This window comes from Carassius gibelio, chromosome B16, assembly GCF_023724105.1.
Source record: "Carassius gibelio isolate Cgi1373 ecotype wild population from Czech Republic chromosome B16, carGib1.2-hapl.c, whole genome shotgun sequence".
NCBI lineage: Eukaryota > Metazoa > Chordata > Actinopteri > Cypriniformes > Cyprinidae > Carassius > Carassius gibelio.
Genome location: NC_068411.1, coordinates 23,504,235 through 23,648,413, shown reverse-complemented (window position 1 = coordinate 23,648,413; position 144,179 = coordinate 23,504,235). Strand labels below are relative to the sequence as shown.

The following is a 144,179-nucleotide window of genomic DNA, read 5'->3' as shown; positions in this document are numbered from 1 at the left end:
TTGTCGCAGCGTAAAACATGTCACTTCCTGTTGCCAATAGGTGGCGCTATGACTATAACTGAATGTGGGCATGTAGATCTGTTAAGGGCAGAAGTTTTATCTAAAATGTGAAGTTTGGGGCAGATTGGACATTGTATGTCTGAGTTACAGCAACTTCCTTTTTCATGGCGAAACATCGAAATTTGTCAGGCCGCCATGGACACGCCCTTTAACGAAATTTAAAGATCTTCGCAATTTAACATCGCAAAGGGCTTAAGATTACACTGACCAGGTTTGGTGTTGATCTGAATAAATCTCTAGGAGGAGTTCGTTAAAGTACAACCCCTGAAAATGGCAAAAACAACGCCAATTTTGCAGAGAAAATTCTAAAAAACTGACTTCCTGTTGGGATTCGGATTTCGTACCAAGAGACTTTTTTGTAGGTATTGGTGTGTTACATGTGTATACCGATTTTTGTACATGTACGTGACACGTAGCTCGAGGCGCACTCCATTGAAAGTGTATAGGTGGCGCTATCGAGCCATTTTGCCACACCCAATGGAATATTGGCCTCCAGATGTGGGCAGGTCAGTACTCTTATCAAACATGTGAAGTTTGGGCAAGATCTGATATTTTATGCCTGAGTTACAACAACTTCTACTCCCATGGCGAGACATCGAACTTTGTCACCGCGCCATGGACACGCCCTTTAACGAAAACTCAAGATCTTCACAATTTAACATTGCACAGGCCTTTAGATTAGACTGACCACAAAAAAGACATTGATGTCATAAAATTTCTAGGAGTAGTTCTTCGGAGCATAAAATATGACACTTCCTGTTGCCAATAGGTGGCGCTATGACTATAACTGAATATGGGCATGTCAATCTGTTCAGTTCCAGAGTCTTATCAACCATGTGAAGTTTGGGGCAGATTGGACATTGTATGTCTGAGTTATAGCAACTTCATTTTTCATGGCGAGTCATCGAAATTCGCCAGGCCGCCACGGACACGCCCTTCAACGAAAACTCAAAATCTTCGCAATTTAACATCGCAAAGGCCTTTAGATTAGGCATACCAAATTTGGTGTTGATTTGAAGAAATCTCTAGGAGGAGTTCGTTAAAATACAACGCATAGAAATGGCAAAAATGACACAAAATTTGCCCATAATATTAAAAATAACCGACTTCCTGTTGGGTTTAGAATTTTGCTCCAAGAGTCTTTTTTGTAGGTATTGATGTGTTACATGTGTGTACCGATTTTCATACATGTACGTGAAATGTAGCTCGAGGCGCACACCGCTGAACGTGCATAGGTGGCGCTGTCGAGCCATTTTACCACTCCCACTTCTGAAACCCATATCAGACGTAAATTTTCGCCTGTTCGGAGGCGTGTGCAAAATTTGGTGACTTTTTGAGCATGTTTAGGCCCTCAAAAATGCGATTCATTTTGGAGAAGCGGAATAATAATAATAATTAAAGCTGCAAGCAGCGATGAACGGGCCCTCGCACCCGGGCTCACCGGCAGCGAGTGGCTTTAGTAAATAGGTGAACGGTGAGAAACATGCATTTAAACTCATAAATATAAGTGGAATATATCAAAGTTTACTCCATATTTGTGCCAATCTTTGTGTTGCCAGTAGGTGGTGCTCTCATTATAATGGACTATTGGCCTTCAGATGTGTTCAGGGCAGGACTCTTATCGAAAATGTGAAGTTTGGGGAAGATCGAACAAATTATGCCTGAGTTACAACAACTTCTCTTGCTGTGGCAAGACATCAAATTTTGTCATGGCGCCATGGAAACGCCCTTTAACAAAAACTCAAGATCTCCAAAAGTTAACATTGCACAGGCCTTTAGATTAGACTGACCACAAAATATATGTTAATCTCAAAAAAATTATAGGAGTAGTTTGTCGCAGCGTAAAACATGTCACTTCCTGTTGCCAATAGGTGGTGCTATGACTATAACTGAATGTGGGCATGTAGATCTGTTCAGGTCAAGAGTCTTATCCAACATGTGAAGTTTGGGGCAGATTGGACATTGTATGTCTGAGTTACAGCAACTTCCTTTTTCATGGCGAAACAACGAAATTTGTCAGGCCGCCATGGACACGCCCTTTAACGAAATCTAAAGATCTTCGCAATTTAACATCGCAAAGTGCTTAAGATTACACTGACCAAGTTTGTTGTTGATCTGAATAAATCTCTAGGAGGAGTTCGTTAAAGTACAACCCTTGAAAATGGCAAAAACAACGCCAATTTTGCAGAGAAAATTCGAAATAACCGACTTCCTGTTGGGATTTGGATTTCGTGCGAAGAGACTTTTTTGTAGGTATTGCTGTGTTACATGTGTGTACCAATTTTTGTAGATGTACGTGAAACATAGCTAGAGTCGCACTCTGTTGAAAGTGTATAGGTGGCGCTATCGAGCCATTTTGCCACACCTGATGGAATTTTGGCCTTCAGATGTGTTCAGGCCAGGACTCTTATCACACATGTGCAGTTTGGGGAAGATCGGACATTTTATGCCTGAGTTATAACATCTTTTATTCCCATGGCGAGACATCGAACTTCGTGACGGCGCCATGGACACGCCTTTTAACGAAAACTCAAGATCTTCACAACTTAACATCGCACAGGCCTTTAGATTAGACTGACCACAAAAAAGACATTGATGTCATAAAATTTCTAGGAGTAGTTCTTCGCAGCATAAAATATGACACTTCCTGTTGCCAATAGGTGGCGCTATGACTATAACTGCATATGGGCATGTCAATCTATTCTGTTCCAGAGTCTTATCAACCATGTGAAGTTTGGGGCAGATTGGACATTGTATGTCTGAGTTATAGCAACTTCATTTTTCATGGCGAGTCATCGAAATTCGCCAGGCCGCCACGGACACGCCCTTCAACGAAAACTCAAAATCTTCGCAATTTAACATCGCAAAGGCCTTTAGATTAGGCATACCAAATTTGGTGTTGATTTGAAGAAATCTCTAGGAGGAGTTCGTTAAAATACAACGCATGGAAATGGCAAAAATGACACAAAATTTGCTCATAATATTAAAAATAACCGACTTTCTGTTGGGTTTAGAATTTTGCTCCAAGAGTCTTTTTTGTAGGTATTCATGTGTTACATGTGTTTACCGATTTTCATACATGTACGTGAAATGTAGCTCGAGGCGCACACCGCTGAACGTGCATAGGTGGCGCTGTCGAGCCATTTTACCACGCCCACTTCTGAAACCCATATCAGACGTAAATTTTCGCCAGTTCGGAGGCGTGTGCAAAATTTGGTGACTTTTTGAACATGTTTAGGCCCTCAAAAATGCGATTCATTTTGGAGAAGCGGAATAATAATAATAATAAACGGAGCAATTCCAATAGGGTCCTCACACCATCGGTGCTCGGGCCCTAATTAAAGCTGCAAGCAGCGATGAACGGGCCCTCGCACCCGGGCTCACCGCCATCGTGTTGCTCTAGTAAAAAGGTGAACGTTGAGAAATATGCATTTAATGTCCTGAATATAAGTGGAATATATCAAAGTATATCCCATATATGTGCCAATCTTCCTGTTGCCAGCAGTTGGCGCTATCATTATAATGGAATATTGGCCTACAGATGTGTTCAGGCCAGGACTCTTATCAAACATTTCAAGTTTGGGGAAGATTGAACATTTTATGCTTGAGTTACAACAACTTCTCTTGCTGTGGCAAGACATCAAATTTTGTCATGGCGCCATGGAAACGCCCTTTAACAAAAACTCAAGATCTCCAAAAGTTAACATTGCACAGGCCTTTAGATTAGACTGACCACAAAATATATGTTAATCTTAAAAAAATTATAGGAGTAGTTTGTCGCAGCGTAAAACATGTCACTTCCTGTTGCCAATAGGTGGCGCTATGACTATGACTGAAAGTGGGCATGTAGATCTGTTAAGGGCAGAAGTCTTATCTAACATGTGAAGTTTGGGGCAGACTGGACATTGTATGTCTGAGTTACAGCAACTTCCTTTTTCATGGCGAAACATCGAAATTTGTCAGGCCACCATGGACACGCCCTTTAACGAAATCTAAAGATCTTCGCAATTTAACATCGCAAAGGGCTTAAGATTACACTGACCAGGTTTGGTGTTGATCTGAATAAATCTCTAGGAGGAGTTCGTTAAAGTACAACCCCTGGAAATGGCAAAAATAACGCCAATTTTGCAGAGAAAATTCTAAAAAACCGACTTCCTGTTGGGATTCGGATTTCGTACCAAGAGACTTTTTTGTAGGTATTGGTGTGTTACATGTGTATACCGATTTTTGTACATGTACGTGAAACATAGCTCGAGGCGCACTCTGTTGAAAGTGTATAGGTGGCGCTATCGAGCCATTTTGCCACACCTGATAGAATTTTGGCCTTCAGATGTGTTCAGGCCAGGAGTCTTATCACACATGTGAAGTTTGGGGAAGATCGGACATTTTATGCCTGAGTTATAACATCTTTTATTCCCATGGCAAGACATCGAACTTCGTGACGGCGCCATGGACACACCTTTTAACGAAAACTCAAGATCTTCACAACTTAACATCGCACAGGCCTTTAGATTAGACTGACCACAAAAAATACATTGATGTCATAAAATTTCTAGGAGTAGTTCATCGCAGTGTAAAATATGTCACTTCCTGTTGCCAATAGGTGGCGCTATGACTATAACTGAATATGGGCATGTCAATCTGTTCAGGTCAGGAGACTCATCAAACATGTGAAGTTTGGGGCAGATTGGTCATTGTATGTCTGAGTTATAGCAACTTCCTGTTTCATGGTGAATCATCGAAATTCGCCAGGCCGCCATGGACACGCCCATTAACGAAAACTCAAAAGCTTCGCAATTTAACATCGCAAAGGCCTTCAGATTAGGCATACCAAATTTGGTGTTGATCTGAATGAATCTCTAGGAGGAGTTCATTAAAATACAACGCATGGAAATGACAAAAATGACACAAAATTTGCTCATAATATTAGTAATAACCTACTTCGTGTTGGGTTTCGGATTTTGCTCCAAGAGACTTTTTTGTAGGTATTGGAGAGTTACATGTGTATACCGATTTTCATACATGTACATGAAACGTAGCTCGAGGCGCACACCGTTGAACGTGTATAGGTGGCGCTGTTGAGCCATTTTGCCACACCCACTTCTGAAACCCATATCAGACGTAAATTTTCGCCAGTTCTGAGGTGTGTGCAAAGTTTCATGACTTTTCGAGCATGTTTAGACCCTCAAAAATGCGATTCATTTTGGAGAAGAAGAATAATAATAATAATAATAATAATAATAATAATAATAATAAACGGAGCAATTCCAAGAGGGTCCTCACACCATCGGTGCTCGGGCCCTAATTAAAGCTGCAAGCAGCGATGAACGGGCCCTCGCACCCGGGCTCACCACCATCGTGTGGCTTTAGTAAAAAGGGAACGTTGAGAAATATGCATTTAAACTCATAAATATAAGTGCAATATATCAAAGTTTATTCCATATGTGTGCCAATCTTCCTATTGCCAGCAGGTGGCGCTATCGTTATAATGGAATATTGGCCTTCAGATGTGTTCAAGCCAGGACCCTTATCACAGATGTGAAGTTTGGGCAAGATCGGACATTTTTATGCCTGAGTTATAACATCTTTTATTCCCATGGCGAGACATCGAACTTCGTCATGGCGACATGGACATGCCTTTTAACAAAAACTCAAGATCTTCACAACTAAACATCACACAGGTCTTTAGATTAGACTGACCACAAAAAAGACATTGATGTCATAAAATTTATAGGAGTAGTTTGTCACAGTGTAAAATATGTCACTTCCAGTTGCCAATAGGTGGCGCTATGACTATAACTGAATATTGGCATGTAGATCTGTTCAGGTGAAGAGTCTTATCAAAAATGTGAAGTTTGGGGCGGATTGGACATTGTATGTGTGAGTTATAGCACCATCATTTTTCATGGCGAATCATCGAAATTTGTCAGGCCGCCATGGACACGCCCTTTAACGAAGCCTCAATTCCTTCGCAATTTAACATGGCAAAGGGCTTTAGATTACACTGACCAAGTTTGGTGTTGATCTGAATAAATCTCTAGGAGGAGTTCGTTAAAATACAACCCCTGAAAATGACAAAAACAACACCAATTTTGCAGGGAAAATTAAAAATAACCGACTTCCTGTTGGGATTCGGATTTCGTACCAAGAGACTTTTTTGTAGCTATTGGTGTGTTACATATGTTTACCGATTTTCGTACATGTATATGACATGTAGCTCGAGGCGCACTCCATTGAAAATGTATAGGTGGCGCTATCGAGCCATTTTGCCACACCCAATGGAATATTAGCCTCCAGATTGTTCAGGTCAGTACTCTTATCAAACATTTGAAGTTTGGGCAAGATCTGATATTTTATGACTGAGTTACAACAACTTCTACTCCCATGGCGAGACATCGAACTTTGACATGGCGCCATGGACACGCCCTTTAACGAAAACTCAAGATCTTCTCAATTTAACATCGTACAGGCCTTTAGATTAGACTGACGACAAAAAAGACATTGATGTCAAAAAATTCTAGGAGTAGTTTGTCGCAGCGTAAAATATGTCACTTCCTGTTTCCAATAGGTGGCGCTATGACTATAACTGAATATGGTCATGTCAAACCGTTCAGGACAGGAGTCTCATCAAACATGTGAAGTTTGGGGCAGATTGGTCATTGTATGTCTGAGTTATAGCAACTTCCTGTTTCATGGCGAATCATCGAAATTCGCCAGGCCGCCACACACAGGCCCTTTAACGAAAACTCAAAAGCTTCGCAATTTAACATCGCAAAGGCCTTTAGATTAGGCATACCAAATTTGGTGTTGATCTGAATTAATCTCTAGGAGGAGTTCGTTAAAATACAACGCATGGAATTGACAAAAATGACACAAAATTTGCTCATAATATTAGAAATAACCGACTTCCTGTTGGGTTTCGGATTTTGCTCCAAGAGGCTTTTTTGTAGGTATTGGAGAGTTACATGTGTATACCGATTTTCATACATGTACATGAAACGTAGCTCGAGGCGCACACCGTTGAACGTGTATAGGTGGCGCTGTTGAGCCATTTTGCCACACCCACTTCTGAAACCCATATCAGACGTAAATTTTCGCCAGTTCTGAGGTGTGTGCAAAGTTTCATGACTTTTCGAGTATGTTTAGGCCCTCAAAAATGCGATTCATCTTAGAGAAGAATAATAATAATAATAATAATAATAATTAAAGCTGCAAGCAGCGATGAACGGGCCCTCGCACCCGGGCTCACCGACAGCGAGTGGCTTTAGTTAATAGGTGAACGGTGAGAAATATGCGTTTAAACTCATAAATATAAGTAGAATATATCAATGTTTATTCCATATATGTGCCAATCTTCCTGTTGCCAGCAGGTGGCGCTATCATTATAATGGAATATTGGCCTTCAGATGTGTTCAGGGCAGGACTTTTATCGAACATGTGAGGTTTGGGGAGGATTGGACATTTTATGCCTGAGTTACAACAACATCCTACTTCATGGCGAAACATCGAAATTTGTCAGGCCGCCATGGACACGCCCTTTAACGAAACCTCAAGATCTTCGCAATTTAAGATCGCAAAAGGCTTTAGATTACACTGACCAAGTTTGGTGTTGATCTGAATAAATATCTAGGAGGAGTTCGTTAAAGTACAACCCCTGAAAATGGCCAAAACAACACTAATTTTGCAGAGAAAATTCGAAATAACTGACTTCCTGTTGGGATTCGGATTTCGTACCAAGAGACTTTTTCGTAGATATTGGTGTGTTACATGTGTGTACCGATTTTTGTACATGTAAGTGAAACATAGCTTGAGGCGTACTCCGTTTAAAGTGTATACGCACTCCGTTGAAAGTGTATAGGTGGCGCTATCGAGCCATTTTGCCACACTCGATGGAATATTGGCCTTCAGATCTGTTCAGGCCAGGACCCTTATCACACAAGTGAAGTTTGGGCAAGATCGGACATTTTATGCCTGAGTTATAACATCTTTTATTCCCATGGCGAGACATCGAACTTCATCACGGCGCCATGGACACACCTTTTAACAAAAACTCAAGATCTTCACAACTAAACATCACACAGGTATTTAGATTAGACTGACCACAAAAAAAACATTGATGTCATAAAATTTCTAGGAGTAGTTTGTCGCAGTGTAAAATATGTAACTTCCTGTTGCCAATAGGTGGCGCTATGACTATAACTGAATATTGGCATGTAGATCTGTTCAGGTCAAGAGTCTTATCCAACATGTGAAGTTTGGGGCAGATTGGACATTGTATGTCTGAGTTACAGCAACTTCCTTTTTCATGGCGAAACATCGAAATTTGTCAGGCCGCCATGTACCCGCCCTTTAACGAAACCTCAAGTCCTTCGCAATTTATTATCGCAAAGGGCTTTAGATTACACTGACCAAGTTTGGTGTTGATCTGAATAAATCTCTAGGAGGAGTTCGTTAAAGTACAACCCCTGAAAATGGCAAAAACAACACCAATTTTGAAGGGAAAATTCTAAATAACCGACTTCCTGTTGGGATCCGGATTTCGTACCAAGAGACTTTTTTGTAGGTATTGGAGTGTTACATGTGTATACCAATTTTTGTACATGTACGTGAAACATAGCTCGAGGCGCACTCCGTTGAAAGTGTACAGGTGGCGCTATAGAGCTGTTCTGCCACACCCGGTGGAATATTGGCCTGCAGATCTGTTCAGGCCAGGACTCTTATCACACATGTGAAGTTTGGGGAAGATCGGACATTTTATATCTGAGTTATAACATCTTTTATTCCCATGGCGAGACATCGAACTTCGTCGCGGCGCCATGAACAAGCCTTTTAACGAAAACTCAAGATCTTCACAACTGAACATCGCACAGGCCTTTAGATTAGACTGACCACAAAAAAGACATTGATGTCATAAAATTTCTAGGAGTAGTTCGTCGCAGCGTAAAATATGTCACTTCCTGTTGCCAATAGGTGGCGCTATGACTGTAACTGAATATGGGCATGTCAATCTGTTCAGGTTCGGAGTCTCATCAAACATGTGAAGTTTGGGGCAGATTGGTCATTGTATGTGTGAGTTATAGCAACTTCATTTTTCATGGCGAATCATCGAAATTCGCCAGGCCGCCACGGACACGCCCTTCAACGAAAAGTCAGGATCTTCGCAATTTAACATCGCAAAGGCCTTTAGATTAGGCATACCAAATTTGGTGTTGATTTGAAGAACTCTCTAGGAGGAGTTCGTTAAAATACAACACATGGAAATGACCAAAATTACACAAAATATGCTCATAATATTAAAAATAACCGACTTCCTGTTTGGTTTAGAATTTCGCTCCAAGAGTCTTTTTTGTAGGTATTGGTGTGTTACATATGTGTGCCAATTTTCGTGCATGTACGTGAAACATAGCTGGAAGGCTGTTGATTTTCTTGGTATAGGTGGCGCTGTCGAGCCATTTTGCCACACCCTCTTCTGAATCCTATATCAGACGAAAATTTTCACCAGGTTTGAAGCGTGTGCAAAGTTTCATGACTTTTTGAGCATGTTAAAGCCCTCAAAAATGCGATTCATTCGGGAGAAGAAGAAGAAGAAGAAGAATAATAATAATAAAAAACAAAGCAGATACAAGAGGGTCCTCGCACCTCGGTGCTCGGGCCCTAATAATAAACGGAGCAATTCCAAGAGGGTCCTCACACCATCGGTGCTCGGGCCCTAATAATAATAATAATAATAATAATAATAATAATAATAATAAACGGAGCAATTCCAAGAGGGTCCTCACACCATCGGTGCTCGGGCCCTAAAAATGAAGGACATTAACTACAGAAACAACAAGAATTAAAGCTGCAAGCAGCGATGAACGGGCCCTCGCACCCGGGCTCACCGCCATCGTGTGGCTTTAGTAAAAAGGTGAACGTTGAGAAATATGCATTTAATGTCCTAAATATAAGTGGAATATATCAAAGTATATCCCATATATGTGCCAATCTTACCGTTGCCAGCAGGTGGCGCTATCATTATAATGGAATATTGGCCTTCAGAGGTGTTCAGGCCAGGACTCTTATGAAACATGTGAAGTTTGGGGAAGATTGAACATTTTATGCTTGAGTTACAACAACTTCTCTTGCTGTGGCAAGACATCAAATTTTGTCATGGCGCCATGGAAACGCCCTTTAACAAAAACTCAAGATCTCCAAAAGTTAACATTGCACATGCCTTTAGATTAGACTGACCACAAAATATATGTTAATCTCAAAATAATTATAGGAGTAGTTTGTTGCAGCGTAAAACATGTCACTTCCTGTTGCCAATAGGTGGCGCTATGACTATAACTGAATGTGGGCATGTAGATCTGTTAAGGGCAGAAGTTTTATCTAACATGTGAAGTTTGGGGCAGATTGGACATTGTATGTCTGAGTTACAGCAACTTCCTTTTTCATGGCGAAACATCGAAATTTGTCAGGCTGCCATGGACACGCCCTTTAACGAAATCTAAAGATCTTCGCAATTTAACATTGCAAAGGGCTTTAGATTACACTGAACAGGTTTGGTGTTGATCTGAATAAATCTCTAGGAGGAGTTCGTTAAAGTACAACCCCTGAAAATGGCAGAAACAACGCCAATTTTGCAGAGAAAATTCTAAATAACCGACTTCCTGTTGGGATTCGGATTTCGTACCAGGAGACTTTTTTGTAGGTATTGGTGTGTTACATGTGTATACCGATTTTTGTACATGTACGTGAAACATAGCTCGAGGCACACTCTGTTGAAAGTGTATAGGTGGCGCTATCGAGCCATTTTGCCACACCTGATGGAATTTTGGCCTTCAGATGTGTTCAGGCCAGGACTCTTATCACACATGTGCAGTTTGGGGAAGATCGGACATTTTATGCCTGAGTTATAACATCTTTTATTCCCATGGCGAGACATCGAACTTCGTCGCGGCGCCATGAACAAGCCTTTAAACGAAAACTCAAGATCTTCACAACTTAACATCGCACAGGCCTTTAGATTAGACTGACCACAAAAAATACATTGATGTCATAAAATTTCTAGGAGTAGTTCATTGCAGTGTAAAATATGTCACTTCCTGTTGCCAGTAGGTGGCGCTATGACTATAACTGAATATGGGCATGTCAATCTGTTCAGGTCAGGAGTCTCATCAAACATGTGAAGTTTGGGGCAGATTGGTCATTGTATGTCTGAGTTATAGCAACTTCCCGTTTCATGGCGAATCATCGAAATTCGCCAGGCCGCCACGGACACGCCCATTAACGAAAACTCAAAAGCTTCGCAATTTAACATCGCAAAGGCCTTCAGATTAGGCATACCAAATTTGGTGTTGATCTGAATGAATCTCTAGGAGGAGTTCGTTAAAATACAACGCATGGAAATGACAAAAATGACACAAAATTTGCTCATAATATTAGTAATAACCCACTTCCTGTTGGGTTTCGGATTTTGCTCCAAGAGACTTTTTTGTAGGTATTGGAGAGTTACATGTGTATACCGATTTTCATACATGTACATGAAACGTAGCTCGAGGCGCACACCGTTGAACGTGTATAGGTGGCGCTGTTGAGCCATTTTGCCACACCCACTTCTGCAACCCATATCAGATGTAAATTTTCGCCAGTTCTGAGGTGTGTGCAAAGTTTCATGACTTTTCGAGCATGTTTAGGCCCTCAAAAATGCGATTCATCTTAGAGAAGAAGAATAATAATAATAAATATAGCTGCAAGCAGCGATGGCGGGCTCAAGCCACCAGTGCCATCGCCACCCCGGTGGCATCAGGTAAACTGTGCCCAGCGGGCACATGCATTCACAATATCCCTCTGGCAGTGAGGTTTTAAAGGATATGGCAGTTAAAGGGTTAATCCGAATCATCTAGACTTTAAAATCACATTCACAGAACAATATATATATATATATAACTTTAGTAACACTTTACAATAAGATTCCATTCATAAACATTATGTTAACATGAACAATATTTATATAGCATTCATTCATGTCAGTTAATATTCCAAACTTAAACATTAAAACATTGTTTTATTGTGATTTTTTTCCAAGCATTTTTTACCAATTCCAAACCATATCAATCTTAATAACTACCATTATTTTTTATTTAATCATTTATGAGTGCTATACAATAGTCCAGGAAAGCTGGAAGAGAAAAACAGGTCAAGAAGAACTGACAAAAAGAATTGCAAAATAATTAGGAAATAATGTGAAGATTAATTTTTAGTCAATTCTGCAAGACAGACTTTCAGGAAAGGAGGTGGAATAAAAATGAGCTCTTAAATCTTAATCCTGGATTCTGGAAGATATACTCCTCAAACCATCGAACAAGAGGAGGTGGTGCTGGTCCTTCACGAGTCACTCTAATCTGTTCATAAAGCCTATATATAAAGCCTTAATATATAGTATTTCACAATACTTCATGGTATTCTAATTAAATCATTTTTTGGGATCTTAAGTCTCTCAGAGCCTGACACCGAGTAATTCTGGAGACTCCAGGAAAGTGGCAGTTCTGTAAAATGTTGGCGCTGGAGAATAAATGGTCCCTGATAGTTTCACACCTAATTCACTTAACACACACACAAACACACACACACACACACACACACTACCCACAGTGACAGTGGGACTGAGTGACATTAGATGTATGATAGTTTTTTAATTTTCTATCATCCATATAGTGTTGTATAGTCATGAAACTATTGTCATGAGACCAGTCATTCTGAGGAAATATGCCTCAGAATGACTTGTCTTTTATGTGTACATTTTTTTAAGTGTTTAGAAGATGCACTTTAAAAAAAATAAAAAGACATTTACTGGTTCCTTTTTTACTATTATTTCAAAAAATCACCACGACAAAACCATTCAAGCTATCCAAAATTCATTCGCACCTGTTCTGTAAGATTAATTCTTTAAACAGTGGTAAAAGAGGATGTGGTGCTGATCCTTCAAGAGTCACTCAAAACGTATCTGTCCATAAAGCCTATAAAGAATTATTCTTAATATACAGTTCACAATACTTCAGCTTGTTATTCTAATTAAGTGAGGGTCATTTTTATCAGTAAAATTCCTAAAATACATATTATTTTATTTGAAAAATTTCTATAAATTATTTAAATCATACTTGTTTTACAATAATTATTTAAAAGTAATCCTATAGCTCCCTCTGGTGACCATTATAGGTACTAAGAATTGCAAGCTTGATTTATAAGTTATGATAGTTTTAATTTTATGCTGGCTCTTGAAAATGATAAAGCTATGAAACTTACTGTGCTTCCTTCAAATGAGGACTTCTACTTATATAAAAAATTATGAAGAGTTAGAATGAAAAATTTTAAAGATATAGTAAAATAACTATTGTATTTTTTATGTTACTTTAATAAATCTCTATGGCAACACCATTTAAGCTATCCTAAACCCATTCACAATTTAACATCTCAGTATATTGGCATCATGTTGAAAAAGGAGTATGGAGTAGTATGAGGAGGAGTATGAATTCATTTACAGGCTGATTTTATCATAAATCCACAATAAAATTTCTGAGTTCTGTATCAATCTGTGTTGTTGTTTGTTTATTTTTATCTTTTATTTTTCATAGGAAGATAACTGACCCTTTACTCTCCTTTTTAATAAATGTGCTTATAAACCAAGGACAAGCTATTTATAGCTGTATTTATAAACTGCTTACTACTGACTATTAATATTGGGACAAGGCTTTATAAAGCATGAACTGACTATTTACTAATGAGTGCAGTTATTATAAAGTGTTATCAATGAATTTGCTAATGTTAACAAATTAGACATTATTTTACAGTGTTATCAAATCCTTAAATGACTCATAAGCATTTGTGAAAGTTCTGCTTGCATTACAGCTTAGTATTGATCTGTGAGCTGAACAGATTTACTGTTACATCTATGAGATTATGTAAATTCAAATAAATATAATGTCACAGGATGTCATAGGTCAGTATCAAATGAGTTTGAAATTATTATTTGCAGCACAAATAAGTTTTTTTTAGGATTTTTAAAAATCCCTAAAACTGACAGAAAAAGGTTAAGGCCTAAGCTATTTCTATGGGAGTGGCTAAATTTATTTTTGTTTTCATAATTGTAATAAACTATGAAATTATACAAAATGTATAAAAAGGTAAATAAATAAATACGCACACATTAAAAAAGCAGCCAAGTCGAATGAGTTTCCTTTTTTATATAGATTAAAATTGAAGACAGAAGCAAGTGGTAAATGTGGTCACTTTAATATTCAAATCCAGTAGATCCAGTTTATGTTCACGTGGCTGTTTTCGTTTATATTCGCCAAGCTATTATGTGTTTTGAAATAATCTTGTCCGTTATGTGTTCGTTCGTACGACGAAATGCAGGATCCTGCAGCTCCAGAGATATATGTTATTCTGCCAGTCGCGCTTTCAAATAGTCTTGCACACTTAAACAGGTCACAAACACCTGCATTTACCTCTTGTAGTGTTACAATGGGTCTATTGTGTGCATTTGTGGTAATATTTTATTTAAAAAAGCTCTTAAACAAGAATAAATTCGTTTGTTTTGAGCTCGACACTGTACGCGCTGATCGGAGGCGGTGATTTCAGATAGGCAGCTGCAAATATTTCATTTTCACACAAACAGTTCAAAAACATCTGAATTTAGCTCTTGGTGTGTTCTAATTGGTTGATTGTGTGATATCGCTGTAATAATTTATTTTTAAAAGCTATAAAACAGGAATAAATTAGTTTTTTCTGAGCTCTTTACTCCAGACTCTCGTGATCACAGCGGTGATTCATCTCTCCTATTTCTCACGTATCTCTGGCCAGAAATAATTTATCCATGAGCCCTGAACCGGTAATAATCAGATATGTTGGTTTAGCTTGTCAGTGTGAATTAAATCTAAGTATTTATTTGTATTTTTAACCGATTTAAAAGTGAAAGTAAAAGTCCGGGAATTGAACCTGTAGGGGCGCAATTTCTCTCAGACAATGGAAGTCTAAGCACACACACTCAAACAGAGGGACAGAGTGAGATGAGATGTCTGAGAGTTTTTTAATTTTCTGTTATCCATACAGTGTTGTAAAGTCGTGAAACTATGCATATTTCCTCAGAATGACTTTTTCATCTGTATGAAAAAATTCTTTGACGTGTTTGGAAGCTGCAATTTAAAAATACAATAATGATTCCCTTTGTAAGGTCATTTAAAAAAAATCACCACGGCAAAACCATTCAAGCTATCCAAAATCCATTCACAATTTAAGTTCCTATCAGAAATACTGATGTGTGTTCAGAGTTTTGTGAAATTCTAAGTATGTTATTTGCCTCAAAATCACCTGAGAAGTATTCCAGTTTGACATGTTGCCACGGCAACAATTTTTTAGATATCAATATCCCCCTTGCAGATTTATATCGGCTGTGTTTTAACATTATTCTGATGAAGTTTGAAGCAAATCGAGTAATAATAAGATGCTGAATTCAAATCATTTTGAAAATGACACACTTCCTTCTGCCAGTTGGTGGCGCTATAACTTTGACTCCTAATAGTCACATATATGCGATCGACATCATACAACGAATAATCTGATGAAGTTTGATTAAAATCAGGAAATGTATGTGGACGGTATTAGACACTTCCTGTTTCTCATTTCTCGCCATAATTTCAACGCCTCGCCACGAGCAAACCGTTAGAGATATCAAAAATCCCCTGGCAATTTTTCATCCCCAGTGTCTTGAGATCATGTTGACCAAGTTTGGCGGCAATCGAGAAAAAAACCTATGACAAGTATTTCAAATTCCAGAGCATGCGCTTTTTACATAACTCTAAATAGCTGACTTCCTGTTGGGTGGAGCCTATGACATGCAATACGAAAGTTGTTCAGCACGATGAGATCTATATGTGTACTGAGTTTCATATGAATATGTGCAAGTATGTGTGAGCTATACATCAACATTTATGACTGTGTTCCAGGGGGCGCCGTAGAGCCCCTGTGCCACGCCCGGGTCCCAGCCTCTGCAGGCTCCTAAAGGCCACAGATTCCAAAGTGTGCGCAAATTTTCAAGAGTTTTTGAGTATGTTAAGGACCCCAAAAGCCCCCACAACTTTGACGAAAAATTTGAATACTAAACCCTAAATAGCCAACTTCCTGTTGGGCGGAGCCTATGATATGCAATACAAAAGTTGTTTGGATTGATGAGATTTATATGTGTACCGAGTTTCATTCGTCTACGAGCAAGAATGTATGATATATGGCCCTCCATATTCCAGGGGGCGCTGTAGAGCCCCTGTGCCACGCCCGTGTATCAGTCTCTGCCCGGCCCTAATGGCCGCAGGTTCCAATCTGTGTGCCAATTTTAAAGACTTTTTAAGCACGTTAAGGGCCCCAAAAGCCCCCGAGACGTTGGAAAAAAATAATAATAATAATAATAAATATAGCTGCAAGCAGCGATGGCGGGCTCAAGCCACCAATGCCATCACCACCCCGGTGGCATCAGGTAAACTGTGCCCAGCGGGCACATGCATTCACAATATCCCTCTGGCAGTGAGGTTTTAAAGGATAGAGGGGAGCGTAGAGGGGAGCGTGCATTTGCAGTGGCTGGGCCACGACTCTGGAATACCCTGCCTTTAGAGATCAGACTGGCCCCTTCCTTGTCTATTTTTAAATCTTTGCTAAAACCTTTTTTATTTTCCTTAGTGTACTGACTACTGTGTTATGCTACATTTTGAAATGGGTGGTTTTCAATTTTTTGTCTGGTCTATTTTTATGTATGTGTAATATTCTTGCTCTTATGTTAAAGCACTTCGGTCAGCCAGGAGGCTGTTGTAAATGCGCTATACAAATAAATTGAACTTGAACTAGAACTTGAACTTGATATGGCAGTTAAAGGGTTAATCCGAATCATCTAGACTTTAAAATCACATTCACAGAACAATATATATATATATATATATATAAATATAACTTTAGTAACACTTTACAATAAGATTTCATTTATAAACATTATGTTAACATGAACAATATTTATATAGCATTCATTCATGTCAGTTAATATTCCAAACTTAAACATTAAAACATTGTTTTATTGTGATTTTTTTCCAAGCACATTTTACCAATTCCAAACCATATCAATCTTAATAACTACCATTATTTTTTATTTAATCATTTATGAGTGCTATACAATAGTCCAGGAAAGCTGGAAGAGAAAAACAGGTCAAGAAGAACTGACAAAAGAATTGCAAAAGAATTAGGAATTAATGTGAAGATTAATTTTTAGTCAATTCTGCAAGACAGACTTTCAGGAAAGGAGGTGGAATAAAAATGAGCTCCTAAATCTTAATCCCGGATTCAGGAAAATATATTCCTCAAACCATCGGACAAGAGGAGGTGGTGCTGGTCCTTCACGAGTCACTCTAATCTGTTCATAAAGCCTATATATAAAGTCTTAATATATAGTATTTCACAATACTTCATGGTATTCTAATTAAATAATTTTTTGGAATCTTAGATCTCTCAGAACCTGGCACATTGTAATTCTGAGACTCCAGGAAAGTGGCAGTTCTGTAAAATGTTGGCGCTGGAGACTAAATGCTCCCTGATAGTTTCACACCTAATTCACTTAAAACACACACAAACACACACACACAGTGACAGAGGGACAGAGTGACATCAGATGTATGTTTTTTAATTTTCTGTCATCCATATAATGTTGTATAGTCATGAAACTATGCATATTTCCTCAGAATGACTTGTCTTCTATGTGTACATTTTTTTGAAGTGTTTAGAAGCTGCACTTTTTTTTACTGGTTCCTTTTTTACTATTATTTCAAAAAACATCACGGCAAAACCATTCAAGCTATCCAAAATTCATTTACACCTGTTCTGTAAGATTAATTCTTTAAACAGTGGTAAAAGAGGATGTGGTGCTGATCCTTCAAGAGTCACTCAAAACGTATCTGTCCATAAAGCCTATAAAGAATTATTCTTAATATACAGTTCAAAATACTTCAGCTTGTTATTCTAATTAAGTGAGGGTCATTTTATCAGTAAAATATATACAATTCATTTTTTTTTTAAAGATTTCTATAAATGATTTAAATCATACTCGTTTCTACAATAATTATTTAAAAGTAATCCTATAGCTCCCTCTGGTGGCCATTATAGGTACTAAGAATTGCAAGCTTGATTTATAAGTTATGATAGTTTTAATTTTATGCTGGCTCTTGAAAGTGATAAAGCTATGAAACTTACTGTGCTTCCTTCAAATGATGACTTCTACTTATATAAAAAATTATGAAGATTTAGAATGAAAAATTGTAAAGATATAGTAAAATAACTATTGTATTTTTTTATGTTACTTTAATAAATCTCTATGGCAACACCATTTAAGCTATCCTAAACCCATTCACAATTTAACATCTCAGTATATTGGCATCATGTTGAAAAAGGAGTATGGAGTAGTATGAGTAGGAGTATGAATTCATTTGCAGGCTTTATCATAAATCCACAATAACATTTCTGAGTTCTGTATCAATCTGTGTTGTTGTTTGTTTATTTTTATCTTTTATTTTTCATAGGAAGATAACTTACTCTCATTTTTAATAAATGTGCTTATAAACCAAGGACAAGCTATTTATAGCTGTATTTATAAACTGCTTACTACTGACTATTAATATTGGGACAAGGCTTTATAAAGCATGAACTGACTATTTAATAATGAGTGCAGTTATTATAAAGTGTTATCAATGAATTTGCTAATGTTAACAAATTAGACATTATTTTACAGTGTTATCAAATCCTTAAATGACTCATAAGCATTTGTGAAAGTTCTGCTTGTATTACAGCTTAGTATTGATCTGTGAGCTGAACAGATTTACTGTTACATCCATGAGATTATGTAAATTAAAATAAATATAATGTCACAGGATGTCATAGGTCAGTATCAAATGAGTTTGAAATTATTATTTGCAGCACAAATAAGGTTTTTTTAGGATTTTTAAAAATCCCTAAAACTGTCAGAAAAAGGTTAAGGCCTAAGCTATTTCTATGTGAGTGGCTAATTTTATTTTTGTTTTTATAATTGTAATACACAAACTATGAAATTATACAAAATGTATAAAAAGATAAATAAATAAATACGCACACATTAAAAAAGCAGCCAAGTCGAATGAGTTTCCTTTTTTATATAGATTAAAATTGAAGACAGAAGCAAGTGGTAAATGTGGTCACTTTAATATTCAAATCCAGTAGATCCAGTTTATGTTCACGTGGCTGTTTTCGTTTATATTCGCCAAGCTATTATGTATTTTGAAATAATCTTGTCCGTTATGTGTTCGTTCGTACGACGAAAGGCAGAATCCTGCAGCTCCAGAGATACATGTTATTCTGCCAGTCGCGCTTTCAAATAGTCTTGCACACTTAAACAGGTCACAAACACCTGCATTTAGCTCTTGTTGTGTTACAATGGGTTTATTGATTTCAGATAGGCAGCTGCAAATATTTCATTTTCACACAAACAGTTCAAAAACATCTTAATTTAGCTCTTGGTGTGTTCTAATTGGTTGATTGTGTGATATCGCTGTAATAATTTATTTTTAAAAGCTTTAAAACAGGAATAAATTCGTTTTCTCTGAGCTCTTTACTCCAGACGCTCGTGATCACAGCGGTGATTCATCTCTCCTATTTCTCACGTATCTCTGGCCAGAAATAATTTATCCATGAGCCCTGAACCGGTAATAATCAGATATGTTGGTTTAGCTTGTCAGTGTGAATTAAATCTAAGTATTTGTTTGTATTTTTAACCGATTTAAAAGTGAAAGTAAAAGTCCGGGAATTGAACCTGTAGGGGCGCTATTTCTCTCAGACAATGGAAGTCTGAAGCACATACACTCAAACTGAGGGACAGCGTGAGATGAGATGTCTGACAGTTTTTTAATTTTCTGTTATCCATACAGTGTTGTAAAAAACTAATGCTATGCTATGAAACTATGCATATTTCCTCAGAATGACTTTTTCATCTGTATGAAAAAATTATTTGACGTGTTTGGAAGCTGCAATTTAAAAATACAATAATGATTCCCTTTGTAAGGTCATTTAAAAAAATCACCACGGCAAAATCATTCAAGCTATCCAAAATCCATTCACAATTTAATTTCCTATCAGAAATACTGATGTGTGTTCAGAGTTTTGTGAAATTCTAAGTATGTTATTTGCCTCAAAATCACCTGAGAAGTATTCCAGTTTGACATGTTGCCACGGCAACAATTTTTTAGATATCAATATCCCCCTTGCAGATTTATATCGGCTGTGTTTTAACATTATTCTGATGAAGTTTGAAGCAAATCGAGTAATAATAAGATGCTGAATTCAAATCATTTTGAAAATGACACACTTCCTTCTGCCAGTTGGTGGCGCTATAACTTTGACTCCTAATAGTCACATATATGCGATCGACATCATACAACGAATAATCTGATGAAGTTTGATTAAAATCAGGAAATGTATGTGGATGGTATTAGACACTTCCTGTTTCTAAGTTCTCGCCATAATTTCAACGCCTCGCCACGAGCAAACCGTTCGAGATATCAAAAATCCCCTGGCAATTTTTCATCCCCAGTGTCTTGAGATCATGTTGACCGAGTTTGGCGGCAATTGAGAAAAAAACCTATGACAAGTATTTCAAATTCCAGAGCATGCGCATTTTACATAACTCTAAATAGCTGACTTCCTGTTGGGTGGAGCCTATGACATGCAATACGAAAGTTGTTCGGCACGATGAGATCTATATGTGTACTGAGTTTCATATGAATATGTGCAAGTATGTGTGAGCTATACATCAACATTTCTGACTGTGTTCCAGGGGGCGCCGTAGAGCCCCTGTGCCCCGCCCGGGTCCCAGCCTCTGCAGGCTCCTAAAGGCCACAGATTCCAAAGTGTGCGCAAATTTTCAAGAGTTTTTGAGTATGTTAAGGACCCCAAAAGCCCCCACAACTTTGACGAAAAATTTGAATACTAAACCCTAAATAGCCAACTTCCTGTTGGGCGGAGCCTATGATATGCAATACAAAAGTTGTTTGGATTGATGAGATTTATATGTGTACCGAGTTTCATACGTCTACGAGCAAGAATGTATGATATATGGCCCTCCATATTCCAGGGGGCGCTGTAGAGCCCCTGTGCCACGCCCGTGTATCAGTCTCTGCCCGGCCCTAATGGCCGCAGGTTCCAATCTGTGTGCCAATTTTCAAGACTTTTTAAGCACGTTAAGGGCCCCAAAAGCCCCCGAGACGTTGGAAAAAAAAAATAAAAATAATAATAATAATAATAATAATAATAATAAATAATCCTAAGGAAAACAATAGGCCTCTCGCCCTTTGGGCTTGAGCCCTAAATATAGCTGCAAGCAGCGATGGCGGGCTCAAGCCACCAATGCCATCGCCACCCCGGTGGCATCAGGTAAACTGTGCCCAGCGGGCACATGCATTCACAATATCCCTCTGGCAGTGAGGTTTTAAAGGATATGGCAGTTAAAGGGTTAATCCGAATCATCAAGACTTTAAAATCACATTCACAGAACAATATATATAACTTTAGTGACACTTTACAATAATATTTCATTTCTAAACATTATGTTAACACGAACAATATTTATATAGCATTCATTCATGTCAGTTAATATTCCAAACTTAAACATTAAAACATTGTTTTATTGTGATTTTTTTCCAAGCACATTTTACCAATTCCAAACCATATCAATCTTAATAACTACCATTATTTTTTATTTAATCATTTATGAGTGCTATACAATAGTCCAGGAAAGCTGGAAGAGAAAAACTCCTTATATTCATGTGTGCAGAATTATTGGGCATGTTTTCTTTTACAGATGAAATGCGCTAAAAAAAGAGTTTTAACTCTGTAAAGCCTGTGAGAAATATCAAACACAAATGCAATACAGAAATTGATAAGTTAAGACTTGGCCATTGTACAAAAAATGCTGACTGGGTCATGAGGTCAGAAAAGAAGAAGAAAAAAACAGGTCAAGAAGAACTGACAAAAAGAATTGCAAAACAATTAGGAATTAATGTGAAGATTAATTTTTAGTCAATTCTGCAAGACAGACTTTCAGGAAAGGGGGTGGAATAAAAAAGAGCTCCTAAATCTTAATCCCGGATTCTGGAAGATATATTCCTCAAACCATTGGACAAGAGAAGGTGGTGCTGGTCCTTCACGAGTCACTCTAATCTGTTCATAAAGCCTATATATAAAGTCTTAATATATAGTATTTCACAATACTTCATGGTATTCTAATTAAATCATTTTTTGGAATCTTAGATCTCTCAGAACCTGACACAGAGTAATTCTGGAGACTCCAGGAAAGTGGCAGTTCTGTAAAATGTTGGCGCTGGAGACTAAATGCTCCCTGATAGTTTCACACCTAATTCACTTACACACACACACACACACACATTACCCACAGTGACAGAGGGACAGAGTTACATCAGATGTTTGATAGTTTTTTAATTTTCTATCATCCATATAGTGTTGTATAGTCATGAAACTATGCATATTTCCTCAGAATGACTTGTCTTCTATGTGTACATTTTTTTGAAGTGTTTAGAAGCTGCACTTTAAAAAAATAAAAAGACATTTACTGGTTACTTTTTTACTGTTATTTCAAAAAATCACCACGACAAAACCATTCAAGCTATCCAAAATTCATTCGCACCTGTTCTGTAAGATAAATTCTTTAAACAGTGGTAAAAGAGGATGTGGGGCTGAACCTTCAAGAGTCACTCAAAACTTATCTGTCCATAAAGCCTATAAAGAATTATTTCTTAATATACAGTTCACAATACTTCAGCTTGTTATTCTAATTAAGTGAGGGTCATTTTATCAGTAAATACATAAAATTCATATTATTTTTCTTTGAAAGATTTCTATAAATGATTTAAATCATACTCGTTTCTACAATAATTATTTAAAAGTAATCCTATAGCTCCATCTGGTGGCCATTATTGGTACTAAGAATTGCAAGCTTGATTTATAAGTTATGATAGTTTTAATTTTATGCTGGCTCTTGAAAATGTTAAAGCTATGAAACTTACTTTGCTTCCTTCAAATGATGACTTCTACATATATAAAAAATTATGAAGAGTTGAAATGAAAAATTTTAAAGATATCGTAAAATAACTATTGTATTTTTTTATGTTACTTTAATAAATCGCTATGGCCACACCATTTAAGGTATCCTAAACCCATTCGCAATTTAACATCTTCAGTATATTAGCATCATGTTGAAAAAGTTTGGTGTGAACTACTTATGTCTTCTCGGAGGAGTATGAATTCATTTTTACATGCTGATTTTATCATAAATCCACAATAAAATTTCTGAGTTCTGTATCAATCTGTGTTGTTGTTTGTTTATTTTTATTTTTTTTATTTTTTCATAGGAAGATAACTGAAAAGATTACTCTCCTTTTTAATAAATGTGCTTATAAACCAAGAACAAGCTATTTATAGCTGTATTTATAAACTGCTTACTACTGACTATTAATATTGGGACAAGGCTTTATAAAGCATAAACTGACTATTTACTAATGAGTGCAGTTATTATAAAGTGTTACCAATGCATTTACTAATGTTAACAAATTAGACATTATTTTACAGTGTTATTAAATCCTTTAATGACTTATAAGCATTTGTGAAAGAAGCTTAGTCTTCATCTGTGAACTGAACAGTTTTACTGTTACATCCATGAGATTATGTAAATTAAGATAAATGTCATGTCACAGGATGGAATAGGTCAGTATCAAATGAGTTGAAATCATTATTTGCAGCACAAATAAGTATTTTTAGAATTTTGTTTTTAATTCCTGAAACTGTCAGAAAAGGATAAGGCCTAAGAGATTTCTTAAGCTGTAATGAAAACAGCAATGTTAGCAACAGCAACAAAAAATAACAATTTAAAATACATTTTTTTTCTGGTGATTAAAGAGATGATTAAGTCTCTCTCTCTCTCTCTCATTGTGTCTGCCACTCAGCTCATGCCCATCCCCCACTCACACACACACTCACACACACACATGCACTCAGTCAGCACACATACATTGCTCAAACAGAGGGACAGAGTGAGGTGAGATGTCTGACAGTTTTTTTTAATTTTCTTTTAATCATACAGTGTTGTAAGGTCATGAAACTATGCATATGTCCTCAGAATGATTTGATCTCTGTATGATTTTTTTTTAAAGTGTTTGGAAGCTGCGATTTAAAAATACAAGACAATTAATGATTCCCTTTTTACTGTCATTTCAAAAAATCACCACGACAAAACGGTTCAAGCTAACCAAAATCCGTTCGCAATTTAAGTTCCTCAATGTTTTTTCAACATGTAGACAAAGTTTGGTGAGTATAGTGAACATTTCCTCTGAGGAGAATGCATTAAATCAGAGCTCAATTTAAATATTCAAATAAAAATAGCCGACTTCCTGTTGGTCGTAGCTGATGACTGTGAATTAGAAAGTTGTCCGTCTTGATAAGAACAATTTATGTACCAAGTTTGGTGTCTGTAGCTAAAACTAAACCCCCCACTTTTGACAAAAGGTGGCGCTATAGCATGCCTCCTTCACGCCCTTTTAAAAGCTTTTCCCATTGTCTAGCTATCACTAATACTGATATGTGTTTTTAGTTTCATGTAAATCTGAGGTTGGTGTCTGCCTCAAACTCATCATAACAGAACATTCAAGTTTGACACGTTGCCATGGCAACGCCATATCAGATATCAATATCCCCACAACAGATTTACATCGGCCGTGTTTTGTCATTATTCTGATGAAGTTTTAAGTAAATCGAGTAAAAATAAGATGCTGAATTCAAAACATTTTGAAAATGACTCACTTCCTGCTGCCAGTTGGTGGCGCTATAACGTTGACTCTTAATAGTCACATATATACGATCGGTATCATACAACGAACAAACCAATGAAGTTTGATCAAATTCAGGAAATGTATGTGGATGTTATTAGACATTTCCTGTTTCTCATTTCTCGCCATAATTTCCACGCTTCGCTACGGGCAAACCGTTCAAGATATCAAAAATCCCTTCGCAATTTTTCGTCCCCAATGTCTTGAGATCATGTTCACCGAGTTTCGTGGCGAACGGGTTGAAAACCTCAGAGGAGTATTTCAAATTCCAGAGCATGCTTTTTTTAAACAGCTCTGAATAGCTGACTTCCTGTTGGGCGGAGCCTATGACATAAAGTGTGAAAGTTGTTCGGCTCAATGAGATCTATAAGTGTACCGAGTTTCATATAAATACATGCAAGTCTGTGTGAGCTATGGTTCAAGATTTCTGAAGGTGTTCCAGGGGGCGCTGTAGAGTCCCTGTGCCACGCCCGGGTCCCAGCCTCTGCGGCGTCCTGATGGCCGCAGATTCCAATGTGTGTGCCAATTTTCAAGAGTTTTTGAGCATGTTAAGGCCCCTAAAAACCCCCGGAAGGTTAAATAAAAAATAAAAAAAAATATAGCTGCAAGCAGCGATGGCGGGCTCAAGCCACCAGTGCCATCGCCACCCCGGTGGCATCAGGTAAACTGTGCCCAGCGGGCACATGCATTCACAATATCCCTCTGGCAGTGAGGTTTTAAAGGATATGGCAGTTAAAGGGTTAATCCGAATCATCTAGACTTTAAAATCACATTCACAGAACAATATATATGTATAACTTTAGTAACACTTTACAATAAGATTCCATTCTTAAACATTATGTTAACATGAACAATATTTATATAGCATTCATTCACGTCAGTTAATATTCCAAACTTAAACATTAAAACATTGTTTTATTGTGATTTTTTTCCAAGCACATTTTACCAATTCCTAACCATATAAATCTTAATAACTACCATTATTTTTTATTTAATCATTTATGAGTGCTATACAATAGTCCAGGAAAGCTGGAAGAGAAAAACTCCTTATATTCATGTGTGCAGAATTATTAGGCATGTTTTCTTTTACAGATGAAATGCGCTAAAATAGACTTTTAACTCAAACTGTAAGGTCGAAAATTATGAAATACCCATGAGAAATATCAAACACAAATGCAATACAGAAATGGATAAGTTAAGACTTGACCATTGTACAAAAAATACTGACTGGGTCATGAGGTCAGAAAAGAAGAAGAAAAAAGCAGGTCAAGAAGAACTGACAAAAAGAATTGCAAAATAATTAGTAATTAATGTGAAGATTAATTTTTAGTCAATTCTGCAAGACAGACTTTTCAGGAAAGGAGGTGGAATAAAAATGAGCTCCTAAATCTTAATCCTGGATTCTGGAAGATATATTCCTCAAACCATCGAACAAGAGGAGGTGGTGCTGGTCCTTCACGAGTCACTCTAATCTGTTCATAAAGCATATATATATAAAGTCTTAATATATAGTATTTCACAATACTTCATGGTATTCTAATTAAATCATTTTTTGGAATCTTAAGTCTCTCAGAGCCTGACACCGAGTAATTCTGGAGACTCCAGGAAAGTGGCAGTTCTGTAAAATGTTGGCGCTGGAGACTAAATGCACCCTGATAGTTTCACACCTAATTCACTTAACACACACACACACACACACACATTACCCACAGTGACAGTGGGACTGAGTGACATCAGATGTATGATAGTTTTTTTTAATTTTCTATCATCCATACAGTGTTGTATAGTCATGAAACTATGGTCATGAGACCAGTCATTCTGAGGAAATATGCCTCAGAATGACTGGTCTTCTATGTGTACATTTTTTTTTTTTAAAGTGTTTAGAAGCTGCACTTTAAAAAAATAAAAAGACATTTACTGGTTCCTTTTTTACTATTATTTCAAAAAATCATCACGGCAAAACCATTCAAGCTATCCAAAATTCATTCACACCTATTCTGTAAGATTAATTCTTTAAACAGTGGTAAAAGAGGATGTGGTGCTGAACCTTCAAGAGTCACTCAAAACGTTATCTGTCCATAAAGCCTATAAAGAATTATTCTTAATATACAGTTCAAAATACTTCAGCTTGTTATTCTAATTAAGTGAGGGTCATTTTATCAGTAAAATATATACAATTCATTTTTTTTTTTGAAAGATTTCTATAAATGATTTAAATCATACTCGTTTCTACAATAATTATTTAAAAGTAATCCTATAGCTCCCTCTGGTGGCCATTATAGGTACTAAGAATTGCAAGCTTGATTTATAAGTTATGATAGTTTAAATTTTATGCTGGCTCTTGAAAGTGATAAAGCTATGAAACTTACTGTGCTTCCTTCAAATGAGGACTTCTACTTATATAAAAAATTATGAAGATTTAGAATGAAAAATTGTAAAGATATAGTAAAATAACTATTGTATTTTTTTATGTTACTTTAATAAATCTCTATGGCAACACCATTTAAGCTATCCTAAACCCATTCACAATTTAACATCTCAGTATATTGGCATCATGTTGAAAAAGGAGTATGGAGTAGTATGAGTAGGAGTATGAATTCATTTGCAGGCTTTATCATAAATCCACAATAAAATTTCTGAGTTCTGTATCAATCTGTGTTGTTGTTTGTTTATTTTTATCTTTTATTTTTCATAGGAAGATAACTTACTCTCATTTTTAATAAATGTGCTTATAAACCAAGGACAAGCTATTTATAGCTGTATTTATAAACTGCTTACTACTGACTATTGATATTGGGACAAGGCTTTATAAAGCATGAACTGACTATTTAATAATGAGTGCAGTTATTATAAAGTGTTATCAATGCATTTGCTAATGTTAACAAATTAGACATTATTTTACAGTGTTATCAAATCCTTAAATGACTCATAAGCATTTGTGAAAGTTATGCTTGCATTACAGCTTAGTATTGATCTGTGAGCTGAACAGATTTACTGTTACATCCATGAGATTATGTAAATTAAAATAAATATAATGTCACAGGATGTCATAGGTCAGTATCAAATGAGTTTGAAATTATTATTTGCAGCACAAATAAGGTTTTTTTAGGATTTTTAAAAATCCCTAAAACTGTCAGAAAAAGGTTAAGGCCTAAGCTATTTCTATGTGAGTGGCTAATTTTATTTTTGTTTTTATAATTGTAATACACAAACTATGAAATTATACAAAATGTATAAAAAGATAAATAAATAAATACGCACACATTAAAAAAGCAGCCAAGTCGAATGAATTTCCTTTTTTATATAGATTAAAATTGAAGACAGAAACAAGTGGTAAATGTGGTCACTTTAATATTCAAATCCAGTAGATCCAGTTTATGTTCACGTGGCTGTTTTCGTTTATAGTCGCCAAGCTATTATGTATTTTGAAATAATCTTGTCCGTGATGTGTTCGTTCGTACGACGAAAGCCAGAATCCTGCAGCTCGAGAGATATGTTATTCTGCCAGTCGCGCTTTCAAATAGTCTTGCACACTTAAACGGGTCACAAACACCTGCATTTAGCTCTTGTAGTGTTACAATGGGTTTATTGTGTGCATTTGTGGTAATATTTTATTTAAAAAAGCTCTTAAACAAGAATAAATTCGTTTGTTTTGAGCTCGACACTGTACGCGCTGATCGGAGGCGTGATTTCAGATAGGCAGCCACAAATATTTCATTTTCACACAAACAGTTCAAAAACATCTTAATTTAGCTCTTGGTGTTTTCTAATTGGTTGATTGTGTGATATCGCTGTAATAATTTATTTTTAAAAGCTTTAAAACAGGAATAAATTCGTTTTCTCTGAGCTCTTTACTCCAGACGCTCGTGATCACAGCGGTGATTCATCTCTCCTATTTCTCACATATCTCTGGCCAGAAATAATTTATCCATGAGCCCTGAACCGGTAATAATCAGATATGTTGGTTTAGCTTGTCAGTGTGAATTAAATCTAAGTATTTATTTGTATATTTAACCGATTTAAAAGTGAAAGTAAAAGTTCGGGAATTGAACCTGTAGGGGCGCTATTTCTCTCAGACAATGGAAGTCTGAAGCACATAAACTCAAACAGATGGACAGAGTGAGATGAGATGTCTGACAGTTTTTTAATTTTCTGTTATCCATACAGTGTTGTAAAGTCGTGAAACTATGCATATTTCCTCAGAATGACTTTTTCATCTGTATGAAAAAATTCTTTGACGTGTTTGGAAGCTGCAATTTAAAAATACAATAATGATTCCCTTTGTAAGGTCATTTAAAAAAATCACCACGGCAAAACCATTCAAGCTATCCAAAATCCATTCACAATTTAAGTTCCTATCAGAAATACTGATGTGTGTTCAGAGTTTTGTGAAATTCTAAGTATGTTATTTGCCTCAAAATCACCTGAGAAGTATTCCAGTTTGACATGTTGCCACGCCAACAATTTTTTAGATATCAATATAGAGTTGTTCCGATTCCGATACTAGTATCGGAAATATCTCCGATACCACAACAAATTCTGGCATCGGCATCGGCGAGTACATGAACCCATATACCGATCCGATACCATTTTCTTAAAAAAGACCTAGTTATGACCGCAAGCTTTGCCTAACCGCTGCACGGTTCTTCTTCGCTGCTCAAAATGCATTGAAAACACAGGAAGTTGTGCTGTGTTGCCACAAGCAACCCCTGTTTAGAGCAGCGAAGAAGAAATGAAAACGCGTTAGCAGCCCTTATCTATATATGACTGGATCACTCATCACATTCTAAACTGCCAAAAGACAGTGAAGCCGCTACTATATTATAGATCAGTGGTTAGCAGTATGTCTCTGTAGTACCGGTAGTTACAGACTCTCGAGTATATTCAGTACCGGCAACTGCGTTCAGTCGCTTCCGTGTAAGTCAAAACGCAGGGCTCCAGACAGTAGCCGAATATATACTAGTGTCTGTGAATATTAAACTGCAAAATACTATTTAAATATTACTCCCGCAAAATCTACATCTCTGTGGGTGACTGGCACAGATGCGCGAGAGCTCGCTGTTTTGTAGTCTCTGCTGTGTGTCATGAGGACACGAACGCATAAACCGTCACTTCATGAGAATTTACCGTTTCATTTGAGAATACTGTCATATCATAAACACAGACACTCAAAGATCTTCATGGCAGCCCATTAAAATAAATGTTTGGTTTACATGAGTAAATTGACAATATATAAAGCTACTGTTGTAGCCTACAGTAATAATAATACATCTCTATAATAATAATAATTATGCCTAGATGGTTGCTTGTTTTTTACTTGTTTTTTACTTGTTAGAGATTATCTGATTAATAGATCTTTTTTTATATTCCTAGACTTATTTGTTGCAGTTTTTTTATACAGTTATATTGTAAAACTTAAATACCTTTTTTAGTTTGCGGTGTTAGATTTTTGGCTGCATTTGAAGTTCTTTTTTGCATAAGAAAATAAATAATACTGTCAAATTCATGTTAGATAATAAAAATACTGTAATAAATACAGTAGTTCACCATGTATTTGTTCATGTTTTATTGAGGGATCTGTCTGAAGCACACCATAAAAAAATTCTAGCAATTTACACAGGGCTAGTAGTATATACAGCTGTATATACAGATATACACCCAGGTATCGGATCAGTACTCGGTATCGGCCGATACCCTGAGCCCAGGTATCGGAATCGGTATCGGGAAGAGAAAAAGGGTATCGGAACATCTCTATATCAATATCCCCCTTGCAGATTTATATCGGCTGTGTTTTAACATTATTCTGATGAAGTTTGAAGCAAATCGAGTAATAATAAGATGCTGAATTCAAATCATTTTGAAAATGACACACTTCCTTCTGCCAGTTGGTGGCGCTATAACTTTGACTCCTAATAGTCACATATATGCGATCGACATCATACAAAGAATAATCTGATGAAGTTTGATTAAAATCAGGAAATGTATGTGGACGGTATTAGACACTTCCTGTTTCTCATTTCTCGCCATAATTTCAACGCCTCGCCACGAGCAAACCGTTCGAGATATCAAAAATCCCCTGGCAATTTTTCATCCCCAGTGTCTTGAGATCACGTTGACCGAGTTTGGCGGCAATCGAGAAAAAAACCTATGACAAGTATTTCAAATTCCAGAGCATGCGCTTTTTACATAACTCTAAATAGCTGACTTCCTGATGGGCGGAGCCTATGACATGCAATACGAAAGTTGTTCGGCACGATGAGATCTATATGTGTACTGAGTTTCATATGAATATGTGCAAGTATGTGTGAGCTATACATCAACATTTCTGACTGTGTTCCAGGGGGCGCCGTAGAGCCCCTGTGCCACGCACGGGTCCCAGCCTCTGCAGGCTCCTAAAGGCCACAGATTCCAAAGTGTGCGCAAATTTTCAAGAGTTTTTGAGTATGTTAAGGACCCCAAAAGCCCCCACAACTTTGACGAAAAATTTGAATACTAAACCCTAAATAGCCAACTTCCTGTTGGGCGGAGCCTATGATATGCAATACAAAAGTTGTTTGGATTGATGAGATTTATATGTGTACCGAGTTTCATACGTCTACGAGCAAGAATGTATGATATATGGCCCTCCATATTCCAGGGGGCGCTGTAGAGCCCCTGTGCCACGCCCGTGTATCATTCTCTGCCCGGCCCTAATGGCCGCAGGTTCCAATCTGTGTGCCAATTTTCAAGACTTTTTAAGCACGTTAAGGGCCCCAAAAGCCCCCGAGACGTTGGAAAAAAAAAATAATAATAATAAATATAGCTGCAAGCAGCGATGGCGGGCTCAAGCCACCAATGCCATCACCACCCCGGTGGCATCAGGTAAACTGTGCCCAGCGGGCACATGCATTCACAATATCCCTCTGGCAGTGAGGTTTTAAAGGATAGAGGGGAGCGTAGAGGGGAGCGTGCATTTGCAGTGGCTGGGCCACGACTCTGGAATACCCTGCCTTTAGAGATCAGACTGGCCCCTTCCTTGTCTATTTTTAAATCTTTGCTAAAAACTTTTTTATTTTCCTTAGTGTACTGACTACTGTGTTATGCTACATTTTGAAATGGGTGGTTTTAAATTTTTTGTCTGGTCTATTTTTATGTATGTGTAATATTCTTGCTCTTATGTTAAAGCACTTTGGTCAGCCAGGAGGCTGTTGTAAATGCGCTATACAAATAAATTGAACTTGAACTAGAACTTGAACTTGATATGGCAGTTAAAGGGTTAATCCGAATCATCTAGACTTTAAAATCACATTCACAGAACAATATATATATATATATATATATATATATATATATATATATAACTTTAGTAACACTTTACAATAAGATTTCATTTATAAACATTATGTTAACATGAACAATATTTATATAGCATTCATTCATGTCAGTTAATATTCCAAACTTAAACATTAAAACATTGTTTTATTGTGATTTTTTTCCAAGCACATTTTACCAATTCCAAACCATATCAATCTTAATAACTACCATTATTTTTTATTTAATCATTTATGAGTGCTATACAATAGTCCAGGAAAGCTGGAAGAGAAAAACAGGTCAAGAAGAACTGACAAAAGAATTGCAAAAGAATTAGGAATTAATGTGAAGATTAATTTTTAGTCAATTCTGCAAGACAGACTTTCAGGAAAGGAGGTGGAATAAAAATGAGCTCCTAAATCTTAATCCCAGATTCTGGAAGATATATTCCTCAAACCATCGGACAAGAGGAGGTGGTGCTGGTCCTTCACGAGTCACTCTAATCTGTTCATTAAGCCTATATATAAAGTCTTAATATATAGTATTTCACAATACTTCATGGTATTCTAATTAAATAATTTTTTGGAATCTTAGATCTCTCAGAACCTGACACATTGTAATTCTGAGACTCCAGGAAAGTGGCAGTTCTGTAAAATGTTGGCGCTGGAGACTAAATGCTCACTGATAGTTTCACACCTAATTCACTTAAAACACACACCAACACACACACACAGTGACAGAGGGACAGAGTGACATCAGATGTATGTTTTTTTAATTTTCTGTCATCCATATAATGTTGTATAGTCATGAAACTATGCATATTTCCTCAGAATGACTTGTCTTCTATGTGTACATTTTTTTGAAGTGTTTAGAAGCTGCACTTTTTTTTACTGGTTCCTTTTTTACTATTATTTCAAAAAATCACCACGACAAAACCATTCAAGCTATCCAAAATTCATTCACACCTGTTCTGTAAGATTAATTCTTTAAACAGTGGTAAAAGAGGATGTGGTGCTGAACCTTCAAGAGTCACTTAAAACGTATCTGTCCATAAAGCCTATTAAGAATTATTCTTAATATACAGTTCACAATACTTCAGCTTGTTATTCTAATTAAGTGAGGGTCATTTTATCAGTAAAATTCCTAAAATACATATTATTTTATTTGAAAGATTTCTATAAATTATTTAAATCATACTCGTTTCTCCAATAATTATTTAAAAGTAATCCTATAGCTCCCTCTGGTGGCCATTATAGGTACTAAGAATTGCAAGCTTGATTTATAAGTTATGATAGTTTTAATTTTATGCTGGCTCTTGAAAATGATAAAGCTATGAAACTTACTGTGCTTCCTTCAAATGAGGACTTCTACTTATATAAAAAATTATGAAGAGTTAGAATGAAAAATTTTAAAGATATAGTAAAATAACTATTGTATTTTTTATGTTACTTTAATAAATCTCTATGGCAACACCATTTAAGCTATCCTAAACCCATTCACAATTTAACATCTCAGTATATTGGCATCATGTTGAAAAAGGAGTATGGAGTAGTATGAGGAGGAGTATGAATTCATTTACAGGCTGATTTTATCATAAATCCACAATAAAATTTCTGAGTTCTGTATCAATCTGTGTTGTTGTTTGTTTATTTTTATCTTTTATTTTTCATAGGAAGATAACTGACCCTTTACTCTCCTTTTTAATAAACGTGCTTATAAACCAAGGACAAGCTATTTATAGCTGTATTTATAAACTGCTTACTACTGACTATTAATATTGGGACAAGGCTTTATAAAGCATGAACTGACTATTTACTAATGAGTGCAGTTATTATAAAGTGTTATCAATGAATTTGCTAATGTTAACAAATTAGACATTATTTTACAGTGTTATCAAATCCTTAAATGACTCATAAGCATTTGTGAAAGTTCTGCTTGCATTACAGCTTAGTATTGATCTGTGAGCTGAACAGATTTACTGTTACATCCATGAGATTATGTAAATTCAAATAAATATAATGTCACAGGATGTCAGAGGTCAGTATCAAATGAGTTTGAAATTATTATTTGCAGCACAAATAAGTTTTTTTTAGGATTTTTAAAAATCCCTAAAACTGACAGAAAAAGGTTAAGGCCTAAGCTATTTCTATGTGAGTGGCTAAATTTATTTTTGTTTTCATAATTGTAATACACAAACTATGAAATTATACAAAATGTATAAAAAGGTAAATAAATAAATACGCACACATTAAAAAAGCAGCCAAGTCGAATGAGTTTCCTTTTTTATATAGATTAAAATTGAAGACAGAAGCAAGTGGTAAATGTGGTCACTTTAATATTCAAATCCAGTAGATCCAGTTTATGTTCACGTGGCTGTTTTCGTTTATATTCGCCTAGCTATTATGTATTTTGAAATAATCTTGTCCGTTATGTGTTCGTTCGTACGACGAAAGACAGAATCCTGCAGCTCGAGAGATACATGTTATTCTGCCAGTCGCGCTTTCAAATAGTCTTGCACACTTAAACAGGTCACAAACACCTGCATTTAGCTCTTGTAGTGTTACAATGGGTTTATTGTGTGCATTTGTGGTAATATTTTATTTAAAAAAGCTCTTAAACAAGAATAAATTCGTTTGTTTTGAGCTCGACACTGTACGCGCTGATCGGAGGCGTGATTTCAGATAGGCAGCCACAAATATTTCATTTTCACACAAACAATTCAAAAACATCTGAATTTAGCTCTTGGTGTATTCTAATTGGTTGATTGTGTGATATCGCTGTAATAATTTATTTTTAAAAGCTTTAAAACAGGAATAAATTCGTTTTTTCTGAGCTCTTTACTCCAGACGCTCGTGGTCACAGCGATGATTCATCTCTCCTATTTCTCACGTATCTCTGGCCAGAAATAATTTATCCATGAGCCCTGAACCGGTAATAATCAGATATGTTGGTTTAGCTTGTCAGTGTGAATTAAATCTAAGTATTTATTTGTATTTTTAACCGATTTAAAAGTGAAAGTAAAAGTTCGGGAATTTAACCTGTAGGGGCGCAATTTCTCTCAGACAATGGAAGTCTAAGCACACACACTCAAACAGAGGGACAGAGTGAGATGAGATGTCTGACAGTTTTTTAATTTTCTGTTATCCATACAGTGTTGTAAAGTCGTGAAACTATGCATATTTCCTCAGAATGACTTTTTCATCTGTATGAAAAAATTCTTTGACGTGTTTGGAAGCTGCAATTTAAAAATACAATAATGATTCCCTTTGTAAGGTCATTTAAAAAAATCACCACGGCAAAACCATTCAAGCTATCCAAAATCCATTCACAATTTAAGTTCCTATCAGAAATACTGATGTGTGTTCAGAGTTTTGTGAAATTCTAAGTATGTTATTTGCCTCAAAATCACCTAAGAAGTATTCCAGTTTGACATGTTGCCACGCCAACAATTTTTTAGATATCAATATCCCCCTTGCAGATTTATATCGGCTGTGTTTTAACATTATTCTGATGAAGTTTGAAGCAAATCGAGTAATAATAAGATGCTGAATTCAAATCATTTTGAAAATGACACACTTCCTTCTGCCAGTTGGTGGCGCTATAACTTTGACTCCTAATAGTCACATATATGCGATCGACATCATACAACGAATAATCTGATGAAGTTTGATTAAAATCAGGAAATGTATGTGGACGGTATTAGACACTTCCTGTTTCTCATTTCTCGCCATAATTTCAACGCCTCGCCACGAGCAAACCGTTCGAGATATCAAAAATCCCCTGGCAATTTTTCATCCCCAATGTCTTGAGATCATGTTGACCAAGTTTGGCGGCAATCGAGAAAAAAACCTATGACAAGTATTTCAAATTCCAGAGCATGCGCTTTTTACATAACTCTAAATAGCTGACTTCCTGTTGGGTGGAGCCTATGACATGCAATACGAAAGTTGTTCGGCACGATGAGATCTATATGTGTACTGAGTTTCATATGAATATGTGCAAGTATGTGTGAGCTATACATCAACATTTCTGACTGTGTTCCAGGGGGCGCTGTAGAGCCCCTGTGCCACGCCCGGATCCCAGCCTCTGCTGGCTCCTAAAGGCCACAGATTCCAAAGTGTGCGCAAATTTTCAAGAGTTTTTGAGTATGTTAAGGACCCCAAAAGCCCCCACAACTTTGACGAAAAATTTGAATACTAAACCCTAAATAGCCAACTTCCTGTTGGGCGGAGCCTATGATATGCAATACAAAAGTTGTTTGGATTGATGAGATTTATATGTGTACCAAGTTTCATTCGTCTACGAGCAAGAATGTATGATATATGGCCCTCCATATTCCAGGGGGCGCTGTAGAGCCCCTGTGCCACGCCCGTGTATCAGTCTCTGCCCGGCCCTAATGGCCGCAGGTTCCAATCTGTGTGCCAATTTTCAAGACTTTTTAAGCACGTTAAGGGCCCCAAAAGCCCCCGAGACGTTGGAAAAAAATAATAATAATAATAATAATAATAATAATAATAATAATAATAATAATAAAAAATAATCCTAAGGAAAACAATAGGCCTCTCGCCCTTTGGGCTTGAGCCCTAATAATAATAATAATAAAAAATAATCCTAAGGAAAACAATAGGCCTCTCGCCCTTTGGGCTTGAGCCCTAATAAAAAATAATCCTAAGGAAAACAATAGGCCTCTCGCCCTTTGGGCTTGAGCCCTAATAATAATAATAATAAACGGAGCAATTCCAAGAGGGTCCTCACACCATCGGTGCTCGGGCCCTAATAAACGGAGCAATTCCAATAGGGTCCTCACACCATCGGTGCTCGGGCCCTAATAATAATAATAATAATAATAATAATAATAAACGGAGCAATTCCAAGAGGGTCCTCACACCATCGGTGCTCGGGCCCTAATAATAATAATAATAATAATAATAAACAAAGCAGATACAAGAGGGTCCTCACACCATCGGTGCTCGGGCCCTAAAAATGAGTTTGACTATGTTAGCACCATATGTTGTTAGTCAGTTTATGAGTGGCTTAGACCACTGACTGTAGCAGGGAGCTGATTGCAAGGACCAGCAATGCATAAAAACTCCTCAAGCAGTGAATCATTGAATCCATTTCACTGTGCGTTGTTTTATTGGCCTAAGCTATCGTCCTCCAATTTAAATAATCTACAGAATATTCTAGCAATGACAAGCAATATAGGGGTTTAGGTAATTCACCTACCAAATGATATTTTCCAGTCAGTTAGTAATTCTGGCAGACACCTGAAAGTGTCCTCTTCACTTTCTAGTCTTGTCCGACCTCTGTCTCATTTTATTTTCGCTTGAAACCTGGAAGCGTAGCTGCGGTGCGCACTCGTTAAGTGTTTGGCATTTGAGGAACAAAAGCCCCCCGCATCCTGAATGTAGCGATGGATCAGTTTATAACAAGCCCTGTTGCTAATGGGCTCAAATGAATTCAAAGATATGCAAACCCACGTGGGCCGCTCATTCAGATAATGTAAAACAGAATAAATCACGTTCCCGAAATACACAACCATTAACCTTTCTTCACTTGTCAGGCTTGAGAGGACTGACACATCTGGCTTTCTCTCGGGTCAAATTCATAAAAGGTGATGTTCCTCAGCTGCCTGCAAGACTTCCTTTTTAAAAAACTCATATCAAAATGATTTGCTTTCGTTTTTCACCTGACGACCAACTATTATTTGATTTTACTAACTCTTATATCAGTTATTTATACTGGGTAATATAAAATCCTGCATTTTCTTTTTAAAAGGCACATATTAATAATCGATCTATACCGAAGAGATCACAATTTTACTCCAGTGAATATTATCGGTGTGAGTTTATTATATGTCTGTTTCTTTATAGAAACATACCTTAAAACATTGGCTACTAATAAAAAATACAGTTTATTGAACATGTTAGCCTCAACTGAGGGACATTAAATGGGTATATTTTCAATGAAAGCTGCCACTTAAAGCAATATTCTGGGTTCAGCTAAATCAACAGCACTTGATAGCCACAAACTATATTTCTAGGCCTAGTTCCTCCTCTTTTTTTATTATTTTTATTTTATTTAATTTTTTACAATTAATTAAAGGCACTTACAATGACAAATGTCAAAATGGCCATTCTGTAAACATTAAATTAACCACTGTTTTAAAAGTATAGCCATAAAATGTAAACAATGTGCATGTTAACATAATTTTACTGTGATTAACTGTGTAAAGTTACACTATATCCATCTTTACAACTTTGTTGCCATGACATTGACAACTAAAATGACAAAATTAAGATTTAAACAGCTTTACAGCTGAAATAATACACACTATTTTAACATAATAATTAATGTAAGTAATTTTATAAAACCATACGCTTTATATTTTTGCTTTTAAATTATCCAAAAAGTCACCCCATTTACTTCCAATTTAAGTCCCTCACCATAATCATTGTTTTTACTTTTTTTAACCCAAAATTATTATTATTATTATTATTATTTATTATTATTATTATTATTATTATTATTTTTTTTTGTGGTTATCAACATTATGTCAGAAATGTTGTTAATTGACCTTGTACTGAACCTTGGACAGACAAGTATTAAAATAATTCTGAAAGACAAAATGAATTTTAAAGCAAAAATCTAAAATGTAACAAAAAAATATATATATTTTTGGTGAAAAAAATATTGTAATTAATAAAACATTTAAAGTGTAATTTAAATGTGACAACTTGCCCCGACCCGATATGAAAAACACCCTTCTTCTAACAACACAACATACTCTGTGACAACTAGCCCTCATCAGTTTGTGACAATTTTGTTAAACCTTTTGGACTCTATTACTTTTATTATGTATTTATATTATCTTTCCACCACCAGAACACTGACAGTAAAAGAGCCAGTTTATCACAATTTAATACCTCTACCACACATCTGACCATCTGATGTATGATTCTAGCCGGACATCTTCCCAGCCATATCTCATAATGGTGTTATCATGAGCACATCATTGCTGATATGTTGCCTCAGGCATTTTTTCCAGGTTAACAGCCATATGGACGACGCGAGACGAATAACATGTCCCTGCACAGATCTGTGGCAGAGGGAGGTAAATTGTAGCGAGGGATCCATGAAGAGAGTTTACAAAGTACATTCTTGTGACACAGCAGCAACAGATAACAGGTAGAGTGAGATGGTGAGAGCTCAATCATCTATTCTCCCATCAATGAACTGTCAACCCGCCAATGACATCCTCAGATAGCATGTCATCACTCATTATCTAATCCTGTCATCTCCACAGTGAGCATTCTTTCATCTTTTAGATGGAGGTGATGCACACCTGTGGTGCAAACCTGCCTAAAGGCATGTCATAACCCCCCACCACTAAGAAAATGATGGGAAAATCTGAGTGGACCATTAAAGCTGGTGGTTATTTTCTGATCTGATTACACAGAGATCTATGTCACTGTTAAAAAAAAAGATCTCTGTAGTCGCACCTGCTCTTTAACCTGTTATTGTTGCACTCAATTTTCTCTATTTCAGACCTCCTGTTGAGCTCAGAATGAGATGCACTGATTGGATAAAATGTGCAGTATATCTGTATAATCACTGTCAATCTCCAACCAACTAAGTGGATGCCTTTTTTGACCTTTGACCACACAAAGTCCCCATGACTCTCCATGGTGAGTAATCAATCAGCATGCTTAAAATCACTCTAATTGAAGTTCTAGTATGATGCCCTGTAGTGTGTAACTTACTGCAGTTCTTATGAACTGGCCTGCTGGTGTATCTGATAAGTCATGTGACATATGCAAAAAAGGAAATGATCTCATTCACCAGTTCAATAGCGGCTCCTCTAAACGATCTATGAGCGACAGTAATAACCGTCTTTTTTAACATCCCCCAGAACCCCAGAGGTAATCATCATGGTGAAGTTCAAAACAAAATTTTATTTTATATTCTTATTTCTCTTCTTGTGAAGAAACATACTACGCTAGGATGATAACCGTTTTAACGATTAGCGAGTCCGTTGATAAATATACTGATGTAATATGCGATGTAAATCATACGTGACTCGTTGATTTTTGGATTTACAGAGCGCCATCTATAACAGAAAAATATTATAGAAGCTAATATCTGGCCTATTATTTATAGTAAAACATAATTTAGACATTTGCATCAAATAAATATGATATATTTATATATATATATATATATATATATATATATATATATATATATATATATATTGTGGCGGGGTGAGGAACTACACGACAACCGATGGACAGAGAAAGTCCCCGAAGGGTGGATTTATTAAATAAAGTAGTGCTCTTGGTGAAGGCGGTGCTCTCCTGTGGCGCTTCAAGTCCCTCGTGCTCGCTGTGTCCTGAGTGGTGGATCCCGTGCTGTGCTCTCCTTAGTGGGGCTGACGGTCACACGCTGCTCTCTGTAACAGAGGAGGAAAGGGTTAGCGTCCTTGTTGGGAGACATTCCTCACCACTCTGTCTTCCTCCTCTGCTTAAGAAGGCTCCTCTTGATGAGCTGCAGGTGCGGCCGCTCAGCCCGTGATGAGCTCGTGCCGGTGATTCCCGTGTGTTGCCAGGGCGACGCTGACGAGCGCTCGGGACGCATGTCACTCTCCCCCCCCCCTAAGCGTCGACCTGCGCCTGCGGTACAATGGGGAGATATGGGGAGGGTGGGGAGTGGAGCCTGACAGACCTGCGAAAGCTGCCCCTATCCTGGAGAGACCGTCCGCGTTGGCGTTGGCCGTCCCCGCCCGATGTTGTATGGTGAAGTGGAAGTCCTGGAGCGCAAGGAACCAGCGGGTTACCCTGGGGTTGGTGTCCTTTGCGCGGGCCATCCACTGCAGTGGCGCATGGTCTGTCAGCAGGGTGAACCGGCGTCCGAGGAGGTAGTAGCGGAGCTCCAGGACTGCCCACTTGACGGCCAGCGCTTCCTTCTCCACGGCGGCATACCGTTGTTTGGTCGGGGTCAGCTTCCGGCTAATAAAGATCACCGGGTGTTCCTCGCCGTCCTGGACCTGGGAGAGAACGGCTCCCAACCCGGTGTCCGAGGCGTCGGTTTGCACCAGGAAGGGGCAGTTGAAGTCGGGGGCTCGCAGGACTGGCTCCGTGGTGAGGGCTGACTTCACCTGCTGGAACGCCTCTTCCGCTTCTAGACTCCAGGCAATCTTCTCCGGTTGCCCCTTCCTGGTCAGAGCTGTCAGGGGAGAGGCTAAGGAGGAGAAGTTAGGGATAAAACACCGGTAGTATCCTGCCAACCCCAAAAAGGCTCGTACCTGGGTCTTGGAAGAGGGCCGTGGTGCCGAGAGGATAGCTGTCACCTTCTTTTCCTGGGGGCGGATGAGGCCACGTCCCACGCAGAAGCCCAGGTACTTGGCTTCGGAGAGAGCCAGGTGACATTTCCGGGGGTTGGCGGTGAGCCCCGCCCGGCGGAGGTCCAGCAGCACCCTCCGGAGCCGCTCTAAATGTTCCCCCACGGTCTCTGAATGGATGACCACGTCGTCGATGTAGGCCGCGGCGTAGGCCATATGGGGCCTCAGCAGGACATCCATGAGCCTCTGGAATGTGGCGGGGGCCCCGTGCAGGCCGAAGGGAAGGACCCGGTACTGCCAGTGGCCACTGGGGGTCGAGAAGGCTGTCTTCGGCTTGGCATCCTTAGACAGGGGGACTTGCCAATACCCCTTGGTGAGGTCGAGAGTTGAGATGAACCGGGCCCTTCCTAGTCGATCCAGGAGCTCATCGACGCGGGGCATGGGATAGCCATCGAATTCAGAGACCTCATTTAGGCGGCGGAAGTCGTTACAGAACCTTAGGGTGCCGTCGGGCTTCGGGACCATGACGATGGCTGGACCATGGACTCCGCGAGGGCTCAATTACCCCTAGCTTCAACATCTCCTGTACCTCTGTCTCGATTGCGTGTCGCCGAGCCTCCGGGACACGATAGGGCCGCTGCCGGACGATGACTCCTGGTGGTGTTCGGATTTCGTGCTGGATGACGGTCGTCCGCCCTGGCAGAGGGGAGAACACATCCGAGAACTGACCGACCAGGTGCTGCAGTTCCGTCTTCTGGGCTGCGGAGAGGTGGGGATCCATGTCCACAACCACGGGAGAGGTGGCGGCGAGGGCCGAGAGCTGGGGCCCGGTCCCCACCCAGCGCTTCAACAGGTTTATATGATAGAGCTGCTCTTCCCTTCGACGACCAGGTTGGCGCACTTTGTAGGTGACGGGTCCCACCCGTTCGGTGACCGTATACGGGCCCTGCCAGCGGGCCAGGAACTTACAGGCTGAGGTGGGGACCAGTACCATGACGTGATCTCCCGGCTGGAACTCCCGGGGTTGGGCAGCCCGATCGAAGAGGCGCTGCTGGTCTTGCTGGGCCTTGGTCAGATGCTCCGGGACCAATGGCATGACCCTGTCGATCCGCTCCCTCATGGCCTTGACGTGCTCGATGGTGGTCCGACATACCGCAGGCTGCTGTTCCCAGGCTTCCCGGGCGACATCTAGGAGCCCTCGGGGTTGGCGGCCGAAGAGGAGCTCGAAGGGCGTGAAGCCGGTGGACGCCTGGGGCACCTCCCGGATCCCGAACAGCACATACGGGATCATCTGGTCCCAGTCGCGTCGGTCCTCGGCCACGACACGCCGCAGCATCTGTTTAAGGGTCTGGTTAAAGCGTTCCACGAGCCCATCGGTTTGTGGGTCGGACTTTGAGGAGTTTACAGAGGTCAGCCATGATCCGGGACATGAAAGGGGTGCCCTGGTCGGTCAGGATCTCCGCTGGCAGGCCAACCCGACTACTCAGTAGGAAGAGCTCCTGTGCGATGTTTTTGGCGGTGGCCTTGCGGAGGGGAATGGCCTCTGGGTAGCGGGTGGCATAATCCACGATAACCAGGATGTGTTCGTGCCCCCGGGCGGACTTCGGCAGCGGCCCCACCAGGTCCATCCCGATGCGCTCGAAGGGCACCTCAATGATCGGCAGCGGGATCAGCGGGCTAGGGGGAGGAGTGTGTGGCGAGGTCCGTTGGCACGACGGGCACGCTTGGCAGTACCGCTTGACATCCGCCTCCAGTCCTGGCCAGTGGAAGCGGTCCCGGATCCGTTGCACAGTGTTTTGGGCGCCGAGGTGGCCAGCCATCGGGTGGGCGTGGGCGAGTTCCAAGACCGCCGGGACTTTGCTCCGCGGTACCACCAACAGCGTCTTTTCCTCCCCCCTCCGCTGGCCGACATAATAGAGCAGGCCGTTTTGGATGATGAAGTGGGGTGTGGGGTGGGGAGCTGGTTGTAGATCCTCTCCTTCCGCCACCCGCACTTGAGACCAGCAATGCTTGAGGCGCTCGTCCCCACGCTGCTCTTTGGCGAGCGTCCCCCCTCCCGCTATCTGCTGGAAGACATCGAAGAACAGGTTAGAGTTTTGGGAGGGGGACTCACCTCCTCGAGGGCTGTCTGACGTTAGCAGCGCGGGGCCTCGTCGAGGGCGCCTTGCTGGACTCCGGCGTCGGCGGTTCCCGGCCGGGCTAGCAGGCTGTGTGCTGGAGGTGAGGAGCTGATCGAACCCCGGCCAATCCCGGCCGAGGAGAACGGGTACCGGTAGGTTCCTTAAGATTCCCACTTCGACGGGCCAGGAACCAGGTGTCGCGGTGATGGTCACTCTCCGGGCCGGCACATGCCTGGTATCCCCGTGCACGCACGTTATCGCCAGCCGGGCTCTGGAACCTGTTCGGGGTGGAAGGACAGTCGGTTGTATCAGGCTTACCCCGCTGCCCGAGTCGAGGACGGCGACAAATGGCCGGCCGTTGATGCGCACCCTGGCCCGTGGTGCCTTCGGCGCTGGACCGTGGACTGAACAGCCTGCTAGCCATGTCCGTCCTGGGGAACGCGGCGGCTCGGTGGGCATTGGCTCGTCCTGGGGGCCGGGAACCGCAGGCCTGCTCACGGGTCGCTGGGTGCCCTCCGGCGAGCGTCGCTCCTGGACCACCCTTCGGGGAAAAGGCGGCGCTCGATCCCCTATCTCCCGGTGTTGGGCGGCCTCCACCAGCTCAATGGCCTCCACGAGCCCGTCGAGATCGGTGGGGTTCCTCATGCCAGCCGCCTGCCTCAACGCGCGGGGAAGGGCGCGGAGGAGTCGGTCGATCACCACACGCTCAGCTTCTCTCGGCCGTCATGGTGAAATACGCCCGCTCGGTCAGCAGCGGTGCGAGGAGGTGGGCCCACTCGTCCTCTGGCCACGCCTCCCGGACTGCGGTGGCCTCAAACATCCGAAGATACATCTCCACGTCGTCATGCGACGTCATTCGTGGCATCAGCTGGACGGCTTGGACACGGGGGTCAGGCAGCGGCGTGCGGTGGGCGGCGGCGCGGAGGGCGGCGAGCTCACGTTCGGCGTCTCCTTGACGTGAGGCCATGTGCTCCACTATTTGTTGCTGGCGGATGCTCACCTCGGTGAGGTGTTTGAGCAGTTCTTCCATGCCGGGGGAGGAGCGGCCGCCTGTGAAAACAGAGCAGCTACAAATGACAGGGGAAAAAGGAAAACAAAAAAAAAACAAACGGGTGGCTTTAACGGTCTCCTCAGGGGTCGGTTGTCGGTGTCCAGCTCACACTTTTGCCCGCATTCTCCACCAGTGTGGCGGGGTGAGGAACTACACGACAACCGATGGACAGAGAAAGTCCCCGAAGGGTGGATTTATTAAATAAAGTAGTGCTCTTGGTGAAGGCGGTGCTCTCCTGTGGCGCTTCAAGTCCCTCGTGCTCGCTGTGTCCTGAGTGGTGGATCCCGTGCTGTGCTCTCCTTAGTGGGGCTGACGGTCACACGCTGCTCTCTGTAACAGAGGAGGAAAGGGTTAGCGTCCTTGTTGGGAGACATTCCTCACCACTCTGTCTTCCTCCTCTGCTTAAGAAGGCTCCTCTTGATGAGCTGCAGGTGCGGCCGCTCAGCCCGTGATGAGCTCGTGCCGGTGATTCCCGTGTGTTGCCAGGGCGACGCTGACGAGCGCTCGGGACGCATGTCACAATATATATATATATATATGAATTCATTTGAAAACTGAATTTATTCAGAGATGAATAGAAAGTGGTCTTTCACATGTGACTTGTCAAAATGTAATTTCCCAGTTTCCTCAGCTGATTTATCAGAAGAAAATTCCATCCAAGGAACATTAAGCATTTTGGGGAAAATGTAATACCTGTTCTGTTACATTACACAAAACATTTCCTGAGTAACAGCAAATGGGTGGCTAGCGTTGAAGTGGTATAAATCTGAATCCGTGATTGAAGTTTGGAGTTGCTGTTCCCAAGTTGTTCTGTGTGTGTATCCGTGTGTATGTGCATAACCATTAAAGGCGAAAATAAAATGACAAATTCACAATCTTATTCCCTTCTCCTCTCGCATAAATTTTCACTTAGCAAAACAGCTCTCTTAGCATCACAGTTTTCAGTCCTGGCTGTAAATATGAAACCATGCATTTAATAATGTTTTCTGTTGATTAATAGAAAATGAGGATATTTCTGTTATTTCTGACACTGTATGTGTGTCAGAAATTGACTAAGGTCTATAGAGAATAAGTCATTTTTATCTAGACACCCTTTTTGCATTCCCCAGAAGAAAGGCATTCATTCCAGTCTGGAACAACATGAGGGTGAGTAAATGATGTCTGAATAGCTTTGCAATGGCTGTGCTTTAAGATCATTATTAATACATGATTAGTCCTGAGCTCTCAGCTGAGAAATTGCTGATGTGCTGCACAGAATTATGGATCTGGATATGTGCTTCCCTGTTTGCATCAGCAGTTTGTTCTATTGAAATGTAATTGAGTCTGATTTGTCGAGTTCATTGGGACAGAAACCTCTTGAGACTGTGATGATCTATTGATCTATTGACAACAAAGGAAATCTGACTTTTACTTATATTTGTTTTTTTTTTCTGAACTATTAGCCTGGATATGCAATATCTGATTTTGCATGCTCACACAGGGTGACCTTGATTACAGGATGTGCCTTATTGGCAGAAGATCCAAGTACAATGTGAGTGAAAGGCAGGAATATTACCGATTAAAAATGCCCCAGAGGACCACATCAATATTTTCAACAGTTAAATAAGCACTGCGTTCTGAGAGAAGAAATGGAGGAAGAATTCCACAATTATTGTATATTGATTCGAAAGGAAGATTTTATTGACACTTTGTAAAATGATGTCATTGTTATTGTAGTCATCTTAAGTTACAAATTGCGTTTTTGAGTAAAGAACAGGCAACGACAGTCTAGAGGATTCAGACTTGACATCAGCCAAGGCAGCCCAGTGGATATAGGCTTGATGAATCCTTAACCTTTGCCCTCAACAAAGACAAAGGTCAGTTGATTAATTATAGGTTGATGGAGGAGTCCATTGTGCTGACATTAGTCAATTAGAACAGCTAAGATGCATTATGGAGTTGCTATAGGTAAGAGAAAGAAGGGAGCCTTTTTAAAGTCATATTGTACTGAAAAGATGGAGGCATATTAGTGTAGTATCTTAAAGTAAACACATTTTGTTTGTTTAGATGTCTACATTGTGTCGAAACCACACTAGAGTTCATCTGGAATCAGTCCGGAGTTCGTTTTAAACAAAACAAACCTGCCAAATGCAAGCACAAGCCTAAGTCATTTACATTCAGATTATGATCTTTAAAGGAATAATTCACCACAACTGTCATCAGATACTCATTTTTATGTTGTTCCAAACCTGTGCGACTTTCTTCTGTGAGCATAAATATCTGCAAATAATATTATGTGATTCTTAAAAGATATATAATTTTACTTTAGAGTTTATGATGCAATTTATTGTTATTAAAGAGCATGTACAGTATCATTATTGAAATCTTATGTAGTTCACAGCAGGGTAAGGGTAACTTTGACAGCTCATGGAGGAAAGTTAGTCTTGGGTTGAATTGTTTTAATATTCAGATTTATGCAAGTATTGTTTTGTATGTGTATGTGCATGTGGCTTTTAGATGGTCTGTAGTGTTTTGAGTGACTTTATATTGTTGCATTCTTATCAGCACTGTCAAGTTTTTTTAAATATAACTTTTTGTCAACTTACCAGCTATATGGTGGTGAGGGGACAGATGGCATGTTTGACAACAACATCAAATCATCCTTTACCTTTACACACACACAAATGAACAGCACAACATGCACTGCCGTTCGTTTACCTTGACTTCACGTTCACAGTCCCATCTCCTGTTGGGTCAGTAGAGGCTTGTTTGCTAACTGAAGGGACCCCAGTTCGCTGGCAGCACATGTTGGTGAGACAGCTGGAGGACTGTATGTCTGGACAAACAGTTACGGTCAGTCTCTCACATCCTCCCTGCAGGGCCTCGTCAAATGAAAACTGATCAAAACACAACACCAGCTGAATAGCAGCACAGAGTCAGATAGGGTTGGCTTGAAAAATCTAACCATATCAATTAATATAGACTACAGATAGCCTCACCAAGGCATTTATTTGATGAAAATGTTGAAATATTATTCAAATTTAAAACAACTATTTTAATGGAAGCTTATTTTTCCATAGAATTAAAATATTGTTTTTTTACTTAAACATCGGTGCTGACATCGATCTCGATCTCACAATTCTGACCCCCCCCCCCCCCCCCCAAATTCTTGGTTTAAGTGTAGTAATTATGATTTTTTTACTCAGAATTCAGAGTTATATGTCACAATTATAATTTCTTTTCTCTGGTTACTGTGTTTACATCTTGAAATCTGTATCTATATTTGCATGCTATTATCTTTTTTTTTATTTATTCTGTAGCAGAAATATGCTTCAATAGTATTTTTATATATTTTATGATGCCAATTATTGTCTTCAGTGTCACAATATGCTGCTTTGTTGCTAAATAATTATCTTCTCATTATAATCTAGGTTAAAAACAGTTGTGCTTCTTAATATTTTTGTAGAAACAAGAATTAGCATATTTAGCTATTAACATGTTCTAACATTACACTTGATAGTGAGTTGACCGTGCTAACAGAGTTAGGCTAATAGTAAGCATATTTGTGAATGGTACACTCACACAAATCTGTTGAGTTTCCTTTTGGAAAATCATGAGCTATGTTCATTTTCTGTTAGAAAAAATGTACTTAACAAAAAGCAGGATGATCTTTGAACTACTGGAACTCAATGAACGAGCAATCACTTTTCTGTCCCTGTTGGTCAGTCTGTGCTTTCCGTGCAGTGGACATCATGCAACTGTTACATAATTTAACATCAGGGCATGTTACTCATTGACAGGAACTACCTTGAACCCCTGGCACAAAAAAACCCTGATACTGAGCTTGTTTCCTTCAACAAAACAGTAAATACAAAGACATTATTGAGTAATTTTGTGAAAAACAAGTTAGGTACTTTTCTTAATTGTGGTTTCTCCATATAATGTTCAGATTAGGTTCTTTTCCATATTACAGTAAGTTATCAGCTCAATATCTCTGTGTAGAAATGATGTCTCAGACACCGCTGTAATTGCATCAGTGTATTTAGATTTCGAGTCGCAACTCTCCAATAATACTGAGTCTGCCAATCCATTTCCAAGCCACAGTATAAAGGCTTTGGAGAATTATAATGGACCCTGGAGCTCTAAGCTATAATGTATTCAGTAATCGCACAGCTCAGCAAAGTGCACAAACATGTAAAAGTGGTTTCTATTTACCATAGTATAAGTCACTCTGCCCCTGCTGACAGTCTTACAGGCTGATGTGGGTAGACAGTATGTTTTTATTATTTTTTCAAGCTAAGGTCATTGTACAGCATCTACAAGGCAACTTTTGACAAATGGTTTTCCACCATTTATTGGGGGGAAATATTATATTATATGAACTGTTTTAGCATCCTTCAATGGTCAGAAAGTTCTTCCAAAAATAAAAATGTATTTAAAAAATTCCAAAAGTTGTGTATGTGTGTGTGTGTGTGTGTGTGAGCTTGTTTATGTGGTTAACGAGGACACAAATTTGTATAATGACATAGGTATGACACAGGTATTACAATGAGGAGGTGGTTTATGAGGACATTTTTAGTGTCCCGTAATTCAAAACGCTTATAAATCATACAGAATTAGTTATATTGAAAATCCAAAAATGTTTCAAAAGTTTCCTGTGAGGGTTAGATTTAGGTGTAGGGTTGGGGTAGGGCAATAGAAAATACAGTTTGTACAGAATAAAACCCATTACGCCTATGGAGAGTCCCCATAAACCACATATACCAACATGTGTGTGTGTGTGTGTGTGTGTGTGTGTGTGTGTGTGTGTGCGTGTATAGAAGTCAGTGGAGACCTTTAAGTTCTTTAGGACTCCAGTGAATTTCACTGTATGGACAGAAACTGTTTAAAATATATTTTCTAATTCATAGAAGATGTGTATGATTTATATATATTCTTTAAAAACATTACCAGCAGGCTACAGCATAAACAAAATGTAGTGCATAACAGCCTGTAGACTAGTCCATGGTTGTCTGCATTTTGAGTAAACTGCACTTATTTTAGCGTTTGAAGGTTTCTCAGGAGACTGTCATATAATTTCTTAGAAAGGATATGGAGATTTTCTGCTCTCACCATTTATGCAGCCAATGAGACGAGACCTTCTAGTCCTTTGAGAGGTTATTCAGTCTCTGTCCCTTTCTCTCTCTTATCTGTTCTGATAAGACAAGTACACACTTTTTTGCAGGTGCTGTCACCCTGTGACTACCTGTGACTGAGATCATGCACACCAAGGAAAACTCATGGTAAATTTTAGTTTTATGCCATTGATATAATTTACATACCAGACAATTTATGAAGCAATTATTATTAAAATCATTATTGTTGAAAGCATATTTATGTTTACTATTTATCTAGCTAAAGAGTCAGTAGTCAGTGTAATTTGGATTCACAGCTGTTATCTTAGAGTATGATATTTTATGCATTTAATCAATTCAGTAAGGTCAATAAGAATATATCAGGCCTGCCAAACACAGCTGAGTCACAATATGGAGCAGAATTATCTTCCAATGAGATGCAAATTAAAAAGAGTCTTGACAACGGCATGCTGTAAATTTGTGTTTTGGACTCTTCAAAACTCATACAACTCATGATTGCATTTTCACTGTCATTTTTTCTAGGCATTTACCTATTCAGCTTTGACCACATTATGGCAACTTCATACTTTCAGATTGCTACAAGCCAGTTTTCAAATATCAAGAGGTGGTTTCAATGGTGTCAATTATATTAGTTAATTTCCTGTGTGCTTTATTGGAAACACATTTTAATAACTGACACCGGATATCTAGAGACGATGATGTGGTGTTTTACAGGGCAGTTGTTGTGAGTGTTAAAGTTAAATAGGCTTGATTGTTCTTACATTAATGTGAAGGTCTGTTCTGTATTTCCATATTGTGTATTGATATTTACACATGCTTTTATCCAAAGTGACTTACAATTTGTGGAATACATCAAGCAATTCATTTTAAAGAGGCAAACAGACACAGGAAGTGCTCGTAATACCAAGTTTCAGGCATTGTTCAAAGAAGTATGCTATGGGATTACTTAAAGAGAAGCAAAGTTTTTTTTTTTTTACGATGAAGTCAGACGGTGATGAAAGAGATGAGTATCAGCTTTGAAATTTGTCAGGGAAAATGTTTATATCTGATCAGAGAACATGTAGCTACTTTATTAACAATTTTTTTTAAAAAATAGTAATAATAAGTTAACTTGCATTTTCTTGTTTTCCGGTTGTTGTTGTTTTTAATCTTATTTTTATTATTCTTTATAAAACAAAACTAAACAACATTTTGTCAGATTTATGCTTAAAGGATTACTCCACCCCTAAATGAACATGTTGTCATTAATCACTTAACCCCATGTCGTTCCAAACCCGTGAATGCTTTTTCATTTTTTGTTCAACACAATTTAAGATATTTTGGATGAAAACCGGGAGGCTTGTGACTGTAAAGTAAAATACACTGTCAAAGTCCAGAAAGTATGAAAAGCATCATCAGAATAGTCAATCTGCCATCAGTAGTTCAACTGTAATGTTATGAAGTGACAAGAAAACTTTTTGTATGTGAAGAAAAAAAAAAAAAAAAAAAGACTTCTGTGTAAGCCACACCACAAGGATATGTTTTCTACGTGTATTTACACTTTGATTTGAAAGAAAACAGCGCATCCGTATGGCGCGGTTGACACAGAAGAGCATACGCTGCCTGCGTTCATTTCATCCAAAATATCTTAAATTGTGTTCCAAAGATGAACAAAGTTAGATTTAGGTGTAGGGTTGGGGTAGGGCAATAGAAAATACAGTTTGTACAGAATAAAACCCATTACGCCTATGGAGAGTCCCCATAAACCACATATACCAACATGTGTGTGTGTGTGTGTGTGTGTGTGTGTGTGCGTGTATAGAAGTCAGTGGAGACCTTTAAGTTCTTGACACAGAAGAGCATACGCTGCCTGCGTTCATTTCATCCAAAATATCTTAAATTGTGTTCCAAAGATGAACAAAGCTTTTATGGGTATGGAACGACTTGGGGTTAAATGATTAATGACAACATTTTCATTTTGGAGTGGAGTATTCCTTTAGGGGAAAAATAAGTTAATTAATAAGATCTTAGTATTATGCATATTATTCAATTATTTTAAAACAACAACAAAAATATAGTAATGTTTTCAAAAGGTCTGGCATTGCACAAATTAAACATTTTAGGAATATAACATTTTGGTTTTAACATTTAAAAATAAACCAGTTGTTAATTAATAATATTGATGCTTTGAATTTATTAAAATTAAGTCGAATTAGCAATTTGGAAGATCATCATGTTTCTCATTGTGAGCACAGACTAATAATCAGAAGCTTTTATTTTGCCACTTATCTGACACAATTTGAGCAGTTATCAATGTGACCCGTCTAATGCATCATTCTTTCTTTCTCCTGACTCAGCTGCTGTTCCTTTGATGACTGCAAACTGACTACAGAATGGCTGCTGAGCAGGACGAGACACAGGCCAAAGATAGCTATCGTGTGTGGCTCTGGACTGGGACTTCTCGCAGACAATGTCTCAAATAAACAGACCTTCCGCTATGAGGACATTCCCAATTTCCCAGTGAGCACAGGTACCGGATTCATGGAAGTGTATCAGAGCTGATTTTCTCTCTCTCTTTCTTTCTTTCTTTAGAAAGAAACAGCTTAACTGCCTGCTGTTCTTCAGAAAAATCCCCCAGCTCCTGCCCATTCTCAGGTTTTCCAGCATCTTTTCCATATTGACCCCTTTCCAACAGTGACTGTATTATTTTGAGGTCCATCTTCTCACACTGAGCACAACTGAGGAGTTGTTGAAACAAACAACAGAAACATTATGTTTCTGTAACAAAACATGATTTGGCATATTCAGTAATAAAGCAAAGGATGGAGTCGGTGGATGTTCTTTTGTTAATTTACCCAGCACGGTCATTTCATTCAGCGTGTGGAGTCTATAAAAAAGCCACTAGACAGATAAAGGAGTTGTTGCTAATGCATCGAGCAAATCTGCATAGAGGCACAGAGGTTTTCATTCTGTCCCTCATTGTATTGTATGGTTAACAAATTATGACCAGCTCTTGGTAATATGAGCTACAAAATGAATTACTACTGCCTATGAATAAAATATCATGACTGGAGCAAAAATAGCCTCTAATATCTGCCACAGGGAGTTCATACTATGATATCTTGGACAGGTTTAAATATTTATATGGTGAGGTGAATAATCTTGAGAAGCATTCGGACGCATCATGATATTTGCATTACCTGAAGCAGGTGTGTGTGTGTGTGTGTGTGTGTGTGTAAGTGTGTGGGTACTTGAATGACGGCTGAAGAATAAGAGCACTTGTAATTAAGGGAAAGTATAACAAGGGTCTTAGAATCCATTTGTGTTGTCATTCTTTCTCTAATCCACTTCCAAATTGAAATGCGCTGGTTTCCGGAGATCAACAGAAGAATGACTGACAGTTTGAATAATGAGAACTATGGATGCCTAGTGCTCATTTTTTAAATAACAAATTCTTCGCATTGCCTGTTGCATCAGTCATAAAAATAACCTAGTGTCAAATCAAATCAAATAAATCAAAATTCAAATCACTTTAGTGTCACTACACCATATAGATGGATGTAAAAAGTCTCCACCAACAAATCATACATACACACACACACACACACACACATATATATATATATATATATATATATATATATATATATATATTTAGTTTAGATGTGTATATATACACAATCAAACTAAACCCAGTGTTTAAGGTTTAACTTTGGAAAATATGCACTTCACTTCTTTTTCATTAAAACAAATGTAGATAATTAGGAATTTTTAAGTATAACTAAATTTCTCTCAGAACTTTTCTCATTACAGTCATTGTTTTGCCAAATTGCATGACAATCTGATCAGGCAGCATGCACCGAAACGTTCATTTTGTTCATTCAGTTTTACAATGTTGCAGGAAATACATTTCACGGTGAGTGTAATAGCCCCCCTCTCTGAGTGAATTTTTTTCCCCTCAGAGTCATTCATCAACACTCGTGCAAGAAAAGAGGAATCGGCCCCTGGAAAAACAGAGCTATTATTCCGGCAGAACCTCATTACGCTGCAGGTTTTAGGGCCAAACACATCTCATCAGCCAAAATTCAAGGTTACATTTGCATAAGCTCCCATTCACTTGGCTCAGTCGGCTTGTGTCAAAGTAAGTTCCTGAAGCCACAAACAAACTGTAGCCTCCTACTTGCTCATAATTTGCTTCACCTGTTCGTACACTAATGATACACAATCAATCTCACTAATGCCATCCTTGATGACATCAGCAGTCATCCCTAAGCAGTAGATATCAACTTTTCCGATGTTGAATGAGCATGCAAATACAAATCGATAAACTTCCAAATATGACCAAACCAGCAGGATCTCTGAGACTCAGGAATAGTCATTAGTCAGTTAACGTTATATTATATAAAAGGATTAGATGGCTTCTGTTATCAATAGCAGCATCTGACCCTCTGTGTGTTCATTACAGAGAGGCTATTAGATGAATAACCCCTTGGGTAGATGCAATACATTAGGAAGAGAGCAAAGGGTAAATGCTTTACAGCAGGAGGTTTTTAATCAGTTAAAGATACAGTTGTGCTCATAAGATTGCAAACCCCTTGCAGAATATGCAAAATGTTAATAATTTTAACAAAATGAGAGGGATCATGAAAATTGCACGTTATTTTTTTTTAAATTTATTTTTTTATTCAGTTATAAATAATGAAACTGCTTGCTGTTCTTCAGAAAAAATCCTCCAGCTCCTGCACATTCTCAGGTTTTCCAGCATCCTCTGCATACTGACCCCTACAGTGACTGTATGATTTAGAGATAATTTGATGGACTCATATCTATTATAAAACATGAAAACTGATTTACTGCTCAAGCGTCAGTAAATGTTTTCACCTTTTAAAGCTTATTCAGGACAGTACTAAATAAAAAATAACATGCAATTTTCATGATCCCTCTTATTTTGTACAAATATTAACATTTTGAATGTTCTGCAAGGGGTCTGTAAACTTTTGAGCCCAACTGCTTTTTATCATCAAACTGCTTTATCACATGGGGTTAGAGCAAATCAATGTAAAAGTGTCTCATTTTGAAAATATTTTCAGACTAAATGGTTTTATAGAGTTTGTGTTGTTACTCTCATGAAATTCTCACCTCAAGGTTGTATTTTAGGATTTAATCCTGCAATTTAACTGCAATCACAATTTTTTATGATATATAAATATTGTGTAACTGCAATATTTTATGTAATATTTGTATAAAAATGTATTTATTTATTCATATTTATTAATATACCTGTATATAATGCATAAAAAACTTTTTTCAGTAACACAAAAAAATCTTAATGACCGAAATCTTTATGAATCATGTGGTTTATATAGAAAATAAAAATTTGTATATGTTTTTTACTTATATGTTTGTCTTTTTACACATAGTTCCAGGTCATGAAGGATGCCTGGTGTTTGGTCAAATCAAAGGCAAGTCCTGTGTATTTATGCAAGGAAGGTTCCATCTCTACGAGGGTTACTCGTTGTGTAAGGTGAGCTCAAAAAATAGTTTGATGTCTCTGTCGCATGTACTACCACAGTCATCTTGTTTTCCTTTCACTTAACTGATTCAACTTCATCTTGCCTTTCGATAGGCTTCTTAGATGCATTCATTTGTAATACTTACAAACTCAGATGCTTCTGTGCTTGAAGTAAAAGCTATTTCACAAACCCCATTTTTGGCATTAATGTCTCATAAAGTATGATAGCGTGTGCTTCAAGCGGTGGCCTTGGTGTCTCTTAGCATCACCTCAAGGACAAGTGAACTTGCTGTAAACAGTTCCTATTTGTAAAAACGTTACCTCCTGTATGGGCCATTAACTTTATCTGTCACAATCAGGAGCCACACTGCATGAATACAGAAGCTGAATGCTGAGAATGCAGGTGCGGAGGAGAAACGAACAGCTCGCTGCTGCTGTCCTTCTCATTTCAAAGCAGTTCATTGACATTGTTCAGTTTGCACTTGTAGTCCGTTGTGACCGTGAACCTTATTCTCAGGAGAGAAAACACTTTTGTTTTCCATTAAAAATGGAACTGCATGCATTAACATATTAACTTGTGATATTAATTGTGAATACATTTTGAAATCGGTTGAAAGTCTTAGTTAATTTACATGTTAAGTAAGTTTTCCATGTTAATTTATCCCAGAGTTCAACTAAGCAGCATGCATTATGTAAGCTTTCTTCTTTCTCTGCATCAAAGTCTGTCCAGGGGAATAATTTAACTGTTGCACATGGGCCGGAGAGCCACTTTTTACTAAATTACAGAGGAATCTACAACCTCTTGCCCTGGGGTGGGACTGTCACTGTAATTGCAGCCCTGACAACATGACACAATGCATTACAGTCAGTTGTCATGGCCACCGTGCCCTCTACAGCCAGTCAAGAGCTTTTCACTCTTAATACGCTGCTAGGGCATTAAATCCATCAGCCCCCTGTATTAGCAAACACCAGTCTTTCAAAACACTATTTTGTATTTAATGTCTCAATGGCTGTTGCACATAAAACTCACTGACACTGCATCCCAATTTGCATAGCAGCCTAGCTGTTTTAAATCAGATGTTGATCTTATCAGTTGTAAAATGTTGTAAATATTTTTTTGGTATATCTTCACCCATGGCATTAGCATTGCTAGCACAGCGTACTAACACATGTCTGCCAGGTAAAAAAATTGAATTCACCTTTTGCCTAAAAAGACAAGGATTGGGTGGATGAACATGCCTAAGGATTCTGTAAAACTGAATCTAAAAATAAATGTATTTAAAGGTTTGAAATAACCTTGATGCTAATAATAATATGCAATAATAATAATAATAATATAATTAATACTAATAATATTACATTTTAAGCTTTTTTTATTGTTAGTAATTTTAGTACATAATTATTAGTTGCCAAGAAAACATTTCTAATTTATTTAAGCTTACTTTTTTTCATCCACTAATTATATTTTATTTCAGCTTTATTTTAGTTGTTGAGAATAATTTTAATACTTTTGGTTTTAGTTAACTATAACAACAATGATGCTAATGCAAGATATGCAGATTAATACTTATGACTCATGCATCGTCTTCCTCTAACGTATCAATTAGTTGTAAACAGCTCAATTAGTGCAGAATTTAAGTATGCAAATTGGGACATACAAATATATATATGTTGCAAATATATATATATATATATATATATATATATATATTTTTTTTTTTTTGGTGTTGAAGCTCCTCATATAATAAGCAGTGGCTCGACCAATCTGGTTATTAAATCCTTTGTCAGTTGTGACAGCTGGTTTGTAAATGCCCCTTCAGTCCACTGTTCATTTCCCTTTAGCTGACTCATATCTGAGTCACTGTGTGAATCTGTGCCAACACACTGTGCCTTAAATGTGCACCCCACTCATTTAATTTACAGTTTAGGATGTAAACTTGCTTTCACGTTTGCCCTTGGTAACACAAACAGTTATTATGGCTTATTTAAGTGATCTCTTTGTTATAGAGAGATATGGTTTGGAGAGTAATTGGACAGTCGAGATTGTTTAGCCCTTCATGACCTCTGTTTCTCTGCAGCAAGTAAAAAAAGCTTTATGGTGTTCAGATGCATTTAGAGCGCTTGTTTAAACTGAAAAGAGGGCGTTCACACAAAATGCATTTTTTTTGCATTCCACTCTGCTGCTTTTGCATTGTTTTTCTATGTAAACATGGGTTAGATGTTTACATAGACCACCAACGTTACTCTATTCTCCTGTTTGCTTTGTTTCTGCCCTTTAAGCTGTCTGATATTTCCTAAATCTTCTTATCAGTAAATTTAACCAGCGCTATTTTCAAATCTCTTATAATATTGTTGCATTATTCATCTTAGACTGGTGGTTTTATATACTTTAACAGATTATAATTTCCTTAACAGAAGCTATAAGATATGATACAGGTAAAAAATCTAAATAAAAAAAATCCAGCTCATTAACATTAATTAACATTGCTTGCACATATGAGGAATAGTAGAATATTTGTCTTTGATCTCTAATTTGCTTAATTTAGTAAATCCAGTGCTAAATAAAAATACAGAGTGCAATGACGTAATCAGCAAGTGCAAATTATTCTTAGTGAGTTACCTCCTTTAATTACTTGTCTTATTACAAAATTGAAATATATGCCAATTCATACAGTGCCAAGACATACAAGATTTTTGTAAAGACATATTCTCATTACTCCATAATAGTGCACATTAATCAAGCTGGCGGTGACGGGTAATCAACAGACCATCTATAGACCTATAATGCAGCACCTATAGACCAATTCCCTCAAAAATAAAGTGATCTGATCTCTGAGAGTTTACAATCCACAAAGAAGTCAGCTTTGATTTAGAGGGAACCAGACTGGGGTGTATTTCCTGAGAATGCTGGTTCACCTCGTTGACCCTTCTGTGTATGTGGCCGTGTTGCTTGTGGCAGCCCTGCACGTCCACCCTGGTTCGTCAGCTGGAGAGCAGGCTGACAGACTGTGACATCCCTATTGAGCTGTGCTATACTGAGCCCGCAAGTTCATTATTCATCTCCTGCTCGCACTGACACCTCCGTTAATGGCTCTCTGCTTTACAATCCTATATTTATCCCATTTAGAATCACTAAAGCTTATTTAATACTAGCCTAAAACTGTGAGGCACTGTAGAGCACCATTGCACATTTAGGCTTGTGGACGTTGTCATATTCACACAGTCTTCTGAAATTAAATGAGGCCCCTTTCCAATGTCATGTAACTGTAAAAAAAAAGAAAAGAAAACAAAAGAAAAGTAATAATAATTTGATTATGAGTAAAACATGTATAATCATATAAATAAATGTTGATCCAGAGCCATTTAAGACCATTTTGGCACCTTAAGTGAGATCCCTATTGGCATTAAATAAATAAATGTAAATTAAATTAAATGAAAGTAAATTAAATGAATAAATTAAATAATGTATAAAACTATATATTTAAATATAATTGTATTTTTGGTTAATTTCTTGACAAAAAAAATAATTTATGTTACTGAATAATGACACAATTTCTCAAAATATTCTTGGACATTTTTTTTTTTTTACTTTGGTCATGGAAATCATAATATAGGTTATTTGCTGAAGCTCTCATTCATCTAAAACGTATGTAATTTCAATGTGCATTCAATTTTTTGTATATCTAATCACGGTCTTCCTAATAACATTATGCAAATAATATGTGAAAATACAGTCTTGTTATGTAAATGTTAAAGGGACAATTTACCCTAAAAAGAAAATTCTACCATCATTTACTCACCCTGAAGATATTTGAAAGAATGTTGATAACCAAACAGTTGCTAATGACCATACAATTTTTTTTCCATACTATGGAAGTCAATGGCTACCGTTAACAACATTCAAAATATCTTCTTTTGTCCTCAGCAGAACAAAGAAACTCATATGAGTTTGGAAGAACTTGAGAATGAGTAAATGATAACAATTCATTCTTAACAAGGGTGTTTGGCCACTCTTTGGTGCCCCCTCCAAATGGTGGTGCCCCAGGTGACCGCCTTGTTCGCCTGTCCCTATAGAAATTACCCTGTGTTGGAAATTTATATTATTTTCGTATCCAAACTTGAGAAAATGCAAAAAACGCACATACCACATACTATTTTTTTTTTACACCTCTGACTTCCATATATTTCATTAAATACGTCTGAACTTGAGAGGCAATGGCTCATTAATTTAAGTTAAAAGTGAAAATGATATACCACATGGTTTAGTCAGAGAGGTTCCCTGCTGTTAGAAACAGCTTGTATTTTCTGTGGAAATTTTTGCAGGTTACATTCCCCATGCGGATCTTCAAGCTGATGGGTGTGGAGACCATTGTCGTAACAAATGCCTCTGGGGGTCTTTGTCAGGATTTCAAAGTGGGAGACATCATGGTCATTAAGGACCATATTAACTTGCCAGGGTTTGCTGGGCAGCACCCACTGTGCGGACCCAATGATGAACGGTATGCAGATAAGGGAGAGAAAAAGAGAGGGAGGAGGTATCTGATATAATTTTACAGAACTTTTTTCCATTTAATGGAAAGCATGGTGTGTTTTCTTTCATCTCTTCCTCAGATTTGGGATCCGGTTTCCTTGCATGTCTGATGCTTACAGCAAAGACCTGAGGAAACTAGTTTTGGACATCACTGCTGAGCTGGGCTACTCTAATTTTGTGCATGAGGGGGTCTACTGTATGGTTAGTGGACCCAACTTTGAGACCATCGCTGAGGCACGCATGCTGCACATATTGGGAAGCGACTCTGTTGGTATGCACACTCACAAAACACAAGAAAAATAAAAGATAATGTTGTCTTCTGTATCTGCCTTTTTTTATTTTACTAAACTTTAGACAATGTGTCTTGACAATTAACTGAATAAATAAGTTAAAGTACTTTTTAGGAATATGAAACTTAGTTCCTCATTGCTGCATCAGTGTCCTCTCTCTGAGGAGTTTTCTTGTGTGTAGTGCCTGTCCTTTAATCGGTCTTTCATGAAAATTATAACTGGTTAAGAATGATGTGCCATACTAGCAGAGGGGACCTGCCATGTTAACTGATGGCGATTAGACCCACCCAGAGTGGCCCACTTTATGTGATTAGTTGAATAACTATCTTGACCATATGATTGGCATAAACTATACTCATCCCTGGTCCTCTGATGATAATTGGGCTCCTGTTACCAAACGGCTGCATTGTGAGGTATGTGATGCTGGTCAGTTGCTAGTTCCTGTGTGAGTCCTTCTTCCTGTGTATCCAACAAGACCCCAATATTCATCATTAAGTATTAAGGGAGACCCAGACCGGGTTTGCTTTATTAATGAATCACCTACTGTGCCACAACAGAGATGACTGCCATTTAATGAAGAGTCTCTCTCTGTTTCTCTTTTCCTCCTGCTGCCTCTCTCAGGCATGAGCACGGTTCCTGAGGTGACAGTAGCCAAGCATTGTGGACTGCGGGTCCTGGGTCTCTCGCTCATCACCAACAAGGTTTCTCTGGACTACAGCCGTGAGGAGAAGGTGAATCACGAGGAGGTGCTGCAGATCAGCAAGATGAGAGCTGAGATGCTCCAGAATGTGCTCGTAACCTTCATTGCTCGCTCTCATCAAGTGGAGACCATCAACAACAGCAACTGCATCTACTCAAATGCTGTGTAGGGTCCCTCAAACCGGCTGGATTGAGGGCACGTGATGTCATGTGAATCTATAGTACTACAGATCTTGAAGGCTCCCTGTTATGGTTAGCCTTTTAAATCTGGTTGGATGAAAATGTCCATATGTTACTGTGCCTTTGTGGAAGATGTATTTGATCTTCAGAATGTGATTGTTGCGTTGTTACACTATTGTATTTCCCTGACTAAAAAAGAGAATATGTAAATAACCAAAATGTACAATGTAAATAAATCTCCCTCAGTTAAAATTATGTAAAAAAACAAAAACAAAAAAAAAAACATTTGAATGCTCAGATGGAACATGCATTTAAAAGCAAAAAATAAATCAATAAATAAAACAAAATAAAACATTATACTATAAGAAATATATTTCTATATTTGAATTAAGCATTGTGCTGTGTTTTCACATTTACATTTATTGTACATTTATACTTTTATACATTTTATCCAAAGTGACTCACACTTTATTCAGAGTACACCTTTGTTTATCCATTCTTGCTTTTCCTGGAAATCAAACCCATAATCTTGGTGTTGTTAGACGCATGCTCTATTGCTTTTGTATGAAGGCCAGACTTAAACAAAGTGTATGTATGCTGTATAACAGAAAAACAGAAAAGGTATTGATCATTTTTTGCCAGGACTGTATTTCTGTGAATTTTTTTTTTTTTCAGGACTGCAAAAAAAAAAAAAAAAAAGCTAGCGGTGATACATTTTGTGTGACAAGATCAACATATGTATTATGCCCAATGTAACAATATTTAGCTGTTTAGTGTCAGCATTTTGTCACTGCTGCTAGATGCAGTAACTACACCTATACCTATTTGATATTCAATATTATTTTATCCTGCAGAACACAGAAGATGATGTGATGAATGTTTCAGCTGTTTTGGTCCATACAATGAAAGTCATTGGTGTCCAAAACAACACTGGACCCCTTTTACTTTGTTGCATGGATTACTTTGTGTGTGTGTGTGTGTGTGTGTGTGTATGTGTGCTCTACAGAAGATGGTCATACATATTTGTAAAAGCCTGATGATGAGTATTCATTCCAAAAGTTTTCATAGGTGTTTATGACCTGATATATCGACACATAAAAGAGGTAATTTCCTGTACATTTAGGAACTCAAATCTTTCTCATTAGTCTAAAAACGTATATTAACATTTATATATTATATTGAAAGTAGTCTGCCATAAAAAAGGTGGAATGTGCCACTCTATGATGAAATAGTGCTAAACACCGCCTCTACCTAAAAGATAATCGTCTGTGTAACAAACAAATCTCCATATTCATCGGGAAGAAGGAGGCGGGAACCGGCGCACAATCAAAACTCATTTTAATATTCAAAAGTAAATACAAAACGGCGCACCAGCCCCTCACGGACGACTGGTGCGCATAAATAAAAACCAAAACATAAAATAATGTCCCAGGCCTGGTCCTCTCTCGTCCTTCATGGTCGTCGCTCCAGTTTTATATCCTTCCATCTCCTACGTGGGACTCGATACTAGCGGTGGGGCTCAGGTGTAGCTCATCTCCAATCACTACACCTGGCCTCACTCCTCGTTCCCACGCCTCTCGGCCCCGCCCCACTCGCCACAGTCTGCTTCTCATACAGTCTATCCTGCTTCTACATTGCTGCCTGTTTAGCCCCGCCCCTGGATTCACATACAGTACAGACCAAAAGTTTGGACACACCTTCTAATTCAAAGAGTTTTCTTTATTTTCACGACTATGAAAATTGTAGAGTCACACTGAAGGCATCAAGGGCTATTTGACCAAGAAGGAGAGTGATGGGGTGCTGCACCAGATGACCTGGCCTCCACAGTCACCGGACCTGAACCCAATCGAGATGGTTTAGGGGTGAGCTGGACCGCAGACTGAAGGCAAAAGGGCCAACAAGTGCTAAGCATCTCTCGAGGAACTCCTTCAAGACTGTTGGAAGACCATTTCAGGTGACTACCTCTTGAAGCTCATCAAGAGAATGTCAAGAGTGTGCAAAGCAGTAATCAAAGCAAAAGCTGGCTACTTTGAAGAACCTAGAATATGACACATTTTCAGTTGTCTCTCACTTTTTTGTTATGTATATAATTCCATATATAATTCCACATGTGTTAATTCATAGTTTTGATGCCTTCAGTGTAACTCTACAATTTTCATAGTCATGAAAATAAAGAAAACTCTTTGAATGAGAAGGTGTGTCCAAACTTTTGGTCTGTACTGTATGTACTGTAAATAACTACAGGTGAATGCAGGTCAATGCTGAAACCAAATATTAAAATCGTTCAGAATACAACAAGACACTGTGCAGTGCCAAGTTGTGCATTGGTCTTTGAATTGCCTTTCTTCTGATCCCAACATTAGGAAAAAGTGGATGAACTTTATTTTTAATAAATAAAGTTCCAGACTACACATGTAAGAACTTGGTCATTTGTTCACTTTATTTTAACCGTGGATTTGTTTAAAAACAAGGAATAAGGAACAAGAAACTAAAATACAAAGTTTTGCCAGCTATACTGTATCCAACATTTATGTTGCACCAATGTGATCATTTGATATTTACTTACTAAGTACTTATTCATTTTTGACCTAAATCACAGCAGCGTCCATCTATGAAGGATGTAGTTAAACATACACAACCTTTAGCCAATCATAGCAGTGGGCGTTTACTTTAGAGCCTACAATCAGCCACGCCTATTCAAACTGAGCATTCTGATGAGGGGGGGTCGAAGACAGGACAGAAAATAGCCTATTATTTATAAATGATGATGTTTTTTGATGTAAAAATCTAACATTATAAGGAGACCCCAGAGAACAGTACAACATAATAAAGACATGTTCATGACCCTTTAATTATGTATTTAGCATTTTCTCATAATTCTTATACCCGTTTGTTATTGCACCATTGAGTTTTCGGTAGCACTTTATTTTACAGTCCTGTTCCTCATGTACATACTATGTACTTATTATAGTAATTACAATAACTATGTAATAACTAGGTACTAACCCTGAACCTACCCCTAAACCTAACCCTACCCCATGTAGTTACCTTGTATTACCAGAACGTTCTTAGATAAATACACTGTGAGTACACTATAAGTACATGTTAGTACACATACTGTAAAATATAGTGCAACCGAGTTTTCTGTTATCATGAGTGTATTGACATAGATTAATTTTCAATTCATCATGAACCATGAATGTTTTAAATCAATTTCCAATAAAACAGAAAATCTCATTCATATTATATATAGATAAGTGGTTTAGGATATGCAGGTGCTGTTTTTTTTTCCATGTGTTTATGAGCTAGTTTCCATAACTTGGGGCAAACTATTTTGAACGACCCTTAAACTGATAAAAACTTTCATTTTTGCTCTTCTAAGATGTAACTCTATGGGTCAAAAAGTCATTCTTCTAATTAGCACCATCTTATAATGAGTATTCTTATCAATAAAATTGATTTTTACTTTATTGAAGTTTTGACTGTGTTGGTGTTGCGGGGATAACCTTCTTTGATTTTCTTTGAATGTCAAGTACAGAAACCAAAAGTTTGCCTGGCCCAAAATCATTTAAATGCAGACATACGCATTCCTGTTTTTTTGGAGTCAGCATGAAATACTTGTCCCCTCTGAACAGTCTTTAGGTCTTTGAAAGTTCTGCTAGAAAGGCAGATCTTGAAACTCTTTTCAGACTGTTAAATCTCTCACTGAACATAAGGCTGAACTTCGACCATTTAAGCTCCACATACATTAGCAAGGACGAAATGGCTTATTGTGGTATAATCAGAGAAATCCAGACTTGCTATTTCCCCACAAATGCCACTACAGTTAAAAGGTGTTCCTCCACAATACCCAGGACAAAATGTCTGTGTGGTTGCTGATAGACCTCAGCTGTTTGCTGCATCTTCAGGATCTGAGGGACAAAAAGTACTTTCTTACTGTCGTACGTCCAGGCGAAGATTGGCTGCAATCAGACTTCCTAAAAATAGCTGCCAATTAACTGGGGAACAAAGTTGAATTACTTTGTAAATGGCTGAGTGAGATGCAAATCATTGGAAAACATGAATGTAAGCAGTTTTCATATAACAATTATTTCAGTGAAGACATTTCTATAATGAAAAACCAAAGTCAAATTTGCAAGTAAGAGATAATTTAAAATTGGCGTATGAGTGATCAAGACAAACCAAAAATAATAACACAAATGGCTCCTCATTTCCCAATGGTTGCTCAACAGTGATCAGCTTAATGGATAAATTGTTCTTCCATGAATAACATACACTAAGGCATCTTTTTATAAGGAAAGTTTTCAAGATGTGCTTCTATATTAACTATAAAAAGTTACGCAGACCACAAAAATGGACTTGAATTTTTATCACACAAGCAGGATTATGATATGGATCTACAGTATATCAGCACATTTGTGATTAATTATGGCCTTGTTCCTTTATGCAAAAGTCACAGCTGTGCTTATTTACCATATTGCACTCTTTCTCGTATGATACTGCATATATATATATAGAACAGTTCTATGGCATAGTGAAGCTGAACTTCTGAAATCAGTTTACAATTACTCTGATTGCTAGGATACTACAACTCTGATTGCATATGGTGTATATCTCAGCATCTGAGGTGTAGTTGTTTAAATGTGCAGGTGCCACTGTTTACTTGCTACGGTGTGATGCAAGCTCCTCACAACAATGCTCTGCAGGAGTGTTTCATAATGGCCTCGGTTCACACTACAACTGTCAGCCAACCCATCTGTGTGTCTATACAGCAAATAGTGGCCGACACCACAAATATATATCACATAGAGCGCTAAGAAACTCCAACGGTGTGTTGTGATAATATCTGGACGCACCATTAGCACCATGCAGTCTAATTTAAGCTCATTTTACCCACTCTGCCAGACTAACGGGGAAGTTTCTAATTGCATGAGGGTGGCTGTGTGTGGTGAACTGTCCATCTATCTGTCCGCCTGCCTACCTGCCAGGCAGGATGTCGTGACAGAGGACCAGAGACCCAGCCGTCATTATCTGGGCAGAGCCTCATTAATTAACATATGGAGAGCAATTATCTCATGGGTCATTGCTCATTTTTTTATGAATTAATGTTCTGTAAACAAGAGAAAACTGACAAGAACACTGAACAGGGAATGATGTCAGTAGAGGCAAAGGGAAAATTAATTCCATGAGTTCAGCATTATTAGATAATTTATTACACAAGGCACATACACACAACATACAGAAAAGTTTGTCCTTCTGGATGATGAAGTCTCTGAATTGTGAAGGCCAAGCTATTAGTGGTGCTTTCCAAAGCCCTGTGTCTGGGAACTGCAAAGTTTAACTTTGCAGATTCTGAACAAGAATCATTTTAAAGCACTGTTGAACATTTTCTAGATTTTTAGCCTGCGTGAAGATATGAAGGAAGTGTCAGTCAGTCACGATATCTGTCCAGATTCAAGTCGCCTCAAAATACTTTTTTTTAGTTTTTTTTTTTTTTTATAAACCACAAAACCTTTTCTGAAATATGTGACGTGCAAGTATATCATGCCTTAACGTAGTATCGGAAATTATTGCAAAATAAAATGTAATGAATACTCTGATCATTTTGCACCACATAAAAAAAAAATAAAATAAAAGGCGCGCTGGCTATCTTGACCACGTTACAGAAAGCATTGTTGAAATTAACATAATGCTGAAACAAATAACAATACAAATTGGAGTATGTGACATCCGCGCAGAAAGAAGTCCTGATTTAAATGCGTCTCACATCTGTGTAGCTCAGCAGTGCGCGCGCTACCTGCGGCGCGCGGAGACAGAGGTGCGCTGCGCGTTTGCCATCATCTGAGGGGAGGGCGGAAATTCCCTTAAATACTGGAGACATCCTAGAGCCATTCTCACAGCATCGTTCTCAAAGCATCAGCGCCTGACACACGGAGAAAACATGGCAAACGCCTACCTGCAAGGAGTAGAGATCTCAGCCTCTCAGTTCCTGGATATATTCCATCATTATGACAACGATGGTAATTTCTTTCCTTATTCTGTGGATTTCATGAACTGAAACATTTTTTGGGAAGAAAAAAAAAATTGGGATTATCCTTGCCACCTGCTTTGCAACTGGTTTCCAAAAGTTTGGTTAAAATTGTTTGTCTAATTTATCTTACCTAACAGACAGTCATTAACCTGTGAGGATGTGAAAATGTGAAGAGATAGATTGTTAGTCATTTCAGATGGTTTTCAAATACACTTTTTTGGCTGACTGATGAAAGCACGTCTCATCTGTGTTGTGTTGATTTGGGGTGTAAATGCTCTTAGGTAATGGATATATCGAGGGGAAGGAGTTGCAGAATTTTATCAAAGAACTTCAGCAAGCTCGAAAACAAGCAGGATTGGTAAGTCACAGTTTTCTTCAGTCTTCTGCTGCATATTGGTATATAAGCATCAGACTATATATGTGAAATATCCCAAGGAGATATTGTGTTGATAATGCAATATAATAATAAGCACAGTATACATAATCTGTTATTGGGGAACAAGCAAAAAACTATTTCTCGAAAAAATCACTAAATTGAATTAAAAAAAACTATAAAATAAAAAAACTGTATTGTTTTATAGAAGAAAAAAATTGCAAAATGCAATTTATTACATTTATAATATATAAACATACAAGTTAAATGCTAGGATAAATACGGAAAAACCCAGCAACTGTTGTTTTGACCCAGCAGTTGGGTTAAATGTTTAACTCAACCTTCTGGTGTAACCCATCCGCTGGGTCAAAACAACCCAATTGCTGGGTTTTAAGACTATAGAATAAAGAATATTCTTGTCTAAATTTTGCTGTAATCTGGAAAAACTCTTGTCTAGATGTTTTTTTAATCTGATTCATTTTTGTTTGATACTTTAAGGATACGGAAGCAGATTGCAAGAAAATTGCTAAATTCAGTTTCCCTGAATTATTTTAGTTGTAGAGGAGTTTGAAAATGCGAATGAATGAATTATTGAAAAAAAGAAAAGAAAATATATATATATATATATATATATATATATATATATATATATATATATATATATATATATATACAATAACTTTGTTAACACTGAAAAATAATTTTGCATCAGGCATCACTGCAACTCAACAAAATAATATCTGCTAATCATGGTGTTGGTCATGGTCACAGGTCATCTAAATGAATCTCATTTTGCTTCAGTAAAATTATACTTTATCTATGTGACCTTTTGAGAAGATATTGACCTGTTAAAGCTCTGATAGAGAACAGAGGACAGAGACTTTGTCTCAGTCAGCACGTTAGAGTCAGTCTGTCTCCCCATCTGGGTCCATGTACATCTGCTGCTGGCTCCTCCCCTCATTTGCTTCATAGAAAATAAATTCTCATTTGCATTTGTTTTACAATAACTCTACCATCCTTTGTAGTTGCAATCTGCTAGTTATGCTGTTATCTATAAAGAACAGCAAATGTTGTGTTGAAAAAAAAGATGAACGTAAGCCTCATGAAGAGAACTGCGTGCAGACTTAATGTAGTGGAATGACCTTGGATGAAACTCATTACTGGTACGAATGAGGGTTTGTTCTTGTCTGGAAAATGCACATGCTGAAACTGTCAAGCAAATGACATTTATAAGGGCTGGGAATGAACTAAATGACTGCAATGAACATCATATTAACAAATGTGAAGTATTGAGTTGTACCTTCAGGAAGGTCAGAGTACGTAGTCATTTAGCAGTCCTCCATGAGCAACCCGGGTTTGGTATCATGCTCAAGGTCTCAAGGCTTGCTCTTAATGGGAACAATGGCAGTTGCTCAGTGACCCTTGGAAGTAAAGGACTGAAAATGTCTGGTCAAGGGAACAACTGAAATGTTTTGAGACAATAAATACATATATAAATAAATAAAAAAACATATTGATAATAAAATAAAATAAAATAAAATTCAAACTTAACCAATTATTATGTTAATAAAACATATTGATAATGTTGATTGGTTGTTGCCAAAACAAAAAGGTGAAAAGGCCATCATTAATGACTACAAAAAATAATAAAAACATGAATTAATAAAATGTGCACTGAAAATATAAAAATATTACCAATATACACATATTGCAAAAAGTATTGGGTCACCCCTTCTAAGGAACAGATTTGACTACTTTATAATTTCCATGAGTATAAATCTAGAATGTGTTTTTTTTTAATTAGAAGCACACAATTACCTATAATATCATTGATCATAATATCATAAGGTTTTTAACAGTGAGATTGGGGTGTCCCAATACTTTTGCCAATACAGTGTATGTTGTTCAATAAAATCTGATAGAATGCATTGCTAATTCTAAATTTCCATTTTGACTAAAGAGGCTTTTTGAACCAGTTTGGTGGTTAGAGTATCAATCACCATGGGCTAATAGGTAAAACTCAACCTTTTACACAAACAAGCATTTACCAGCACTGATTTTTAACCTCTACCATCACACCATTTCATATTTTGCCAGCAAGATCCAAATATACAGGTGTGCAGCTGGTCTGACATTTTAAAACAGTGACTTCCTTGTCCTCCATGTTGTTCTCGAGGTTGTGTCCAGTTGCTGTACTTTATTGAGATTCCCATGTCATTGAGTTACAGCCCTATTAGGCGTAAAGAGGAAGTGATGGACTGTGACAGGACTGAGGAAAAGCAGCCACTGGGTCATTTCACACCTCTGATGATGTTGTGCTGTGCTTTTCTGCTCCCTGAATGTCTCTCATGGGCCTCTGCATATAACAATTTAATTTTTTCAAACTTTAAGACTCATTTAATCTTGTACATCTCTGCTTACCGTACTTCAGCACTGTTCACCTAATACTCTCAAATAAAGCATACTGAAAATGTAATCTTAGATGTACATGGAACTCAACGCACAAACCTCAATAATGGTGACAATCTACAAACATCGAATGAGTAAAAATATGAGCCGACAAATAACTGATGACAAAAAAATTAACAGCAGCATAAAGACAGCAAGCAACAAAACAATAATCCTTGATTAACCGCATAATTTATTCATGCTGCAATGCATGCTGGGAGCTGACAAACATTGAACAAATCAACAACATTGCTCCATATGAAAGTGCTTGTCCAGACAACTCTAAAGTTTTAGATGAATATTTCTAAACTATATATACACACACACACACACACACATACACTATCAGTCAAGTGTTTTTAATTCACACAAATAAGGTTAATTGAAATTCACTGTGTTCATCCTTCTCTAAAAGAGGGCCACTCAACCTAAACTATTTCAGTTGAATTTTCCTCCAGTTCTTTTAAATTATGTTTTGATTTGATCCTTTCTTCACTGTCATATCAGCTAAAGCAGAAACATTTGGAGTTTTTGTCACTTATCTAGATTCCAGGATGGTTGTACAATTCATCACTGGGTCTTTTCGGCCAATCACACGGAATCCTCTGTGTATTAAACAGAAAAGAGTTTCAGAAATCACTGTAAAGCCATTAATCATGGTGCCAAACATTATAGATACCATCAACGGTTCAGAAATGTTTGGCTAATGGATACAGAGAGCAAATACATTTATTGTTTTCAGGTCGATTTGGAATCATGCATTGTGTTGTGTCAATTTTAATGGAAAATGTACTGGTAATTGGTAATGTTTTTCTATGGATTTTATATATAATGGTATATATATATATATTACATATGAGAAATATAAATATTTTTAATTATAAGCCACAATAAATACTGAGTAAAAATAAAGAATAAATCAAATTAAATAAAAAATCTTTTAAAACTTTCCATATCATATTGGAAACAGTATACACTCAGTTTAGAATTCTGCCCTACATCAGTGCCATGCCCTCTCAGAGATGCCTGCTTGAGGATATGCCTCTCAGTCACCCTATTGATTCTCAATGAAACTGTAGTAAGACAAATAACTCTTGGTAAACAGGCGAAAGTTTAGAAAAAAAACATGGTGGGTTGCATTTTATTGGTGCTTGAAGCAAACTCTGGAGTCTGGACCCAACTTTCATCGAAACCATTACCCCATCATGTGAATGAACTGAGGTGTTTTACATTTTAGTGATTTCTGCACAGTCACTGCTCTGTGTCCTATACCAAGATGGGCATTTTTTATTTTTTATTTTTGAGGAATGAGAACTCCTCTCATCTGTATCAAAAGCAGTATGAAAACACAATCAGCATTGTGCAATGAGGGCTGAAGATAGCAGCACATCCCATCTGTCTGCGGGTATTTGTTCTTACACATCAATGGATTTTAGAAGGAAGCTTGATTATAGCCACTGAAATCTGCAGCAAACTGTACTTGTTTTGCTAAAATGCCTTAAAAAAAATTACTCTATAGAATGCCTGCTTGTTAAATTATTTTATTTTTTCCCCAGGAACTAACAGACAAAATGAAGGCCTTTGTGGAGAAATATGAGCAAAATGCTGATGGAAAAATAGGTATCATTGAGGTAAGAAAGCTAAAACCCCCTATGCTATGGAATTAAAATAATATATATATTTTTTTTACTGTCCAAATGGCTGGCACAAGCAATTTTGTCTGGCAGGGTTTAGGTTCCAAAATTAAAAAGGTTTGGCATCTTGACACAATCCAGTATTCAGCTCATGTGCTGTTGATTTACCGGTTGTTCATTTATGAAATGCTTTCATCCAACAAAAGTACCATGAGCCACTTCTGACAATCAAAGCATCGGTTATGAAAACAGAATCACTTATGAAGTCCAGAATCCTGAATGTGTAACCTGTTCAGAGGAGTGAACGCGTTTGGATTTACAGCCATCGATGCAGCTGTCAGCGGCTCTCGGGGAGAATCATTTTAGAGATGCTATCACTGAGCAGATATCCTCAGACCCAGCAGACATTTCTTAAATTGACATCTCTTCATAGCTGACAGTCAACTTGTCTTGCCCATAGGAATTGATGCACATTACATGAATCAAAAATGCATTCATTTTGTTTACCTGATCTTTGATTTTACGTCTTTCACAGCTGGCTCAAATCCTTCCAACAGAGGAAAACTTCTTGCTATTTTTCAGACAACAGCTGAAATCCTGTGCAGAATTTATGCAGGTGAGGTTTATACAAACTTGAACATACCACTGCATGTCTTTGAAGAATATAATTACAGCGATGACAGCACCAAATCAGCATATTAAAATTATTTCTGAAGGATCATGTGACACTGAAGACTGGAGAAATGGCTGCTGAAAATTCAGCTTTAAACATAAATATTAAAATAGAAAACAATTTTGTAATATTTTTTAATAAATTGTTATATTTCATAATATTACTGTATTTAATGTATTTTTCACCAAACAGTATAACAGACTTCTTTCAAAAACATATACAGTATATTATGTAAAATCTTATAGACATTTACAAATGTAAATTCTGAAGATAAGTTTCAGCTTTCTGTAACAATTCCAATGTTTAATGTTATTAATTTCTCCACCAGGCTTGGAGAACTTATGATGCTGATCACAGTGGATACATCGAAGCTGACGAACTTAAGGTGAGACCCAAACTTTTAACCTTTCAAAAAAACATCTTTGTTGAGGAACAGTGCTGTAGGAGTAAAGATAATACTAGTAATTTTAATCCTGTTGTTTTCCCTTCAAATATGTGTTTCCCTGACTAAACCAGGCCACACTACACCTTTAACCCTGTATTTTACAAAAAAAAGTCAACATGTACTTTACAGTTTGACCTCAGCAAAAAACAAGTTATAGAAAAATACAATAAAACAAAGTAACATACTGCATCTTAATATGAAAAAATGCATTAAAGTGACTCATCTTTTGCATTGATAATCTGTTCTCATATACTTGAGTCATGAAGTATCAATTATGGAAATAGTTCACCAACAATGAAAAACATTGCAAAAAAAAATTAAAATAAAATAAAATTCAATTAAAACATAAAAATTACTCACCCATGGACCATCCAAGATGTAGGTAAGTTTGTTTCTCAGTTGGAACAGATTTGGAGAAATGTAGCATTACATCACTTGCTCACCAATGAATCATCCGGAGTGAATGGGTGCCATCATATTCAAACATCTGGAAAAAAAAATCACAATAATCCACAAGTAATCCACAAAACTCCAGGCCATCAATAAACATACTGTGAAGTAAAAAGCTGTGTGTTTGTAATAAATCCATCATTAAGATGTTCTAACTGTTGCTTCCAGCTAAAATCCTTTACATTGCTTTCTTCAGTGAAAAGGTCATCTTGTCTAAATTGGGAGAGAAATATGCACAGATGATGCTCCGTTTACAAGCGAAAACAATCCACAACCAATCATTATCATGTTAAGTGTTATCATGGATTATGGATTGCTATTTTGGCCAGAAGCAATGGTTCAAAGATGAAATGCTTTAATGGTGGATTTGTTTCACTCACAGCTTTTTGCTTCACAAGACATTAATTGATGGATTGTGGATTACTTGTAGATTAGTGTGATTTATTTTAATCAGCTGTGCTCTCATTCTGATGGCACCCATTTGCTGCAGGTGATAAGGCTAAATTTCACCAAATCTGTTCCAACTAAAAGGGGTGAGGAAATTGTCAGGAATTTTACATTTTTAAGTATGCCTTTCCTTAAGTTTAAGTTAAGTTTGTTTGTTAAGACATTAAATTAGCCTTCAGAGCTCTCAGATGAACATGGACATGAGGGTTAACATCTTTTGGGTTTGGCAGGGAGTATATCAGTAGCACATTTGGCACACAGACTTGCTGATCAGCATACTTAAAGTTCAATTCCATCCTATTATCTCTTTATGATCTTGTTTCATATCACTCAGGACAGAGTAAACTAATTAACAACACACAATTAAACTAAAGATGCAAATCTCCTCAGAAGGCACCTTCACCTTCTAAAATGTAAGCGCGTGATTCATGAGGTCAATCATGAGCCATACTGGATTACCCACTCTGGAGTTTCCTTCTTAAAAGTCAGCAGCGCTCTAGGTCTTTCTCCAGCATTTGTACTGGAGGGTACGACGACAAACAGAACAAAAGATTTGATTTTGAGACCAACACTAATAACCATTTGCATCCCTCAAAGGGGCTTGAGTAAAGGAAGCACTGAGGATTTGTGCAATTAAATTCAAATAGGGAGCGGTTTCTTTGAACAGCTGCCAGATTTACAGTCAGTGAATTGATGAGTGCAATCTGTCAACACCGGACTGCTTTTGGACCTTCTAATGGACCTCCAGCAGGAAAGCGAAATTCTGAGAGCTCTGTGAATTATGGACGCTGCATTTTGGAGACAGCACCACTATACAAAACATAATATGGATAGTTCCGGTCATGGATGCTGATTGGTCAAAACTGGTTATATTCTACAAAAAAAAAAAAATGCAAAAATGCCAACAGCCTTGGTTCTGGAAGTATTTTTCCCCATATGGATTCTGAAAAGTTTTTGTTTAATAGTTATAAGCCCTGACCTAAACCAATTACCTACAAGGTGAATCAACATTAGCATTTGAAATCAGACAAAGACAAAAGGTACAAGGCTTTAACTTGGAAAAGAATTACAAATCACATGAAGCATTGCAAAAGATCAAATTAAAAATGACATCTTTCAAAATTTCAGCTTTGTAAAATATGCATATTATGCAAAATAATGCATATTATGCAAAAATACAAATATTTAGGTAGTCTTGAGTGTGTACAGAAACTGACTCTTGTCATTTGCAGTGCTTAACAGAAGTACAGTTTTTTTTGTTGCGATTCTCTGATTAGTGGAGATTTCTGTGCAGAATCATGTTTTTTTTTTTCTCCAGGAATCTTGATGCTGAACAGGACTATTTAGAAAATAAATTAAAATAATGCAGGCTGATGGCTTCAACAGAAATGATTAGTATCAGTTAACAACCTCGGACCTCAAAGTATTTCTGTCATTGAAGGTTTAGAAGATACTGTTCAAAATATATTCAACATCCTTACAATACATCCTTAAAAAAGTATTAATGTAAAAAAATATTTAACTGACCCCAAACTTCTTAGTGACTCTGTATAAACCAACATAATGTTTTTCAGAATTTTTTGAAAGACCTGCTTCAGAGGGCAAAAAAACCATATGATGAGAAGAAATTAGAGGAGTACACATTGACTACGGTAAGCTCAGAGCGAACTACACAGCCCAACAAAAATGTGCATTTAGTATCACCTTGAGAACGTGCCACTTGAGAGAATAATAATTTTTGTTTTTTTTTTACAGCTGAAAATTTTTGATTCAAATAGGGATGGAAAATTATGTCTGTCAGAAATGGCACGGTTCGTAAGCTTGCAAATTCGTTATGAATATTCATCAATGCCCTATTAACTTTGATATAAAAATGGCAAGTACCTCTTATTTTTTAAACAGGCTGTTACCGGACCAGGAGAACTTTCTGCTCAAATTTCAGGTTTGTCAGCATTAGGAATGAACCCATGAATGCACTGGATTTGCCCTAAACCACCTACAACTGAACAAATATTTTCCTCAGGGGGTAAAAATGGCCAGAAAAGAGTTCAACAAGATTTTTGAATTATATGATCAGGTAAGTCTCTTGCACTGATCAATCACCCTGTCAAATCATTTAATTATCAAAATCTTCTGTGCCCGACAGCCTTAAAGGGGGGGGGGGGGGGGGGTGAAATGCTATTTCATGCATACTGAGTTTTTTACACTGTTAAAGAGTTGGATTCCCATGGTAAACATGGACAAAGTTTCAAAAATTAAGTTGTATGTTTGAAGGAGCATTTCTGTTCCAAAAATACTCCTTCCGGTTTGTCACAAGTTTCGGAAAGTTTTTTTCGAGTATGGCTCTGTGTGAGGTTAGATGGAGCGGAATTTCCTTATATGGGTCCTAAGGCACGTCTGCCGGTAGAGCGCGTGCTCCCATATAGCAGAGCACTTAGAGCAGAGGCATTCACTGATCAGAGCGAGAGCGTCGCGAAATGTCACAAAAGGAGTGTGTTTTTGGTTGCCAGGGCAAGACAACCCTGCACAGATTACCAAAAAAAAAAAAAAAACAGCATTAAGGGACCAGTGGATGGAGTTTATTTTTACAGAGCATCAACGGAGTTGTGCAAGTGTTTGTTCCCTGCATTTCGAAGATGCTTGTTTTACAAACAAGGCCCAGTTTGACGACGGATTTGCGTATCGTTTATTTATTAAGGTTGATGCAATCCCAACGAAAAAGGGTCACGATCGTGTGTTGGAACCGCAGGCGGAGAGTAAAACTGCTTAAAATATCTCTTCCTCCTTGTTAGTGCGTCCCCTCCCATGCCAGAGACCCGGGTTCGAGCCCCACTCGGAGCGAGTCGTTGCTGCTGCTGCTCTCGTTCAGTTTCAGCCTCGGGATCTGATTCTGGATCATAAATAAACGGCTGAATCTGACTGTTAGCCATGGTTTGTTTTGGATGATGTTTTTTTTTCCTCACGGTAAAGTCACAACTTCCAAACGCTCTCAACGCAAAAGCCTACTGGTGCTCGTGATGCTTTAGCTCCGCCCACACGTCACGCCTCCAGCCGGTCGTGTTTTTCCGGAAAAAATCGGTACAGACTATCTTTCTCTTATGAATATAATAACACTAAAGACTTTTTGGAGTTATGAAGGATGCAGTACTACTCTATAGGTACTCAAGATTAACAGGATATTGAGTGAAAACGAGCATTTCACCCCCCCTTTAAAATACCTCAAGCCTAAACCTAATACTGGTTGATTTTATGCATAACCAAGCATGCATAGATCAGCCAGAGTGTCTCCAATTGTATAAGACCAGAGGAAAGCAGCCATTAGTATGCAAAGACAGTGCTCTTTCTGGATATCACCTCCAATACCACTGAATCGTTTGGCCCTGGCTCCATTGTAATGTATTACAGTGTCCCTGAATAGGGCAAATACCTCACTGCTGATGACAGCACTCCTGATCTTTATTGATTGGCAGGTTCTGGTTGCGAACTTACATGGAGACCTGCTCAAACGCACACATAGCCATTTTTGGGCTATTAGAAAACACAGAGCGATGATGCGGCATTAGAGGATGCAGCATCTGCTTAAAGCTCTGAGGCGTTTCATTACAGACACCCTGACTGCTGGTCTGCATTTAGCAGACATGTGGTTTGGCCTCATACTGTTTGCTCTTGGACAATGCAACAGGCCAGCTCATTCTTTCATCAGGTCATTAAGAGGCGATTTAAAGCCACTTTACAAATATTATAGAGATACACAGACTTCCTTGATGGGCTTATTCCTAAATTAATGCTTTAATTCTCTTGAACAATCACAATGAAGCTTGTTTTCAAACAAAATAGTTCATAGAAAAAGTTTAATTTTGTTATTATTTAACCTCAAAAATATTATATCAATATATAAAAATAATACAGAAAAAATGTGTGACAATGAGGCATATTTGAAATCGCAGGTTGCTAAACTTTAATTGTTTTGTCCAAAAGCTGTGAAAATAACATAAAATATAAATAAAAAATACTTGTGTTCCTAAAAATGTAAGAAATATAAGAGATGATTTTAAGGCCATCTTTCAGACATTATGAAAATACATGGACTTACTTGATTAGCTTATTCTTAATTTAAAGGGATAGTTCACCCAAAATGAAAACTCTTTCATTAATTACCCTCATGTTCTAAGACCTTCGTTCATCTTTGGAACACGAATTAAGATATTTTTTTATAAAATCCGAGGGCTCTCTGACCCTGCCATGGACAGCAAGGATCCTTATACGATCAAGGTCCAGAAATGTGGCAAGGACATCGGTAAAATATTCTGTGATATAAGGGGTTCAATCATAATTTTACGAAGCTACTGTACAAGAACACTTCTTGTGCACAATGAAAATAAATACAATGACTATTCAACAATTCTTCTCCTCCTTGCCCTGCCATCATGGAGACAGTATTACAACGCATGCTCTTGCTTCCACATTATGTAAACAACACATGCGCATAATGCTGCTGCTAACGTTGAAATCCACACACATGCATCATGAAGCTGAAGCAAGCGCATGCATCATGGTACTGGCGCACCACAGCATACAGGATGAGGAAGAGAAGAATTGTTGAAAAAAGTTGTTATTTTGAAGTATTGCTTCGTAAAATGATGCTAGACCATGATCGTGGTAGGACCCTTGCCGAAGATAATGAAGGCCTTACAGGTTTGGAACAACATGAGGTTAATTAATGTCAGTATCCCTTTAATGTTTAGATATGTAATTTGATGATGCATGTATATATATATATATATTAGTTAAAAAAAAAATTATCTAATCGAATCAAATCTACTTTTGTGTTCCTAAAAAGTAAAAAAAAAAAAAAAAAAATATATATATATATATATATATATATATATATATATATATATAAATTACATAAAAACAAAAGCATTTGGTAGGTCAAGATGGTGAATAAAAAGAGTTGTTTTCCTTTAAACCAAATAGTACATAGACTGATATTTCAGAAGCATGGCTAAATGTCTGAGACCATCTAAAGGATGTTACAGGCCCACTTTCTCTGGCTGTTTTTTCTTCAAAGCACCAAATGAGCACCCCGAGACCCAGCATGTCATTGCATTGACTCTGTGTGCAAAACCAATCCTTAATGCCCTGATTTCCAATCTCTCCCTAGAGAACATTGCATGAGGCGTCCCTAATGTTTGAATAGAGAATACAGGAAATGATGATAAAGTGGCATGACGCTGAGTTTCCTCAGTGGCTGTCACACATCTGTGCTCGTTAATGTTAACTATGCTCTCCGCCTCTCTCAGGACAGGAACGGTTACATGGACGAAAATGAGCTTGACGCCCTCCTCAAAGACCTTTGTCTGAAAAACAACAAGGTATGCATCTAAACCCCCAGCTGATCCAAGGTTTCAAGCTTTCATTTTCTGAGATCTGTTGATGTATTCTGACTCTCAGTTGAGGCTCAAGATGAGCACAAACTTTTTTCCTGAAGAGGACTCGTAAATGACAATACTAGTGAGAAATCTAATCTCCTGCTGCTTCATGTGGATTGCATGCAAATTCTCAACTTTAGAGGACAGAAAAAGGAAGAAATGACTGTCATACATAACTATTATTACTTAAAAGGCATTTGTCTGGGATCAGTACAAGTTCAGCTAGTAATCTTTAGAAACCATAGATAACAGCTTCAGTCCCTCAGATTGTAAAAACAAACAAAATTAGCACTTATAGAAATGCACTATGGAAGCCTGTGGGGACATGCATTCCACAAGAATTGAAGATTCCATGAAGTGTAGTTGTCTTTCGTGTGTGTGTGTGCGTGTATATTATATATTATAAATTATATGCTCTTCTTTTAGATGCTCTTCTGATCTCTTCATAGGTTCTAGAAGTCAGCAAAATTCCGACATACAAGAGCGCCATCATGGCTCTGTCTGATGGCGGCAAGCTCTACAGAACAGAGTTAGCACTGGTGTTGTGCGCAGAGGAGATGTGAACGCCTCCATGGGTGCTCACACCATCCCAGAACCCCGTCCTCAACTCACCTGTGATGCATAAAGTAGCTAGAACCCTCTTACGTTCTTTCATTTGGAACATGGAGTTCACATAGACAGGCAACCCTGTGGCACTTTTCAATTAGTTGTTTCTATACTGTTTCTAAGTGTACAGATTTTTTAACAATGGCACAAGTACAATACTTAACAACCTACACTGCACACATAAACAAAACAATTCCCTAAACAAAGGAAGGGACCCAACATGCTAACAAATCCCCATCCCGATTCAATATCCAAAGTATCCACCAATACCTATTCAGTAAGTATAATAAGTACTGATTTATCTTCCAATATCATAGACAAAAGCAATAATGTCATCAAGGAATGCAGATGAAACACTGATGGCCTGTCGGTGGGTTCTATGTAAAACTCCAAAAGGCTGCATTTACTTTTGCAATGCATGTTTGTATCAGACGGCAGGCCCTGCTAGTGGGGTATTTTTGACTGCTAGCACATGCCGAATGTAATGCAACGCCCCAGTCCTGTCTCTGTTAGATTTTGCACTGTAAAGAATGACATGCTACTCTATGCTAAACACCACAGACACTGTGTAAGAAAACATTAAACTTATTGAATGACTACCTGAATTCAATTGTTTGTCATGGATGCCTTAGTCCCTAAAAACCAGCCCAATTTTAATTATTTTGTGGAACAGAACATTCAATGAAAGCCAATAGGATCAAATGTTGTTTGGTTTTTTACCCCGTAGATTTTCTTTGTATGGATAAAAACAGTCGAAGCATTCTTCTAAATACCTTCTTTTGTGTTCTGCAGAAGAAAAAAAGTTTGGTTTGGAACAATATGAGTAAATTATGAAGATTGTTCATTGTGCAATTCAGTGCAATATGCAAATGTTAGTTTGCTCAGTAAATAAAATCATTCTCAAAATGAATGCCTGGATTTGAAACAGTACATGAACATAAAGCTGGGGTTAGCGAGTTCTAGCAAAAACACAGCAACTGTCAGCAGAGTTCTCCTTCCCATTTAAAGTTTCAAGAGATCGTGATCTTATCTTATAATTGAACAGCTGACCTTCCCAAAGCAGATACCCCAAGACAAAACTATGCATCATTGTGAACAAACAGAAACACTGTGTTTAAACCTGTTTATTTAGTTGGAACGTTCAGAGCTTGATGAAACTAAAGCAGCATATTGAAAATGCATTTGATTTTCATATTTTACCATATCTATATTAAGATATTATGGAATTGTGGAATTTTCGATTAGACACCTTTGGACTGGAACACCAAGGATGGATGGCGTTCAAGAGAAATGCCTCTTCCCCTCAAGCGCTGTAGCCAGAAAATTGTTTTGAAACCAGAATTTCAATGCCAATTTATGAGCTATTTTATCACCCAGCCAGAAATATGCAGTGGTTTAGGCTTGACCTGAAAATGCCACTGTTAAAGCTAACTTATATATTTAGTGCTAATGACTATTAAGACATTTTGAGGCCTAAAACCATCAATATTTAGGCTTTATCCAGAAAATATATTAAATTACATATTAAGAATTTAAATATATCAGTACATAATATATTAAATGATATCACTACCGTTCAAAAGATAGCTAATTTTTTAAAATAAATTAATTGAATGACTACAGGTAGATTAGATATTTTAAATAATAATTTTACATTACTGTTTTACTTTATTTTTCAAAACATAAATAAAAAGCCCAGTCAAAAAAGACAGGCAGTAATGTAATCTAGACTGGATGCCACTAGGATGAAAGAGCAGAAAACAATGAAAATAAAGACTCCTTTGGCTATTATCCTGCTTTTAAAATGCTTTCAATGATAAAAAAAGCAAGTAAAGCCTGTATTTTCCTTTTTTTATCTTCAAACTAATAATTAAACAAGAATAAACAAAGAATTAAGGCAGAATTTATTCTTCAGAATAATTTTTTTTGACTAAATTAATTTCTAAGCATAAAATGAGTTAATGTATATACCAAACAGTCTATATCTATTAAAAAGGTAACCTACATGTTTACAGGATACATAATGTAATTGGCATTGTTACAATGGGTAGTTAAAGGTACAATTTGTAAGATATTTGCAGTAAAATATCCAAAAACCACTAGTGTTATATATTTTGTCCAGCTGATTACTAACATTATCTCTAATGTTTTCAACTACTTGTTAATCATGAGAAAATTCCCATTTTAAACAGTGACACGAGGCAGTGCAGTCACCTGTCAATGATGTTAGTTACCGTCTGTTACCGCCTTTACTGACGTAGAAACCACATGACAACAGTGTTGTGGACAAATTCGGATGTAGTTTCGCGAAAAACTTCAACTAGAAAGAGATGTCTCGCTTGTGTTTTACTCGACAGGTGAGTTGTTTTGATTCATATCTTTACAGAAAACGAATGCTATTATAACGATCAACAAGATTAGTATTATAGGGCATATATTGATTAGTCTGATCATGTCTTTGCATTGACTTTGTATGTATTCTAGTCGCGCAAATCGTTAAATCCATGATTTATCATTCCGTCTGATTGATGGCCGTCAGCGGTTGGGTAAAAGACAACAAATCCCATCATTCCATGCTCCTTCTTAGCGTCATCAAACCACGCGATTGTTATTGTTTTGGTAGTGCGCCCTCTAGTGGCAGGTCCTACAACCTGTACCTTTAAGGCAAAAATGGCAGACTGGTCAAAATGTACACAAATCTAGAATTCAGCACAGCTAAAATTCAGTGTGATAAAAATGTCACTGAGTGGATATTTTCATGTGCCAAGACGATTTAAGTCTCAATTTACAAAACCTAAAAATCGTATATCTAAATAGTTGATCCTCTGTGCTACAATGGGAGATTGAGATCAGGACTGTCATTAGTGCTGAGTTACTGCAGTTTCAGAGGTTTACGATCCTTTTGTGTTTCTGATTTTTGCTTCCATTATGGCCCACTGCTCCTGTGTGACCTAGCAAATGAAATCAAGGTAAACATATAATAAATAAAGTAATATAAACTCCCCATTGTAAATTTCAGATTGACTGACTTTAAAGAAAGAAAAAAAAATCACCTCTTTCATGCCATTAAACTCGCCAGCAAGGGAAACATATTCACCGCCATCCATTCGAATTATCTGTGAGGACAGAGGATATATATAATATGGAAATTTGTCATTCACTGTGAATAAATATATTAGCTGGCCTTTCATGGGTCCTTAACTTTATAAGTATTGGCTCATTACAGTAATTTGCCGGACCATATAATTCCATATTGATTTCTGGAGCACTATTTTTTTCTCTAATTCTTTAAAAAAGTCCCTCAGATATTCAGAGAGCAAAAGAGGGATGGAGTGTGTGCCCTTGGCTCCGTTTCCATTTGGCTGTAAACGGAGAGGCCCTGTGGGGATGGTGCTAGGTGAGCTCTCCCCCAGTGAGACGAAGCACTTTTCACACAAGGTCACCAAACTCACCGCGCCTGATACCCAGCTGGCATAATCGCTGCAGAGGTAGGTGGCAAGGTTGGCAATCTCTCCAGGAGTTCCCAGACGACCCACGGCTATATTCTCTAACATCACCTGCTCAAACGTACCAATGGGATCCATTCTGCTAAAGGCACCCTTCAGAAAAATACCGGAAGAGTCACTGTAAAGCACTGTTTTACATTTTAAAAACATAAAGCTTTAAAGAATGAAAAAAGCCTAACTGTGGATATAAAGACTGTTTTTTTTTTTTATTGAAAGATCAAAGATCTGACATTAGAAGTATTTAGAAGTATGATTCATTCACAAACTGGACATCACTACTTCTCCATAAACACACTTATGTTAAGAAGATGATGTTTTCAGAGAGGAACAACTTAAAAACATGAACATTACCTTTGTTTTGATTGGTCCTGGTTGAATAATGTTGAATCTCATGCCGTATCTGCCCCACTCTGCTGCCAGAGACCTATGGGTATCTGAATCAGTCAGACTTTTTACACATGCACTGATATATTTAAAATTTGTCCCACTTTTTGGGGACATCTGCTCATCCTATCTATCAGACATGCACTCTAAAAACTGCTGGGTTGAAAACAACCCAATTTGGGTTATTTTGACAACCCAGCGCTGGGTCAAAAAGGGACGAACCCAGCGCTGGGTTGTTTTAACCCAACCAGTTGGGTTATCATATTTAACCCAGCTTGCTGGGTTGCCTTTTTTATGGTTTAAAATGACTATATTGCAGGGTTTAAAAAAACAGAGCGGGTGTTTTTTTTTTATCACTGTATTTCAGAAGGAAAACTACTGTATTTAGAAAATGTTCGATATCATTTCGCATGTGCTTGATAAGGCAGCGTTTGTGAACTCAGTACCGCTCTGCAGCCGTTACCGGAGAAACCTACCTCTCCCGCTCTTAGCGCCTCCTGCTGGCAGAAAATAAACTCGCAGAGTGCAGCCATGTGGGGAAACAATGCATTCCTACGTTAAAATTAACCCAAATTGTGCTAGGCATTAAACCTACAAATGTTGTTCATTTTAAATATCACTTTTACACACAAATAATAATTACCAAAAGGAAAATATTTATTAAAAACAAGAGAAAAGTCAAAAAGTAACATGTTAGAAGAAATGCAGAAAAGGATGGCATTAACAGCTACAGAGTTCATAAACAAAGAATTGAACATTTGATGAATATAACTTAAGATCAAATTGGACTTTGTTCAATTGTATATATTGTATAAAAATATACGAAAACACATACAATAAATTTACAATTAGTTAGTTTTTTTTCCAACTATTCTGGCATGACAGTACACAAATAAATCACAACATTAACTTTGATATTATAACATTTAACAGACGCATGTGTGTGTGTGTGTGTGTGTGAAAGAAAGTGACAGGTGTATGAATGACAGAGTGTAAACTCTTCTACTAAACAACACAGAAAAAGCATTTAACTTTTTTTTTTTAACAAATTATACACTTACAGTTTGTTTCATAGTCCATGAATACAGATCATGCATCACGGTCAATTTTCATGATCTCTTTAGCATAACTGATGTAATCATGAAGAAACCCCATCAGCACAGCATGTGACATCTTCTACATCATCCAGGGCAGCGTCCTCCTTTAAAACCACCGCTGCATCAGTTTAGGGGAAAGAAGATTCTCCTCTCTGACCAGCATTCATCCCAGTCACCGCCTGTTCTTCATCAGTGGCCTAAGAGAAACACATTTAAAAAAATTTAACATTTAATTAAACTATCCATTTTCAGGTAGAGGTGTATTCACATCCGTAAGGACAGGTAAATAATCAGTTTTAAAGTTTCAACACTTTGTGCGGTTGTTTAATGTCTCAGTCCACCACAGCTCTCATGAAGTCTATAATGGCAGCACTAGTGTGAGGACAGGTGATATTGTTTGAATAAATATTGCTTTCAGAAAGCTTCTTTACTGAAACATTAAAACAGACATGACATTCACATACCTCACAATATTCATGTACATGGAGGGCTGCTCTTCAAACCTTTAGTTCACCAAATAATTAAAATGTTTATAATTTACTCTCCCCATGTTTTTCCAGACTCATACAAATTCTGTTCATTTTTTGGAAAACATGAATATATTTAATATTCTCTTTTTGTGTCCTCCATTGCTGGTCTGGGAGACCAATATTTTATTTTGAACATACATGTTTGCTATCATATAATTTAAGATGTATTCATATATAAATATCAGAATTTACTTCTACAATAACTCTATATTTATGAAGCTTGAAAATACTGATTATCTAAACTATAAATGGATTAACAAATATTATGAGAAAACTAAAAATATATTAATGTTGTAAAGACAGACAAAAGTCTTATAGGTTTGGAATGACTTGAGGGCAAGTAAATGATTTTTTGTGTGAACTTTACCTCTAAGAGCGCAGACCAAGAATAATGACTCTCCAAATCAGACAACTCCAAAGTTGGTTTGAGATCTGCAATAAAAAACACAGACATCAATGGTCTTAATGAAATGAGCACGTAATCACACTGTTGTTGCATCAAAATGTGAAGTAAACCGGCAGGAGACAACAGAAAAATTTATTTTCTAAAAATAACTTACATAAAATCTCAAGGGAATGATGATCTCCCATGTCTCTTGCTTATAACATCTACAAAAACAAACATTATTTTACTCTAAGTAAAAAAACAACAACTGATAACATGAAATTATGAAGTTTACTTGCCTTAAACGATCTTTCCCTCTCTTCAGAAGAAGCTGAGAAAACCACCTCCTCACACAAGCAGACTTGTGTGTCCTTAACTTCAGTTAGTTTGAGTTCTGCAAAGAGGGGCATCAATGGTTTCAATAAAATATTAACATATACATACATACATATATAAAATCAACATTTATGATTTCAACATCTAAAAAAAACACACACATTATTTTAGTCTTAGTAAAAAATAAATATAACTTGATGTTATTCTGAAGTTTACTCTCCTTAAACCGTCTGTCCCTCTCTTCAGAAGAACACCTCCTCCTCATCCTCACACAGGTCTTTGACTCCTCACACAAACAGCTTCTGTGTCTTTAACTCTCAGCGCGAGGACAATGAAGACAGGAGCTGGACAAGTCTGAAACATTACATGTAAAACATACTTTTAACAGTTACCACTTCAACAGCCTCTAAATAATTATGCTAGTCTTTACTACACAATGCCGTTTCCTTTAGGAGACAAACATACATTCAGTTTAACCGCGAAAAAAAAAGACAAATTCACATGAGCGTAACCGTGACCATAACCGTCTGTTAACGCCTCAAAGAGAACAGATAATGTAAAATCTTATGTAAATATGACAAAATACATTCACAGACGTTATATTAAAAGTACATCCTCCGTTCAGTAACGTTACATGAGGCAGTTAAGACCTCCGTGTCCGAGGCGAAAACCGCGTCCGTTTTTTTTATATAACGTTAGATATAACGTTAAGCTCCTTTGTTTCCGCCTTTCATACAACCGGGTAAACAATAAAAGATAACTTTACATTTTGAATATTTAACGTTACTTACCATAGTCTTTCACTCGCTTCTCGCTTCTATCACGCTGAGAAAATGGCGGCTGCTCGCACTGGAGAGACGTACGATTTTGACGTGACGTGCGTGCTCTCCTTCACGTCCGCGTCCTCAACCCACCCCCGCTGGGTTAAAAAAGATAGTTATTTTCAACCCAAACTTGGGTTAAAACATCCCAAAGTCCTATCCAACGGCCTCAACCCAGCAGTTGGGTTGAAAAAACAACCCAGCGTTTTTTAGAGTGTGGCCACCACAGTTTCTAGTGTTAGTAACGTCCTGAGACCGACTTTTTACCATTAGGTTTAGCACACAGGGAAAGCAATAAGAAACATTGTGACTCACAGTCAAGCCATGGAAAAGGCAATCGAATGGCTGCTTTTTTAGATTTAGAAAAAATAACTTTTATTACACTTCCACACTCAGAAAGCAGAAGGGACAAGAAGTAGTAACAACTTCCCTTTTAGTTTGTACCATCGGCGGTTCGCTAACATTCAAACATTTGAACTAAACAAAATGAGAAAATGTAATATATTTTTTTGAATATTTTATTCATTATATTTATTATATTAATATATTAAAACACTATGAATATGTAAACATTAATAATACAGCATCACAGATTTTTATATAATATACATAACTAAATATATATAAAATGCGTGTAATAATATATAAAGAAATTTATAAATTTAAATATATAAATCCTGTCACTGAACTAAATATTTTGGCATCTGAATCATCATGCTGTTCACCTCTGCCTGTTGTATTTTCCACATATTTAACACTACTTTAGGGGAGAGGATCAAGATCCCATCTTACAATTAAAATGTAAATGAAACATAGCACATGGCACCATCTTTATGATAATATATGCAGCCCTCCAAGAAAGGCATTTGTCAGGAGGACCTGATTCTCAAAGGAGACAACTGGACCTAAAAATGTGTCTGTAGTGTAACAGAGTACATACGTGCAAAGCGTCTCCACTCCAGCTTTAGCCGCAGCACTTGGCACAACAAATCCTGAGCCACTCTCAGCATAGATCGTGGTGATGGCCAGAAATGCAGCACCTTTGTGAATTCAACAAGATTATCAGTTTCTGGTTCTTCAAATAAGATGAAACTAAACTTCAGATCATCTGAGACACAATTAGATGATGATAAGACAGTATAAGGTGGTATGTTGCATCAAGAAGAAAAATAATAAATTAAATCTTTGTTTTCAGTTCCCAGTGAAATGCAAACACAAATACAGTGCCGTGAAGGTCAAACTTATAATCAATAGAATAATATCTTTAGACTACGAGTTAATGGAGCAATTGAACAGTCTGTAATCACAACGTACAAGGAAGCAGAAAGAGGTCAAAATAATCAGGTGAGAGGCTGGATGTCACACACACACACACACACACACACACACACTAATGTGACTGAGGCAATGAAGCAGAATCATCTTCTCTTGCTTGTTGTCATCGTAGGCACACACATACTTGGCTCTTATCTTTGCAAAGTAAATGTACATCAAGACAAATGATTTCTTAATTTACAGAGAAGTAATTACACTGGCTTACTGGTTACAGCCAGAAGCTGTTATCTTGACAGGAAACAAAAAGAGCAGAAAACAGCATGAATGCACATGAATTAGCCTATTACAAAACAGGCTTGATTACCAAAACTAAATCCCACATTTTGACAACGTTTTATGCCACATTTCCAAAAGCATGGCTCATGGGATGTGCAACAAGCCACAGGCAAGCTCATTACACAGAAGAAATGGGCAGTGAAAGAAAAACATGGATGATCTGGACAACCATAAATCTCTTGTGCACTCCAAGGCTGCATTTATGCGATTTAATTGACAGTAAAAACAATCCTATTGTGAAATATTATTAAAATGTATTATTAAAATATCATTTTTTATTCCTGTGATGACAAAGCTCACCATACATTACTCTTCAGAAATGATTCTAATATGATTCTGATTTGCTGATACTTTTATGCAAACCGTGATTCATTATTTCAGGATTATTTGGCGAATGGAAAGCTCAAAAGAACAGCATTAATTTAAAATACATTTTGTAACATTATTAATGTCTTTACTTTCATTTTTGCATCTGTGACCAGATACTACTGAAAAAAAATGTAAAGGTCCCTCAAAAACAAAAAAATCACTTATATAAACTTTTCAGAACAAAAAATTAAATGTTCTAAACTGTCATTTTAGCAATAGGACTACATTTCTGGATGGATGGACTTTTGGTGATACGTTTCTGATTTAATATAATTTTTTACCATGTTTACATGTAAAATTAGGTAATTTTGTGGCTGTACTTTTGGTATGATGTAAATTGTAAACTTTTTTTTTGCAATGTCAAGCTTTTTACAAATCAAGGAACAACACAAAATTATTTTCACAACTGAATTTTGAGATTTTATGTTTTCAAGTGATATATAACTTCTGATGATTTCTAAAATGTGGTAGAGAAAAAGGCAAAGAGGAAGTATTTGTTTTAACAAAGGTAAAAACTCACTTTGTAATGTAGATTTCTGAGGGTGCACTCTTGTCATAAATTGATCTATTACTTTTCCTACATAATTTTTTACAAAAAATATTGGTATAATATATATTTGGGAGCCTTAGACCTTTCCAACGATATATAGTTTGTCAAGATTAGATTAAATTTGATTGTAATATAGTATAGTCAACGTAGGCATCCCGTATACGGGATGGGGTGACATTTAACAGGTTAACTATTAAATAATCACTAAGACAAATACCGCAGATTATCAGTAATTTGGGTATACTTTTTTGCAACTACTGCCCTCTAGTGGTCATGCACTCCAAATCAACTACTTCCATTCATCCAATCTAACATCGGTTTCCTGTATTTCTGCATATTGCAGAGGCTTTTATCCAATAAGCCTTATATTACATTTCAGGTACACATTTTTATTTTATTTTGTATTTAGTGCATTCCCTTAGCATTGCTAGCACTATGCTCTACTGTCTATAACGTTAAGCTTTCTATCATAATAAAAAATTCAACAATTACCCTACAAATTCTTTGCTCCATTTCTATAAAAATAAGAATCACCTTTTTTCAGCTTTGATGAGGCGTTTCCCGATGTCTAGCGTGACATATGCAGTGCCGTTCAGCACTATGTCAGTGATGGTTCTCCAGGCATTGGGGGAAAGCTTCTATGAAGGAGAGATGGAGTTTCCAGCAGCATTGTTTATCACCACCCGTGGGTTGACGAAGCATATCAGAAGCAGTTTTGTTTATCTGACTGAATCTATTGCATCACTGCTGTAAATATGGAGACCTAAACCTACATCAGGCAGGCCGACATCATTTACAAGCTGGTTAACAGCAGCCTCCACTGAAGCAGGGTCTCTAACATTACACTGGACGGCATGGACCTGAAACAGGAACACATTTATCAAGCTCTAGGAGGATGTAAACAAGTGCTTCACCATAATCTGGAATCCACTCTAAAGATATGACAATGTTTGCATAGACTTTCTAAAGCAGAGGTACATTGTTTCCTGTCTTTTGTGAGATTTCATCAGCTGTTTTCTTCAAAACTTCAAGATTTCTGGAAGTGATGTGATGAAAGGAAGACAGATAATCGCTCAAATTCAAAGTTATTTTAAGTTTTGGCTTTGCTTGTAGGGTGCATTCGCAATTATTCAAGAACTAAAAGACCTACAAAGTAAGAAGTCTCTTTATGCTCATCACGGTACATTCACTTGATCAGAATTACAGTAAAAAAAATAACAATTTAAAATAACCCTTTCCTATTTGAACATATTTTAAAATATAATTTATTCTTGTGGTGGCAAAGCTGGCAAAGCTGAATTCCAGTCTTCAATGTCACATGATCCTTTAAAAATCATTCTTACATGCTTGCTGATTTGGTGCTCAAGAAACATTTCCTAATATATACATATATATATATATATATATTTTTTTTTTTTTTTACGAGAAGAATAAGTAACCTGCTGGCTATCACACACTCTGCTCCCAGTGAAGACAGAGTGGTGGTCATGGCTTTTCCAAGTCCTGTTCCTCCTCCAGTGATGAAGGCCACTTTGTTTTTGTAAGTTCCTGGGAGAAGCATAATAGCTTCAGAAGGTGGGAAGAATCTAGCTTGAGGAGGATTGCTCTGGTATAAAGTGTTTGTCCCATTTCCAAATGGCTGTTAGAGGATGCAAAGAGGGTCACTTTATTTTAAAACATTAATTCAGTCAGGAATAAATAGTAGCCTAGCTATTATAAATAGAAACTGGGTGAAAGGTTATAACGACAATGCCAGTTCTCTGCTGAAGCTAGACAACTATACAACTATGCATTCTAATGCATGCAAAAGGTCTCAAATGAAAAATCAAGTTTGAAAGGCACGGTTTTCCTATTCTGCGCATATATAATAACGATATAACGATATAATTTTACTAAAATATTACACACTTTGCAAGCTATTTAAAATGTAATTCTCTAAAATACACTTAAATGCACAGTCTTATATTTTATATATGGTTTATCTACCTAAAGTTCCAGGTAAAGAAAATACTTTATATTGGCAGGATTTTATAAGATTTCGAAACTTAATTGTAGCCTAAATACATGCACAAAACCTTAATTGCACGTGGACAAAATGTAATTCTTACTCGTGCTGGTATGAAGCACTTGTTTGGAGAAACTCTTTTTAACACGGCCATGCTTCTGAGCAGCGACATTGCGTCAAAATTCAATAGCGTCTGGCTGCAAACATGCTGGGCGAGTGGAGCGCCAGTCAAGAGCGGAAATCACCTCTCCGCTAGAGACGCACCCGCCATGTTGGTCAGGGCAAGACTGCTTTAAAAACAAATGGAGGTAAACGGAGGAGATGCGTTTTTTTTCTGTATAAAAACGCAATAACGTTCATATAGGTCTGTATTGGCCGATTTCAGTGGTTTGTGATCTACATGGGATTAAAAATAACTTTTTGTTTTCGTTAGAAATTGTGAAAACTTATACTTTTCACGCTTGTTGATTTGACTATTTTTTCTGGTAACAATTCTCATATTAATGTACTATAACTGTGTTATATACATGTAATATAATCAAATGTAAATTTGATGTAAACGATAAGAAATGTAACTGATAATCCTTTATGGATCCAGTAAGAGTTACAGTGGTAAAATAGTATGCAATGATACAGTGCAGAGCAATAGAGTAGAAATATAGTAAAAGTGATGTGATATTTAAAAAGTAGCTAAATGTAGTACAAATCGTACTAAAGTGATAATAACATTACGAGTATAACATACAATAAAATATAAGTGGTATAATAATACATGTATAATAGGTTTAGATCAGGTTTAAATTATTGCTATCCCTGCGTGTCTTTTTAGTTGTGATCCCGCTGATTATGATTCGGATGTCATCAAGCGGTATCTCTGGTCGTAATCAGCGTTCATTAGCAGAATGCTAGCGTGTTATGGGCAACAACAACTCAACTTGTAAGAAATCTAAAGCACATAAGTACTCGTTCATTCAACGTTCGACCTATAACACATATTGAACTTGCAAAACCTACAATCCGATCTGAGATTCCTCAACGGCAATCGGGTGAAAGGGACAAATTTAGCCGTCTAGCCCCATAGACTCCCATTCATTTTGTACTCATGGCGATCGCCCCCAGTGGAACTCTGGTGGAACTGCAAAAAATTCGGTACAATAGGGAGTGGGAAGGCTCTCCGTAGACGGGCTCTCGCTCTACAAAACTAAAGTCCGAACATCCTGAACGATGTCTTCCAGTTTCCGGTTTAGCGGTTGATCTGGGATCAGTCACATAAGCCATTTCATCCAATACGGTATCGTATGTGGAACAGATCTCAGATCAACCAATGGAGACGCACATCTCTAGTTCACTCCCTTGACATAATAACAAATGAAGCGGCTCTTTTATGTAAATGTCTGTATACTATATCGTTCGTGTGATTTGACATGTTTGTAAGTAACGTTCGTTTTAACGTGGGCAAAATGTAGAATGTAATTTTTAGTAAGGCGGGAAGAAATAACTATTGCCTACCAGTCGGTCAGGTGACAGCGCGCGGGGCTCAAAGAATTAGGTAAACAATCGTTTATTTTTACATCCGTGCTGTAAACAAACAATACATACGCGTATATACGTTACATGATACTTTATAACTGTCAATTTATATCGAGAGAAAATTTCAATGATGTAAATAGAGTTTTATGTTTTCTAGCTTGTATTGCTAACAGATATGATGCAGCATTTTATGTCTCGTGACACTGTATGTGCACAAGACTGTATACCGAATCTGAAGATTATTCTAAATTGATGACAAAACTTAACATGCATCTACTCCAGTTGCAGGTAAATATAAGTAATAATTCAACTAAATTCAATTTTAAGTATATTTGTATAGCGTTTTTTCGATACAAATCATTGCAAAGCAACTTTACAGAAAAGGAAGTTTCTACAATATTTAGTAGTAGCTTATAAGTGGTGACTGTCGGTTTGTGTGCATATGACAGGTATTAAAAAAAAAATAGTTATGTGCTTGCATAGTAAGTAGCGATATTTGTTAGTTCTGTATGTTGTTTCAGGGTAATAATCTTAAGAAAAAGCTGAATGTTGTAATAGTACACTGCAGAACCATCTTCTGTCTATCTAATAGGTATACATTTGTCTTTGAGCACAACCATCTCTGATCCAGTGAGATGGGGAACCAGCTGGTTGGAATTGCTCCATCACAGATTCTTTCAGTGGATAGTTACTTCTCTGACATCCATGATTATGAATATGACAAAAGTCTTGGCAGTACGCGGTTTTTCAAAGTGGCCCGAGCGAAACACAAAGAAGGATTGGTTGTGGTTAAGGTTTTTGCGATCCAGGACCCCTCTCTGCCCCTGACCAGCTACAAACAAGAGCTGGAGGAGCTGAAAATCAGACTGCACTCCTGTCAGAACTGTCTGCCTTTTCAAAAAGCCACTCTTACTGAGAAAGCAGCCATACTATTTCGGCAGTATGTTCGGGATAACTTGTATGACCGCATCAGCACGCGACCGTTCCTCAACAATGTGGAGAAGAAGTGGATCGCCTTCCAGCTCCTCAATGCTGTGGACCAGGCCCATAAATCTGGAGTGCGTCATGGTGACATTAAAACAGAAAATGTTATGGTGACAAGCTGGAACTGGGTGCTTCTCACAGACTTTGCTAGTTTTAAACCTACATACTTACCTGAAGACAACCCTGCAGATTTCAACTACTTCTTCGACACGTCCAGGAGGAGAACATGCTATATTGCACCAGAAAGATTTGTGGATGGCAGCATGTTCGCCACAGAAAGTGACCAGACAACTCCGCTTGTGGATCTCTCCAGCAATAGCCAGAGGACCAGGGGAGAACTCAAGCAGCCCATGGACATCTTCTCAGCTGGTATCCATCACCATTATATTTGTTCTGTTTGTTGCATTATAATATGACATATTTTACAAACATCTTTCTCTTTTATTATTTTTTGACAGGTTGTGTGATTGCAGAGTTGTTTACAGAGGGTGTCCCACTCTTTGACCTCTCACAATTGCTGGCTTACCGTAAAGGGCATTTCCAAACCGAACAAGTGCTGATGAAAATTGAAGATCGCAGTATTAGGGAACTGGTAGCATTTCTATTCATATGAGATTTTAGACACTTTGTATTATTTCACTTTAGGTTTTACACATTTTTACACTACCATTCAAAATTTTGGGGTTGGTCAGTTGTTGTTGTCACCGAGACATTTTTTTATGAGACGTATAAAAAAGCAGTAATATTGTGAAATAATATTTAGCTATTTTAACATATTTATGTTAAAATAAAAATAAAATAAAATGTATTCTTTTGATGGCAAAGATCCGAAATGATTCTAATATGCATATTTGATGCCCAATAAACATTATTATTATTATTATTATTATTATTATTATTCATTTTTAAGCAATTGTGCAGCTTAATTTTTCTGGAAATTGAGATGCCTTCTTTTTTTGGGATTTGACAAAGTTCAAAAGAGCAGAGACATAATTATATATATATATATATAAAATCTTACTGACCCCAATCTTTTCAATAGTGGTGTAATAAATTACATAATAATTATTACATTTAATAAATAATATGATACTAGTTAGTTAGATACTAGGTAGTACTCTGTATAATTTAATCCACTCTATGCAGGTTGCACAAATGGTGCAGCGAGAACCAGAAAAGCGTCTGACGGCCGAAGAATATCTAAAGCAGCAGCGAGGCAAAGCTTTTCCAGAAATCTTTTATACTTTCCTTCAGCCCTACATGGCTCAGTTTGCCAAGGAGACGTTCCAGTCTGCTGACGAAAGGGTGTTGGTCATTCGTAAGAACCTGGAGAACATCCTTAATAACTTGTGCAGTGGTGGGCAAACAGGGAAGACTGAAAAACAGGAGAAGGAATCTCAGGAGCTTAGTTCTAAGGAGCAGGGGCTGGTGGTGCTGGTGTCAGTCATCACATCCTGTCTGCAGACACTGCGTTACTGCGACTCCAAGCTGGCAGCACTGGAGCTGATTCTTCATCTGGCAGGCCGGCTGAATGTGGAGATTGTGCTGGACAGGATTACACCTTACTTACTGCACTTCTGCAATGACTCAATGCCGCGCGTCAGGGCTGAGGCTGTCCGCACACTGACTAAAGTGCTGGCACTGGTCAAGGAAGTTCCTCGCAATGATGTCAATATCTACCCAGAATACATTTTACCTGGGATTGCCCACTTGGCCCAAGATGAAGCCACAATTGTCAGACTTGCTTATGCAGGTATTTTTAGCAATAAAATAAATGCTGGAGTAAATTGTTCCTAAATTGTCTTGTCTAAATTGCCCTTTTTAAATGTGTAAATACTAGTTTTCCAATCCAATGAGGTCTCTGATTTGAAATAAAACAAATAATTTTAGAAAACAAAAAATTGTTTAAATTGGAAATACTTTGATATTTCTTAATCACTCAAGTGAAATGGATTGTGAAAGCAATTTCATATAGACTTCAATATATATTTGTACAATTTAATGCAATTCCTTATATAACAGTTCAAAAGTTTGGAGTCAGTAAGATTTTTTAAAATAAGCAATTCATAGTTTTGCACTTTTCTGCAGTAATGCATTCAATTGTACAAAAGTGATAGCAGTGACATTTCAAATAACTGCTAATTAATTATATATATAAAAAAAATATAAAGCAGTTGTTTTAAATTGTAATTATTTTTCACAATATTTCTATTTAAACAATATTTTCAATCAAATAAACAGCCTAGGTGAGTGAAAAAACACAATAAAAAAATCTTATCGACCCCAAATATTAAAAAATTTGTTATATTATATTATATAGAGAACATAGCACACTTGGCAGAGACGGCGCTTCGTTTTCTGGAGCTGGTGCAGGAGAATAATTTGAGCTCTGAACAAGACCTCAATGGAGAGGACACAGAAGAAACCCTTCCCCCCAATGAAAACTACGATTCAGGTAAATAACTACTCTCCAATAAAATCTCACTTTTATGGTAGTCTTAAAAAGGTTTATAGATATTGCCCGTGTATAACTTTTTGCACTACAGTAATAGCCAGCTTACACGGCTGACATTAAAATGCTGTGGATATGATCCATCCCTTGTCCAAAGAGCTACAGGCCTTGCATGAGATGGTTCAGCAGAAGGTGGTGACTTTACTGAGCGACCCCGAGAACATTGTCAAACAGACGCTGATGGAGAACGGCATCACCCGCCTCTGCGTGTTCTTCGGCAGGCAGAAAGCCAATGATGTCCTTCTCTCCCACATGATCACCTTCCTCAACGACAAGAATGACTGGCACCTCCGTGGAGCTTTCTTTGACAGCATAGTAGGTAGGTTGCCGTCACTGTCACTTCATATAATATCAGACAGTCACTCACGACATGTAACCAATGTCCTCCTCCCTGCAGGTGTAGCAGCATATGTGGGTTGGCAGAGTTCCTCCATCCTAAAGCCTCTTCTGCAGCAAGGCCTGAGTGATGCAGAGGAGTTTGTCATTTATAAAGCTCTCAATGCTCTCACTTGCATGTGTCAGCTGGGGCTACTGCAGAAACCTCACATCTACGAGTTTGTCAGTGATATTGGTGAGAGAAATTCTGCTCTCTTGTACGCCTGTGCTTCATAATTATTGTGTATAATTGTTACTGTTACACAGCTCCTTTCTTATGCCACCCCAATCTGTGGATCCGCTATGGAGCTGTGGGTTTCATCACTGTTGTCGCTCAGCACCTCAACATCGCTGACGTCTACTGCAAACTCATGCCTCATCTCAGCCCTTTCATCACGCAGCCTATTATACAGGTGATTAGTCACAACTACTCTGAATAAAACTCTCCTTTTGTGTTTCACAGAAGAAAGGTTGTTATAAATGTTTGGAACAACATAAATGATGGCAGAATTTTCACTTCAGTTTTGAACTCTTTGGACAGATTGATAAGGAGATTGTGTTGCTCAGCGTGCTGAAAGAACCCATAAGTCGCTCCATCTTTGATTATGCGCTGCGTTCAAAAGACATCGGGAGCCTCTTCAGGCATCTGTTACTCCGCCAAAAAAAGCGCAACGGCTCCATCCCAGAATGCCCCATTCCTGAGGATCCCGCAATTGCCCAGCTGCTTAAGAAACTTCTTTCACAGGTCAGGAAAATTTTTTTAACTTTTTTTTTACAATTATTATTACTATAGATTTATTTTTATATTTAATTTGTATTGTCTGTATAAGGCTGCTGTTTTAAATCTTAATTCCCCTCCTCCAAAGCATCTAAAACTCAGTTATACAGATAAAGAAGTTGTTATGCAAAGGCTAAGGCAGATATATCTACATATTTTAATGTACAAAAGTGTATATATATGCATATCAATCAGTAGGGTGAGGTATCTTTTGCCTGTGCCAATATTTGCTTATTTTCCAGAAACTGAATAAACAGATCCCAAATTTTATGGTAGTCCTTTAGTTTGCCCTTTATACTGTAGGCTATTCTTTCCAATACAATACAAAGAGCCAAATCTCTCAACCAGTGGATGGACCCTCTATGTTCTTCCACTAGAATGCTATCAAATGAGTAATAACTGATTAATAGAAGTGTTGCCTTGCTTTATGTCACACTTGTATAAATTGTTACGTCGTATCATGTGGTTTCTATCAGGGGATGACGGAGGCTGAAGAGGACAAGCTCCTAGCTCTGAAAGACTTCATGCTCAAATCCAACAAGGCCAAAGCCAACATCATAGACCAGAGCCACCTAAGTGATGGAGCCCACAGTGGAGTCATTGATCTCGGTACAGTGGGCATCACTGGCCGACAGGTGGACCTCATCAAGCCCAAGCAGGAGTTTGAAGACAAGAGAGGTGGGTGACACACTGTCTGCATTTATATTTACTGTTATTTGAGGATATGTATACACTTCTCATATCACTGGGTCGCCATTTAAAATGAATGTCTTTAATTTTCATTTGTTTGCAGACGTCATCCCTTCTGCCTCTGGTATATTGTTTAGATCTCAAGCAGCCGTGCTCTGTTTGAAGTGATAAATCACTCACTTTGACTAAGTCGGAGGCTTTGTGTTCCTAAATCTGAGAATTCATCATAACAAGCAGATGTGATGTGGATGTATACATTTTGTTTTGCACGACAGCTCACGTTGGCTAATGCTTTTTTTTCAGTCAGTTTTCGTACATACTAGCTGGAGTGTACTTTCAGAGTGTTCAGTATGGCTGCTGGTGACTGAATTTATAAAGGATAACAGATTTTCCAGTATATACTAGCAGATAATTATTAAAATAATAATAATTTTCTTATTCAGCAAGAAATAATTGAAATGTTAAGAAGTTACAGTAAAAACATTTTAATTAAAAAAAATATTTATATTTAAAATAAATTTGGTTATTTTAAAACTTTTATTACATTAACACTAAAATGTAATCATATACATTTATTACATGAATACTGAAATAAGCATCAAATCAGTCTATCAGAATGATTTTTAATGGATCATGCAACAAATAAAGACTGTCAGCTAAACATTCAGCTTTGTTATTATAAAAATACAATAGAAAATAGATTAAAATAGAAAAGTTTTTTCAAATTGTAATATACTGTTTTTACTGTATTATTAATCAAGTAAATGTAGCCTTTGTGAGACTTTTTAAAAGCATTTCAAAATCATTTAATAAATTATTACTTTTCAAGGCACGCCATTCCAATGGATTAAGATACATTTATACTTTTTTATCGTCAATAGATTTATACCTTATTAGTTCTCACACACTTTTTGAACTACCTAGTGTGAAAGTGTGAAAAACTGCAGCTATAGATGGAGTTGCAGGAGCTTTTTTTTTTTTTTTACTTTCAACATATTGTATAGTCCTCTTCATTTCTAATGCATTTGGGAAGTAAAGTTGATTTTGTCTGCTTCGCTTCTATTAAAATTTACTTTTTGAACTAACTGATTTACTTAATTTAAGTACTATATGTCACTGTGCTGATTAAATCAATTGCTTGATTTCATTTACACGTGTCAGTCCGCATGTTAACGCTTTAACTGAGCACCGAGTGTTTTACAATCCAGAAATGCATCTTCTATTTTAAATAGGTCAATTTAAAGTACTATAGTTAAATTTTGTTTCTCTTTTTCAGCTCGCAAACATACGAAACAGGACTCCAACTTGAACGAAGAGTGGAAGAGCATGTTTGGTTCTCTGGACCCTCCCAGCTCGGCCCAGACACCCTCAACGGTACCTAATGTTCGAATTCGATCTGAGCACTCCTTACAGACTCTTTACCTCCCTCATGTTCCATCCTCAGCTCAGGTCGACTGCTGAGCAAACAGTGTGCTCTCTCCCCTGCTCTTTCTCTGCCCTCTCCATCATACTTTCTTCATCAACACCTTTTTAGTGTGCATTTGTCCATGTTGCAGCTTTGTATTATTTTTCATCATGTTTGCACAAACATGCAGGAATGTGCTGTATTTTCCCAGATTAAATGTATAAGCATGTTTTTCTTAAATAATACTGAATCTTTATATTAAACAACTCCCTGTTGCTCTTCAGATTCCTGAAAGTGGAGCCATTCAGCCCAAGAAAACCACAGGAGTCCCTATTATTCAAGTGGTACAGTCTGTAACCGGCACGTCCACGTACCAGCGGCGCATCACCACATGCAAGGCAGAGCTACAGCAGCTGGTGCAGCAGAAAAGAGAACAATGCAATGCAGAGCGCATGGCCAAACAGATGATGGAGAGTGCAGAGTGGGAGAGCAAGCCTCCACCCCCAGGTACAGCAGTCACATGTCACCTAGCTAATACAAGTACATTGTGTGGCTGTCTAGCCTCTGCTTGCTCGATATTGTACAGTAATCATATGCAGCTGACTTTTGTTGATCTTTTCTTTTTTTTAAATGCACAGACATTTTAATTTGGAACTAAAAGATGTATACATATCAGATACTGAATAACATGAAGTTAAAAGATATTGCTCCATTAAGTAACTTTTTGTTAGTGGCTTGTAGTGTAACTAACTTTTTTGAACTACCTTAAATTGGGGTTGGTTGGTGTTTCCTAGCTTGTGTGCCTCACACGGGTTATTTCCACTGGTAACAACAGCTATTTCATTGCAGGGTGGCATCCAAAAGGTCTTCTAGTGGCCCATCTTCACGAGCACAAATCTGCCGTGAATCGAATCCGAGTCTCTGACGAGCACTCCATCTTTGCTACATGCTCCAATGATGGAACTGTAAAGATCTGGGACAGTCAGAAAATGGAGGGCAAGACGACCACCACAAGGTAGATAATATCTATACAATATCTAAAAATTGTCTTAGTTGTTTAACTGTTATGTGAGCTGAAATTATTGAAAATGTGATCGTTTCAGGTCTGTGCTGACGTATTCTCGGATTGGAGGCCATGTGAAAACACTGACTTTTTGTCAGGGGTCACATTACCTTGCAGTTGCATCAGATAATGGTTCCATCCAGCTTCTTGCAGTGGAGGCAAACAAGCCGCCCAAATCACCCAAAGTCCAGCCCTGTCAGACCAGGTGTGTCCAGGTTATGTAACTCCACTTCTAGCATCTTAAATTTGTGTTCTGCCATACAACAGTACAAATGAGTAAATCAAGACCATCAGACTCCGGTCAGTGACACTCAGCCAGTCAGATCAGTGAGCCATTGAATCTCTTCCAGGTTCCTGGATCCCAAGGATGAGGGCTGTGCGGTGGACGTACACCACTTCAACTCAGGGGCACAGACGGTTCTGGCCTATGCCACTGTAAACGGCTTTTTGGTAGGTTGGGATCTCCGCAGCAATAGCAATGCCTGGACCCTCCGCCATGACCTGCGTCTGGGCCTCATCACTTCCTTTGCTGTGGACATGCATCAGTGTTGGCTGTGTGTGGGTAAGAGGGCTGGATAGTTTGGGTTGTGTTTCATGGTGCTCTTAAAAGCATGTGAAGAAGACATGTACCAATCAAAACCCAAATTACTGAAGAATGTTTTCAGCAAATTCATATACCATTGTAGTGATTCTTAAAGTTTGCCGTGTCAAGCTTGGACTTATTTTGTGTCATACTTACACAGGCACAAGTAATGGCACAATGGCTTGCTGGGATATGCGTTTTCAGTTGCCAATTTCTAGCCACTCCCACCCAGCCCGAGCGAGAATCAGACGCCTGCAGATGCATCCCCTCTACCAGTCCTCTGTCATTGCAGGTAAAAAGTCTCTTATGATTAACAATGCTACATTTATTTGATCAAAATACAGTAAAACAGAAATATTTTAAATACTATTACAATTTAAAATAGCTTTTATAAGCTGAATTTTCAGAAGCAATTACTCCATCACATGGCCCTTCACAAATCATTTTAATATGCTAATTTGATGCTCAAGATTCTCTGTTGAATTTTTTTTACAGTCCCTTTTGAGGAATTTAATGTATCCTTTAAGAATAAAAGTGTATATATTTTATATATATATATATATATATATATATATATATATATATATATATATATATATATATATATATATATATATACATACACACACACACACACACACACACACACACACGGTTTAAAGTTTAAGGTTATAAAGGTTTTTCGTATTCTCTTCAGCTGTCCAAGGTAACAATGAGGTGTCCATGTGGGATATGGAGACTGGAGACAGGAAGTTCACCCTGTGGGCTAGCTCTGCACCTCCGCTTTCAGAGATGCAGGTATGTTGGTCACTTCTGCATCACAATAAAAAATACATTCAGACTTGCCTGCTGTCATTACACTGGAATCTGTTGTTCTCTGCAGCCGTCTCCCCACAGTGTTCATGGGATATACTGCAGCCCTGCTGATGGCAATCCTCTCCTACTTACAGCTGGATCTGACATGAGAATCAGGTGAGACTAGTTAGCAAAACTAATCACTGTTGAGGGGTGAAGATTTAGCAGGTTAGAAGGCACCAAGCCTTTTTCGAATCCAATGTGTGCACAACAACAGGTTTACAAAGACTATATCACATTAATGTGAAATATTTCATATTTGAAAGCAACATTTTTGTTTCCATTCAAACGATTTAAGCAATTTCCAAATATCTCGAACCCTGAATTTCAGATGATACCTTTATACAGAATCAGCTGCATTCAGATTCAGACATAACCGATATTTCCTCAAATATTATTATTAATTGGGTGCAAGAGTTTTACATTCCCAAGGTTATGAGAGCATATGCAGATTGAGCATGTTATGAATTCGAGTGTGTTCTGTATGATATCTGCAGGTTTTGGGATTTGGCCTACCCTGAGAGATCATACATCGTCGCAGGCTGTGCAAACGACTCGCTTCACTGTCCTTCTGTGTTCTACAACCGCAAGATCATTGAAGGAACAGAAGTTGTACAGGTCTGAACCTTATTTCCATCTGATTTTCTGTTTTCTGCACATTTATATTTTATTGATCTTCTCCTCTGTCACCCTTCGACCTAACCAGGAGATCCACAGTAAGCAGAAAAGCGGATCCACTGAGGACACCCCCCGCCGTGGCCCAGAATCCCTTCCTGTGGGTCACCATGACATCATTACTGATATTGCGACTTTCCAGACCACCCAAGGCTTTATAGTCACCTCTTCTAGAGATGGCATTGTCAAAGTCTGGAAGTGAGAGAAACCATGTGGGAAGATGGGACACGTTTAATTGACATCTGATCAAGTGCACTGTAAATTTAAATATAATGCCAATTAATATAATTAAACCATTTAGGATCAAATCCACTTTAAATAAATTAAATGTAACTATATAAAACCCCGAAAGCCAACAGAAAAGTTTGCTTTGTATGTTTTTGATTTTCTATCATAACACTGCAGAAAACAGGACATGATGGGCTTCACACAGTAGGTACACTTATAGTGTTATTTCTGCACAGCTAAACCCATATACAGTATTGTTCAAAATAATAGCAGTACAATGTGACTAACCAGAATAATCAAGGTTTTTAGTATATTTTTTATTGCTACGTGGCAAACAAGTTACCAGTAGGTTCAGTAGATTGTCAGAAAACAAACAAGACCCAGCATTCATGATATGCACGCTCTTAAGGCTGTGCAATTGGGCAATTAGTTGAAAGGGGTGTGTTCAAAAAAATAGCAGTGTCTACCTTTGACTGTACAAACTCAAAACTATTTTGTACAAACATTTTTTTTTTCTGGGATTTAGCAATCCTGTGAATCACTAAACTAATATTTAGTTGTATGACCACAGTTTTTTTAAAACTGCTTGACATCTGTGTGGCATGGAGTCAACCAACTTGTGGCACCTCTCAGCTGTTATTCCACTCCATGATTCTTTAACAACATTCCACAATTCATTCACATTTCTTGGTTTTGCTTCAGAAACAGCATTTTTGATATCACCCCACAAGTTCTCAATTGGATTAAGGTCTGGAGATTGGGCTGGCCACTCCATAACATTCATTTTGTTGGTTTGGAACCAAGACTTTGCCCGTTTACTAGTGTGTTTTGGGTCATTGTCTTGTTGAAACAACCATTTCAAGGGCATGTCCTCTTCAGCATAGGGCAACATGACCTCTTCAAGTATTTTAACATATGCAAACTGATCCATGATCCCTGGTATGCGATGAATAGGCCCAACACCATAGTAGGAGAAACATGCCCATATCATGATGCTTGCACCTCCATGCTTCACTGTCTTCACTGTGTACTGTGGCTTGAATTCAGAGTTTGGGGGTCGTCTCACAAACTGCCTGTGGCCCTTGGACCCAAAAAGAACAATTTTACTCTCATCAGTCCACAAAATGTTCCTCCATTTCTCTTTAGGCCAGTTGATGTGTTCTTTGGCAAATTGTAACCTCTTCTGCACATGCCTTTTTTTTAACAGAGGGACTTTGCGGGGGATTCTTGAAAATAGATTAGCTTCACACAGACGTCTTCTAACTGTCACAGTACTTACAGGTAACTCCAGACTGTCTTTGATCATCCTGGAGGTGATCATTGGCTGAGCCTTTGCCATTCTGGTTATTCTTCTATCCATTTTGATGGTTGTCTTCCGTTTTCTTCCACGTCTCTCTGGTTTTGCTCTCCATTTTAAGGCATTGGAGATCATTTTAGCTGAACAGCCTATCATTTTTTGCACCTCTTTATAGGTTTTCCCCTCTCTAATCAACTTTTTAATCAAAGTACGCTGTTCTTCTGAACAATGTCTTGAACGACCCATTTTCCTCAGCTTTCAAATGCATGTTCAACAAGCTTTGGCTTCATCCTTAAATAGGGGCCACCTGTTTCACACCTGTTTCTTCACAAAATTGATGACCTCAGTGATTGAATGCCACACTGCTATTTTTTTGAACACACCCCTTTCAACTAATTCAACTAATTGCCCAATTGCACAGCCTTAAGAGCGTGCATATCATGAATGCTGGGTCTCATTTGTTTTCTGAGAATCTACTGAACCTACTGGTAACTTGTTTGCCACGTAGCAATAAAAAAATATACGCAAAACCTTGATTATTCTGGTTAGTCACATTGTACTGCTATTATTTTGAACAATACTGTAGTTTTGTTTTGAGGCCCGAGTGCAAGACATGGATGGGCATGAAATTTTCATTATAATCACTGTGTAATATTTATGGATATTACTGAATAAATGTCATGAAATATATCTATTTGCTTCTTTGGATTAAAAAACATTGAGCACAGCATATTTAGCATTGTTTCAAGTGAACATGAAACCTCTAGACCCATGGATTCCCAAATGAATAAAATCAAATCCAACAGTACTTTTTTTTTATTTTTATTTTTTTTTATTTATACCTGGTCAGATTACAGAAGTAAAACAGGTTGTGATCAGTTATTCAGAATTTTTAAAGATAAAAAAAAATGCATACATTTTAACAAATGTGTAATTACTGAAAACTATTTTTAATCAAAGCAGCATAAAAAAATATTGCAGATTACTAGTGCTGTCACAAAACATCTTGACTGAAAACTTTATATACATTGACATTTTAATCTACACACAATATGACTCTAAGAAGGTTTAAGTTGTTTGTTTTTTATTTATTTATTTGGCATTTTTGCCTTTATTATGATAGGACAGATCAGAACTGATAGGAAGGAAAGTGTGAGCGAGAGATGGGGGCGGGATTGGGAAAGGTCCTGAAATCTGTATTCGAACTTCGGATGCCCATATAACAATGGCGCTATATGTCGGTATTGCAACTTTTTATTTCACAAATCTGACTTAAAAAAATATTCTCGTAATTTTGAGAAAAGAAAAAAATCATATATTTTTTAAAAAGCAAGAAAAAACTCATTTTATATAAAAATTCAGACCCTTTTTAGGATTTCAAGGAAAATAAGCCATAGCTGTGAGATATGACCTAAAAGTACAAGAGAAAAAGTAAGAGTTGTGAGATAAAAAGCCACAATTACCTTTTTTTAATCCCTTGACAAAAACAGCAAAGCTTCCATACTTACAGTAGCTAACCATAAAAGTATGACCAAAGCAGCTGACCAAATTGTGTTGGGGTGCTGATGAATAATTATGTGTTTTTGGTTGTAAAACTTAACAAATATAATTTTCTAGCTTTGAGAGAATGATTGGTAAATATGAGAGTGAAGAAAGTCTTTGTTCATAAATGTCATTTGGAAAGTCATCCTGATTAAATGTCTCTTACACATAAAGCTTCACATTCCACCTGCGTCTTAAACCTGTTTTCGTTTCCTCCACATCCTCCATACCAGAAATAAATGCATTTTTTCTGCTGGATGTCAAAGTGCCAACTTAAAACATAGTCACTGCAGGGCCCCACATCTTGTTTCATGAAGCAAGCATCTGTGAGTGGAAACATCAGGAAAGACTTCGGTCAGTGAGACTCCAGGCGAGATTGTAATCGCCAGATCAAATCCTTTCAGCCACATGCAAAAGGAAAAGCCAGACAAGCAGTTACAGAGAAAGCTCATTTCTCACCATTAATGAATGCCGTTTCCTCTTTTGCCTGAAAGATTTCTTCAGTAGCTGGAGATTTAATAAAGAATAAAAAAATATCAGCAGTTATTTTACATAGGCCTAGACAAAAGTACCTTGTGTGATTGTTGATTTGTTAAGAGTAAAGTTTGTAATTTCCGTGCCATAGAGGCACCAAATAGAATGCAAATTGTTCAAAGGACTTGACCCATTTTGGGTTGGGCTACATGCTTCTCCAAACAACCCTGCAGATAAATGAAAAACACATTGAACTAGGAACGGCATTTCCATATGGCAGAGTATGGCAGTTGCCACACACTAGCCCAGTCCGGTGTGCCGTAAAAAAAGATCCAAACTTATCTCTATTATAATTCATTATGTTAAATCAGGTGTTTTACAAATGTTTAACCAATGATAAGTATTACAAAGAGTTTGTTAGTTAAACTTTGTAACACCAAGTTCTCTCAGCAAAACCTCTGAACTTCAAGCCGTGTCTATTCAGATTGACGCGCCACACACAGCCTGGAGGAGCATTTCTGCTTCTTCACAGTACAAAGGTAAATAACTGATGTTTGAATGTTTGTATGTCAATAGTATTCCTCAAAATGTTTTTGTGGGTCTGAAGAGCGGAGTCAAACATAAATCAAGCATTAACCAATAAACGAAGTAAATTTAAATATAACAATAATCAAATAAGCGGTGGTAGAGGCTAAACATGTGAGATGGGTTATGGACCGTCACAATATCCAGATATCAAAAGTAATAAACAGGTTTCTTTTCTCTTTTCTGCTGAACTGGAAGACGTCCAGGCAGATGTCTTAGTGCGTCAGTGCTGTGTGATTAGTAACGAGCACAGAGAGAGAGCAAAACAAAATGCTGGTCATGAATTGGATGCACAAAATGAGGATTTGTAAAAAAAAAAAAACATCGAATGATTTCGAAATAAGCCAGCAAGACTGGTTTTCCCTTCCTACATTTCCCAGAGGCACGCACGTGACCCATACATCTTCCATCTTCCACCTGCATGTCTTCTGGTTCCCAACAGTCAGCAGAAGTGAGAAAAATAGTGTTTTTTACATTTGAAATCTGGATATTTATCTTACAATAGCGCATGGATTCGCTACAGGGGGCTGTGTGAGGGATGTTTTATTACAGAAACTTTTTTACAGACATTTTATTTCACGTCTTCTGAGCAGCTGACAACAAACACCTGCTTTACCCCACTGATACTCTTGGAAGCCCAAAGCTCAAGGAATTTTTAATATAACTTCAACTGGATTATTCTGAAAGAGGAAAGTCACATACAGCTATGATGCTTCAAGGGTGAGTAGAAGATGGACACATTTTCATTCTCGGTTGAACTAACCCTTTAATTATTGAGTTTTTTCCCCCTTTCTTAACCCTGATTTGCTTCAGTGAGCTTCCAGTCTTAAGCTACAGGGCGATATGGCAGTGGCTAAGACTAATCTGTTTTGCTGGTTTTTGTCAGTCTGTCAGAATGGTATGTTGGCTAGATATAGAGGGGTTTGGGGCATTTCTGAAATGGAAACCGGTGACATTTTGAAGTTCCACTATAAAAATACAACTGAAATCTCACATGGTATTACAAATTAAATAAAGAATGAAGACAAAACATTTAAAGAAAAATTGTTCTACAGTAGCTGAAGGTCAGTTTTCCCTGGTTTGAAGACAAGTTTAAAACCAAAAAAGCTCCATATTTTCTTTAAAAATCTACAGTAGTTATTTTTGCAACTTTGTTTAATTCTGCTAGTGCCACAGATATTAAACAATTAAGTATCTTTTATTCAAGCTTAGGTTACATTTAGCTATATGTACTTTAATAGCAAAGCATATTTACGCTGATTTATGAGACACTGCACAAAGGACTTACTTTGTTCTCCACAGGTCTGAAGGCATTCCTTTTCTGAATTAAATCGGTTACTGTTACCACCACAACCCCCATACCAGAAGGGTAAACATGTACCGACCGCTTCATTATAGTACCAGAGCTGCACATATTCACCACAGAGGGTGCCCCGGTCACTGTTCAGGTGACAAATATCTGAAAGCAAAACACTTATTTACTGATAAGCCATGCAAATGGTCTTGTAAAGTAATAATTTATAAAGTGAAAAAATAGGTGAAGTGTGGCCAATTATGGTGTCCCATACTCTAAATTTGTGCTCTACATTTAACCCATCTAAGTGCACACACAGAGTAGTGAATACAGACACACACACACACCACAGTGGGCAGCCATTCACTTTCACTTTCACTTTCACTTTCACTGTCACTTTCACTTTCACTTTCACTGTCATATTGCTGCAGCACCAGGCGAGCAGTTGGGGGTTCTGTGCCCTACTCCTGGGTCTCACCTCAGTTGTAGTATTGAGGGTGGAAAAGAGTTCTGGTTATTCACTCCCCCAACAAACAATTCCTGCTGGACCTGAGACTCGAACCTAAACCTTCAGGTAACAAGTCCAACTTCCCTAACCATTAGGCCATGACTTACGTAAACAATGTTTATGTAAAATTGCTTTTGTTTAAAGTGAAATTCAATTCACCAACACTAGAGACACTGTGATGTGAACTGAGGTTTTTAAGAACGTACCGTCAGTGCTGTCAAAAGGAGACTTGACTCCTGAATCTCCGCGGCCTGAGTTCTGCTGGTCCTCAGCCTCCTCCACTCCAACGTCTTCTTCCTCCACTTGCTCTTCCACTGCCACTTCTGGGTATGGAGTGGATGGCACAAGAAATCTAGGAAATAGCACAGAGTCAACAGGCCATTCAATTGCGCCACTTTTTGTGCATTTATAATAAATTAAATGATTCTAATTTATAATTAATTATAAATACATTTAAATTTTAACAAACTTAATTACATTTACATTTTAGTCAATTAGCAGATGCTTTTATCCAAAGTAACTTACATACAAATGAGAACAAAAGGAGCAGTGTTATATATGTATCTATTAACTGCGGGATTATTTTAATTACCTGCATCTTTATAAATAAGTACCTGTTTTTTTTCCATGTACATAACATTATGAACAAATCTATGTATATATATACATTAAAAAAATTACTCCAAAAAACAGATACTTTACATTAGATGACAACAGATCAGATTGTGTCAGCTGATACCTATACACAGGTCTCTCTGCAGCCTCGTAGTCCGGACGCTGACCTGGACGTCCTTGAAAATTGCTACACTGACTCTTGAGTGATGGATGAGGGTAGGAGTTCATATTTTCTGCAATCACAAATAGACTATATTAACACAGACAAGCCCCTCAAGATGAACAAAGTTATGTAAAGCCATCCTTAAGGGGATAAATGACTCCAAAAAGAAAATAGTATGATTTATTCAGTGTTTTTTTGTTCTTTCTGAGTGTGAGCATAGTTTGACTGGGTGAACTATCCCAACGTTTAAGTCCTCAATTCTGCATTAAAGGACATAAAGCATTCCTTACTGCTTAGAATGTGGAAGAACGTCCTCAAGAAACGATGCGCATACTCATGTTCTCCATGTTTCAAGTGTCCCAGGTGAATGTTGTGCTGTTCTAAGGGGTAGCTCGCAAGCTGCTCCACCTGAGCAGTGCTGATGTGGTCACCCAACGTCAGGGTGAAGAGAACAACACCCTCACACTTCGCCAAGTTGGAGATATAGTCCAGTTTCGCTCTGTCCTGAGATGACATATCCTCTCCAATAATGAACAAAGCCATCTTGTTCTTGCGGCCCCTTGGAGCAGAGAGGATGCCCTGCATTATGGCGTATTCCATCGCAAGATCCAGTTGGGAAGAGCCTCCGGTTTGCTGTAGATCCTGGTAGATGCTCCGCTTCATTAAACTTCGATCTGGGAACTGTTGGAAGCTGAATATCGTTTTGACACCAGACTGGGCTTCACTGTAGGTGGAGCTCTGCTGGTAGAGGGCCACTCTGGCTTGACTGTCAGCCCCTTGTGGTTGACTGCTCACGACGATCTGATCGAGCACACTGCCGAGCACCTCCTTCACACCCTCGTACTCGTCAGACAGGATACTACGGGAGCCATCCACAATCACTGCCAAGTCTACGTCTAACTCCTGGGGAGAAGATGGCAGGTTGGTGCCATCACATTCTCTAGCTGGTCTGCAGGAGTCTTAGAAGAGAAAAGAGAGTGGGCATATGATATGATATGATACGATACGATACAATATGGGTCTTCTTTTAGTTTCATGTAGCACTGTTAAATATTAGATAATCTTCTATAAAATGAATCATGATTCTTCCTTATTTTCTTATTCCTATTGGACACATTCATATTTTTTCACTGGGTGTGAGAGAGATGGAGAGAAAGGACTGGGTCTTACCGAAGCAAATAACACAACTCTGGACCTTACTGAGAGTAGTATTCTGATCTTGAATTCTGACCAGCACAGTCAAAATAAAACTCTTAGTTTCATCTGCCTGCATACAACAAAACATCACACAATGAGAATGAATAGGCCTACACGTTTTGTATTAAGACTTCCTCTGTTAGGCACACACATCATAGTTTAATTATTAAAGGGGAAGTTCACCCAAAAGTAAAAATTCAGTCAGCATTCAGAAAGGTTTGCAGAACCAATTCACTAACTTAAACTAAGTCCTTAACATTTAAAAATGATCTGTCATACAGATTTGTAACAACATGGAGGTGAGTAAATGGTGGCATTTTTGTGTGAACTATTCCTTTAAATAATAAAAAGTTAAGTATAATACAGATTTAAGTGTTTTTGCTGTAACTTTACCTCTAAAGCTTTCCTAATATTGGGGACATTTCTTAGTGAGATGACACCAAGCTTAATGTTCAGGGCTTTGTACTCTAGAATGGCTGTGGTGAGGGACGTCGAATCCTGCGATTCTCCAGCGGTGAGGAAGATCGCTACCTTCCTCATCAGGATACCCTTTCGCACACGCTTCAGGACATTCCTGCCCACGAACCGCATGGCAGCGCCTAGGTTACGTCGGTTTGAAGTGCGTTCCAGGGCTATGTTATTCACCGCATCAATAAGCTGATTTTTGCGGCGATAGTCGGTGAAGCGGATCAGGTATTTGGTGTAGGAGCTGTAGGCGACCACAGCCACCCGAGCCCCCATTGGACAGTTGCTCTCTGCAATGTGAATATTGTCCAGCAGTCTAAGGACTACAGAACGCATGCGTTCAAAGCCTTGAGGCTGGACATCTTCAGACATGTCCAAGCCAATCACAAGATCAGTGGGGTATGCAGGGCATTTTACGTTATCTAGAGAGACAAATATATAAAAGAGAGAAGAGTATGAGAACATGTTTAAATAATGAATTAAAATTTAATTTGGTAACACTTTAGAATAATGGTCCATTTGTTAATGTTAGTTAATTCATTAATTAACACGAACAAACAATGAACAATACATTATTACTTAATAATTATTACATTATTATTACTGTATTTATTAATCTTTGTTAATGTTAGTTAATGAAAATACAATACAGTTATTCATTGTTAGTTCATGCTAATTCAGAGTGCATTAACTAATGTTAACAAGCACAAATGTTGAAATTAACCAACTAAGATTAATAAATTCTGTAGAAGGATTGTTCTTACTTAGATCATGTTAACTAAAGTAGTTAACTAACATTAACTAATGGACCATTATTCTAAAGTTTATTCTATTGTTTAACCTTTATTTCTGTTATTGAATGAATGATGAATAAATTAAATGAATTTGTAATTTTCATTTATAAAATTAATTTATAATTTTTGGCTTCTCCTTTCAGTGTTCTTAGAAATATGACATAAAAAGTTACCAACCTCTGCAGCAAACTGAAAAAAAAAAGAAAAAAAAGTGTCATCATAAGGCTATTATCTATTTCAAGAAAAAAAAAGAAAAAATTAAATAAAGGTTTCTTACCACAGTTGTCTCGGACATATGAGATCAGTTGACAGTCCTAAAAAAGAATGAATATTATTTAGATGTATATATATTAAATTAAATATTAAACATTATTTCAATGTATTTACTTACATTTAACATTTAGACACCATATATTTATATATATATATATATATATATATATATATATATATATATATATATATATATATATCACTCTATTCAGATTATTGTGGCGTTAACTATGCAAACATACTATATTTGTACTTATTTGTATTAAATTTACATTACCACAGTTAGTATCCTGAAAAAAATGCATCAAAGTTTCCACAAAAATATTACGTTTTCAATATTGGTAATATTAAGAAATATTTCTTCAGAACCAAATTAGCATATTAGAATGGTTTCTGAAGATTCATGTGTTATGGAAGACTGGAGTAATAGCGGCTAAAAATTTAGCTTTGTTATCACAGAAATAAATTAATATTGAAAATATATTAAAATAAAAAACAATTATTTGAAACTGTTGTTTTAAACTATATATATATATATATATATATATATATATTTCAAAATCCCACAATTTCTTTCCAGTGTTTGGTACATAAAATATTTTAAATGTTAAACTGTACAGCAGGAATGATTTTTATTTATTTATTTATTTTTTAAAGTCAGAAACTTACAGAAATCTGTCTGGTTCCTCGTGGTCCTTTTGGGCCCTATGTGAAGAAAACAACATTTTGTATCCCTTTAAATTTCCATGATCATATGATATGAATAATTTTAATATAAACATACCCGGTGTCCATTTATGCCCTCGCTCCCAGGATCTCCAGGTTGTCCTGGCCTTCCAGCATTGCCCTGTTATCAGACATCCAATTAAGTCTCCTTAAGTTTCATACAATGAGTAAAAAAATAAAACTTTAAATTGTTTTTACTGCTCTTCCTCTGTTGCCTTTAGGACCACCACCTCCACTTGATCCTTTAAAACCCCGTTCACCCTGAATGTCAAAAAAGAGAGTGACTTAACATTGTTCATTCATTATTGGTTAGACTACCAACTGATTATTTTAGAACCAACCACATTATAATTAATATACTTCCAAGTTTTGGATGAATGGAAGCTCACCTGAAGTCCAGGGTAACCTGGAAAACCAGAATCTCCCTAATAAAAAAAAAAAATAAAAAAAAAAAAAAAATAATTTGTACATATATATTAAAAGACTATATGTTGTTTTTATTCAAATAATACCATACTGTATATTGTGGCATCTCACAAATGTGTGATATTTTAGAACACATTATTGTAACATAGTTCTCTATAAACCTTCTGTCCTTTGGTTCCTGGGACTCCATAGCCATCTGCACCATCTTTTCCCTATAAGAAATTTGCATTTAGTAGATGCATCTGTATCTTATGTCAAATAAAGACAACCAGGCAAAATGTTAGATTTAAGAACAAAACAGCATTTCTAAATTTGCTAAATGATGATGGATAATGCCCAACACGGCTGTTCTGTTAGTGTTTAAATAGAAAAAACAGTAACCGGCAGTCCTCTAGGCCCTGGAGGTCCCAAAGCTCCCTTGTCTCCAGGATCACCTTGCTGGCCCTGTAAAGCAAAAGCAAGATGGGAATATTTAGTGCTAAAAAAGCTTACATTTATAAATAAAGAGGAAGAAGTCACTGACCTTCTGTCCCCTGGACCCAGAGCTTCCTTTAGATCCTGGCCTTCCCGGAGAGCCAGGAGATCCCTGTGTAAAAGAAATCATCACAATCTCATAGATGGTCGAATGTGGTTTACTGGATATTAATGGCAACGGTAACCAAATAAAATAGTCAGTTCATTGTTTGTGCACCTGAGGTCCAGGTAAACCAATATAACCTTTCTGCCCAACTGGACCAGGTGGACCAATAGCACCCTGAACAGAGACAAAAAGAAAGACTCAAACTCTTACATACATCCAATTTGAGATCAAATACATATTGAATGGGGGTTACATACAATTCACTTAATTAATAGTACTCTAACACCACTGTCATCTTTAAATTGTATCACTATTAACAAACTGGCAAACAAATAAGCTACAACTCCAAATGTTTTTTGGATTATCATTACAGGATCCAACTTGTATTTATTGATAGATTTAAAAATAAAGAAATAGGAACAATTTGTTCATTACCAGTGGACCTGTGGCCCCAGGGAGTCCTGGTTGTCCTGGTGCTCCTGCAGACCCTCTGGGACCCTGAATTCACCAGCAAAAAAAGTCATTTGGTATAATTTTAAAAGTGGCTCAAATAATATTTTGACAGTACTTTACCAGCGGCCCTGCTGAGCCTCTTCTGCCATCAGGACCCTGAGAATAAAGATCAAGATATTAAAAGAGAAAACAGGCTTATACATTCATACTTCTGTACTATATTTACATATCAAAGATTAAGATTCATTTACTGGTCTGCCTTTATCACCAATTTGACCAGAAATACCATCCTCGCCTGGTTCACCCTGTTCACACAGAGAACAAAAGATAATAAAATAATTGATATTGGTTGTTGAATCATTTATATATAAATACACACACACACGCACACACACACAAAGACTGAGCAACTATACAAAATAAATACTAATAATGAAAATGTATAATAAATATATAATCGACAATAAATTTCATTATCAATCTTTATCGTCTATCGTCTTTTGTCACTGTTTTCTGGGTTACAGCTTTTATATCTGATTTTATTTTTTAATGGAATTACTGTAAATGTAAATTTTTCTGGAATAGAACATCAGCTGGGATGCAGAATAACACATTTAAAAGAAAATACAGAAAAAAATGTTTATTGTATTAATCAAAAGATTACAAGCAACAGATTAGTTTGTAAATTTTAATTAGCAGCCCAAAGATTTGTATTAATACGCTTAGACATGTAAATGTAAAATGGGACTTTTAAATAATCTCCCCATACCTGAATGCCTGGGCCGCCGATGTCACCTTTAGGACCACGGGAGTTGTTGTCTAATCCTGGTAATCCCTAATTAAATGGATTAACAGGGGTCAAAATTCAGCCAGAAAACACTAGAACATCTACTGCATGATGTTTATCAGTCACTGTCCTTGCACCTGCTATTTTGTGCCCCACAAATGCCCTAAAATTCACTATTTTGCTTCAAGATGCTAGAGATGTTCTTTGCCAAATTTGGCAACAAGACACAATGTTATCCAAAAACCAGTCCTTTGGAACAGAGTGAGCTTGACAAATGTACTAAATTACTATATGCAAACTACTTGAATCTAATTTGAACAATCTTTTGTAATCAATGTACATTTAAAATCAATATTCTTATGATAGCATGAACTGTGTTTTGTTACATAAGAGGATAATTATGTGCAGCTAAAGTCTACTAACTGGATCTCCTCTTAGGCCTCGCTGTCCTGGGTCCCCGGGGTTTCCACTGATACCTCTTGGACCCTGCGGTTTGAGCACAATTATGATCATACTTATGAATAAATCAATTAAATTAAAGCACTGAAGATAGAAAAAAAAACAAAGAAGAATATATGTGATGGATTTTACTGGGCTGCCTGGATCTCCTCGCTCTCCTGGGCTTCCGGATGCTCCTGTTAGACCCTGAGAGAAACAAAAAAAGATGTGAAATTGGTTTAAAAACAGAACTGCATGACTTTCATATTGTGAAAATTCAGGAAATTAGATTTTTAAACATGAAATTATTAGGTTCTTGCTGAGTGGTTTATATATACTACATCTTCTGTGACTGTGAATAAACTTAATACAATAAAGAGACTGCCTTAACGAGTATTTAAGATATTATACAGATATTATATATTTAAGATAACTTTTTGTTTATTTTAGTTTGCATTATCTCTATGTATCAACGCTGGATTACTTACTGGATGTTAAAAGTAGACTATAATCTTCTTACCTGTTCACCATTTACTCCATCTAAACCAACTTCTCCTTCATCTCCCTATTAAAAAAGAAGATTGAAAGAGACTCACAATATTAATAAATAATTGGCGGTTACATTACATCCATTAACAAGCCAAATGAAAGGGGACAGGAACAGAATTTACATGCAACAATTAAAACAACAAAACACGCAGGCCAAAACAAACCTTTCCGGATGCCAATTAAAGACAGTATTCAGATGCAAGCTAGTAACTGCTGTCTGACAATAATTAGGTAGAAACTTGTATGATGTATAAAGCTATCTCAAAGTTAATTTGCCTTCTTAACCGAGCTGAAATGTTACTGTGAACTTAAGATGTCAGTGCCCATATTCTTATGGATGTACTCACAGTATTGCCTGTGTAGCCTCTGCCACCCTGAAGAAAAAAACAAAAATGAAAAATAGATGTTGCAGGTTTCAGCGCTAAAAGCACATTTAAAATTAAGTAAGGAAACACATAGCACTGCATGCTACCTTTACGCCTCTTTTTCCCATGCATCCCTGATGTCCTTGAGTTCCATTCAAACCAGGAAGCCCTCTCTCACCCTGAAACACACATGCATTGTACATTAAAGTCATAGCACATCAGTAATTTAGTATATTCACAATACATTCAGATATTGCAATAAGTATTGCAATAAGTGTTTTACAAAAAAAATGTATAATACTTCTCACAAATGCAGTACCAAGTTTGAGGTTGTAAGGTATTTAATGATTTAAATAAGTCTCTAATGCCCACTAAAATATACAGTAAAATGTTAACTCTAAAATATTATTACAGTTTACAATTAATGTTTCTATTTCATTATATTTTAAAATGTCATTTATTTATGTAAAGTTGAATTTTCATCATCAGTTACTGCAGTCTTCAGTGACACATAATCATAATAATTATAGTTCTCAATGAAACGATATTGTATTGCTTAATATTTTGTGGAAACCATGATTAAGAAAGTTCAAAAGAACAGCAATTATTTGAAATATAATTAATTTATAACAATGTACAGTTCTTTGCTGCCATTTTTGATCAATTTCATCCTTGATGAAAAAAAATATTTTGTTTAATCTTACTGACCCCCAAACTTTTAATGGAAGTGTGTTTAAATAGCACACTCATATTAGATTATTACAACAGTCACATAATTGACCAAAAGTGGTTTTATTCTACATTTAATCGTTATAGTAAGATATATACATGTAGCCTATAGTATGTAATCAATTAAAACAAATTTCAATAGTTTTCCTTTTTCTTCATTTTCAACATTACTTTCTTCAATAAAACTGAACAATGTGTATTATAAAAGTGCTATTTATACAGTCTGATAATTGTAGCCTACACAAAATGCTTTGGTAACCATCCGCACCAGTCCAAGGCCATTATTGCGTCAGACCAGAGTAACAGTTTAACATTATTACAAAAAAATGTGTTATCATGTTAAGGATACTCAACAACAAACACATTGAGGTACAATGGCATTGTAAAGTAACTCGCTTATCAGATGAAAATTGATTTTTACATTTTTTAAATAAATTTAAACATAAAATAAGTTTAAAATGAAGAACTTACAGGTCCTCCTTCTTCTCCAGGGAAACCAGGAAGTCCCCTTTGTCCAGGTAACCCCTGACCAACAGGACAGTGACAAATGAAACAATTTTCTCCATTTTCAAATATTGTTCAGTAATCTTCATTCCTAAATCTAATCACCTTCATCCCAGGACGACCATATTTTCCACGTGCTCCCTCATGACCGGAGCATTTACACATTATATTACAGCACTCCCTTGAGGCAACTGTATCCTGTGGATTGAAAGAAAGTGCAAAAGTGAAAAACACTAGGAGGGAGGCGTTTTATGTTATAAAGTGACCATACTTGATCCCAAGCACTTGACACCATGACATCTTCTTCAGCACTCTTTAAAAACTAACAGCTGTTTCCCTTCCTCTAAGAAAGCCTCACACTCCCACCCACAGGAAGCCACTTGTTTACATAGCAGTCCAAACACTGTTAGGATTGCTAGGGCAGCTAATGTACTTCAAATAACAATGTTCTTGCATGTGACAAATAAAGCCCAAATAATTGTGAAATAGAGAGCCATTCCTCATCGCCACGATCCAATTCTCTCAAAGTCTCATCTGTTGGAAATTTAAAATTGACTTACTATCTGATTCTGCATGACACTTCCCACATTCTGCATGCCGATAGAGAGAAGCTGCTTGTAGTACATCCCTCGACCGAACTCCAGCCTCTGCAGGTCAGCATGGTTTTTAAACCCTTCTAGCGCCACAATCATCAGTGCTTTTACACCTGTGAATGTCACAAAGGGAGCCTTTAGTAAACGTAATGAGCATATGCAACCAATCAGGCGTGTCTGTAACTGTAACTGCAGCATGTAGTGCAGTATTTTAAAGAAACTCATTGCTGTTTAATCATTGTACCACTGGTCTTGAGGCTGTTGACAGCCTGCAGGAGGTTCTCAACAGGTTCATCCAATCCATCTGTAAAGATGATGAGCACCTAGAAAAAGAAATCAAGGAAAAACTTTCTTCTCTGATGAAGAGACCAGCTTAGAACAACATAAAAAATCTATCTATTTTCAGATTTGCTGGATTGTTAACTGATGTTCTCACCTTTACATGAGAATTCGAAGCTCTGAACTTCTCCTCAAACGAGCGTAGAAGCTGAGTGTTGAATTTCAGAGATCGCGAAGTCTGAAGTGCCAAAACTTTTTTTACTATACCGCCATCGTACTCTTCGAAGGAAAAATCATCCAGTATTCTTCCGCTATCCTCGACCAGTCTGAACCCTAAATTGGTATTGATGGTTGGGTTGCGGACACAGCACAGGTTGTTCACAACAGAAGCATACCGGATGATCTCGGGAAGGTAGGTCTGCAGCTTTTTTTGGTCTTTAAAGATTGACAGAGAACTTAAACTGGTGCGCGAGTTATCAAATCCAAAGCCAACGTCAATAGAACAACCTAAATAAAGAGAGACAGAATTTATGTGAGATAAACCGAATGTTGTCGATGTTCTAATCACAACAAAATGATAAGTGAATAAGTATATGCATATATAAAAAAATATTAAATATTAAAAATTAAAATTAAATATTAAAATTAAAAGTGAAACGAGTTTTAAAATATATTTTTATATAAGTTATATATAAGTTAATTTAGGCATCAGAAAATTTTAATTTGGAAAATCTACATTTAGAGATTTGCAAAAGATTTAATTTAACAGTAAATTAATAGTTAAACAATTAGTGTTAATAAAGATTCATTTTAAGGGAGAGTTAGATGACCTAAACTGAAAGGTAATTTAAATGAATAAAAATGTGAAAAATTAACTATGAACATTTAATATGCAATATCAAACAAACAAATCATAGTATCGGCCAAATAACCAATATACAGTAGGCCTACTGTAGTACAAACATGGGGCCCTATGATACACCCGGCGCAATTCGACGCAAGGCGCAGCGCAAGTGTGTTTGATAGTTTCAGCCCGGTGCTGTTCGCATTTTCCCGTCCAGCGCTACATCGTTTAGTTAGCAAATGCATTTGCACTCATTTTTGCGCCCATGGGCGTGCTGGTCTAAAAAAGAGGTGTGTTAAGGAGCTGAAAATAAAGAGCGTACACGCTGCTTATTAAAAACAGTGACGCACAGCAGCACACAAACCTGCCAAATATAAAAAATTAAAGGATTGCAATGCATACAATTTTTTGTAGGCTAATAATAATAATAAATAAATAATAAATAAATAAAAAAATAAATATAAACGCCTTCATATCATAATGGTATAATGGATAATCATTGCATGTATCAGAATTAGGCTATCTATTTGCTCGCACACGAGCAGCTCCGTTTCATCTCGGATACGCGTCCTGTTTTTACGCTTGCCAAATTCCGCCGTGTAAATACCAAATTAGTCATGGCACGAGCGCAGCTGGCTCTTAAAGGGAATGGAAGATGAGACTGATTGGTTTATTGCTCGTTACGCCCAAAAAACACCCATTGCTCATTGAGAGAATAGGGACTATCTGTTTAGACCATGCGCCCCGGCGCGCCAACCATTTTTCCGTCGTTAAACATCCCTGAGTCCATCTGTGCCGTGCGCTTTACACTTTGCTTTTAGATAATAAAATAGGGCCCATGCTGTGTATTCCTAATTCGCTGTTAATTGTAAAGGTATATTCTAATTTATTTAATATCACACATTTACATTTAGTCATTTAGCAGACGCTTTTATCCAAAGCGATTTACAAATAAAGAAAATAGAAGCAATCAAATCCAACAAAAGATCAATTAAATGCAAGTGCTATAGCAAGTCTCGGTTAACCCAATGCAGTACACGTAACAATGTTTTATATATATATATATATATATATATATATATATATATATATATATATATATATATATATATATATATATATATATATATATGTGTGTGTGTGTGTGTGTGTGTGTGTGTGTGTGTGTGCGTGTGTGTGTGTGTGTGCGTGTGTGTGTGTGTGTACAATATACACATAGATGGTACTTCTACTCACTTGGATCTACGGATTGAGGAATACAAAGGGAATCAACAAATGTTTCTGTTGTCTGATCGAGTACGTTGAAGTTCTCCACTCTGAATATCCTATCCTGTGACCCAGCAATATTACTGAGCTGTGACATCGAGACATCCCCAATTGCAATAACAAAGATGCTAATTTGAAGGCTCCTAAGATATTTGGCTGGTTCGATCACACTGTCTGATGAATCGCCATCCGTAATAAGTACAAGATTTTGTGGTATGTGGCTCTCTCTGCGACTCCCTTTGCTCTTATCGAAGAATTCCACAACATTACTTAGAGCCTTTCCAATTAATGTTCCTTCACTAATTTGCTTGATTTGTTCAATTGCTGATTTCACCCCCTCCACATCGTTGTACTCATTTAAGTAAAACTCCTTTCGATATGAGCTGCTGAACTGGGCTATACCAATTCTGAAAAGTTCAGGAGAAATACGGAGGCGGTCCACAACATTTAGCAAGAAAGAAATCATAGTTTTCCAAGGCCCCTCCTTGATGCTTTCAGATCCATCAATCAGAAACACCAGGTCGGCTACCTCCATATGGCATTCTGCAAGACAAAACAATCAGAGACAATCCAGTTCAGGTCATGTTGATAAATCTGACATATAATTTGACTTTCAATTCTTAAAGACTGAAGCAAAAGCTTTTACCTGGTTTGGTTACTTTGCAAAGCACACTGGAGATGTTCTTCTGCAGTCCTTTAAGGCCCTCGTAATTATCAACATGGAAGATTTTGTTTTTGTTCTTGGTAATGATCTCCAGCTCTCTCTCTTGTGCCCTAGCCACTCCAATTCCATACACATTTATATGTTTGGACTGTAACTCATCAGCCCGTGCACGTAAATTGTCTTGGTCTTTAGCATCACCATCTGTAATTACGAACAGCATTTGAGGGATGCCCCGTTCATGGCGCCCCCCATTCTCTTTTTTGAAGTAATTGACCGAGTATCCAAGAGCCCTGTCCGTGTTGACATTTCCAATTGGAAGCTTCAAGGTTTCTATGGCCTCAACTAACTCACGTTTATTGTTGTACTGATTTAAAGAGAATTGATATGGAGTGCCCGAGTAAACAATAACGCCAAAGCGAATTAGATTGTCTCCAATCTGGATGCTGTTCACCACGGAGATTAAAAACTTTCGAATGTTGTCAAATTCTTGATTACGAATCCGTTTGGTGCACTGCACCAGGAAGATCACATCAGCCAACGGATTGCTCGGACAATCTACAATATGAGAAAGACATTTATTAATATTTCATTAAAAAATACTCCAATAAGCATAAATTGCCAGGCTGGTCTAAAATGGTTTATTCTAGTGCTTAATTGATATTGTTCATATCTACAGTATGTTTTTCACAGCCATACTTTGTAGTCAACCAACATGTTTACATTTGAATAATTTTAACCTGGTGACAAACAGTAAGCAAAATTACTATTCAAGTAAGTTACTTCACACAAAAATTAAAATGGCCCCATGATTTACTTACCCTAACACCTAACTGTAATACACGTGTACACGAAAGAGTGAAGTTACAGCGAATGACATAGGTCGTAGGCATAGCCTAAGATCCAGTGAGAAATGACTAACGCAGAAGTACAAAGGGGAAGGCAAAAGAAAACACCGATCATGAATAAGAAGTACCAAACAAAGGTTTGTAAAGAAAAACAGAGGATTTCGATATAATCCAAGAAGAGGCTGGTTTTCCATTGCTGTAAATGCCACTCTCTCTTGTATGCACATACGACAGTTAGCTGAAGCTAGAGATTAAGATTTATAAAGTTTTAAATATGGATATTTTTTTAACACAATCTCTTTGCTTTGCCTTCAAGAGGCCTTTACGAACCCCTTTATTAACTCTTCAAGTAAAATTGTTTGTAAAACTGACCTATATAAAAAAAAAATCTATTTACTTTTGAAAAATCAGAATAATTTTTTTACCAAGGGTGGCATTTTGCAGAATGACATTGCCTGATGATTTTTTTTAAAACTATAAATCAGTACCCTGAACTTTCTGTCAATCTAATACAAATTCAAACTCAAGTTCCTCCAGAATTCACTATTAATCTCATGAAATGAAAGACAGAAATTCAAAATGATCTAAACCCTGTATAAACAGCAAGAGACCAAAACAACAAAGCTGATCTTTTCAATAAGGATGTGCTGTAAACGTAGCATACATGACCATTTTAGGAATGTTTATGATTCACCTGTTTCAGGACTGCAGAGCTTGAATTGGAGGTTTTTGTCAATGGACTGAAGTGCTTCAAAATTCCTCTCCACGTACACTTTATCTTGAGTTCCACTGATCTCCCGCAGCTGTGTGGTGTTAACTTGGCCCACACCTATTGAGAAGATGGTCACACCCTTGTCTCTGATGGCCTTTGCGGGTGCAGCGACAGCATCATGAGCTTCCCCATCTGTGATAACTACAAGGAACTGTGGAACATCAGGCCGACCGCCGTTGGATTTGTCAAAATACTTTGAAATGAATGAGAGCGCTTTTCCAGTGTATGTGTTTCCTGTTAGCTGCGTAATGCTGTCAATCGCTTTCTCTACTTCATCTTGGCTGTAGTACTTATCCAGTGGAAACTGATCCCGTGGATTATCGCTGTACTGGACCACCCCAGTGTGCACATTATCTTTTCCAATGACGGTACCAGTTACAACCTTGGTAATAAACGTCTTCATTGAATTAAAGTCTGGGCCATAAATGCTAGAAGAGCCATCAATCAAAAACATGATATCTGCCACTTTGTTCTTGCAGGCTAAAGAAAGTAGAAGAAAAAATTCTGTAAATACATCTAACATATTCAAAATTAGAAAAAAAATCTTTACGCTACACTACTATCCAAAAGTTTGTGGAATTTCTATAATTTTTCAAACGTTTAAGTAAAAACAGTAATAGTGTAAAACATTATAACATTTTTAAATAGCTTTTTTAATGGATTTCAAAATTTTAATCCCGTTATGGCAATGCTTATTTTTCAAAGCCATCACTTGAGTCTTCGGTTTCACAAGATACTTCAGAAATCTCTCTAAAATGTTGATTTGGTGCTCCAAAAAGTGTATTATCATTAATTAAAGGAAAAACTGTGTTGCATAACAGTTTAGGGGAGACTATGGTATTGTCTCCCCAGCTTCTTTGATGTATGGAAAGTTCAGAAGAACAGTGTTCATTTAAAAACAAATGATCTTTTGTAATATTGTATAATGTTACTGTCACATCAGTTTACGGTGTCCATGTTGAATAAAAGCATTAATTTATAAAAAATAAAAATAAAAATAAACTTGTCAAACTTTTGAATGGCAGTGTATATTTAATAAGCATTTTAAAGGGTTACTCCACCCCAAAATGAAAATGAAAAAAAAAAAAAAAAAAAAAAACATTATTTTTGTTTTCTTCGGGTACAAAACGTATTCTTGTCGCTTCATAATGTTACGGTTGAACCGCTGATGGCAACAATAATCTGATGAGGTCTTTCATACTTTTCTGGATGTAATTTACTTGGCAGATAATGGGACAGTCACAAGCCTCCCGGTTTTCATCCAAAATATTTTAGATTGTGTTCCGAAGATGAACAAAGCTTTTACGGGTTTGGAACGACATTGGGTTAAATGATTAATGACAAAATTTTCATTTTTGGGTGGAGTGTTGAATGTATGTTGTTTTAAAAAAATTCAGTATATTTATTAGTCTTACCCTCTTGTGAACAAATATCTGTGATAATTTCAGTCTTGAGGGTATTCAAAGCATCATAGTTGCTCACATAGAACTGCTTAGCTGTGTCATCCGTCATTCTCAAGAGCTCCTCCTGGTTGGCATTTTTTAATCCAATGGCATAGACTGAAACACCTTGAATCCTCAGCTCTGCCGCGGGTTCGCCCACCTCATCTTTGGATTTCTTATCAGTAATGACAATGAGAATCTCCTGAACCTTAGCAGAACGGGATGCTTTAGCCTCACTAAAGAGATTGGCCACATAAGTTAGCGCTTTTCCTGTTTCTGTGCCTCCATAGGGCTGAAGGATTTTTTGCACAGCCGCTTCTAAGGAGACTCTGTTTTCGTGCTCCGTCAGGTTGAACTGTAGTGTCGGATCATGATCGACATTCACAACTCCCACACGAACTTGATTGGGTCCAATGTTGAACAGCTGCAGGACACCTAGGATAAATTTCTTCACATCTTCAAAGTCGGCACGAGTGCTGCCAGAGTTGTCTAACAGGAAATAAATATCGGCTTCCTCTGTGTTCACACATCCTAAAAGTGAAGATGGAATTATAAGGAAAATAAATTATAAGCAGAAACCAAAAGCAAAAATAACATACTAAATTAAAGCATAACATATTCATCACAAGCTCAGTAATGGTATTATGAAGTTGAAACTAAAATTGTATGGAAAAGAATACAAAGTAATACAATTATTATGGAAAAATCTTATTATTATGTAATAATTTCTCTTTATATTTCATCAAAAGTTATGATGAGGCAAAAAAAAAATCATGATGAATCTAACAAGTATAACTAATTTATAAAATTGATCAATCAGTGTCTTGAAATAGTATGTACTCCCTTGACAATATAGGAAGTTAATGATGTCCTACATTGTTTGTTGCTTTTACCTTGTTTCAGGTTGAATCTATTGTTCTTTTCAAAACCTCTATCGACCACAACCTTACAAAGGCTCTTTCTGAGGCTTTTCTCCAGCGAAGTTAGCATCTCAAAACTCTCCACATTGAACACAAACTGCCGTGCAGGGTAAGATCCTATTTTTTTGAGCTCCTCCACACTAGCATCCTTCACACCGAGGGCATATACAGTGACTCCTGAGCGCCTCAGCTCAGCAGCTGGGGCGGTGACATCATCTTGTGACTCGCCATCAGTGATGACAACAGCTACCTGCTTAACACCTAAACCTTTCCTGCTGCCCCTTCTCTTAGTAAAGAGATTGTCCTTGGCAAATGTCAGGGCCGCACCAGTTGCAGTTCCTCCGCCTCGGTATGGTAAGATTTTAATATAGTTCAGAATATCCCTCTTGTTATTGAAACTGTCCAAGTAGAATTCAGAACTGGGTGTCCAACTGTAAAGAACCATTCCCACCCTCACATTGTCAAAGTTCACATCGAGGCCACTAATTGTGCGGTGGATGAAACGTTTCACTAGTAGAAAGTTGTCAACGGTGATACTATCTGATTCGTCCACAATAAACACAATATCCGCCACTTGGGCTGATGTGCAATCTGTTCAAATACAATAACAATACATGAATATAGGTTAACAAGTGGAAATACTGTGGTCAAATTTAACAGTAACAATTATAACAAAATTACACATATTATCAAAATTATAGTAATAATATAGTATATTATGGTGTACACTGCATGTTTGTTTAATCAAATTAAGTTTTCAGTTTGTTTTACTTTTCCAATGCTAAAGCCAATGCTAAACAAGACAGCAATATTAAGCTGACTGAAATGCAACATATGTTAATGCTTTTTTGAAAAAAATTATGTTTACTCTTTGGATGAATTGCAAAACTATTATTCATATCTTGTGTCAGATTTACTTATTGCAACTTTAAGAACACATAATTCAAAATGTGCTGTTATGTCTTTATTGTACATAGTTGAAATAAAGGGAAACTAACCTCCTGTAACATTGAAAACCTCTGTTTTCTGAATTCGTTTTGAGATATTTGTTGCAACATCAATGATATTCTGATCAACCTGGAAAGTGCGTAGCGTAGGTAACAAGTAGCGTAAATTTGCTTCCAATCTGATATCAATAACAGTCACATCCTCATTCTCCATGGTTCGTATGGCCCTCAGAGTGGAGTCAGCGGAGTTCCCTGTTCTCAGCACCAGCAGATACTGTTTGTAGCCTTCAGAAATTCTGCAGCCAGACACCGTTTTAAGAAAGTGAGTACGAACATAATCTATGGCCTCTCCTAATTTTCGCTCTCCATTGGGCCTGGGCTCGAACCGATTTATGAACCCTCTGGCTTGCTCCTTTGATTTATAGTCATTATACAGGAACTCCTTGACAACTTTCTCTCCAAACTGAGCCAGTGCGATCTTATGCGATCCATCTCCCACATTGAGCTGCACAGCCAGTTGGTTGAGAAGTTCCCTTATCTGCAGCGTTTCACTCTGGGCCAAACTATCCACCAGGACAAATACATCGGCAAACCTTGGGGCAATGGCTGAAACAGACACGAAATGAATAATTGACAACTATTTTATATATTTGCACATATAAATGATGAATGATTAAATATTAAACATATTACACAGTTTTTGCTTACAACTTAAGCAGCAGTGGTGGTCATTTAAGATAAAAGTTCATAAGAAGCCATTCACACATAATGATTTTTAAAATACAAGACACAAGGCAGAACTACTTTCAACTTCAGCAAGAAAAAGCTGCAAAAGACACATACAATTATTAAAACTTGAACTTAAAATGAAAGGAAATTCAAAGCTAATTCAAACTGTATATAAATAGTATTACCTTTCCCCTGATCCCTCATCAAGATACACACTGTCTCCTTCATGGTGGCAGTCAGTCCTTGCAGTGCTTGGTAATTGTCAATTTTAACCACAAAACGCTCAGGTGGTGTGTTGGCAATAGACTTTAACTCAGTCATATTCGTTGGACCAACACCAATGGCAAAGATGATAATACCCTTCTCTCGCAGCTTTCCAGCAGGTTCTTTTATATCATCGACTGAGTCTCCATCTGTGACCACCATAACAATCTGAGGCACTTTTTCATTGATACGGCTTCCACCCGCACTCGTGAAATAGTTGTCCTTAAGAAAATCCATGGCTTTTCCCATATATGTGCCTCCTGTTCGGTATGGAAGATTATCTATTTTCTTTAACAGATCAGCTTTGTTTGCATAGTCCCCTATCAGGAACTCTTTGTGGGGATCGGTGCTGAACTGAGCAAGGCCAACTTGTACATTTTTAGTGTCAATATCCAAACCATCCACGAAAGTGTGCATGAACTTCTTAACCTCCCTGAAGTCTCGAGTACCAATGCTGCTAGAACTATCCACAAGGAATGCAATGTCATATGGTGGATTTTCATCCAGGCATCCTATCAATGAGAATATAATAGACAACAATGACAATTAAGACATGTATACGTTTCATAAATGACACAAATATACACTACTGTTCGATTTTTTTATGTTAAGTCTTTCATGTCATCAAGGCTGCATTTATCGTATCAATAACATTCATTTTCTTTGGGCCATGTTAAAATAAATATCCATATATTATTTAGGAAATTGTTCATTTTCAGTAAATTAGACATGGCAAGTATTTGTCTGGAAGGAGTTTACCTTTTTGCTGTGCAGTGCTTACAAGGACACATGATATAATGATTAAACCAGAAAGAAATGTCCGTATCTTCCCCATTGTCTGTCCCGAACACCTTAAAAGAAGAATAAATAATAATTTTAGCATCATATATCCAAAAAATTTAGTATCACCTGATACTAAACCTAATTTGACCCCTGACTTAAAGGGGGGGTGAAATGCTATTTCATGCATACTGAGTTTTTTACACTGTTAAAGAGTTGGATTCTCATGCTAAACATGGACAAAGTTTCAAAAATTAAGTTGTACGTTTGAAGGAGTATTTCTGTTCCAAAAATACTCCTTCCGGTTTGTCACAAGTTTCGGAAAGTTTTTTTCGAGTATGGCTCTGTGTGACGTTAGATGGAGCGGAATTTCCTTATATGGGTCCTGAGGGCACGTCTGCTGGAAGAGCGCGCGCTCCCGTATAGCAGAGCACTGAGAGCACAACAGACTTCACTGATCAGAGCGAGAGCGTCGCGAAATGTCACAAAAGGAGTGTGTTTTTGGTTGCCAGGGCAAGACAACCCTGCACAGATTACCAAAAAAAAAAAAAAAATAGCATTAAGGGACCAGTGGATGGAGTTTATTTTTACAGAGCATCAACGGAGTTGTGCAAGTGTTTGTTCCCTGCATTTCGAAGATGCTTGTTTTACAAACAAGGCCCAGTTTGACGACGGATTTGCGTATCGTTTATTTATTAAGGTTGATGCAGTCCCAACGAAAAAGGGTCACGATCGTGTGTTGGAACCGCAGGCGGTGAGTAAAACTGCTTAAAATATCTCTGCCTCCTTGTTAGTGCGTCCCCTCCCATCGGAGACCCGGGTTCGAGCCCCGCTCGGAGCGAGTCCTTGCTGCTGCTGCTCTCGTTCAGTTTCAGCCTTCACAGCTGTCACAGCTTCCACATGCTCTCAACGCAACTGGCGCTCGTGATGCTTTAGCTCCGCCCACACGTCACGCCTCCAGGCGCTCGTGTTTTTCCGGGAAAAATCGGTACAGACTATCTTTCTCTTATGAATATAATAAAACTAAAGACTTTTTGGAGTTATGAAGGATGCAGTACTACTCTATAGGTTCTCAAGATTAACAGGATATTGAGTGAAAACGAGCATTTCACCCCCCCTTTAAGCATAACTCTTCATACTTCAGTGGACATTTGGCTTTTATAAAAGGTTAATTAAAATTCTCTCTCTCTCGCTCTCTCTCTATATATGTGTGTGTGTGTGTGTGTAAGTCAAAAAAATACATCAGAAAGATACAATTATTCCTTAAAATACATATTTAAACAAATAAATGAAATGAGTCTGCATGTCTGTCTGCGACAAAATGAACTAAAACATAGCAATGAACAAATAAATTAGCTACTAGTGAGGCAAACAAAAGTGTTTATTTTTTCCTGTTAAGAAATGTTTGAGTTGGAATGAAAGCAGAGAGCATTTTTTTCACACACAGAGCACACACTGACCTTAAATGTAAGGTCAACTGAGGGCCTGTCTAAACTCTCAAGCTCTCATAGATCAAGACCCCAAATCTTTCATGTGGCGAGAAGAAAGGAATACCAATCTGTTTCTGGCATGAAGAACACAACCTCTCAAACACAGGACCCAACAGCCACATAAATGTTAGACCTCCCATAGTCCCATGTAATGTTTTCAGTTGCTAAGTTTTTTTCTTATTTTGTAGAAGAAGAAAAAAACTAAATGTGATGAATGTTTAGACCAGAGGTAGGCAAAGATGGTCCTGGAGTGCCGATGTCCTAAAGAGTTTAGCTCCAACCCTGAAACAAAACCTCACTTGTCTGTAGCCTTAATAATCCTGAATACCATGATTGGCTTGATTAGCTTGGGGCCCTCCAAGACCGATGTTGTGTATCCCTGATATAGATCATTCCTAATCTTTCTGTGAAGCCACACACTGAATCCAGATGGTAGCAGTGGAACCAAACAAAACTGCAAATAATGATTGTTTGCAAACATGTTTCAAACATCGTTCTTTGTCTGCCATCAATCAAATAACAAATATTTCCTGAAAGAAATAGCTGACCCCAAAATAAAAAATTGCTAAAAATGTAACCTAAGGCCATCTAAGCTGCAGGTGAGTAAGGGTTAGGGAAATTTAGTATTACATCGCCAAAGGATCCTCTGAAGTGAATGGGTGCCGTCATAATAAGAATTCAAACAGCTAATAAAAACATCACAGTAATCTACATGACTCCAGTCCATCCATTAACATCTTGTAAAGTGACAAGCTGCATGTTTATAATAAACAGATCCATCATTAAGATGTTTTTCATTTCAAATTACTGCATCAATAATATTGCTTTCTCCATTGAAAAAGTTGCCTCACCTGAATCAGGAGAGAAATATGCACAAATCAAGCACCGTTTACAAGCTAAAACAGTTCTAAGCTACAGGGAATGAACATTTTCACTGGAGGATTGAAGGTGAAGCATTCTGACGGCACCCATTCAGAAAAATCCATTCAGAAAAACGGCACCAATTCAGAAAAAAATCTCTCAGGACCTGCCACAGGAGCTGCTGAAACAGTTCTACTCCACCATCATTGAATCCATTCTCTGCACTTCAGTAACTGTCTGGTTCAGCTCAGCTTCTAAATCGGACCTCAGAAGACTACAGAGGGTAGCCCAGACTGCTAAGCGAATCATCAGTACAACCCTCCCATCTATTCAAGAACTGTACTTGAGCAAAAAGGCTGGCAAAATCACTCTGGACCCCTCACATCCAGCACACTCCCTTTTTAAACTGCTGCCATCTGGTCGACGCTACAGAGCAGTGAGCACCAGAACGACCAGACACAGGACCAGTTTCTTCCCTCAGGCAATCCATCTAATGAACAACTGATAATAACTGTGGGACACACTACACTTTATATTTATATACACAAACACTTATTTATCTAACACACATACTTAGTGTACACTTAAAGCTGCGGTAGGGAACTTTTGACGCTCTAGCGGTTAATAAACAGAACTGCTTGCGTCTTGCTGAAGAACATCGTAGCCGGAACTACTTCTCTCTGTTTATGTCTATGAAGAATCACAAAGGTACTGGGTTACTCCGCCGCTGTACCCCCGAAGCAATCTAAAATAGTCCGAATATAAACACTTATTATAGGTGCACCCTGGTGATTCAGGACAAGACACAAACACGGTTTGGAAAATGGATTCATGGTGTACTCGCTTATTATATACATTTTTCTACATTTTGAAAACAAACAAAGTTACGGAGCGCAGCTCTGATTGGTTATTTTTTACCGGGAGCGATGGAGTTTCTGCAAATGGCAATAGGACCACTGGGAGGAGCCAGAGGAGCTTGATTTTTTCACAGATTATCTGTCTCATATTCTACTGTCAGGACATAATGACAGGTTTAATAAATATGTAAAAAATATTTTTTTTACAAAAGTTCCCTACAGCACCTTTAAATTTTGTACATAAAATACCTGTACATACAGACTGTAACTGCTTTTTTTAATATACCTGCCTACAATTTGTATATTATCATTCCTTACCTACGTATTTTTTTTTTATTTTTTATTATTTTATTATGTGTTTTATGTTCTGTCGCTGTCATTCTGTTTTACTGCGGAGCTTCTATCATGAAAACAAATTCCTCGTATGTGTAAACATACCTGGCAATAAAGCTCATTCTGATTCTGATTCTGATAATTAAAATGTTTGGGTTCATTATTCCTTTAACTCATTCCACTGGTTGGCAAAACTTTGAGCTGGGCAGCAGGAGACAGAGATAAAGTTCAATTATTTTGATGTTATTTTCCATTAATCAAATTCAGTCACATTCTTCTTTGCCTTCTATAAGACAATCGACACATCTGTTTCTGTTTGCTTCTCTCCATTCATGTCTTTGAGAGATAAAAAATGTCCTATGCATAGAAAGTTACACATGTGCCTGTCATCCCAAAATAGGAGCTCAAAGGAAATCACATCTAATCTGTATTCTGCTCGTAACTTTCATGCTTAATAAAATGGTTTTCTGTAATAGAATCACACATGAGAGAAACATGGAGCCTATATATGTTTCTGGCACACTAACAGAACAACTTGCTCCATTAAAAAATTCTTTCTAACACAACTCTTTCATTAGGATGCTAATGTGCTCCAGGCTTTACAAATACACCCATTGACAAGCTTTTATGTCTTGTTTTTCAAAAGGATATTACTTCCTATCCAAGGATAGGCTAACCTAGGCATGCAATTTTATATGTACTTTTATACTTTGTCTTTTGTTTCAGTTAAAGTTGTTTGCATGCCCTGGCTTATTCATTTATGAGCTGCTCAGATGAGCTGGACAGTGTAGTTGCTTTAATGTGGTTTGCTGTTCTTGAAACACTTTCAGTATAATGAATAGAAAAATGTAGAACATTTCCGACAGTTTTAATTAAAAAAAGAGTTTTTTCAACACAAAGGCAAAAAAAAAGGTAATTTCGATCTTTCTGAAATCATTCTATGCTGCTCTCCTGCTCAATAAACATGTTGAAAAAATTTTTTTCTGCTGAATATTTCTGTGATATCAAGCAGAATTTTTTTTACATTTCGATGAATAAAAAACTATTAATTTCTTTCACTAAAAATCTAAACTCTAAACTCTAAACTTTTGAATGCCAGTATATATAAAAATACTATCAGATTTAATTTTTGTTTATTTTATTAATTTATTATTATCACTTTTTTTTAATCATCATTATTTTACTAATTTAGTTTTCTTTAAATCAGCAAAATAAGATCTGTTCCTGTTTAGATTCCATTATCATTTTGTTATAGAACTGTTTAAATTCACTACAAACTGTGGTAACCAGGGTTTTATTCTTCTACTACATTAAACAACACCCCAGTACAGGATGAAATAAAATGGCTGGCCAACCCCTGTTCTATGCCATTAAAAATGTCTTCAGTTTTGATAAAAACAGATTTGTACAGAAATCTGTTTCTGCAAATGACTGCAGATGAAAATTAGCTTGACTGGCTAAATCTGACACATTTACATAGTAAGTCTTGTTAACTCATGTTAATTAATGTGTTTTGTCCCTTTAAAAAAAAAACTTCCCAAAAGATTTTTAAACCCTTAAGCCAGAACCAACTGGGTTAATAACTGTTGTGAGGGCCAGATGTTTAAGGCAAACAGGAAAGGTGGATCAAATATTGAGCACATGGAAGTAATTAAACTGTGAAGAGAGAGTTGACTGATTGAGAAAACCAAAACCAGAGGCCATGACATGTCACTGAGGCAAATCTTTGCATGCACATTTATTTCATACTTGTTTCCTGTCTAATGATTTGAGAGATCAGACAATGTTAGACACAAATATTAATAGGACAACATTTAAATTAATAAAGTAAATCATCTAATGACCATAACATTCCATGAATCTGAGCAAATGAAATCATTTAGACACAGCTAAGTTATGATTATGTATTTCTTAAAACTAAATGAATGATTACAGCACAATCTTCTAATTCTAGTAACTTACTGATTTTAAGTCAGAAATTGATTTTGGAGATATGTAAAATGATAAAAGATCAGAAACCTTTGGCATGCATGCCACCAAAAGAATGTGGAAAATAAACATCGGCACACATGCGATAAGGGAGAGACAGGAATATCATGGCATTCAGTTAAAGTAATATAATATAAATGGTAAGGATGACAGTACAGAGAATAAACCAAGAACAAATATTGGGGGGGGGGGGGGGGGGGGGGGGAATCCCAATCTGGACCTTGACTAGAATTGTATTCCACTGGCAAATGTTCAAGCGCAGACAGACACCATGTGGCAATGCACAACACATCTGATAAGGTAAACAGACGCCTTTGATGCTCTCTTCTAATTACTTCCTTTTATTTTGCATACTGACAATGTCTATAACACAGCTGCATATTTTACAATATGATGTAAACATTCCATGGTACTATGTTTTTAGTATGATCAAGCATGATGACAGCATAGAACATATGGATCTCATCACCTCTGAGTGGAGCTCCAGAAATGCAATTACATTGGCTTTGAAAATCCCTAAAAACAAGAGCATATTTTTGGCCTACATACACCAAATTAGCTATCTAACAACTTAGAAATCCTTCTTAATTCATGTAAAAGACCTTCATGACCTTCAGGCTTCAAGGCATTGTCAAACCATTCACATTTTATATAGATAAAACTGTTCTTTTAATAAGCAATTTAATCGCTGCAAAAAATAAAGAATACATTTCCTATGTGATGAGCTTAAGTTGTGTGCCTACTCAGGAACTGTTGCAACAACACTGCATTTCCGCCTTATTTCCAATTCATTTCCTTATCTGATTGGCGACACTGTGTGCAAGCCTTCATCCCACATAGCAAATGTTTTCTGGCCCAGATCTGGGCTAAACAATTTCCCTCGGCCCAAGTGCCAAAAAGAATGACAGCCCTGAAGTGGCCCAGAACTGGATTAAAGACAAGGGCCACAAAACAGGTTTTATTATTGGTGCCAATTCTCAGCCTTAAACTTGAGGCCACATCTGGGCCAATTCCGTTTGCTATTTGGGATGGCATGGAGAAAAAGATGAGGCCATTTTAAACAAATACTTACAATAGGCATATCCACCCAAAACTGAACATATATTGTAGTATATTCCCAATTCATTGTCAACATTTCTTATTTCAGGAAGCTTTTATTTTAATAAAACAGACTACTAAATCTCGTTTGCCCCTACTGGTAGACACTCGTAAAGACACCATCTGATTGTAAGTCGCTTACATCAGTGATGACCATAAAAAAAAGTTGCTCAAACGAAATGCAAATATTTATTATAGGCTGGAGTTTATTTTTTACCAGTTCTATTTATTTATTTATTTACTAAGTAAGTTAGTTAGTTAGAAAATGTAGCCTACTATTTCCCCCTGATATACTACCTTTCACGTCATAAATCAAGATAGTAGCTTTGCACACTTTTAAGAGAACAAGAGACCACACCTTTGTAAGAGAGCGCAGAAAACAGACACTAATAAAAAAGAAAAAAAAAACTATAAGCTACAATAATATAACGGAATAATTAATTTTGATATATGACTTGCAAAAATGCATTAAAAAAAAAAAACATTTGGATTAAACGTGCAACTAAAAAAACATTTTTCGTTTTAGAAATTGTTTGACAGAAAATGTGCATATATATTTGCATCTATGTGAAAGGAGACATGTTTAACTGTTAAAAAAAATCGTTATTATCGTCAGCATCATTATTATAATAAAGTAACCTTGACACATTTTTAAACACAACATGCAAACAGAGAGCTTCACTTTGATGCAACCAGTTTCCAAATGGGCTACTTTGAACTCATTTTTTTCCAAGCAGTTCTCTCCAAACACTTGCATAACCACTCATTATAATAAAAAACACTTAACAATAATTTTCAGCCATAATGAAATCAATGCCTCTACATCCAAGAATAAATTGCGTGCACTTACTGTACATCTGTCGGAGCGCGAGACAAAAAACCCACTGCACGAGCGAGTCTGTGCATAGAGTGTGTGACCACTCCTCACTGATCCCCCTCCCCCGCCTTATCTTCATTCTTTTCGAGAACTTTAATGTCTACCAAGTTTCTGAGTATAGTTCAATGCATTTGGAAGACTGTATTCTTTTTTTATTCGGATCATTACAACAAACTTATTAATATTCACAATTTATTCAGATATACATTTTGTAAAATAAAAGTGTAATATTAATAAGTTTGTATTATACATATATATATATATATATATATATATATATATATATATATATATATATATATATATATATATATATATATATATAAATGACTGTGTGTGTGTGTATGTGTGTTAATAATTGATAATAATTGATTATTTTATTATAAAAAAAAAAATTCATTTACATTTTATATTTTAGTACTTGTAATCCATGTGTGTCCGCAAATCATTGTGAAAAATAAATAAGTAAAGCCCTTCAGTATATCCAACATTGTTACTGTTTGCATTTACAGATTTCTGTGCAATGAAAGACAACAATAGCATTTTTGTTTAGCACATTATAAAAAAGATGTGCAGAATTAATAAATCATCTGCTGAGTGCTGACACAATAATGAATGGATGAACTTGTCACCAAGGACCACATTTTAGTTAAATGAGAACACAGTCTTTGCTTCTCACACTCCCCAACTTTAGCCATATATCTTAGAAACAATCCCAGACAACCACAGATGCGTCTTGACCTCAGGTTGTGCTGGCTTAGTAAAATCCCAAACCCAGCCCTGGAAGTTGTCTTGAAGCAATAGAGCCAAACACTGGTGACTAGATCAAAAAAGCACAAGGATCCCCCATGAAAGATGTCAAAAATGAGCTGACTGATTTCTAAATGGTAATTTTGGCCACACATGGATTTTACTTTGCTTGTGTTAAAGCAGTTATAGCTCAGAACATGTGTCCTTTCTGTAAGGTGAGAAGAGACATCTCCTACACATAGTCCACATACCATTACAGCTTGCTGTTCCAGACAGCCCATTTACTTTTTTTGCACTCACCCTCAGGCCATCCAAGATGTCAATTTAGCATCATATCATTTGCTAACCAATGGATCCTCTGCAGTGAATGGGTGCCATCAGAATCAGAGTTCAAACAGCTGATAAAAACATCACAATGATCCAGATGTAATCCACACGACTCAATCAATCAGTTAACATATCGGGAAAAATATTAGTTTTTGTAATAAACTAATCCATGAAGACATTTTTAGTTCCTTTAGTCTAAATAAGAGAGAAATATGCACAGATAAAGCACCTTTTACAAGCAAATACTGTATTTTCCAATACAGTTCTAAACAAAAATGTTGGGGTATTGTGATGTGAGAGGACATCAGAGGATGGACTTTTTCACTGAAGGGAGCATTTTATAGAATACAAACTCATATTTTGGCCAGAAGTGAAGGCATAAAGTTAAAATATCTTAACGATGAATTTGTTTATTACAAACACATAGCTTTCCACTTCACATTATGTTAAATAATGGACTGTGGTAGTGTCAATTACTTCTGGGTTGTTGTGATGTTTTTATCTACTGTTTAGACTGATTCTGGTGGCACCCATTCACTGCATAGAATCTACTGGGGACAGGACTGTTGCTGGGATTCTGGGCCCTGTGCACTGAATTTTCTATGGGGCCCCCTGAACGTGTGGGGGAGGGGTGGCAAATTAACATTCAGTATTGGCTATCGCGGGCCCCACAGAAATTTTAATTTTTGGGTGAACTATTAATTTAAACACCTGCAATAATAATCTGTGGTTTATCCTCAATTCAAGAGAAAGTTCAGTTCTTCAGAAAGTATTTGAAATTGGCAGGGTCCCAGTTTGGCTGATGTTATTGTAAATAATATATCATGTTTTCTGTGCAGCTGAGCAGATGATTCTCCATGATCGGGAAAGGGAAACTCTAAGGAAGTCTAAGTTTCTCCGATTTTTTTTCTCTTTTATTTCAAATCCGGAAAGAAAAAAACAATGTGGGGAGTAGAACATGCCATGGCACTTACTGTAACAAGGCCATTGGCTCGGTGCATAGTGAAAAAAATATATCTTCAAAGCATTTTAAATTGTACATTTGCATGCATTTGTAATCATGAACATATGCAACATTCATGATCCTTGCTCTCAATGACATGTTTTAATAACAAAGTTCGGGAGGAGCATGTTTAGATAATCCACTTAAAAAGCATGATAAATATTTATACATGCATGTTCTCTGGGTTTGGGCTACACTCCGAACTTGGAGCCCTCCCCTCAGACAGCACAGCATGTGCTCAGTCTGATAAAGTGAATACTTATTAAAATATCAAGAACAACAGGTAAGAGCTCACTGATTTATGAAACCAACAGAGTTAGTTATAGACCACTGTAAAATATATTAGGAGGTTAAATCAGTTAGATAAAGTCATAAAATTATAAAACGTCAAAAGTGTACATTGGGGAAAAAATAGAGGTGGAAACAGGTTTAGTATAAATGTATGCCAAAAAATCTTGTTATTCACTAACTTTATAGTGTCTCTCCTTCAGATTTACGTTCTCTCCTGCATGTAATTTTTGATCTTACATTTTTACTCTGGTACTAATTGAAATTAAATGTATTTTGATATAAAAAATATATAAACGTTTGCTTTTTCCTTTTCCCAGTTGATTTCTTTTTCCCTGCTGAAACTCCCACATTTTTTCACTGAGGTCACAGCTAAGTGTCAATAGGGTCAAAACTGATGTGTATGTGTCGCGTATGTGCATGTGTACTAACCTCTCTCATATATATGATTTTTGTCAATTGTAAGTCATATAGTTGCTGTTAGATTTTGATTTTGTTTATGTCAAGCTGTTTACATATTTTTTTGGGTGTGCATCTGGCTCTCCTTTAACCACAACATACATTTACTGCACTAAACAAAATGTTAGAAACAAATGTGAGACCACCAGCTAATCATTGCCATATGAATGCTTATTTACATAAACCCAAACTTGATTACAAAATGAAGAATACTAGCATGTCGCAAGGACCTCTATGTGGTTAGTTTCAGTCTAGTTAAGGATCTGGGTTCAGTACTCTTGCAAGTGTTGCAAGACTTGCATGGAATCCAAAGTTGAGCAGTTATTAATCAACTCTTGAAATCTCTGTCACTGTCAACCAATCACAATCCGACAATTTTGTAGCATAATACAGCTATAGATCACATGAAAAAGCACAGGCACTCTCTGTGGTGCTCTAGGGTTTACCGTGGTGAACATCTATAAACGTCACGCGTTTTCGACAAAGGTACTGTCTGCTAATTTATTATTATTTTTTAAATCTAACAATATGCAGGAAATCATTCTACTCACCAAAAGATAACATTAATATATCTGTGAACAATGAAATAAAAGAGGCTTTGTTTAGCCAATCATTTTTTATTTAAATCTATGAAAATGCAAATCCCATAATAAGTGAAAAATTACTTTTTAACACTTGTTCCATTACAACCACTTAGCAGATTTTGACTCAATTAGGATTTCCTTTTAAAATCACTGGATATGTTATACCTCTGTAGTGTTTTTTGTTCTAAATACAAAATCAATTAAAGTGTGTTGGGGGGCTTTCAGTACAATGCTGTTTCAAGCCTTCAGAGTTGTTTACACTGTTAAAGAGTTGGATTCTCATGCTAAGCATGGATAAAGTTTCAAATAACAATTTTGACATCTGACATTATTTCTGTGCCAATAATGTTACTCCCGGGATTCATACAAGTTTCCAGGAGTTTTTTTCATTCGTGGCTCTTCATGACGTATGGGTTGAAATCCTTATATGGGCATTTCTCCCCAAAAATGAGCACAGACACGCATTGACCAGAGCAAGAGCGAGATCACGCACATCAACAAGCTTCATCCGGCGGCAGCACTGCACGAGATTCACTCGAGAAGAATATTTCCAAAGAAGCGTGCTTTCGGTTGTAAGGGAAAGATAACTTAATTCATCTTCCTTTTATGTAAACAGTGGATGCTGTTTGTTTTTCTGGGGCAGCAACAGAGTGGGTTTGTTAAAAACATTTTATGAACAGGCCCACTTCGAAGCTGTATTTGAACATCGTGTGATACTGAAGGATGGAGCAGTCCCAGTTATAAAAGATCCCTGTCGTGATTCAGAACTGCAGATGGTAAACGGCATCAAATTTCTGTTTTGTTGGCATTCGACGCAAAAGTGTTCGTCATTCTGGAGAGAATCGTAAAGCTGTAGTTTTCTTTGATAGATATTATAATGCAGTAATACTCAAGGTTAACATGATATTGGGTGAAACTGTGTGTGTTATGCCCCCTTTAAGGATGTTATTTATTTTAAAATAAGTTGTTTTTGTAGAGTGAAAACAATAAATGTATTTTTTCAAAATTGGTGCATCACATTACTTCTGTACACTATAACTTTAGTCAATAAACTTTAGAAAGAACGTTCGGTAGCTGTCAGGATGTACACTGGAGACAGAGGTAATTGAATTCAACACAGTGTCTTTATTTAACAAGAGTTCGAGAGAGGTGAGTAGGAGTTAAATTCAGGTGCGGGTTCTGTGGAGTTCACTTCGGTGAAATACAGGTGAGTTCGTCAATTGTCGAGACGTCAAAGCCACACAACTCTTTTGCTTCACAGGGAAGGCCACTGCCCAGAGAGTCTTACGAGAACAGATATCGAACATATCGAAGCTCGTAATTCAGGTAACTGATTTGTCACAGGCGTCCTGGAGACAGGAGAACAAAGACACACAGGTTAGCTTCTCAAAAGGTAAGTATACGTTACTTCTGGAGGTCTTCTGAAGTCGAGGTGAGCTGGAGACAAGATCGTGAGGTCGATTCCTGTAGGAGGCTTGATGGTGAACTGATTCTGAGGTGAGTGCTTAATAGTAGGGATGTCCAGATCTGATCATGTGATCGGAAATCGGGCCCAATCACGTGGTTTCAGACTCGATTGGAATTGGAAGTTACCTCCCAATCAGGACTCGGATAGAAAGTCCTGAGAATATATATTCTCATAAATTTTTAACACATCTTTAGTTATGCGGTGGCACAGAGTTAGACCCTTTTGACTCCACACAGAAACAGCAACGCGTGCGGCATGACATTACTTTGTTTTCGAGAGCTGGTGTGAATAAATATAGATTCAAACGCCAAGAGACATGATAGTCTGCGCATGACCTGATACACTGTATTTCATTCGGACCCAGAATACAGCGAGATGAACATCACAGAGCGCTAAACTCTCATGCAGTGTGTGTTTCATTCATACTCGAAGCCAGAGCGTGCTCTCGCGCTGATATCAGGAAATTCCTAATATGGAATTTTATTAGTCCAGCTCTCCCTGTGCTCACAGGAAAACAGAAACTTATGCAAACTCGAAGACATTAATATACAATTCACGACAATAAATTGTTTTTCAAGTCATCTCCAGCAGGTGATAAATAAAGTATATGAACAATGCAGTGTTAATTGACATAGCAATTATTACAGTGTATAGGCTAAACTATTCTGCCTTATTACGTGATAAACAGTGTTTGTAGTATATATAAATAAATCATTATTTTTTGTTATTGTCCAGCATTTATAGATTTATAAGCCGATTAAAAGCTAGAAATTAGAGAAAAATTCAAGTTGCCTATACTACCAGTCAGAAGTTTTTGAACAGTAAGCTTGTTAATGTTTTTTTTTTTTAAAGAAGTCCCTTCTGTTCACCAAGCCTGCATTTATTTGATCCAAAGTACAGCAAAACAGTAAGATTTTGAAATATTTTTACTATCCTATTTAAAATGGCTGTTTTATATTTGAATATATTTCAAAATGTAATTTACTGAACATCCTGGATCTGTTTCTTCACTCTTCTTTATTCTTTTTTTATGTATTATAGAAGTATCGATCGGGACTCGCTATCGGCAGATACTCAAAATCAAATGACTCAGACTCGAGGGCAAAAAAACCTGATCGGGACATCCCTACTTTATAGTGCCATGCTGAGGGTGATCAGGTGTGGGTGTTTGATACTCAGGGGAGCGTGAGCGTTGTGGATTGGCTGGGACCGGGTCTGCCTGGTCCCTGACAGTAGCCTTTATCGTGACATATTTTAATATCATAACATAAAAGTGCCATCATATTGACTTGTCCACAATCTTTTGAATTCTTTTGAAACTTCTAAAAATTCAGTGGTTGGAGATTAAGATATTGAATTTACATCAATGAACAAAGGTTCATCAGCAAGCACTTTCGGTTTTAATCTGCACACGTCTCTGCCATTAAAACACAGAGAATTCGCAGCATAGGTATCATCTTTGCAAAAAATAAAATAAAATAAAATTGGCTTTGTGATGATGGGATTTACCATTGTGGAGATGGATTTTATTTTGCCTGCCTTGTAATCCAAAGATGAAACTGCTGGTCTCTGTGCTGTATTTTGTGGTTACTGCTTTGTTCTCAAGCACTCATGTTTTATAGTCAAAGCCCAAAATGCAACGTCTGTTCTCTTACTTGTATAATGCAGCAATTATTTGGATTATGCTGCTGTTCTTTGATGGACAATACTTTGTCTGTGCAAAAACTGATTATTCATACTGATATAACTTGGTTTCAACCTGTAATCAGACATGACAACATAACTAAAATAACAAGTGACATTTTTAAGCTCTCAAATATTTATACTGTCATACTGTCAAAAAAAGTGTTTGTGCTGCCTTAAAATTTAGTTTATTCGCCTTGAAATGTTAAGTTGTATTTATTTTTTGCTATAGCTGATGCATTTTTCAACTGCGTGAGTAAATTATTGATGGTGTGAGAATGTCTCATTAGAATTCACAATAATTTGGTTTACAATAAACATTACACTGAGGAGATATTTAGACATTTATCTCAGTTTCTCACTGACAACATAAAATAAAATACTGTCTGGAAGTATTTTTTTACTTAAGCTGTCAACAGGTCTCTCTAAACATTGTTTATAGGAATTTATGGTTTTATTTTGTTGCTTTTGTGGCCTGAAGAAACCATCTGGACAACCTAAGAAACCAACAGAGGACAGTTCTCACATACAGTGGTCATCTATTTTAAGATCAGTGTGTTTACACATAGATGAGTCATTTGACGCAACTGTTATTGTTAGTTGTTTGTGTTTAGTACAGTACAAACATAATTTTCACTGAACATAAGAAACAGGATAAACCAAAATGTTATGAGTAAAAATTAGTAGTACAGCCCTGGTTAACTTCAAGCCAGATCTTAAGCCTCACTGCAAAAATACATTATATTATTTATTACTTGGCTATAGCAGTTGTAAAAAAGACACTGGGCCCTATCATACACCGGCGCAATGTGATGCAAGGTGAAGCGCAAGTGTGTTTGCTAGTTTCGGTCCAGCGCCACGTCGTTTAATTAACAAATGCACTTGTTTGTATTTTATGCGCCCATGGGTGTGCTGGTCTAAAAAAGAGGTGTGTTCAGGCGCATTGCTGGTGCATTGGTGCTATTTTAAGGAGCTGAATATAGACTGCACCATAGACCAACTCAAACCTATGGCCTGTACCATGATGGTAGATTAACAAATTCTGAGTTACAGGATAAGTTTTGAGTTGACAAAACCAAACCTCTCCATTTTGGCTTTGTTGGTAACATGATGCTGTTTATCAACTTTCTTTGTCAACTCAGGCTTTGATCCTGAGTTTGTGGAGCGCATGCACATGAATGTGTGACATCACTGGCGAACAGCCAATCACGAGCCTGGCAACACAAAGCAAGTTTGATTTACATCTTGCTAGAGACCCAGCGAGATTCACTACTAAAGGTTAAGAGATTGAAGAATATGACAGATTTAAACTTCATATGAAACATGAAAGAGGACGAATAAAATAAATGATCTTGCTATATCAGTGCAGTCACAAGTAAAACTTGTTAAGTTAGTTTATACATTTGAAAATGTATTGTGATAGAGTCTCGAACATGTAAGGTGTTACGATCGGGAACCCAGAAAACACAGGAGACGAGAGATCCAAATGCAGTGTGGGTTTTAATGGGTAATCCAAATTCAGAATCCAATAAGCAGGGGTCAAAACCAAAAATCAATCCAAACAAACAGGAATAGGAACAGGAACAAAACTTGAAACTCGGAAGGCGAGGAAACTGGGTGATGGAAAGAAAGGACTCCATCAAGACAAACAGAAAAAGACCGGTTAATATAGGCAGGGTAATGACTATCAAGTTAAGACACCTGAGTGCAATTAACAGGAGTGCAATTACTGTGATGAAGGGACAAGGCTTTGTGGGAATTGTAATGCCTACGGTGAGGTGCCTATTGGGAAGTGAGACCACTAGTGGAGACTCAGGGAAACAGAGACCAGACAGCGTGAAATTACCCCCTCCTCCACGGAGCAGCTACCAAATGCTCCACCTGAACACAAGAAGAGACCAAGGAACACAGAGACCAGGAGGGAGTTGGAGTGGCGTAGGACCAGGGGGAGGGATGGATGGCCAGGTAAAATGGGGAAACAGAGACAAGAAGTGCAAAAAACAAAAACAAGGAGCCCAGGAGGGAGGTGGACCAGTGGAGGTCCATAGAGGGAAACAGAGAGAAGAAGAAAAAAAAACACAAGTCCAGGAAGGA

The 144,179-nt window shown here is 37.3% G+C and overlaps 4 protein-coding genes, 1 long non-coding RNA gene and 1 pseudogene across 10 annotated transcripts; 3 read left to right on the top strand and 3 right to left on the bottom strand.

Moving 5' to 3' along the window:
• Positions 1 to 49,889: 49,889 nt before the first annotated feature.
• Positions 49,890 to 61,455, top strand: pnp4b (purine nucleoside phosphorylase 4b). Of its 3 annotated transcripts, none has more exons than XM_052579350.1 (6): positions 49,890 to 50,054; positions 52,244 to 52,416; positions 55,307 to 55,410; positions 59,722 to 59,897; positions 60,010 to 60,200; positions 60,841 to 61,455. In XM_052579350.1, exons 1-6 carry the CDS (start codon positions 50,032 to 50,034, stop codon positions 61,086 to 61,088), a joined length of 915 nt encoding a protein of 304 aa, XP_052435310.1. In that variant the 5' UTR covers positions 49,890 to 50,031; the 3' UTR covers positions 61,089 to 61,455. The 3 variants fall into 3 exon arrangements, with proteins under 3 accessions (XP_052435310.1, XP_052435309.1, XP_052435311.1); XM_052579349.1 differs by lacking the exon at positions 49,890 to 50,054 and adding an exon at positions 50,168 to 50,511; XM_052579351.1 differs by lacking the exons at positions 49,890 to 50,054; positions 52,244 to 52,416 and adding an exon at positions 52,519 to 52,541.
• Positions 61,456 to 67,010: 5,555 nt separating this feature from the next.
• LOC127974500 (calbindin-like) lies at positions 67,011 to 80,242 on the top strand. Its single transcript, XM_052577836.1, has 11 exons — positions 67,011 to 67,118; positions 67,411 to 67,487; positions 71,507 to 71,581; positions 72,120 to 72,200; positions 72,586 to 72,642; positions 75,174 to 75,251; positions 75,355 to 75,410; positions 75,502 to 75,541; positions 75,623 to 75,676; positions 78,903 to 78,974; positions 79,481 to 80,242. The coding sequence occupies exons 1-11, from the start codon at positions 67,040 to 67,042 to the stop codon at positions 79,592 to 79,594; spliced, it is 783 nt and encodes a 260-aa protein (XP_052433796.1). The 5' UTR covers positions 67,011 to 67,039; the 3' UTR covers positions 79,595 to 80,242.
• Positions 80,243 to 81,319: 1,077 nt separating this feature from the next.
• Positions 81,320 to 91,502, bottom strand: LOC127974413 (2,4-dienoyl-CoA reductase [(3E)-enoyl-CoA-producing], mitochondrial-like; annotated as a pseudogene).
• Positions 84,206 to 85,769, bottom strand: LOC127974414 (uncharacterized). The gene is made up of 3 exons (XR_008157292.1): positions 85,715 to 85,769; positions 85,522 to 85,586; positions 84,206 to 84,821 (listed from the first exon to the last, which is right to left on the bottom strand). It is a non-coding gene; the product is annotated as an uncharacterized LOC127974414 (long non-coding RNA).
• A 1,017-nt stretch (positions 91,503 to 92,519) lies between the features above and the next one.
• Positions 92,520 to 103,177, top strand: pik3r4 (phosphoinositide-3-kinase, regulatory subunit 4). 4 transcript variants are annotated; one of them, XM_052579699.1, is made up of 22 exons: positions 92,520 to 92,780; positions 92,919 to 93,049; positions 93,354 to 94,114; positions 94,204 to 94,337; positions 94,892 to 95,498; positions 96,066 to 96,200; positions 96,355 to 96,576; positions 96,655 to 96,828; positions 96,900 to 97,045; positions 97,174 to 97,377; positions 97,887 to 98,088; positions 98,204 to 98,224; positions 99,377 to 99,474; positions 99,790 to 100,012; positions 100,355 to 100,520; positions 100,609 to 100,773; positions 100,919 to 101,130; positions 101,312 to 101,443; positions 101,849 to 101,949; positions 102,035 to 102,123; positions 102,504 to 102,624; positions 102,713 to 103,177. In XM_052579699.1, the coding sequence occupies exons 3-22, from the start codon at positions 93,397 to 93,399 to the stop codon at positions 102,881 to 102,883; spliced, it is 4,041 nt and encodes a 1,346-aa protein (XP_052435659.1). In that variant the 5' UTR covers positions 92,520 to 92,780; positions 92,919 to 93,049; positions 93,354 to 93,396; the 3' UTR covers positions 102,884 to 103,177. The 4 variants fall into 4 exon arrangements, with proteins under 4 accessions (XP_052435659.1, XP_052435661.1, XP_052435663.1 ...); XM_052579701.1 differs by lacking the exon at positions 92,919 to 93,049; XM_052579702.1 differs by lacking the exon at positions 92,919 to 93,049 and having other exon boundaries at positions 92,527 to 92,661.
• Positions 103,178 to 105,174: 1,997 nt separating this feature from the next.
• On the bottom strand, positions 105,175 to 135,558 carry col6a4a (collagen, type VI, alpha 4a). Its single transcript, XM_052579704.1, has 41 exons — positions 135,497 to 135,558; positions 127,998 to 128,089; positions 127,160 to 127,750; positions 126,297 to 126,851; positions 125,272 to 125,889; positions 124,352 to 124,909; positions 122,859 to 123,416; positions 121,302 to 121,874; positions 120,626 to 121,198; positions 118,703 to 119,052; positions 118,511 to 118,589; positions 118,234 to 118,379; positions 117,779 to 117,871; positions 117,641 to 117,694; positions 116,548 to 116,619; positions 116,423 to 116,449; positions 116,047 to 116,091; positions 115,680 to 115,733; positions 115,512 to 115,574; positions 115,071 to 115,136; positions 114,553 to 114,606; positions 114,422 to 114,457; positions 114,284 to 114,346; positions 113,960 to 114,022; positions 113,792 to 113,854; positions 113,650 to 113,712; positions 113,430 to 113,480; positions 113,232 to 113,267; positions 113,041 to 113,103; positions 112,901 to 112,963; positions 112,786 to 112,821; positions 112,121 to 112,157; positions 112,021 to 112,032; positions 110,978 to 111,471; positions 110,558 to 110,654; positions 109,678 to 110,346; positions 109,349 to 109,457; positions 108,816 to 108,961; positions 108,096 to 108,266; positions 106,208 to 106,255; positions 105,175 to 106,072 (listed from the first exon to the last, which is right to left on the bottom strand). The coding sequence occupies exons 1-41, from the start codon at positions 135,550 to 135,552 to the stop codon at positions 105,900 to 105,902; spliced, it is 7,770 nt and encodes a 2,589-aa protein (XP_052435664.1). The 5' UTR covers positions 135,553 to 135,558; the 3' UTR covers positions 105,175 to 105,899.
• Between the last annotated feature and the right edge of the window lie 8,621 nt (positions 135,559 to 144,179).

Bases quoted from the DNA above. Each gene is read 5' to 3' on its own strand.
- pnp4b (XM_052579349.1), top strand. From the start codon at position 50,399: ATGATTGCATTTTCACTGTCATTTTTTCTAGGCATTTACCTATTCAGC. The intron at 55,411-59,721 runs GTGAGCTCAAAA...AAATTTTTGCAG, and splicing joins AGGGTTACTCGTTGTGTAAG to GTTACATTCCCCATGCGGAT. The intron at 60,201-60,840 runs GTATGCACACTC...TGCCTCTCTCAG, and splicing joins ATTGGGAAGCGACTCTGTTG to GCATGAGCACGGTTCCTGAG.
- LOC127974500 (XM_052577836.1), top strand. From the start codon at position 67,040: ATGGCAAACGCCTACCTGCAAGGAGTAGAGATCTCAGCCTCTCAGTTC. The intron at 72,201-72,585 runs GTGAGGTTTATA...TTTCTCCACCAG, and splicing joins CCTGTGCAGAATTTATGCAG to GCTTGGAGAACTTATGATGC. The intron at 75,677-78,902 runs GTAAGTCTCTTG...CGCCTCTCTCAG, and splicing joins TTTTTGAATTATATGATCAG to GACAGGAACGGTTACATGGA.
- pik3r4 (XM_052579701.1), top strand. From the start codon at position 93,397: ATGGGGAACCAGCTGGTTGGAATTGCTCCATCACAGATTCTTTCAGTG. The intron at 98,089-98,203 runs GTGGGTGACACA...ATTTGTTTGCAG, and splicing joins GGAGTTTGAAGACAAGAGAG to ACGTCATCCCTTCTGCCTCT. The intron at 101,950-102,034 runs GTATGTTGGTCA...TGTTCTCTGCAG, and splicing joins CTCCGCTTTCAGAGATGCAG to CCGTCTCCCCACAGTGTTCA.
- col6a4a (XM_052579704.1), bottom strand. From the start codon at position 135,552: ATGCACAGACTCGCTCGTGCAGTGGGTTTTTTGTCTCGCGCTCCGACA. The intron at 123,417-124,351 runs GTAAGACTAATA...TACTTTCTTTAG, and splicing joins AGATATTTGTTCACAAGAGG to CCTGCAAGAACAAAGTGGCA. The intron at 118,380-118,510 runs GTACAATGATTA...TGACATTCACAG, and splicing joins CAACAGCCTCAAGACCAGTG to GTGTAAAAGCACTGATGATT.